Raw genomic sequence first — 144,179 nt, 5'->3', positions numbered from 1 at the left:
ACACCAACATCTAATAAAAAGTAGAAAAGGAAACTTGTAATGACATAATTTATAAACATGACTTGAAAAAAATCTTTTCTCTTATAAATAGAATTAGAGAAATTAGTATATAGTATAGAGAGAGATAGACACTAAATCACATAACATGTGTAACATATATTACATTAAAGAATGGAGTCAATTGTTGAATGTGTTCTCTCATGCATTTATAGCAGATGAATTAAAAGCCAGAAATTGAAAGTGAATTGAGTTATAATGAATCTAAGAGGGGATATGGAAATGGATGATTACTTACACAAGCTGGAGAGCAGTGTGGTCTTGTCGAGTAGAATAGTGATGATGATTATTGGAAGCCAAGAGATTTACAGGGAAGAAATTGCGATCATAAGATTGTGAGGGAATGGACTCACACATCTGCTGCTGCTGCTGCATCACACTTGATTGCTGCTGCTGCTGCTGCTGTGCTCTCTCCTGTTCGGCTATCTGCAGGCATTACATCCTCATCAACATCTCAACTATAAAACAACATGGATTATATATGCATAGATAGGTAGAGAGAGACCTTTGCTCGCAGATAATTATTATGGTTTTGGAGCTCCATTTCCTGTAACATGATAATTATGGGATGAGGTTCAACTATATATATACACAATGTATTTCTATTTTCAATAAATATGAAAAGAATTTTTAGAGGTTGTGCTTGGTTTGCTTATATCATAAAATTTTAAGGGGAAAAGTAATAAACTTGAAAAGCTAAGAATATTTTGTTTGGTGAAGTTTTTTTAATTATCCTTTTCTATGAAAACATTATTTTCAATGACATTTAATTTTTTACGTGATTTGGGAAATATAATCCCAAATAAATGATGTCGATTTAATTTTCCCAATTTTATTTCCATTTTTTAAAATACTTATTTTGATTACAGTTTGGTTCTGTCAAGTGTCAATTATATAATAGTCTTGATCACTTAATTCTTGGGATTGAATTTTCCTGAATAAAAAATTCCTTGCAGTAGATTTAAAAATCTTTAATCCAAAAGTTTTCTTGGTTTTTTTGGTAATATCTTATTATCTTACATTATTAAGAACTGAATATAGAACTTAATTTGTTTTGTTGCCAATCTATTAGGAAAATGCATGAGATTTCTTGCTCTATACATCTTCACACTTTAAACTTAATGATTAGCATTAGAATTGTTACTCTAGTTAATGATATTATTAGGTTGTCCAAACATAATTAAACTTAAATTATTGTAAAAAGTTTTCACGTCAACTAAAAGTAGAGTCAATAACTAATAAAAAATAAATAAAATAATTTATAAACTTAAATCTTAAAATTTTAAATTAAGATATAATATTTGTTTTTTTATTTTTGTCCATTTCTTCTATTTCTTGTTTCCAGGTCACCTCTCAATCTTCTCAATCCTAACAAGTGGCATTGAATCCTAGTTTTGTTTGGGACAAGTGGTTGACGCACATGCGCATGCACGTGTTATACTACTTTCAGGCATTTGATATTTATAGCATTTTTAATATGGGAAAAACTCTTATTGCTGCTAATGAAACTCTAGGTAATTTATATCTTTTCAATTTCCTTCACTTCACATTGATGTGATCCACAACCATAATCTTTTATTTATGGCATTTAGTTGCTAATCTTTTATTTATGGCTTTTAGTTTTGAGATGAATATTCAAATTTAATCAATTTATATATCCAAACAAAGACAGAAAATGCCTTGGAACCCAATTGAATGAGAAATTCTTAGATAAATTGAGTGCACTATATCATTTGTAATTTGTCTAATTAGAATGCCCCAGATCATCTAAATAAAATCTTACGTGATATTATTTTAATTAATTTTATTCTTGTAATATAATGCATAATTAATTTATTGCATTTTCTTTTTCTATTATCATTGATATTATAATTAATTTATATTTAATTTTATCTAAATGCTATATTTTTATTGAATAGATTACAAATGACATAATGCACCTAGTTTACTTAAGAATTTCTCCAATTGAATTTAGGAGCCTTAATTATACGTGCTGTACTGTTATTACATGCAATTAATAATAAAGTGAGACATATATATACATGTTTTTCTACAATTGTAAACTCCATTTATAAATAGTACGGTATGTTATAGATTTTATAATATATAATGATAATATAATATTGATATATTGACAGCAGAAAATAGAAAAGGCACCAAAAAAAAAAAACTAAATAATGAGGATGAAAAGAAGAGTACCCGCTTCTGCATGAACTCGACTTCAGCAAACAATGTCTCGTGCTGCAAAAAAAAAAAAAGTAGTATTGCACAGTTAAAATTTTGCAAACAGATGAACTGTTTTGCAGTATCATATATTTTCTCAGAAACAGGAGTGATTCAATTAATCAACGAAGAAAATTAACCTTTCTAGATCTAACTCTGCTCAAACCTTTCTCCAGTCTTCCCTCTAGGTTTTTCAGCTCCTTCAGACTCAAGGAGCTCAGAGCTTCACCCAGGATGTGCCTGCAAATTATAGTAATCAACAACATTCACTGAATATTTCATCAACACACACACAATCATTGGCCAACATATCTAATTTCTTAAAAATTATCAAGAAACTGACCTGTTCAGATTCTGAATATCGTGTATCTGCCTTCTTAGCTTGGATGATTCTTGCTGATAAAACTATTATTAATGTACGTGCAGATAACTTAAGTTAATTAGTATGAACGAGAACGTCAGCGGTATCCTAACTATATATATACATATATATGGAAGCAACCTCTTGCATGTATGTACTCTGTGTGTGTGCGTGTGTTTGGATTTCACATTCGTTTATATATCATCACAACCTTAAACGGTGTGTGTGTGTGTGTGTGTGTGTACCTGGGTATTAGCTTCAGCTACAGATTCTGTGTTTGTGGAAGCAGCGCAAGCTTTCTTGTACCTTTCAATAGTTGTTCTAACACTGCATTTACATTCAACAACACCACAATTATTTCATCAGTTAATCTCTCTCTCACACACACAACATATAACACAAGACAGCGGTGAAACTATAGATATATATATATATATAGGTTAACACATTTAGACAGTTTTGGAAGAGCATTTACACTTAAATTTACCAGATATTGTAACACTTGCAATTAATTTCTATTCTTCTAGTCATCCACGCATGAGATATATATAGTTACAGCCTTGATTTTGTGGAGTCGTTCTTTATTAGTTGTCACTGCCAAGCTGGCATAGCATGGGACAAACTTCATTGACTAACGAGTGTGAGTATTCAAAAATATTTGGTGACTTGTAATCTCTCTCTCTCGCACACACACAGAGGCTGACATGAGCTCTCTTCCTTTGTTTATTTAACCATAAAATGTGCTTTCATTTAATGGGCTGAGCTGAAACTGTATGTATGTATGTATCCCATAGGTTATGGCCACATGTCGCTTGCCAATAACTATATTAAAGACACAGAATATATATATATATATATAGAGAGAGAGAGAGAGAGAGTTCTTGGATTTATATATCTCGGTGGATATTGAAGTGTACATAAAGAGTTTAAAAAGTCAGTGAAGCTTTGTGAATCTAAGAAAGTGAATGATGAGATCGGCATGTGTGCAGAGTGCAGACTACACATCCCTATGCACAAGAATAAGCTCAGAATAGATCACACTCTCTTATTGCCTCTTTACTCTCTTTCTTTTCTTTCTTACCTTACACTCTCTGTTACTTCTTTGCATTTCCCTATGTTCTTCTTCTTCTCTTTTTAAATCTCTCCTATATATTCTCTATCAACCAAACAATATAATCTTACTCCACATATATTTCTTTTATGCATATGTTTTCAAGTGTGCACTTTAATTTGTCCGCTTCAGTCTTTGAAAGTCTGAATCTGTCTAATTCGTAGACCAAATTTATGCTGTTATTAAGGTCTAAACAATCTGTGATTAAATGAAATGTCAAATATCTCATTTGTTGTGAAAGTGAAACACCTCTTTCACTTTCTCTGATGAACTTCATATGTGATAAAGCAGATTGACACAAAGTAGTGATATTTATTTATATATAATAAGTATTATTACCTTCCCATTCTATGAAATTTCCTATACACATAACTGAGGGTAGGTGGGTTATTTATTTACGTCAAGTATTGGAAACTTTATCCCCACAGATGAAAGCCACAAAAGGTGAGAGAGAAGGATAAATTAACTAATTAAGTATAGATGAGCCTGGAGAGAAGTTTTTCTTTTCTTTTTCTATTCTTGGAAATATGATATCATGGCATGGAGTTCTACTTTTATTCAGCTCGACCATCAAGAAAAAGATGACAGAAGAAGACACTAAATTATTTGACTTCTTTTGGATTTTTTTATTATTACTATTTTCTGAAAAAGTATAAAACTGCATCAGAAATACTGGGGGGGGGGGAAGGAGAGAGAGATTAATATTTGACAATAATAACAAATAAATGAAAAAAATAAGAAGACATCACCCTCCTGTTATATATGTGTTTAGTGACGAACTCTATTTTTGGTGAAGATAAATGGAAATGATTTCATACTTTATTGAAATATAATACTTAAAATCAGCTCATGAAAGAATTCAAACGCTAGTTCTTCCATACTTTTTTAAATTTAAGAAACTAGGAAAAATATTTAATTTTAGAGAATGAATTGAGAGGAATCCTCGCTAAACAAGATATCCAAAATTTGTTGCCTTTTTTTAAAAAAACAGAAGAAGAAAACCCTTTTTTTTTTTTAAAAAAAGGTGGGTTCTGTATTTCATTTCTGTCTTGTACGGAGAAAGAAAAGTTAAGGCGAGAGGGAAAAAGAGGACTGTTAGAAATAGAAATCTACTCATTAACGTTAACCTGCTGGTAATTAATCAGTTTGATATTTTCTAAGGTCTCAGAATTGAACTGGTCTGCAATTCTGCATCTGCGAGCTTCTTGTGAATCATTTTCTTGCTGATGAGAGGTGAGAGCTAAAATGTTGCTATATGGCATGAACTATGAAAGAAGTGTCAAGAAATGGAAGAGATTGATGAAAACTCATAACAGCTTTGTACAGCAGATCACTCTACTGGATTTGATGGCTAGGATGTGGAGAGAGAGAGAGACAGACAAATAGATATACATGCATATATATATAGAGAGAGAGAGAGAAAGCAAAATGGGAGATGCAAGAAGCTAAGATCTACAACCTACAAAATCTTAGAACCCTAAAAAATGTAGCTCTTATGCTTAGCTTTTACATATAAGCTCTATGTTATAATGCTTCACTATTTCTTACTGTTATCGCACCTTGGATCTGTTGAATCCTAGCAAGTTGGAAGAACGTAGAGGGAGAAGGAGAAAAGGAAAACACACACACACACACACACATATAGAATGAGTAATTACATATACGCACCGTAAAGCTCATTAAGGAAAGGCACAGCCAAAACGAAGAAGAAGGGAAAAGTTCATAAAATATTGAGAAAACTATCACTTTCGGCTAAACTCAGAACACGTACGGTCTTAATAACTTCATATAAGCTTCCAGTTGATTAAGCTTTTCTCACCAATTTAGTATATATATTTCATGTATTTGACTTGAAAAACAAACATAATATCACTTTAGAATAGATATAAAACAAAGGTGAGAAATCATTGAAACAAAATCATTCTTATTCCCAGCAGAAGTAAGAAAGATCAGAAAGAACTTCAGAATATAAGATAGATGTTCCCTGTATCTCAATTAAGCTTTTACCCAGAGAATTATTTCACCAACAGATATGCATATTGGCAAATTAAAAGAACAAACCTTGAAGAGTTGAAAGCAAATTTATCAACTAATAGAAGAGAAACAAAAGGAGAAGAATGTTGAAGGACAAACCTGTTATTGGCGTACTCGTACAAGCGACCACGGCTAGAGAAGACGACGAGAGCGACTTCAGCATCGCAGAGAACAGACAACTCGTAAGCCTTCTTGAGTAAGCCATTGCGTCTCTTACAGAAAGTAACTTGCCTGTTCGTCGTGTTCTCTATCCTCTTTATCTCTATTTTCCCTCTTCCATTCTTCTTCTGCGAAGACGACGATCCTCCTCCTGCTTCTGCTTCTGCTGCTTGAAGATGATTCGGAACCTCCATGGCCAGCCAGAGTTAGAAGAAAGAGAGAAGGAAGAAACAGAAGAGAGCGTGTTTGGTTAATATTTAATCTGGGTCTGAGGTTTGACGGAGCTATTTGTAGGCGTGTGGTGTGGTTAAGGCGTGAAGAAAAGTTGCAATATATGGAAGGCATGGTTGGCTGAGAAAGATGAAGACAGGAATTTATGGGTCCGAACACGACCCTTCAACCATCACACCCAATAACCCTACTGGTTTAATTAAATTAATTAACAACTAGATTATGATTACACCCCGCAATACTTGGTTCAACTAGTTGAGACTCGAGAAAGTTAAATAAACTTATTCTACAATCTTGACTCGGGATACTCGTAAAGCTACTATTAATAATAATGGTCGCACATAAAATGTGATAATAGTGTCAGATTTTTCAAAGTATCAAGTGATGGAATTAAAAAAAAACAATTAGATAATTATTACTATTTGGATTTAATCTAGTGCAATGCACTTACTATATGATCATAAAAAGATTTTTTTTATTTTTCTTAATTTTTATGTAAAAATAAAAATTAATACATCAGTTTAATTATAAAGGGCTTATTCATGATCACATTGATAAATTTAAATTAGTATTTTTTTTATTGACAAAAGCTTAGATATTGAATCCAACAGCTGATTAAACTAATGTATTGACAATCTTTATAAGTTATATGGCGGTTGTAGATGCATTTATAAATTATTTATCAATAACATTCTCACATCTGCACATCTTTGCGGTTTATGTTGATCATTTAACCAATTTTTGTAGCTTAAAATTAGCTTTGCATTTACACACACACACACACACAAATTTGAAATATAATTTTCATTACTTGCAATAATAATTTTAACAACCCATCAATAATGTTGTGTCATGGTACGTAAGATTATTGATGCGTTACTTTGAAATTTTGTGACGAATTATCATAATTAATGGGACTTAATATATAACTTACATAGAATGAAGTACATTGCACACACACAAAACACACAACTCATGACAAGACTTAGCTTATAGTACAATGCTAGGTATCAACAAAAATTTCTCAAATAAGTATCAATATGACTATATACTCCACCATTTGAGACAATAAAATAAATGGTTAGTGTTAACTAATTAACTAACTAATATATGATACGTACATTTAGAAAGCTTTTAAAACTCAATTAACATTCATCTAATTCAAAGCATTTTTTTTGTTGAGGGGGGAGGCTTCAAGGTGAAGGAATGGGAAAAAGAGGAGAGTATAGCATGTATGAGACTGTGAATGAGTGTGACTTTTAATCTGTTGTTTCACCCAAAAGCTTCAAAGTTCTCAATGCCTCTTACACACTGAAGGCAAAACCACAAAGCAAATTTTGCTTCTTTTGGGATTCTCAGTTTTGGCTTTTACTCTTTCAATTTTCGATTCATTACTTTTTCTTCATCCCCTCCGTTCTATATATATGTCTCCTCAATTCAATGCCTTTCATACTTCTTTAACTAGCCCATTTTTATTGGAGATGTTTTTATCATTTATTTGTTTAATTTTTAGGAACAAAAAGAAAATTTCAAGTAAATGCCTTCCCAAAAACTCACTAGTATTAAGGCAGACATCATGCATATTCATGTAACAGTGAGATTCAAACTTATTTATCATCTCAATGTATTATATTAAACAAATATAGGGCATTTTGACTCTGCCAATGTGCAATTAATAAAATTTTTATAACTACAATACCATATTAAATAAGAGTATAACATGAATAAAGTGTATAATTTTAAATTAAAGATAATTAACTAATTCATTGGAAATATAATTTAATTAAAAGTAACTTGTAATACTGAACGGATGAGTATTACCTTTATAAAATATGAATCATAATTTTACTGACTTGACCAACCTTCATTATGACTTGACCAACCTAGCTTCATTAACATTTTCATAATTTATTTTGATTTAAGTTGTGGTAACATTTTATTTTGAAACTTTGATAAAATAATAATGTGAAGTGATAAACATTAAACTAACCTTCTCCAGAGTAAATTTCTGTTGCATTATTAGATTTCTCTTACGTGACTGAATGTGGCTCTCCCACCAAGTGACGCGTCCTGATCATGACTTCGATTTTCAATTTTGTAATTAATTGATTAATTAGCTGTAATCCTTTTGGGAATTCATATTCAAATCACTTTCATTGTCATCATTAATTCCTCTCTCTCCTCCCATTCCTGTACTTTGACCTTGATGGTCCCGCTAATTTTAAAAAATTATTTCCATTAGCTTTCATTTCAATGACCTTAATGGCCATTATTTGCACCTACAATTTTACAATTTCAAAAGTCCTACGTACTCATCATTACTGGAACATATTTTTGAAGTTATTTTCTTTTAAATCTTATAAAAAAAGATTTCATCGTACGTTTTCTTTTGGGATTGCATTGAAGGTACTTGATGAACCCATGTATCTTGTTGTATGTACTCCCAATTGAATTATAAAACATTTTTTAAAACATTTTTAATTGAATATCTTAATAAGTTAGTTAATTGTTTTTAAAATTACACTTTTTTCATGTAAAAATTTTATTAATTATATTGCTAATTCAAAAAAATTAAAAAAAATTATTAATTATACCTTGAAAAGCGCAAATACCTAGTATTTGTTAATATGATACTTTAAAAAATATTTTATAATATTGAAAAATGGGGTATACCAACCATGTTGGGCACCAGTTAATTTATAATAAGCGAAGTCGAATCATATAAATGTAAAACTCTCTTACAATAATTTCATAAAAAAATATATCTTATAATAATAATAGTAGTAGTAGTAATTTTTCCATATGTACATAAGTCATAAATTTGAGATCTTTAATTATCTAAGAAAAATAAAGTGTCAACTCATTTAAACCAACACTACTTCGAAACATACTATACGTAACAATTAATTTTGATTTTATTTGACATTTTTAACTATTAATATGGAGGCATCATTTAAATATAGTAAGCAAGACCCAAGTTATTCCATCATCAAATATCGTTGATATTAATGATGAATTGACGAAGTTATTTTAGGTTTTTTTTTTGTAGTTATAGTAAGCAATACACAAGTCCAATAAAAATTTTCCTATACAAAAACATGTAAAATTGAGTTGCGCCCATTAATTGGATAAACTTTTCACTCAAATTTCACATTGATTTGTATTTTTTATCACATATTAATTATTTCATTCATTTGAATATCAATGTCATGAATTTCCGACTTAAGTTAAATTACTTTTTTTTTTGTGCCACACTTAATTCAAATTACTATAGATCATTAGACCATATTTGGTGATTTATTATGTTAAATATCAGTTTGGCTTCATTTTTATCTGATAAAAAAATGCTTCATATATCTTGTTATATTTGAATTAATTTTTTGGCCATAATTTTATTTGAAATTTTTTATTCAATCTAATACACTTCACAATAATAATGATTACCAATTAAAAGTCTTTTGCGTACCATTTTGGGATAGCTTTGCATTTGAGTAATTAAAATCATGAACAATTTGGTCTTAATTAATTAGGAAGATGTTTTGACTAATTTGTATGGCTAGCAATTAAGGAATATTTCCTTATTAGTATTCTCAATTCTCATCTCACCCATCTAAATTGACTAATTAATTAAAAGAAGAAAATGTAAGATGACTCATTTTTTAGATTTTGTGTAATATTGTACTTTTTTTAATTAAATTGATTCAGAGGTTTTTTTATTTTTGACCACTTATATACTACACTTTCACAAACTCTTATCACCCGATCTAGCCTCAGTATCGAAAACAACATATTTTGTTCAACTTAAAAACAACACAATACAAAAAACTCCAGTACATAATTTCCAAAAAAATATAATGCTGACTTGGATTTGATTTATATTATTGAAAACGAAGAAAAATTATTTAGGTGCATATGGTCACCGCAATTTTTCTATGCTTGGGCTTTTTTTTTTATTAAACAATTTGAGAATCTTTGTAAAATGTAGTAAAATGTGAATTGGTTGGTGACTATGGTCTAATATTCAAAGCTTCATGTTCGTCAAATTCTTAAGAGAAAATTCACGCTCAAAAGTTTGACAAACTTAGATTTCTAAATTAAATGAAGTTTGAAACTTGGTTAACTTTTAGTTTGAAAGTTAATTAGGGTTATCTTATTAATTGTTATACGTGAATGCTTTTTATTTTTCTCTTTAACTATTATAATATCAAGGATTTAAAACTAAGACATCCATGTGGATTCGACTTAATTAAACTCTTATTTTTCTGTTGAATAGTTATTAAAGCACATCTAACAATCTGAAAAACGAGAATTCTGACACGATCATTTCTAATCATATATTTATGTATGTAAACATGGTCTTATACTATATATAAGTGGAGCCAACTGCAATATTAACACCTTCCTCTTTCTAATTAATTATATAGATTATGCCACCTCCAATAGTTGAATTGAGTTAAAAAAAGATTTTTTTTCTTTGAAATATAAGGAGCAGGTTCTGCTGACAGTAATAGAGATTATCTCCCTTGAGGTAGTGGGAGCAAGTGATAAACATCTCTCAACTAAATTGCTATTTATATAGAGTTAAGATATGAACCCACAACTACTTGTTTAAAGAATAAAAGCCTCTGGGTTTTTTTGCCCTTAAAAAAACAAAACTTTTGAACATTACAATATATGAAAAAAAATTATGCTTGGAGAGTTATTCCTAGCTAGTTAAATCTAATTAATAATGCTCAAATTTGACATGGTAGTATTGGATATTGAATATTCGTTTTGTAAAGCCCTGTTATAACTACATATATCCTGAAATTAAGGAAATTAGTTCAAGTTAGTAAACATAGTTTTGTTTTACAACTTTCTAAAATTACTCATAATCAAATTAAATCTATTATTAAGTGAGAGTAAAAGAGAAGACTATTTTGGAAAATGACTCACAAATGTTTCATTAAATTTTGGAAAAAGTGTCATAATAGAGACCAATATATGTAGGGTCTGATAAATAGGATGGAAGAGAGTAATTATATAAAAAAATAATTATACAATATCAATACTATAGAGTAAGAGAAAATCTTAATAATGGAATAACAAATTATATATGATAAAATAAAATTTGTATTAAGACACATTATTTAGATTTCCAGGCTCATAAACCTTTATCTATAAAGTCTATAATAGCTAGAGAATAGGTAGAAAGAAAAGCTAGGGAAAATTGGAAATAAGGAACTAGTCACAAATTTAATTGGGTAAAAGATTAATCTAAATATCTTCCGCCAGATACACGAAAAAAAAAAAGTCCAGAATAATAAAATGTACAACATGAAAGATAAAATGCAGATTTTTCTTTCATGTTCTACATTTTTACCGTTACCTTTGTATTCTGCAATTTTTCCCCTTTATTTTGTGTTTTTGGCTGATAATTGTAGATCCTTTTTTCCAAGTAAATTTCTGAATATATAGATCATTTCCCCTGATTTTCCCTAATGTACCGAGAACTAAAAGAAACGAATGTAATTTTAGACGTTCTTGTAATGTTAGTTAAAATTCCGACTTCTTCATAAAGTTGTAATGGACATCTCATGTTTGAATCTCATTCGTTTTCCTCGAGAATTATCTCTATCTTTGTTTGACTTATTCGTTACTAATCACAATTAGTAACTTTAACTAAAGTTCATGTTCCATCGTCTAACTATCAAGTATAACTATATCCATCCAATTCAATCACGTAAAGCAATAATTTGTATTAATATATAATTAAAATAAAATAAATATTATCTATCATTATCGTGGAAATAATTATCATATATTTTTTTATTACACCACTTGGTATTCTAGAAAACCTAAAGGCATATTACTATCTCCTACTCACACTAGTTAGGATCGCTATTGTGTGAGATTAGTTATTATCACCTTAGGTTGAGACCTTGTGATAAGCTAATTCAATTTTGTTAATCAATTAAACCAAGCACCCCTCAGTAATAACTATCATCATTAAAACAAATGCACCTAATTAATTAAATTAGGTGACTAAGAATTACTACTATTTAATTAATGGCAGCATCTATCAATCACATAGAGTAAAATTCTATCGCTTGGTTTTTCTCTCCGACATTTTTAGTTTGACACTGACTTTCAATAAGAAAAACTCACCAACTTTATGTTACAATTAAAAGAACCTAATTATTTTTTACCTAAATATTCTTTTCAACTATTAACAAGACTTATTAGATTATATAACATGCGACCATATAAGATTGCTTAACGAATTAAAATATATCTTCTATAGACTTAAATTTGACAATTTCCAATATTATATAACGACATATATTCTAAATAGAGGTATGCATTCAAAATATATTATAGTACATGCCCTTGTTAATAATTAATATTTTATGTATCATTCAAAAATTATTCATAACTAAACAAGGAATGAATCGAGACTTAATTGAAATATTTATATAATTAAAAAGTAGTTCTGAAATTTCATATTTGAATCAGAGTCATCCACGATAATTTCTCTCTTGGTCTTGTGTATGTGAATTGCAGTCTCTTGGAGAATATAATTCGTAAGTTTCTAATTAATTACCTTCATTTGATTTTACTTCGATGGGGCCCACAGCTAGAGCCATTAATTAATTAAGTTCCTATTCTAATTAAGTTTCTAATTAATTCGTAAGTTTCTTATCTTCATTCACTGAATGAAGAAAGTTAAAGCAAAATGTCCAAAATGGTTTCACACACATATTACTAATAAATTAATCAAAGGTTAGATTGCATAAAATTACTATGAATTTTTAGTCATATACAAACAGTCTCTTTAATTTTAATAAAATCGAACATAAAATTTTTCGAACTTTCTAGGGATAAAATTTCCCCAAACATTATTATCGTCTGCTGCTGTAAATATCACATCAATCAATTCAATAATATCATTTCACAAAACTAAACTTCATAGTTCGTAAGATAATAGTTAGTGATAAGACACACACATTCTCTCTCTCTCCCTCCCCCCTTTAAGGGAAATTATGTGTTCACAAGCTAGAGAGATTAGCTAGATACATATATAACGTAACTTAACATATTTAAAGAGATTGATGTAAATTTAAGTATATATCCATAAGCTTTACTAAGATATTTTAAAAGTTAAAGGGTAAAAATAATCAAAAACTTTGTGTCTTAAAACACCCGATATTCTTAAGTGAATGACAGTATAAAAGTGCCCATAACTAATGAAGTAAATACAAAATTATTCAAACCATTAATTTTGACAAATGTCCATTAATATTAATTGTTAAAAAAAAAAAAAGAAAGCAAACACAAGATATAGAAATACCCACAAACTTTTTAGCTAGGAGCTTTTAGTGCATGGTTACTCATTAACTCTATAAAAAAAGGCTATATAGCCAAACTCAACCTTAACAACTTATGCTTTCATGCTTATTCAAGTTGGCTTGAATACCCCAATTGCAAAATATTATTTTATGTTATTTCTTTTTTTAGTTAATTTCAATTTTAATCTTAAAAAATTAATATTTTTTAATTTTTATCTAATTTTAATTTAATTTTATTAATAATAAAAAAGATTTTGGGTACTTGAGTGAAGCACATTGGGATTTGGGCTCGGCTTGAATTTCTTCGAGCTTATATTCAAGCAACCCGAATAAGATGCTTGAAGCATGTAAAATTTTCTAAACTCCTAAGCTCAGTATTAAAACTTTTTGGGCTTATTTAGACTAGCAAGTTGGGTTTAATCCAAATTATTGGATTTAAAATTTTCCAATTTCTTTTAATAACTTAATGTTCATTGTGAAGTTTTCAAAATATAACTTAATTAATTGAAAAATGTTAGCCTATTTTATAAAATTAATGGGTATTCATGTATTATTGTTGACTATAGGATACTAGCTAAAAGCTCTTAAAGAAAAAAGTTTATGGGTATTTTTTTATTTTATATTTGCTTCAATTTAACGATCAACTTTAACATATGTTGAGTTAGGCACTTTTGCACTCATTTCATCAGTGTTATACGCACTCTTGCACCGTCCTTGACTTAAGGATACTAGATGCCTCTGGACAAAAAATTGCCCTTTATAAAATTAATGGGTATCCATATACCATAATTGATACCATAAGCTTTTAGAGAAGAAATTTATAGGTACTTTTACACCTTATCCTTATGTTTACTTCTTTTTTTTTAATGGTTAATGTTAATGGATGTTAGTTAAATTTAACGTAACAATTTTGGCATTTTTACATCCATTTCATCAATATTATATTGGAAATTGTGCCCTAAGGCCAATCATTGTATTATGCATATTGTCATTTAATGAATTTGTCTTTTATTACTATATCAATTGCATGTTCACTATAATAACTATATCCTTAAACAAACTATAGTGATTGTCCTAAATGTCCCTGGTCGATCATCCATGAGAAATCATAGATGAAACAAGACTAGTATGATTTTAATTAATTGTAAAGATATAAATCAAAGTCATAAGCACTTAAAAGAATACAAAGTGTTGGACCGACCCACTATGAGAAAGTTACATAGTATAAATTATAAATTTATCTTATATGTAACTATATTACTAAACCCTTTAACCTGATATCATTATGGATTCTTACGTGACGACCACTGAACTTTGACTTAAGTCAAAAGTTACCTTTGACCAGGTGATCATAAAGGCTATGATTGAGTTTAGTGATATTCATGTAGAAGAATATGAGTAGTCAAGATGGAACTTGTCCTTCACATTAAGTGAGAGATATTACTGAGCCCCTCGATGAGCAAGACTGAGAAAATGTATGACTATACTACAATAAAAAAGGTTTTTCCTACTACAGTCAATCCACTCAGAGATTGAGAAAGTAATGATCAGGTAAAGGAGAATGACAGTTTCATGTCTCACACTTGATCAAAATATCATGTGATAAAAGAAATGTAATATGGTTGCATGATAAGTCATATCAGATCATCGATCCTCATGTACATTGGGTAGTTGCAATGTCTTGCTAGAGTGACTTGTGGGTTAATAGCATAATTAACCTACTGCCAATTTCATATGAGTCTACAGGGTCGCATACAATAACAGCCCAACTCAAACTATAATGTTTAAGTTCATTGAATCTGAAATATATCTAAATCCAATGAATGTAATATAGGATAAATGAATTATATATATATATATTTAAATATTTATTTGATAAATATATATATATATATATATATATATTTATATGAAATATAAAATTTAAAATATAATTTTGTATGTATATATACATTTCCAATATATATATATATATATATATTCATATGTATATGTGCGTGTGTATGTTTATGATATATAAAATTAAATATATATAATATAATATGTATATGTGATATATATTATATTATATTATATTGTGTTAGTTTTAAATTTAATTTTATATGATAGATTAAGTTTAATAACTAACATGATATGAGAAAATATCATATCAATTTTATAATTTAAATTTATAAGATAAATTTAAATTAAATATGATATTATGGATTAAATTTATGAGATAAATTTAATTAAATTTTTGTGAACTTTTTAAGTGAAAGACGAAAACCTTGATCCATACACTATGTATAGATAAGGATGTACTTTATGAAGAGAGTTAGAAAATTTTTAATGGTAAAAACACTTTGAGAGCTACGAAACACCCTATAGAAAGAAAAACTAACGTTTAAAGAAGAATGGACACTGGGAGTGTTAGCACACTGTTCGAGTTAGAGAGCTATTCGTGTGAATACTGATAGAAATAGCAGATCTACATTATCAGCTTCTGAAATCTAAACTCTTAAAGAGAATACGTGCCAAGTTTGAAAAATTAAAAGATAACTCTTCTATCCACCTTGATTTAAACGAGTTCATTCAGTTTATATCAGGATAGAAACTTTAAAATTTTAATCTTCTAATGTGCCTCCCTATCCGACATATTATGGGTACTCTTGTATCATCTTTCACTCAAGGATACTAGGTGTCTCTTAAGAAAAAGTTCAAGGATATTTTTGCCCTTTAATCCATATTTTAATAACCTTAAAAGCATATTTTAATTCTTACATTAGTGTTGGTGCGTGTGTTTTGTGTGTTTATATAACATGGAGCACTCCAAATGAATATATCCAATATGTCATGTTAATAAAAAAGATTACTTTGCATCTCAATCAAAATTCTAAGCATATAATTTGATATTGTGAAAAGGAAGAAATGAGGGAGGGATGGACATAGAGGTGCTTATAAAATTAATAAGTGCCTATATACCATCGCTGACTTGAGGATACTAGCCAGAGGCTCCTAAAGAAAAAGCTTATGGATATTTTTGCATTTTATATTTGCTTCAGTTTAATGGTTAACTTTAACAAATGCTAGTTAAATTTAATAGTTTAAACACTTTTACACCTATCTCATTAATGTTATGGGCACTCTTGCAACATCATTCACTTAAGGATGCCGGATGCTTCTAGACAAAAAGTTTGAGTATTTTTAGCTTTTAACCTTTTATAAAATTAAAGGACATCCATATAACATTATTGACTTTATAATATCACAAACTTTTAGGGAAAAAAATTATCATCAAATTTAATAGTTTTAGCATTTTCCCACCCACTTCTTCAACATCAGGGACACTATTATTTTGTTTTTTAGTTAAGGATACTAGGTGTTTCTTAAGAAAACATTCAAGGGTATTTTTGCCAACTAATCCATATTTTAATAACCTTAAAAGCACATTTTATTTCTTACATTAGCGTTGGTGCGTGTGTTTGTGTGTGTCTATATGTCATGGAACACTCCAAATGAACAGATCCAATATGTCATGTTAATAAAGACGGTTACTTTGCATCTAAATCGAAGTTCTAAGCATATAATTTGATATTGCGAAAATGAAGAAATGAGAGAGGAATGAACATAGAGGTGTTGATTGGATTGGACAAATCCAGGAGGTCAAATTTGGCCTAACATCAAGGTAGATATGATTATATATCCCATAGAGGAAAATCTAAAGCCAAGAAAAGCCATGTGTGTCTGAGCAAACAAAGAATGAAAAGCAAAAATAATAATGCCGAATGTCCCCACCATTTTATGTAATATTCTGTACACTGATTGATATGTAGTACCATATATTTGAAATTATATATAATTATTCGTCAAAAAATTTAAGAATGTAGACCGACAAAGAATTGTCAATCAGAAGAACTCTATTAATTCCCCCTCTCAATTTCCAATTCATTTGTACTCTTAATTATGTTGCTACCAATTCAATGCAATTAGTTGTTTTGCAGGTCCAGTGAATGCAAACTAGTGAGATTACGTGGGTTTCACGAATTTGACCAATAATTTCATTACCTGATCTAGTTGCTTAAAAGTTAAAACTAGTACTCTTTCAATCCCAATTTATAAGATATATATCTATGCATACATATTTATATATATACTTCTATATTTTTTAAAAAATTACACATATCAATAAAGTTCATTAAATATACTAGTTTATAAATTATAATCTTAATTTTTTTAAAAACATTTTAAATACCTTTTATTAATAAGAGAAAGATGAAAAAAATTTATTTAAGGAGTGAAATAATAAAAGATAATATTAGAATAATGATTATTAATAAAATCTTTTCTTTTAAACATCTCATGCTTTAGGATAACAAATCACCTCCATAAGTGTATTATGAAATGGGCCACGTTCTATCTTATATTATTATATTAAAAAAAGTACATTTTTTATTTTAAATTTAAATAATATTTTACTTTGTTTTATAAATTTTAATATAATTTTTTTTCAATTTTTTAATCTCAGTGCACCGTTAGTTTGGATCTTATTAATATATAAAATGCTAAAATTATAATTTTAATAGTGATAAATTTTTATCAAATATTGACATGTTAAGTTTAATTTTTAAAAAATAAAAATAATTAAATTGAAATATCATTATTTAATTTTTTTTGTTAGCATTTAAGATTGCAATGTTAGCATTTTCTTTGTAATGAAGCTAATTGTATTAGGTTAGAAGACTGAAAATATACTTTATGAAACTGAAAGACTAGAATAAAATCTTGTATAAAATTAGGAGACCAAAAGTATATACTTTTTCCTAGTACATTACTCCCTCGCTCATATTTACAAGTTACTTTTTAATATTTTTAATTGAAATAAAAGGAAACCTATAAAATTCATTAATTATAACCCTAAATATGTTTTCTATTTAATCACATTAAATACCTACTTAAAATGTTTTTCTTACTTTCCTATATCAACATTAAATAGAGGGTGAAAAGAAAAAATTGTAATAAATGATCATTGTGGTGCCTTATAAAAAGGACTTCACAAAACCTTCTCCAAATGCCTTATAAATATGTCCAATTCTTTGAATGAAAAATCAATAATTGATAATATTTGATATTTTGGGTTAGTGATTCTGCAATTTCACTATTTTATCTGAACCTTAAATGCAAGATTTGGCCATGCTATGTGTGATATGAACAAGTTTGATATCATTCCAAGTCTATATAAATTGTATGGACTTTGTGACTTTGCATCAGAAAAGGAAATTTGAACAATTGAAATTTCTTGTTTGAGGACCACAATATGTCATAACCAGGAAAGTTGTAGTTATAGGGTTTGAAAATAACCCATTGATTATTGATTAAATTCAATTATACATTATTTCTTTAGGCTTGCCTCCTCTAATTATGCTGTCTGGAATTTCAGTGTGTACAATCATCTCTTCTTGACAATTTTCTGCTGGTTGGCCATATTCCATTAGTTAATTCACTATGTCTTTTTTTTTTTAATGATTGAATTATAAGACAAAACACACAAAGTTAAACTAATAAACATCTCTTTTAAGCCAAAACCCATAGATTTTAGGTTAATGAATTTTTTCCTTTGCTTATATTTCTTTAGTTTTTATAAGTAACGCTGAACCTTAACATATACTCATGAAGTAATTCTTTTCATCTCTTCAGAGCAACTATCTCCTTGCGTCTTTAAAGAGAGGGAAATTGTTAATTTCTCTCTTTTTGTTTAAATTCCTTAAATGATGATAGAAAAAAACAGGCACAATAACTGTTGCATTTGATCAAGACACACATGTTAATAATCCTAAATTGGAGAGCCTCACAAGTGAATTTACATATAAGTTCAAGAGGTTATCCACCTAACAAGCTAGGTTTTTTTTAATGAATTCTCCCTTTAAATTTGTACTCATAATATTAGTGCTTTCATCAAGAAACCGGTGTTACATAGAGAGCAATCTATCTACAAAGGATTATAACCAGTAAGAGACTAAGTCAAGTATCGTAGAGTGAAGTCACCAAGAACATCGGCTCTCGAATGAGGTGCAATGCAAATCTAACAAAATGAATTGATGGGAGCATAATTTATACTTAAAACAAATATTTATATTTTTATAAAACTAATTTTAAATATATATTATATATAATTAAATTTATGACATAAGTTAATAAAATATTTAGATAAAACATAACATTATAATAACATTAAAAACTCTTTTTATATAAACAATTGATATATATATATATTAGAATCTTTTTTTAAATTTTCATTAAATAAAATCTATATACTTCTTTTGCACAGTAGAGAATTTTGCACACGCAATCTCTCCATTTCTTTATGATCATTTTTTCTCCACTTTCCTAATCCATGATGATAAGGAAATGAAAAGATTACAAGTCTTAGAATTTTTTGTGAAAAAATTTTCATAAACAATTTTTTTAAATGATTACTTTTTCATTTTAAAACCTGTGCTATTTAAGGTTTTATATATATATATATATATATATGTAATAGTTTTAGATAATAAATTTTTTAGTGGGATTCAATTTTATAACAGGAAAAGTAAAATTTTTTGAAATGAAGGGAGCAATTGAAATTTTTTGAGAGCAACAATTAAAATTAATTAGGATCATCTGAAGTAATTTTTCTTTCTTGGGTTGTAGGCAGCAATTGTCCTACTTTGCCAAACGTGGTTCCATCCTTAATGAGGTGGTATTGTTATGATTTCCACATCAAAGAGCCTTACAAAGTTATGTGAAATTTATAAATTCAAGAGGCTCACTTATACAATAAGGTAGTCTTTGAAAATATGCTCTTCCCTTTAGACTTGCATATATAACAATGTGTGTGTAAAATTATTACACTTGCACCAATGCTAAGTGAAGTGAAACGGATTCGATTTTTTTTTTTTCAAAACAAACTTAAATATAAGGGGGAAAAAATTAGAGAGAGATACTGTAATTAAGCTTGATATACCAAATAGACACATCATAAAATATTACAGTTGTGAAGCAATAATTTCACCTAATTGTCTTCATTTGCCAAAAAAAAAACGTATTATTCGAAATTTGATGTTCAACCTTGTGCGTGGGACCACAACTGCAACATCATGTGTTCTCTAAACCCTAAAATCTGATAAGATGAAGAAGAAGATGCTTTCTCTCGATGCAACGCTTTGAACCATAAATGACAGACTCACCTATCAAAATCACTAAACCATTTCAAGAATACATTAACCTCAGTACTATGAATTGACATTATTATTATTGTTATTATTGTCTTTATTTTATTACAATTTTAAGAGTACTTTTCTTCCCTTTTGTTCCAAATTCAATCTCTAAAAGGTCTTCAAAACGCCTCCCCACACATTAGCTTAGTGCATTACAACTTCACCATTGAAGTTACATATATAAAAATCCAAGTTATTGAGTTGGGATTGATGTGGATTTATTTTGAAAATAACTTTCTTTGAAATGGGAATTTATATTTGGATGTGATGTGAGTGGAGAGGTCCATGTCAGGAAAAATCATTTACAATAATAATCACTTTTGTCAATGTCATGTTATCTTAGTTTTTTAACTAACACTAAACCTCAACATGAAAGAACTTATTTTATCAGAGAAATATCTTTTAACAGTTGAGAGATAAAGATTGTAGTTTTTTTTTTCCCCAGCCTGTGAACATGTTCTGGCTCTCATAAACTCTCGGATGCCACTTACCTTTTTTTTTTTGGTTGCCAAAGAGAGAGATTCAATGTTCTTTTTTCATTAAAAATTACAAGGCATGCTTTCTGAGGTTATGTGTTCAAAAATATAGATATTCTTAATGTGTAATTGATGGGTTTTCTTTTAAATACCCTTAATAATAAACAAATTAACCATACAATCATTCACCTTCAAGTATAAGATACTACTTTATTAAATAAGAGCAAGTATGAAAATATAATATCAATTTAAAGACAATTAATTAAGTTATTAGAAATGTAATTCAGTTAAAAATCTTATATTATTTTTTTGAGGGAAAATATATATATATATATATATATATAAGTAAACGTCTAATAACTAAAGTATTTGTCCTTCCTAATAACTATATAATTAAGCAATTTCACATTCACATAAAATGAGATCAAGCAACATGTTTCTGTGCCATTCTAAATTACATAACAGAGATAAGAGATATTTGTGATCTCAGTATTATCTTTTCCATTTCTCTATAAAATGTACCGAAGATATTGAATGGCCAAATAAATGAGTTGGTACACTAATTACCTTCTATATTGCAATCACATTCTTCCTCCTTTTTGTTGGTCTAATCTTAAAAGGAAATTAGCAAAATCATTCTCCCCCACCCCATCTTCTCATTAATTTTTCTTTATATTTCTATCCACTACCAACAGAATAATCTCTCTCTCTCTCTCTCTCTCTCTCTCTCTCACACCCACCTAACACACCAGCATAAATCGTTAGAAATCAAAAGAGAACATTAAAGAAATACTTTATTTTATTCAATCAAACACTCCTCTTTTGATTATGTTAATTATATGGGCTTTCATACATTATATGGAGTTTAAAAAGTAAATTAGTATACTAGTTAGAACTTATAAATAGTATTTTTTTAAAAAAAGTTTTATAGGTTTTATTAATGTTAATTTAATTTGAAAACTATCCATATAACGTTGCACTGATTTCAAAAATAATATATATATATACACATACTCCTATATATATTCCAATTAAATTATGCTACAGAATATTAATATATGTATATATATATATAGCTTAATACGGGATAAATATTTCAAATCATCGAATTATTTGCAAATTAAATCATTCGAATTGGTTCCTACAGAAATTATCCAGTGTGAGATGTTAGATATTGATTAATAGAGGGTTAAAGGTCATTTTTTTCTTCAATTTTATTCGAATGTTCGCTGGACATCTTAAACTTAACTATGAATTAATTATATCTTTCAACATTAAATATTCATTCCCTCATCATCTTATTGTTAACTCACTTCTATTCGCCATTACTAGGCCCTCATTCAATTTTTTAATATTTTTATATTATAAAATATTAATTTAAAAATCATTTTTATTCTTCAACTTTATCTTGAAGTGTTGGTGGGCACCATGAATTCAAATATTTTATAATAAAAAAATTGAATGACAAGGTGATGAGGGAGAGAATTTAAACATTGAAGAATTGACTGATGGTTAAATTTAGGATACCCAATGATCTTTCAAGTAAAGTTGAATGACAAAAATGACTCTTAATCCAAATGTATATTTTAATTTAATTGAGAGAGATCAACTATTTACTTTCAATATTTCGGGAGGAATAATCCCTATGCTTAGCAAAGCCGACTCCGTGTGCTATTAAAAGAAAATATTGCAGATAAGTGAGCGTTTATGAAAACCAGAAGCAGAAAATGAGTGAATGGTATGGTTGTTACAGTAAGGCATGGGCAGTGGGCAGCGTCCAAATGAATAGGAATCAGAGCCACAGAAAAAGCCTCTCTGCCGGCAGCTGAACCGTCCTTGTCTCACCCTTTGGAAAGATTCTTCACTCTTCAGTACATACAAACACTTTCTGTATTGTAATTGTAAATTATGAACAATGATTCAAAATATCTAAGTCCATCCCAAAATCCTTAATACTTGTTTGGATTATATAACAAACTTTTAAGACACAACTTATTTAAACTTACAATAATATATAAGTTTTACTCTGAGATGATGAAGTATAATAATGTCATACCAATACTAATGTTTTTTTTTTTAATTTAAGACCACAGAAAAACCATGCAAAAAATAAAAGTTAGATCATACTAAAAATTATTAGGTTTCTGCATCCTAGGAGGTCGTCGTAAATAACAATATTAAAGTTGACTTTAAGTGTCGATGAATAAAGAAATTGGCACACCTATTTTCTTCTTTAAATAGACCAATGCCAATGTTTTAAAACCCAAATTTTTGACCTGAATAGTTTTACCATCACCAAGATACAAAAGTAGCTCAATTTGACTTGTTAACTCATTTTAGAAATTGAATCATTTTGGTCTGAATAATTTTGACAAAAACATAGTTAAACCAGAAACCGAAACTATTAGACCATTTTAAACCTTTTTTTATTCTTATTTTAGCAATAAAATTTTTTATTCAATTGAAAATATTGGTGCCAACTTTTTTTGAGTTGTTATAGTAAAATTTTAAATACATGATTTGTTTATGATATTATATAAATTAAATTACAGAGAAAATTGAAAACTTATTTGCTTCAAAAGACAAATAAGGTAAATAAAAAGTATGCATATAAACAATGAGAAAATTAAAACTTACTATATCATGGCCAAACAACTCTAAACTATGAATAATATTATCAGTATTTTTCACTGTCATATACATGTGTGTGTGTGTGAGTATATAAATATCATTTTTATTTAATTATTATAATATTAATTTGACCGTTGATTTAACAATTTAACTTATGAGAGCCTTGACTTGCTAACCCTTTCAATTTATCATCGGATCTGATTTTTGAAACGTTGTACCATACAATTCACTTATCTCATCACGTTCAATGAGAAAAGACTTGTTATTGTACGTCAATTACCTAAAAGGACAGTAAATATTGAAGAATCCTATGGCTATATTTTGTTGTCGTCGCACCGAAAGAACAATAGGTAGCCCAGAATCAGGGTGGGGTCACGGTTTGATTTCGGTTCCTCCATATCTATGACAACAAGCGAGACAGACAGAAGACCATATTTTCTTCCAAGCAAATTCGAAGAAAACTATGTTTCAACAGATTTCATAACATTTGCTTCTCAACAGATTGACAGCTTTTTCTTCCAAAGTCTTTATGAAACCCCAAGCTGTGTGGCTGGCTCAAGATACTGAATCATCGATATAAATAATTTATCACATCCCCTTCAATTTCCATCAGTACTAAATTGAACATTCAAAGAGGTAGGCTATGTTACAAACACAATGAATGAAGTAAACTTTATTAATAGTAAGATTTAGATATAATGTTGAAATAATATAACTTTTAATACTTAAACTTTCTCTCAATTATCTATCGATTTAACATTTAAATTGACTCAACACAACTCAGTTTTTATAATTTATTAAATTAAAAAACCATGAATTGTGTCGTACGAATCAGAAAGCTACATGAACTACGTTATTCCATGTCAAGAAATTATAGGAAATAAGCTGTTCTGATTCATAGTTCATGAACTAATTTGAATCAATAATTAAGCAAAAAGTTTAGAGACTGATTTACCTTTTCCCTACAATATTATAAGAGATAGTTTAATATAAGAATTAGCCTACTAAAGTGTAAATACAACCTTCATTTCACAAATTTAATTTAATATAAGCTCTGTCAATAATAGGCCTTTGATTTTTAAAACTTTATTTTGCATTCAGCATGATAATCAAAAATCTTTTGAATTTGCATCTGGAAAGTGATCACTCTGATAATATAACATAACATAATAAGGAAGGGCAAGTGATCACTTTGATACTTTTAAAAAATTTTGATTTTTGCTGCATTTATAGTTAATTGTGTTGTGTGAATCAAACATTACCATCATCTTCGCAGGGAAAAAAAATGCACAGACGACATTAAATTTTTTCAAGAGATAATTTCCTCACAAACAAAAATTGTACATACAACAATCTCTCTGTCATTGAAATTTCAAGCAACACTACACACTATTTCCTTCTAAGACGGTCAGAACTATATTACTACTTCCTCATCTATCTACGGCCTATGCAACTTCATGTGACTGCTCCAGAGATTATCATATTTCAATATCATCAATATGGAATTTAAAAATCTATAGCAAAGCCGCACTATTCACAAATCAAGTACAGTGCGACTTACTTCAAACTCCATGCAATACACAGAAGATGTGTCTAATTACTCATAAGCTATCACTACATGCCACACATGAACACTAGCTAGTTCCTCAAAAGCGGCTGCCAAATTTGTAACTTGTTTTCCTGATACCTCAATTAGACCAAACACCAAAATTAAATACCTGGGAATCTAGATCCGTCATATTTAGCAGTTTTTCTATATATATATATATATATATATATATTCCTTTTTTCTTGGTATTCCTAATTTGACAGAGGAGGCCTCAAGGCCTGAGAGCAACGAAGAAGAAGATTAAGGACAAGAATCGAACACTTGACATCAATCTCACCTCAGTCATGAAGACCGAGACCCCTGGCATGTGAGCCATAAGCTCAGTGTCTCTTGTCTCATTGGCGCATAAATAGCAGTTATTTAAGCCTGTAAGCCAGTGGCACATAGGTTAGAAGTATCGGAATCAAGAAATGTCAATGATATTAACATTCCTGATAATTTAATTCTCAAAAGAAAACAAAAATCTAAAGCGTCCAGATTTTGTCACACTAAAATTTCGAGTCAAGCAAGTGCTTTTGCTTAAGTATACTCAGTATCCTAGATGGGCAAAACTGAAATAACCTGCTTGACAAAGAATTTTAGGTTTGAAGATTAACAGTTGATTGGATCATAAAGTTAAAATTCATACACGATATCCTCAAGCTGAGCTCTTATCAATGAAACAACTAGTTACAGTGAAAATAAATAGAGATTTCAAAAGGGGAAATAATAAAATCAACTTGCTCAACCACATGACAATGTAAACTAAATAAAACCTAAGGAGAATAAACATGTGGATTTAGAAGATCTAACTTACAAGCGGGTACTTGAGAAAATTGACATGGAGTTAGAAAGCAACGGAAAAGCATTGCTCAACTTTCCAGTTCATTCTGAATCCAGTCTTGTGAACACACCAAAGCTTGCACAGTAGCAGGATTAAGTAAACTCCAATCACGATCAAGCACCCTTCCTCGATTATTGAATGCCAATTCCAGTGGAACTTTTGACATTGGAATGCCTAATACATTTCGTGCCATCATAGATAAGACAGGATACCTAGGAGTGTGAACTTTCCACCAGTTTAATATATTGAAATCAACATTACGCGGAAAGAGAGGTTCTTCTAAATACTTGTCTAGATCCGATTTCACACCCTCACTTTGAGAAGTTTCATGAAGAAATTTGTCAAATCCCATCAATCTATCCCTGGAGTCCTTTGCAGGACCTGGTAGGCAAAGTGGACCACTACCAACTTGCCATGCCAAACCCTGATCAGGAGAAGCTAATGGGGAACAGATTGAATGTTCATTATACAGAGCCTTCACACCCTCAAATACCTCATCAATGCGACCAGCAGAAGTGCTCCCATAGATCTGTGGATAGTAATACTCTACCAATTTCATCTTAAATCTAGGATCTAACATGGCTGCAACTGCCAATACTAGGCTACATTTCCCCCAATATCCATCAAACTTGCTTCTCATCCTTGATGCAATAGAACTGATAAATTCATCTGAATTCTTGCACCATTCAATTAATTGCAACTTAATGTCACAGAGCTCAGGGAAATATATATTTGCAGTTGGATACTTGCTCCTTGTGAAAACATTCGTAACCTCTACAAAAAGCTTTAAATAGCTTGTAATTGCAGTTGCTCTCTCCCACTCAACATCAGACAGACAAATTCTGTGGGCAGAATCATTTTCTTGCATAAGAGTAAAAACGTCCCTGAATTCTAAGAAAACTTCCAGCATTGAATAAGTGGAATTCCATTGTAGTGGATTATCTAGGAACAAGCACTTCTGACTCTGAATCCCAACTTCTTTGGCCATCTCATTGAACTTTGCTTGAACAGTTTGTGAACTTTTGATATAAAGTATACTTTCTCGAATTTTATTGATTATTTCACTCGCTGCACCCAAAGCATCCTGAACCATGACGTGTATAACATTTACAGCACAGTGTATATCAAACAATTGCCCGTTACAATAAAGGAACCTGTTTTGTGAAAGTCGCTCACGAATTCTGATAGCAATGTTATCACTGGTGGAGCAACAATCCATCGTCATGGAAAATAACTTTCGATCAATATCCCATTCCATCAGACAAGTCATGATAGCTTCGGAAAGCATGTCTTCAGTGTGGGAACGATCCATCATGATAAAATTTAAAATCCTCCTCCTTAACTGCCATGATTCATCAATGTAATTTGCCGTTAAACACAGATACTCAGAAACACCAATAGCAGTCCACACATCAGCACTAAGGCTGATTTTACCAGGCAATCTATCCAATATCTCAGTCATCTTTTGTTTCTCTTTCTCATAGATCTCAATACAGTCAGCCTCAACCATATTCAAAGTCACCAGCTCAAACATTGGCTGTAGATTCTTTACAAACATTTTGAAACCGACATGCTCAACCATACTCAATGGGTAACCATGAAGAATAATCATGCGTGCAAGATCTAATTGACTCCGTCTTTGATCTATGTTACTGCTTCCAGCAGTGACAGTGTCATCTTTCAATTGGTCATGCTCATATTTAATGTTCACAAGGCTAAGGGCATCATCTTTCTTCTGATCTTGATCTAAATTGAAATTTGCAACTGCAAGAGATCCTTCCTTTCTCTTTTCCCTAGCTGTAATGTATTGGGCCATGCCATGGTTAGCTCTTCGTTGACATCTAATTAAATGGTTCCTCAAATGTGATGTTCCACTCGTACTTGAACCACTCAGTTTCTTTTTACAATGCCTACAAACAGCAAGATAGGTGTCACCTTTTTTAATCCGATCAAAATCATTCCATACAACAGACTTCAGCCTGCTAGATTTGACAATCACAGCATCCGACATGTCCATGGCATGAACCTGTCACAGAAGCATGGCCATTAATTCAATTAAAGCATGTTCCATTTGGAAGAAAGAAACCAACGGCATAACACCTTTATGCAGTCTACGCTGTGTCAACATGTTTGAAAAATGTCAGTTGCAGGGAATATTGAATTGGAAAAAAATAAAAGATGCTATCTAAATAGAAAAAAAACAATGCATGTAAGGCACATGAAAACCACATCTTCTTTCCACATCCAATTTTACATTTCTATTTCACCAAGGATCAATCCCTTCACCCCCACTGACTTTAAAACAAGGGAAAGGCATTTCTTCATTCTTCACCAATGCCACTCCTTTCTTTTTAGTCAGTCTAATGCAATACCATGCCTCCTCCTATTCCTACCTCTGCTTTGCAATCTTCATCTTTCTCCACCTCAGCTTCATCAGTGGACAGTGGTGTTCTTCACTTTGCCCTTCCCACATACTCTGTATTTTAACAACTTAACTGCCATGCCATTTATTAACAAACCATACCCAAAAAACCACAGCTCTCACCAAGCAACATTTTTGGCTGTCATCCTCATAACACACTCAAGGGAATCATAACACGGAACAAAGAAAGAAGAATCAAGTAGATTATAAAGGAAGAAGAAAGAGGGGGATTGATGAAGAACGAAGAGCTAGTAGATGTGGCTGTTAGTCACTCATCCTTTCTTCGTAAAGTCAGTAAGATAGCAGTCAGAAGCGATTGGGTCTTTGACAATACAATTGTCAAATTGAAAGAACAAAATAGCGTGTCAGTCATGTGCTTAACATGTGCAGAGAGTATGCTACTTTGATACAAGTTATGGGCCACATCAACACTAATTTAGTCCCAAATATGCAATCGGCAACATAAGACAAAAATAGACAGTGTCATAACTGAGACTAAAGACGGGAAACTATTTCAAAGCATTAGGAAAGTATAGACTCATTTTAGAAATTATTAAACTTAATGGACAATAAAAAATCTAAATAAATTATAGGGAGTTAGGGACTAACTGTATATAAGACTTATTCATAAATATTCATCTCCAAATAAACTATAGGGACCAAATGTATAATTAGACCTGTTCATAAATATTCATCCATTATATTATCACTAGAGCAAAGGACTTGAAGAGCGCCAAAGCTCTACAAATGGACCCCATATTTCTCAACAATTGTAAGTCAATAAACACACTCATTTAGATCTTAACTTCAGAGGTTGCTTCTAACCCGCATAATGCCAAGAAATATCTTAAGTCCCAAAGGTTATTGCTGCAACTGCAACTCAATGTACTGGTACAATTTCATAAAGGACATCGACAGAATTCATGTTGAAGGAACAAAGTGAATTGATCCAGTATATCAGGAAAAAGGAACCTGTGAATGGATACGAACAAGATCCAGGTGATGTTACCAAAGACCCTCAATCACACATATGTAATTTGGTTCTGGCAGAGGGTAGATATTAAACAGCAAAAAACAAAAAGAGGTCAAACTCACAACTGAAAAAAATTAAAATCTAGATATCTTCGAACTGTTCTTCAATCAAGTTAGCATAAGTTTGAAGACATTATCCAGCATATTTTCAGCGACATTCTGAGCTGCCAGAAAGGATTGGATAATATGTCACTTCCAAGACAGAAATCAAGGGGAGAAGTTCAAGTTACAAAAGCTATTAAAATTCAAAATAAAAAATAAGGAAAGAACTCCAGGGGAAGTCTTCCCCTCTCAAATTTTGCTAGAAGTCCAAAAAGATCATAGTCAAGTGAACTGATTCATAAATCTCATGTTGCAACCAGTCAACATGATATATAACTATAATTTACAGCACAAAATATCCAAAAAAATAATAAGGTGCAATGAGAGAGGAAAAAAAAGCTATTAATTAGCCTTGAAAATGAGCTTCAACAGGGATGAAATCTTTTGCTTTTACACGAATTTTGTTAACAACTAATACTCATTACCTTTAAGAACGGGAGAACTTTTCTGAAACATTGCAAAAAGAAAAACGAAAACAAGATCTAAGCAGCAACTGAACAGCTAAGTGATAATTAAACAGACAAAAAAAAACACCTTTTTTATCATTATCTGAGGGGCAAAGTAAAGATCCTTTAAAGCATAACGCACTACTATAATTTGCAGCAAACAAGAATAGAACAGGAATTGAAGGAACACTTAAATGATAAGCTGCCATCAAATGGCAATATACTCTGCAAGTTACGTAAAATGCATGAAAACAGACAAAGCCAATTCAACCAAATTGCTGAGCGAAGTTATATGCCCACATAAATCGAAACCAAAATATGTGAAGCTACATCAAATGGCAAGGTCAAGTGACTAGCGCAGGTGAAGATGTAATGGTGGGTTGACCCGCCTCGTATCGACACCGGGGGATGAACTCAGTATCCCATGGCACTGTTGGGATTTGGGGTAGTTGCGATCGAAACCCGCCTGGCCCAACTGATACAATACGGGTCACAACTGTCGGGTCAAATTGCCGATACGGCACCCGGCGGGTCTCGGATCGGAATCGGAACACAGCATATAATTTACATGAAACTTGGAGAAGCGGACACACAACCCCAATTAGCATTCGGATTCGGACCCAGAACCGGAATTTAGAGTTTAAAACTTGAAACACGCGAATTAAAACGGAGAAACGAAATGAAAAACAAATTGAATGAAGGAACGACAAAACAATAAGCGAAAATTAGGGTTTCCAGATCGTACAGAGATTGAAGAGGCGAAACCAATGCGTATGTTGCGGATTAACGGAGGCTCCGAATTAGGGTTCAGAAGCGCATCAGAGAGTGGAAGAGATACAGCGATAGCGAGATGATGAGGAGCTAATTGGAATATCGAGCAAGAGCATCCTTGCGAGAAGAAGGCGCGCAATGTGCAATGAGCGACCAGGGAATATGAAATTACCGAAACACCCTCGAGATGATGCTTCATGAAAACAAACCATCTGCAAAGACCATTTATTTAATGATATTTATAATTTCTCAATCTAAGTTGATTAAATTAATTTGATTTTATTTGATATCAAGCATTAACATTTAATGCTATTTATAATTTTTCAATTTTAGTTATCAATATCAATATTAATATAAAATACAAAACATGTAACAAATCATGTTATTAATCACAAGAATGATACTTTTTTAAATTAAAAAAAAGTTGTATAGTGTGTGAAGACTCGCCCAATTTTATAATAAGCTAAAATTAATGAAATAAAAATTTCATGCATGTCTTCAAGTAACATGGAGGTCAAGCAGCTTAATGTAATGGTGGATATAGCAATAATTAAAAAGATTGTAATAATCAACTAGTTTTTACGCATTGACCGATTAGAAAAATAATTTAAAAAAAACACAGAGATAAGATTGGATGAAATAAGTGCCTTGATATGAAATGGCTATTTGCTGAGAAAATTTAGATTATTTAGATAAAATAAAACTTCTCATAATTCTTCATTAACAAATAATTTTCTCTAGCAAATTATAAAAAATAAAAAATTATATTACCAATTAATTTGTGTGGTGCATGCCATGTCAAGACCTAAGCGGATAAGATTTTAATAAAATTTACTGTAATTATGCCTGCACTGATTCTTCTGTGTATATATATATATATATATATTTATTTATTTGTTTATGTTTCTTTAACTTGTAATTTAAGAGACAAAACGATTAAAATCCAACAGAAAAAGTGGCCCGCGGCTCGAACCTCGGGTGAGATGCATCGCTGTAGAACTTGCATTACTGTCAGTGGGGCCACAGCACATTTAATTAACTCAGATATTTTTTTTCACTGTAATTCTACAGTAAATATGGATTGGATTTACGAGAAAGGAAAATGTCGTTATGACATTGTTATTACTTATTACTAGCTGTGGTTTTATGAGTAGTTTAAGAATACCTTTAACAGATTTTATTTATTGTCATTATGTTTTCATGAATTTAAATTCAAAATTTGAGGGTAACTAATTCTCCACCAACTAAACCAAGCACCCTTTTTAACATATACTTACATATTTGGTGATGATTCTTATTTTTATTTAATTTGGTTATACATATTATCCACACAATATGAACTACAAATAAATTTAAATGGAACAATGGCCAACAAATTAAATTTTCCTTCCTTTAGCAAAGAAATTGAATGAAATTGTTAATTACATATAACCTTTGTCCTTGTCTACACATGATGATATATATATATATATATATATATATCTTTGTGCTTAGTTTAACTATACTCAAAAGTAAAATTATAACATACGAGTTTTTTCAATTCATTATTTTAAAATATATACAATTTGTTAATTACTCTGCAGATTAATTATATTAATCTTGAAAGCTGTTTTAATCCAAAAATGTAGATAAAAATAGTGAATCAGGGAAAGGAAATGAAGTGCCTTAATTAGGATGCATGAAGCTGATAAGCACGTGGAATAATAATGAAATCCCTGAAGCTTTCATCTGTACATTTATTAATATTAATTAATAATTATTAGTGGATAAAACAACAAATTCACCCATAAACTATGAGTTTAAAAGAGTTTGAAATCTTAAATTTATTTTTGATATAATATTCTCTTTTAACTTTTAAAAATGTTATAATTTAACATTTACCACTAATAAAGTTTAACTTTGACTGTTAAGTTGACCAAAAAATAATCTTAAAAATAACAAAAAAATGATTAAAGATTACAACCAAGGACTCAATAAATTTCCAAAAAGAACTAAGAAAATTTTATTAGTTTTTATTTTTTTTGTAATTTTTGAATTTATTTTTTAATCAATTAACTGTTAAATGTAATTTTTATTAATAGTAGAAGCTAAATTATTATATCATTTTCAAAAATTCAAGGAGAACATTGCATCAAATAAAATTAAAATTCCAAACACTTTTAAATTTATAGTTTAGAGGACAATCTACTTTTTTTACTCATTAATATCATTGTTTAAGCTTCACGCATGCATGTAGCTTCTTTCTTTGCGTTACGGAAAGGAAGACTCAACGCAACACTTTTGGGTCATCTCCTCCTCAAACATTCCTTGCTTTCTTCTTCTTCAACCTTGTCGCGTGTGTGTGCAATATCTATTTCATCACATATACATACACACAAATAACTCATAAGGCAATTTCATTGTTATCACCATCTTCTCCTTCTGAATCTTCCTAATCCACTGATCATCACCAGAAAAAGCCAGAAACCTGCTCAGCTTCTTCATAATGGGCATTCTTGCAACTATGGCCAGAAATATCGATTCACTAATCGGGTAATTATACTTATATTCATTGAAAATGATGGATCTATACACACACACACACACACACTGATCACTTACATACATGTTGATGCTACATATACAGCAATTATCTCGCAGCCTTCTCTTCCTGCAAAACTACAGCTAAAGAAGAAGTTTCTCATGGAATAATTTGGGAGGGGGAAAAATTTTCTTCATAGAATTTTGTGAGTTGTTTTGCCGCCAAAAATTTGAGAATATATCACAATTCAGGCAAGAAATGATCCGTTACAAAAAAAAAAATCTTGATTTCTGCTGCAAATTTTCATTTTGTGTGTGGCAGCAATAGTGATTTTTCATCTTTCAAAATCCATCCAAATTATTAGGAAGTCTATCGGTAAATTGTCCGATATAAGTTCCAAGGAAATGAATTTTGTATCTGTCACGTAAAAAAATGACCCAAGCGATTATTCTTCTTCTTATTTGATTTTTCATTATTTATTACTTAAAATGTAAATAAACACGTTATTTTTTTCATTTGACCATTTTCATGTGCTAAACAATGTTTCTCTTCGTTAATTTTAATGGATTCTAAATCATGAGAACCACAATTAAAGAAAAAAACAAGATTCATCTGGAATCAAAATACGAACAGAAATGATAGACTTCTTGTTAGTATTAAAGTATGAATTATTTGTTCTGTTCATAACTTTTCTACTCTCTATTTTCTATGCCAGACCTGGAGTCATGCTTCTGTATCCTTTGTAAGTAATTTATGATTTGATTCTCTACATCATTTTAAACATTTTATAATTTCTTTTATATATATATATAAAATATATATATATATATATATTAATGGTAAAAAAAATGAGTTTTTGATGATATAGATTCGCATCAATCAAAGCAATTGAGAGTCCCAGTACCTTGGATGACCAGCAATGGCTGACCTACTGGGTTCTATATTCCTTCATCGCCCTCTTTGAGCTTACGTGCAATAATATCCTACCCTGGTACGTTCAAACAATTTATTATTATTATTTTTGTAATGATAAATTGAACATATACATATAACTTAACTCACTGCCAATTGCATCCTTTTGTCACTATTTAAGTATATTAATTAAAGTTGATAAAAAAATTTGTTCTGTTAAAAATTACAAGACACTTTTAATTAATTTTCACCCACAATAAGTTATGATAATATATAAAATTACAACTTTTTCGTATTTATGTTTATTTAATTAACATGTTGTCCAAGTTAAAAAATCTTATTAATTAATTATTCCCACAATTAAAGGTATTTTTTAAAAAATATTAATTACATATTCCAAGACTCAAAAAACCTTATTATTTTTCAACGTAATATTAAAAAAAGTTTTTTTTATAATACTGAATGGAGGCAGTACATAGAGCATCAATAAAATAGATCATAACGATGTGGAGATCCATGCAATAATAATAAAGAAAACACAATCATCAGTTTTTTTTTAATGTCTATATATATATATATATATAATTTTAATCCTTGTAGTTTTTTTTAATGTCTTTAGTCCTTATAATTTCAATAAGATTTGATGATATTTGTTATTCAGGTTTCTATAGTTTGAGTGTTTTCAGTATTTTTAACTCCTATAAAAGATTATAAACATGAGACTGAAAATACCCAAAAAAAAAAAAACTATAGAGATTAAAAGAAAAATTTAATAAAACTACAGGAACTAATGATTATATTTTCACACAATAATAACAAAAAATAAAGTCTATTAATATTTAGAAACCTGTAACAATGTTTCTTTGTGGTTAATATATATATGGTAGGGTTCCGATATGGCCATACCTGAAGCTGGTATTTGGCCTGTGGCTGGTACTGCCAAAGTTCAACGGGGCAGCTTACATATATGACAATTTTGTGAGGCACTACACTAAGAATATTGCAACCCTTGGAATCAGTTCCAGCTATCCTGAACATCACAAGAAGGTCCTTCAGATGATGAGCTTTGATGCCAGAAAAGGTGTCGAAACTTATATACATCGATATGGCCCTGATGCTTTCGAGAGAGTCATCAGAACTGTACGTATAGATGTATATGATCATATGCTACACACACACAGACATGTGATGAAGATAATCTGTGAGAAAGTTTGACTGAAGATATTAGGTTTTCTTGATTTTGCAGGCTGAGAAAGAAGCAAGGAAGCACTGAAGATCATTTTGATAAGTTCATGATGAGATAACTAATAATTAATCAGCAATTCTGTTAATTATCAGTATGTTTTAGTTTTAATTTATTTAATTAGAGGAGAACCAGACTTGATTAATTATTTACTGTATGTACCTACCTTTCAAGTTATTTTAACGCAACGCAAGGAGTATTTTATATATATATATATATATATGAACATGCATGATACTTCAAAATCAATCTTATCTTGTTTCTTGTTTTAGTATATGTAAAGTTGATGGTGTTGATGATGATACAACAGCCATACATTTTTATCTAAAAATGGTAAACTATATGACTTATTATTCTTAGAAGTGCATGCATTGAACAAACTTATAAGGGTTGAACAGATCATTTCATGTTCCGAGAAGTGATTAGTTGCGCTAATTGGATTAGTATTTCTCACTAATCTCACCATTTAAATGCAGAATTATCAATTTTAGACACTTCTCCTATAGGGTCGACGCGGTTGTTCAACACGTGTCAGGAGCTTCATGCTATGGTTAATTTATCTTTATTTCTTTCTTTTTTAATTAGCTATCACTCGTGAAATTTTGTCCAACTTATACATGGCTTATAATAAATTAAAACAAGTCATTGGGCTATGAGAGGAAAAATAAAACATAACTACGTACATCTAGACGTAAATCACATTGAGATTACGTGTGATGATGGATAACTAGATTCTCGATGACACATGAAATTCTGGGGAAAATCATATTTACATAAAATAATATATCAATAAATCATATATTAATTACAAATATCAAAGTTATTTTCAGATTTCAAACCCAACTTTAAAAAAAAAAAGAATATTATCAGATTCTAAAAGGGTCATTATCATTATAATTTATGATCACGATAAACTTTAAAAAGAAACGGACAAAACATCGGGCTCCAGGATATCAGGCGATCAGCTGGAGTTCATTTGCCTACCAATTATTTTATGGTTAGGTAATTTTTTTTAATAAAAAACTTATTCTTTTTTTTTTTTTTGTGCAATCAAGTAATCAATCAGGGTTAGCCTATAGCTTGGCCAACATTGAACATGGATGGACTTCTCTCGATCGCGATATTATTTTAGAACTTAGAACTTGATAAATTATTGACTTCGAAATCACGCATGCATATGCAATTATTTTATTTTAAAAAAATGAAAAGATTTTTTAATTTGATGTTAGTTATACAAAACTATATTATTTTGTCTCCTTTGGAAACAAACTCAAGTTCCCTCCTTTCCAAAAGAAAAGAAAAGACAAAGGGGAGGGAAAAAAAGACTATTAATATCAGATATCAACACTCGAGTGAGCTTTCAAATAAAAAGAAAGAGGAATGAGAAACAGGGGCTCCCCTTGGTTTTTCCCCCCCTGGCCAAACCTTTGGGTTGTGTGTGTGTGTGTGTGTGTATTGTCTGATTTTTTGTAAGCGCAGTGGAATGAGAAGCAATATTATTAGAGTTGAAGGTTGGAAAAGCTAAAAAGTACAAATTAAACCTATAGATGTAATTGAAATTAAAAATCTCAATTGCATATTTGAAAACTGAATGTAAACTCGAATTGAAATCAAATCATCAACACAAACTAATTAGTGTTTCTCTTCTCTTTATTCTCTTTACATTCTAATTGCTCTTCTTTTTGTTTTAGTACTTTACATGAAACATCAATTATTACCCAATAGTTTGAACTCTCGCATTAAGTATTCTAGTCTAGTACGTATTTAGTATTTTTCAAATATTGTTAGTTTCTCTTTTATTTTAGATAAACTTATTCTCTCTATATTCCAAGCACTAACATAAAATTATGCTTTAGCCTTAAAAAGACCTTGATAAATAGGTATTAAAAAAATAATCTTTAAAATAATATAAACTTTTGTTGACATCTAATTCATTTTTTATTACGTTGTCTATCAATTTAATTAAGAATTCATTTATATGTTAAGGAATAAGGTCTTTTTAAAGTCATGTAGTTTAATTTTTAGTTGAATTAAATCTTAAATAGACATTTTTTTATTTATCAAAAGATTAACAGATGTTAAAAAAAAAGCGCAATTTTTAAGCTCGTTGATAATACTCTCTCCTGAAATTTACCCATGTTCCATGTAATGGGAAAAAACCTCACAAAAATCCATTTTAATCTAAAATGCTCAATTCGTGTCCCTTCGTAAGTAATTTTCTTTTTATGATAGAATTTACAGTGCCTAGGTGTCCTATTAACTGCAATTAAATATTAAATAGTTTAGTTAAATCCTGGGAGCAAAAGTTCAACCTAGTCAAGGATCTCCCACGACTCCGAGTATCAAGCTATCAATGGTTCTATTAAGTCAGATAATTTTATAAGTAGTCTTTCTCGTTAATTTATGAGTAATTAAATAATAAACGTGGCTTCAGAGATTTAGGATTTTATGTTTTATTTAGCTAGCCAGGGAAAAAATTACAATATGTGAGTATCTGTCATGACTCATGATGACTATATAAGCTAGGATATGAAGTTACGTGACAGGTGTATTGATGGCAATACCAGATAACATGGGCAAGAAAACAAAACACGGACAAAGAAACCATAAAACCCGGTGTTGGTGGCAAGGGGTTGGAGATAGCTTAGGAGACATAGTTGAGACCTACCAATAATCAGTATGGTTATATTCAAAACACATTATATAAATGCTTAGATCTTTACATATTTTTTTTGGTGAGCCACGAGAGTTTTTTCTTATAATGGTTTTTTTTTCCATACAAGTATAGTAACTAAAAATATGTCATCAAGATAAATGCGTAAATAAAGGGCATCACTTACTACATTAGTTATTCCTTCATATGCTTCATATGCTTAATATGCATGGAAGAATCTATCTTCAATTGCAAAGCTTCAAAATTTGCGTAGGTTTAGTCATATATGCATAGGAGGGGATCAATTATTCCCACGCTGTGTAACCCAGAGTTTAGCTGCACATGCGCGCGCGCGTGTATATATAGAGAAAGAGAGAGTAAAAGGTGGACGTTGCCCTAAAACAATATATTTTCCTAGCTTTTGTGTAATGTCTTTAGATTCTTTGTAGGGCCTTTACAGGTTTGAAGATGGTTCCTCCTTATAAACTAAGGGTTGCTGATGAAGCGAAAAATGAAGTAAAAATAAAAAGGAAAAAAACTAAAAGGAGAAATTTCCAAAAATAATCAATTTTATTATTATATTTAGGAGTTTTCTTCCTTAGCTTTTCTTCCTATTTATCTCCTCATCCAAACGAAGGGTAAGAGTATCCTCCATTCAAACTGGAAATTAATCTCTTTTGAGATATGGAGGATGGAGGGTAAATCTCCTCCATTATAACTATAAAATTACCGCGACACCAGCAGTTTCTGATACAATTTTCAAGTAAACTCTACATAAAATATACTACGTTTTAGCATGCCAAAAAATTATCGTCAAGTTTAGCATTAGAATGGCGAGATAGGCAACCATTTCCATGTCATTTTACAGATGCCAAATGTAAGAATACCTGTGATCCGAACGAGATATCATCAATAGCATCATCATCAACCAACGTCTTTGGGGATAAAAATCTGAAGTGGCCATAAAAGTTTCACAAATTTATAGCTGAACGATCAAAAAGACTGGGCGGTATTATATCAAAATTCCCACCTGTTCAAGCAACCTGGCAATAGTTGTACATGGACGATTCTGTTATGCTCATAACAAGTGGATATAAATATGAATACAAAAATTGATATCATAAAATGATATGACCTGTCTCTACATTCTATATACTTTTGTCAATTTACTCTGAATTTCTAGATCCCTACCACGGTCAGTAGTTGCAGCAATGGGAACGGAAGAGTGGATCAGTTTTGAGTTATCCTCCTCCAAATTTTGTGAGGGTGTTAAGATATGCTTAGCTCCTGGGCTTAGTCTGATAGGACCTGAAGATATCATACCAACCTGTTTAAGAGATTCAACACCCGGATGGCTTTTAGGATGTATACTCAGAGCCCCATTCTGGCGACAGTATTTTCTTCCACTATCCCCACGTGGATCAAGTTCAACTGCTCTTGTGTTCCGTTGTATTTCGGCGCTTTGGTTTCCTCGTGTCAGATCAGCCATACAACTCAAGTTTTCTTGCACTTCTATGTTAGGCAACATGAAAGATGTCGTGGAATCATCAAGATTAGCTGCAGGCCTCTTCCTGCTATTTTTGAATCCATGTTCTTCAATAGTCAGGTCATCCAACTTCACTCTGTCAGCAAAATTAATCACGCTTCTACGCCCACTATTTATAGCAAAGGATGGTTTAGTAACAAATGTAACTGGATCAGGTGGAGGTTGCACAATTGAAGTTGGACAAAGTGAGGTCTTCATTTGATCATGAGAAGTCAAATGATTCGGAGGATATACTACAGCTGAATGATTCACAAAAGGTGCAGTAAAATTTCCTCCCCATTTATTGCGAGGAGAACTGTTACAGCTCAGGCCAGAAAATTGCTGAGGCGTTCCAGGTGGCTTTTCATGAGCTGAGTTTAACAACCAAGGGGGAAAACTTCTATAGGATCCCGGAAACCAAGATGTTTGAGCATGTTCTTCAACACTTGGATTCGAGAAGGGAAATCCAAATACTGGTTGTGCAAAATTGCAAGAATTGGTTAGTCCGTCTGCCTGAGGACCATGTCCAAGAGGTTTAGCTCCAGAAGTAAAATGTTTTGGCAAGTCATGAGCTGCCCTATTGAATACTCCACATGATGTAGGAGGTGCCTGAACAACTGGAAGCAAACACGAACTAGCATTTCTACTGATTCTGAGGCTTCCATTTTGAGCTCCATGACTACTTTGCAATGCCTGATTGTTCTGGATTTTCACTGACTCTGAGATATTCTCAGTTGACACATGTGATGATGAACCAGAAAACAAATTTTGCTTAGAACATCTTCCCACGGGAGAATTTTCTAAAGCTAAATCTTTTGAGCAAGTCCTTCTTCTGGAAACCTCATCAGCCCAAGCATCTTCTGCAAACTGTTTCATGTCATGGCTGTTTCTACTTATCAGAACATCTTTACCCATCAATCGCATTGTTGGCTGGCTGGAACTAAGCGAAACAGGATCTGAACTTTCTTCTAAATAAATCATCTGATTTCCCTTTTGCTTTTGAACCTGCTTGTGTTGATTCTGCTCAATGAATGAGTTTCTCATTAGGTTCAACTCTGAATGAAGTGAGTAAGAAAAATGATTGGAAATGGAACTGCTATCAGAATTAGGCCAGCGAATATCTGCTGCTTCAATGCTTTGTAATTCAGTAACGCCTAACCTGGCTGGATAATGTGGAGATGGTTCTTCACAATCTTTTATGAGTGTTTCCTCGACAAAACCCCTCTCATTAATGCTTAAATGTTCTCGACTGACAATATTATTAACAGGTAAGCCACTGCAAGAAACTCTTGATGTACTGAAAGTCTGCGGCTGATTCATCCCAACTTTTCCACTTGAACTGAAATTAATTAATTCACCATGTGAATTCAGTGGCAAACCAAAAATGCTCTCATCCAAGCAGCTATTTCTTACATTTGCTTTCGCCAAACCAGGAAGGGAGAATGAGTTATCAACCATACCAGTTAAAAACACGTGAGGCAATGGATTGGCACGCAAAGGTTGGCCATTGTTATCATACTCTCCATAAAACTGTGATGGAAGCTGAGGTCTGTCATTAGATTCATTACATGAAGCAGAATAAGATGATGAAGGCTCCAAAAAGGTCCTTATACTTGCCTTTGAGTTTACCATGGAAATCTGATGGGTTGGATCCTTCCCATGATCAACAAACTTAACGGAGGAACTGAGAGCTTCAAAGTCACACGTTTGAGTATTTACACTGCAAATCTTCCCTGGTTGCGGAGCATAAAGAGTTCTAGGAGTGCCAGTGTATGAAGAATAAGGAACTGTAGTCATGTTGCCTCTATCAAAGAGGTGCGGACTTTTACTATCATGATGCGCAGCCTTCGTTAATGATTCAGACTTCTCTACAAGATGCTTTGACTTCTCCTTATTTGTACAAGACTGCAACAAACATTGTCCAGAAACTTGTTCAGGAGTAGTAGAAAACTTTTCATCTTCAACTATAGGACAGACTTCCTTTTTCTTTTTTATATCAGTGGAAATGTGCTCATCACTTCTGTTTACCTCCAAAAAAGCAGCTTCTTCACTTCCAGAGGGTAGCTTCCCTGATGCTGTACCTGGCACATCTGAGGATACACTGAACATGGTTTCATCAGATGAGTGACCAAGCATGTCATCCTTACCCAAAAATTTCACATGCCCGTCTGATATTATAACTTGAGTGTCACAATGGCTATCATCAGTAACATCTGGTAGATCCCAATCGTTTGAGGTCCTTTCAGAAATATCTTTCGTTTGATTCTTAAGACTGCCACAAACAGGAGGCATTTCCTTTTGTTGCTTTCCAACCAAGCTAGAGCTTTTAACTTTTTGCTTCCTTTCCACAGATGAGGACTTCAAACTTGATTTCTTTCTATGAGTTGAAGTATCAATTTCATCAAGTGCAACCCTTTCATTATCAATTGTACCTCTCAGTTTTCTGGGATTACTAACTGGAGTTTGCATCTTGCGCTTATAAGCAACTTCCTGAGAAAGACAAAGTTAACAGAATTCAATCCCAACTACTTGACTAAGCTCTTAACCATTTAAAAAAACTTGTGCCAAAATGAAAGCATCTGAGTCCCTGGTCCCAAACTTGCTAGAACAGAAATGAAATAGCACTAAAAGCTCTTAAATTCATTTCGATTCATGGTAAATTTCAGCTATATAAATAATATAAACAAGAAGACTAAAACCATATAGAAACCTCCACAGTTCAAAGAAGAGACACATGATGAAAAAAATATAATTTTGTTACCCGCTACTAAAGAACCAATCTAAGGAATGAGACAATGGGAATAGATAAGCTTTAATAATAACAAAACATTTCATCCACATAGTTTAGCCAAGATATGTTTTATAAACTGTCACCACAGAGAATATGGCAGAAACATCTAATATTCTTCCAGTAACTGGCAGTAACGTAATATTGCCTGGCAATATTCTTTGCCATATAACATTATCGCAATCCACAACATTAAATTGATATATTTAAATCATGGTGCACAACAAAACTGTATTGGTTTACAAGGCTTTTTTTGGGTACAAGGGATCATGATTTACAAGGCTTTTAAACCATATATAGCCTCTGTTCTATTGATCCCCAGTGAACCAAAAAAGATAAAACATAATTATAAAAAGTGAAAATGTGGATAGCCATCATGAAAAAGTCGTATGCCTTGATAACCAAAAAAGTTAGTTATTGCAGCAATTGTGAAAGGTTATACCCAGAGATTACATCTATGATAAAGAGGAGATATTCTTAAATGGCATTATGATCAATTTATAGGGAAATTGACAATACAATACATAGTTATCAAATTTATCTTTGACAGTTAAGGAAAATAATTTATTTTCCAAACACACTATAGAAGACAAAATTCAAACACTTCTGGTGACATTTTAACAACAAATTGACTTCAAATCCAATTGAATTTTTTAATTTTAGAGTTTATTTTCAAAAGTGATAAATTAATTCACAATAGAAAAGACTTTGAAGAGAGTAATCACTATTTATCATTAAAGATTCCCTTAACCAAAAAAACTTTTAAGTTTCTCCTATCAACTTTTGGTTTTTATAGAAATTTAAAAATGGATATGAGAATTGTCAATGTTTCATGGCAACGTATTACCAACAAGATCAACTATGCCATGTTCATATATAATGCAGCATTAATTTAATCTTGAGTTTTGTGACATAAATGCTTAAATGCTTTCCCTTTAAAATAATTAAAAACTGCAAAATATGCAAAAGAACTATCTATCGTATATTGATAGAGAAATAAGAGTAGTTAAGTTTAATTGACATAAGAAAATCATCCTTATAACTTGAAAGAAAGTCTACCGAACACTTATAAATAGGAACCGAATATCATAAAAAAACATAGCTAATAATTATAAGCTCATGTTTTAGCTCATACAATATTGTATAAATATTATTATAAAAACATCTCATAGGCCGTATATCATAAGAAAAAGGAAGTCAGGAACACTAAAGTGTTGCTTAGAAGAACAAAATTTTCAGCCCCCAATAACCAAAAGAAAGACCAGAAAAGAACTTAAAAATATCTAATCAGCCACTTTTTGGCACTAAATAATCATTCAAAGGTATGATTGTTTATAAGGACTACTCTATTCAGTGTAGTTATGATATAAGGATGGGGAAAAGCTACATCACGCATATTATGTAATAAAATATTACTCTTTTCTTCCAGAAAAGTAGTAACGGGAATGTTAAACATTTAATCTACAAAATCACAACAGTAGTTGTTCAAAAATAATGTAATAACTAATATCGAGAGTAATTAGTCTAAAATCATTAAGACTAAAAACTATATATTATACAGATGGATCCTCCGTATAGTCAGGCTGTGCCACCCAATTATTCAAAATGTCACAGCAAGTTTTTTTTTTTTTTAGTCAATTAGTCTGCTAATATCCTGGGAAACACTTTGCAGTAAGATCATCCTAAATCACCATAGTGAGACCATGATTAACCCCTAGGGTTACAAATATGAAAACCTCCACAGCCAATTTAATTCAGCCAGCACAACCATATATACATTATAACTGGTAAGTCTTCTCTTCCCTGGACAATATACCCTACTACCAAGTTCTTTTAATCTAAAGAACACTTGCTCTGATTGCATCTCAGAAATAAATTCACTTAACTTTTTCCTTTGTGGAATAATTCACTCAAGACATGAGTGACTCTCACTAAATAACTAAACTAATTAACAAAGTTCGCATACTATTGGTTCCTCAACTAATCAAAAGGAAGTCCCACATAATAATAAGTTGGAAGCATGGCAACTTAACCAGCAGATTATGCGAATCAAAGCCACCATGGCTGGCACATCTTTTAGAATGAAATCAGACTATTAGGACCATTAATTTCACTCCTCTCTGCATATATAACATTTTCCAAATCATTATTAGATAGGTTGCCTCTGCCACTCACTCACTTCATTAATGACTCATAAGCCCTGACGAGTAAAGCACAACGGCACTGGAGAGGCTAGTGTTCATGTGATAATGTTCTATATAACTCAAACCAGTTATTTTCAAATGAAATATCCATATCCACTGCGTTTCCAGGCATTCAACAATCTGACTCACCACACGAACGTCAACAGTGTCACTCAACAAACTCAATCATCATTGTAAATAGACAACCTCTCAAAGTCTGAACCTTCACTTAATTCTTCACTAGTCAAAAACTAGGTCTTCTCCCTCCGGCGTTTACATTTCACCAATCTTTTATCAGAAATGTCAGTCGTACAAGACGAGATGAGAAAATGTTCGTTACACATGGTCCATGAAGATTCCCCCCATTTTAGTAGCCAATAGGGCAAGGACAGAAGAACCACAAACCATAATCTCAGCTCCTCTTCTTCGTAAACCATAAGTGGCCCCTTCAGGTCACCTGTACTGAGCACCAACAATACAGCTCCCGCTGGAGCAACAAAATTGCAGTCCCTTCATTACCTGCTTTATTTTTCACCTTGATATTTTCTGCTGTTCTAACTTTTTCATCACACAAGTACTAACATAAACCACAGTTTTGTTCACAAATATGTAGTTGCCTCTCTAACCAGCTTTTTCAGCAGTAATTTTATGCAGGAAAAGCAGCTTGGAGTTAGGAAAGCTATCATTCCATGAGAAAAGCAACAATATCACCACCAGACAAAAGAGTTCAGTAACATTTTATGGCAAATATATCATGAATTCTATAGGTCGTTCTCACGAAAGAGCTTAAAACGATGGAACTAGCCTATACATGTGGAAGATTAACTATATTTTATGACATAAATCGCATACCTTCTTTGCAATTAACTCGTTCTTTTTCTTCTTTTTCTTTTTCATCATCATCTTCTTCCCATTGTTCACTGATTCAACCCTATAATTTTCCTCCATGCTTTTCTTCTTTGGCTTCTTCATTCTTTTCTTTTTCCTCCTGTTTGTACTTTTCTTGCTCTTGACTGTTGAAACTACGGAAACAGCCTCAACCCCACTTGAATCCACACCCTTATAATCATTTTTATGCTCCCTTTTATTCTCCTCCTCATCTTCTTTGTCGAGTTCAAGTACCTCACCATCCGTCGCTTTGATCTGAGGTGCCACCGTTAGAATCTCAGCAATCGACCGCTTTTTGGGAGCCTTGGGTTTCGTCTTAAAATTCATCTTCATATGCCGACGTTCATCCCTCATCGCCTGCGCAAGACAACTGTCGATGTGAGCATTCACCGCTGTCACCGTTGCGGCGTTGAAATCCCGACAAACAGGACAAACCATATCCGATTTTTCCTCCTCCGCAGCAACTGAAGTCCCCGATTTCACACATTCGGCGTCATTTCCAGAAATTTCACCGTCTGTTTTGTTGGATCTCATTGCCTCGAGCCGGCGAGACCACCACTTGAACTTAGTGACCGTTATAGACACCTCATCTGGATTCTCACGAAACGGCCAGAATTTCAAAACGGATTCAATCTTTGGCTGCTCCTCCTGCTCCTGTACTTCAAAAATCTCAGCAATGGACCGTTTCTTAGGCGCCTTCGATTTCGACTTCATCTGCCGCCTCTCCTCCCTCATCGTTTGCGCGAGACATCCGTCGATGTGCGCGTTTACTGCCGTCAGAGTGGCAGCGTTAAAAACTCGACACACCGGGCAAACCATCTCCAACCTCTCCTCCGATTTCACAAATTGATCGCCATCGCTTCTGGAAATTCCTTCATCCAACGGCTTCTCATCGTCATCGCGATCGGATCTCGAAGCCTCAACCTCCTCGCCGCAGCTCTGAGCCTTCGGAACAACCATGGGAGGAAGCCAAGACTCCACATCCTCTCTGGATACATCATCGGTACTAAAGGGCCAGCACTTGAAGATGTCGATGGACCTCATCTTGGAGGTATAGTCCCTGCGACAGATAATCAAAAACACACAAAATTAACTAAGAATCAAAAGTCGCAGTAATAGTAATAGAAAAAGCGAAGCAGAGTAAAAAAGAAGGACGGAAAAAAAAAAAGAGCAAAGATCTATTATGCCTTATGGAGAATCCATCGAATGCAGCGTCCATGATCGGTGAGAGACAAAGAAAGGAAGAAGAAGAGGAAGAGGAGGAAGACCCAGCAGGAAGTAGAGAGACGGAAGGACGGAAGGCTAAGGCGTGTGGAGACTGAAGAGTGGCGAGGGAAGCAACGAGGCTATGAGAGAGAAAGAAGAGATAGAAAGATGAGAGAGAAGAGGCAAATGGCAATAATGTTTCCCGCTCGATAGAGAGAGAGAGAGAGGGAGAGGGGATTTCCGTAGCGTTTTGCTTTTTGGGCTTTGGCTAATTTATGACTGAAAAAGACGTATGAAAGAGAGAGACAGAGTATCTGTAAGTGTGTTGAGTGTGTGGATAGAAGGTAAGGCTTAAACTTGAGATTAAGAGGAGTGACTCGACTCTTATTATCAGATACGACAAAGAGCGAGCGAGTAATAGTGTGTATTAAAGCGAACAATTGGGACTTACTCTTTTTAATTATTAGGATTAGGATAATTTTTATTAGTATGTTGCTCTGTATTGTATTATTTAAGTCCTGTTTTTTTCTCTCTCTTTTATTTTCAAGGCTTCGATGGTCTGTATCTGTACATTGCACAGAGGGTGGTGTCAATTGTATAATAAATAATATAGTATAATAAATAATATAATATAGGAAGCGGAAGTGGATTTTATCGTGTGTGTCCACGCTCGCATAGTCAAGAGAAACAAAGATTCTGCTGCAAGTGGATAAACTTTCCTACGCGCGACATCCTGGCCTCGTGCTCACGCGCGACATTATTTTTTTGCTTTTTAACCTATAAAAAAATGTAGTAGCTATTAATTTGTTGAGTTAATTAAATGAATGTATCTCTCAAAAATTAATGTGTTAAACTTTAATTTAAAACTTTAAATTTTAATATATTAATATATTTTTTTATTGATGGGAATTTTACATGATTGAGATAATATTTATTTTCTTTAATTGACATATTTAATATATAATTATATTTTTATGTGACCAAATAATAAAAATTAAATAAAATAAAAATATATTTTTTCACCAAAAAAGACAAATATATTTTTATTATATATACTCCCTCTATTAAAAAAAAGTAAGGCATTTTTAACCGAATCTTACTTCTCTATAATATAGTTACTTATTTTCAAACTAATCCTATCTTTTTATATTTACTCATATTAAATATTTTATAATAAATATAAAGTCACTATTAATAGGGATACTTTGAAAAAAAAAATTATTATATCTCAAAATATTAAAAATGCCTTAGATTTTTAAATATCTAACTTCTTAAAAAATATCTTATATTTTTTAACAGAGGAAGTATGTATTTTTTTATTAGAAACAATATTTTCAAGTATATAACATAATATGCAAGTTCTTAGCTCTCATTGTTTTAAACAATTAATAAAGGGAACGTTTGAAGTTCTTTCCATTAGAATATGCTAGTGTAAGGAATTAAAAATATTCATATTTATTCAAAAAAAATAGAAATATCCATATTTAAAATATATTATTTTAATCAGATTTAACATTAAATTGAAATTCTGTTTGTGTTATTTAATATATATTTAAGACACATGACATGATTGTTGAAATAAATATTACTAATTATTATGCAAATCATTATTAGTACTACTATATTCAATAATCTCCACTAATAAAATATTTCTTTAGCTGTTAACCTATGTTAGTATGTCACAGTGTCACACCAACGATACCCGTAGCACACTGCCACTTTTCAAACTAGTTGTCGTTGTTGTTGTTTTGCCAACTCAAGCTAAACACAACTATCATGAAATACGCTTCTTTGAAATGATTTTATATCTTTATTCACATATTATATATAAGATTTTGAAAAGGAATTTATTTTGTTTGAAACTATGATACACAAAAAATATAATTGAATTTAACGACGTCGTGATCCTTTTTATCCTCGTGTAATAATAAGAATTTAAGAAATGCGAGCAGTTTCAATAATGTCTTGGGTTTAAAAGTTGGCCGCTACGTGTCAGCGGGAAAGAAATTCATCTCAAGCACAACTCTTCATCGCATATATAATTTATGCATTATCTTAATTAACTTTATATAATATAGTGATGATATAAGGACAAGGAACGGTATTGCACGCTAGCTTCATGCAGTGAGAAACTGAAATATGTCATTGACTAATAGTGATAGATATTATAAACTAAAATAGTTAAGTTTTGCTGGAAATCTACTTTGGATCGAACCTGCATGAAATTTCAATTGATAATCTCAAATGTAAGATATTAACATTGACAGTGTACATTAAACATTCTAAGTCGATGTTTACTTTTTCATTCACATTTTGATGTATTCAAGAAAAAAAAAACATTTTATTTGGCCAAGAAAAAACATATTTGCTGGAACATGACATAAAACTATATATACGGGTTATAATTTTTTACATATTACAGCTTACTATAAATTCGGCATGGAGTGCAAATATATAATTCAAATTATCTATGATTTATGTCTGTTGTGGCTTATAAATTTTATATTATAAGAGCGCATGGAGATAACAGCTTAATGTTGCTTCACATTGTTAAATGATTGATTCGTAGATTAACGTTGTCCAACAATTTTTTTAAGGTCATCAATTATCAATTCAATTGCACGTAAAAATTAATCAATATCAATAGGTGTAATATTAATACAAACCAGTGTAAAAAGTTTTTTTTAGCAGCAATACACACACGAATATTATAAAAAGATAGATTTATTTATGAGCCACAAAATAATGAGTCCCACACTGTGGAATAGTATAGAAGTAATTTTTTTTATTCAATCTTTTTTTGTGAAAATAATTTTAATTTGGGCCATTGAATTGTCAAGTCCGTTGAAAAAAATGATGCAGAACAAGATAAGAATCTTTGTTGTAGCGAAAATAAAAATAAACATAAGAATCTTTGAAGTGTGGTAAAGATGAAGAAAAAAACAATCATCACTCCCACTATCTTCAAATTCGAAATTTCCACCGCAAGAACGTAGATTCCCAGAATAGCTGTGGCCAAGATGACACTCGAATCAAACCTTTATCTTCAAACTCCTTTTTACTCTTTTACTTTTTTGTTTTTTTAAAAAAATCAATATTGAGTATTAATCAATGATAAATATTAATTGGTTTTAAGACGGTGAAGATAAAGTAAGGTGGAAAATGCATAATACAGATTAATCCACTTTATCAAAAAATTACTACATTTAATTTACGTGACTCAATGTATTTACTTAGTTCTTTCACTAATCCACTTCTGCTCATGCTTAGCGACACTCTTTCATCATTCAACATGTTTGTCTTATACATCTTATAGAGTTCAAAAATAGATTGCACTATTATAACTTATAAATAATAGACATATTTTATTAAATCAATAAGAAAATATATAGCAAAATTGTCCATAAGTTTGTTACCTCCTCTTTTAAATAATAATAATAATAAAATCAATAAAAATTAACTTTGATAAATCAAATTGATAATTAAAACAATCTTGAAAGACCAAAAATTTTATGACCTCCAAATATAATTTTTTTTTGGCGCAGGCATAATCTCAAGGGATAGAAGAAGGGGAAATTGGGATAAAATACTCCCTCTGTTAAAAAAATTTAAGGTATTTTTTAAAAGATTAAATATTAAAAAATATAAATTATTGTTAATATTTTAATGTGTAATCATTATATTTTTTTAAGTATCCATAATGAAAAATTATTTTATATTTATTTTAAAGTGAAACATCCTATTAAATAAGAAAAAATATAAAAAAATAATGTTAATTTAAAAATTAGTAATTACTTTATTAGATATGAGATTCAATTAACAATATTTATATTTTTTAATGAAGAAAATGCAAGGTAAAATAAAAAAATTATAGTCCCAAATGCTATGGATCTATATTAAAATCAAAATAATGGTATTTGTATAATTGTACATTGTTTTTGAAATTAAAATAAATGGCAATGATAAATTATTAAAAGTCAGAAATAATATTTAGAATCAGAAAATTAAAAATAGCTAGGTTGGGGGCCGATGAAAAGCATAGGAGACGCGCGTGAGCAAGTTGTGGTGGCCAACGAGTAAAAGCAATTAAGTACTTACAAGTAACAAGTTGCAATTTACACCACATGATTCCAGACTTCAGAAATTTTGACGGGGACGTGATGATGATGACCCTGTTTTTATATTTTTTTTTTGTTGGTAAATAAATTTATATTATTAGACGTGTTCTTCTTCACTTTCTCTAGCTTTTTTCTTAATATATTACTCTGTTTGCCTCAATTTAGTGGAAAAAAAAAACTAAAAACACATTCTTGCAGTCTTTTTATGATAAATATTTGTTCAGAATAAATTCAAGAAGGTTTGCCCCTGCTCCCTACCTTCATTTTTTTTTTACTTTGAATTATTTTGATTGATTTAGTATATTAAATATAGAATTTTAGTTTAAAATAGTTAATTGTCAAAAAATAAATATAAATCATTTAAAGTTGGTATGGGCAATTAAAAAAGGAGTTCTAATGTTATTAAGGTATTTCATTTTTTTTTAGAAAAAGAGCAAGATTTATTAATCACCATAAAAACATTATAATCAATAATAGTCAAAAAAATACTTAAAAAATCTAAGATACACGTAACATGCAACTTACAAAGCAAAATAATAACTGATAAAAGTAGCAATATAGTTCAAATATAAAACCAAAACAATACATTAATCAATGTCCTCTTTATTATAAGAGGAACCAGCAAAAGTTAAAAAAAAAAAATAGGACAATTAAAAGCTTCCAAATCAATAAGTGAAAAGCCAGACAAAGAAGATGTAGTTATAAATAGCTATTTTATTAAATGTAATTTCTTAAAGCCCGTCACTATTAAAAAGTTAGGAATTTCGTTACCTTGACGAGCTATAGAAACAAATATTCTTGTAGGATTCTTTAGTTGCAACTGTATTGGCTCCCTTTCGTTGCACACAGATTTTACATGACGCAATTGTCTAAATGATCAAAGGCATCTACAATTAGAATATGAGGCATGTTTATAAAAATGTCCTCTTCTTTATTTCTTTTGGCGATATTTAAATGCCAGTATCTTGGCAAGCCACAGAGGAGAACCAAACCTCCTTGCACAATTCTTTAGTTACAATAATATCTTTCACAGTTTCAAAACATTGCCAATCACAATCATAATCAAGTTTACCTGTTAACATTCGAAAGAAAATCTCATAATCCATTTCCATATAGACCATATGATCAGAAAGAAATTTCGGGTATTTAAAAACGCGTATTAGAAACCCTCTTTCTGTTTTTCTTCTATTTTTTTGCTTAGTTTCTGATTTCCTCCCGGACTTTTGATACCCCGTCCCCGATATAAGGTTTCTAGTTTTTAATTTTTTAAATTAATATTTGTATTTCACTTTCTTTTAATATAAAAAAATGGGAGAAACTACTTTTGTTCATGTGAGTTGATACAAATAGTCAAAAGTATGACATGAAATTCTTGTCTTATTCAAGGACATGAGCATGAATGTATAATTCTAAAACCATCCTAATTAAATCGTGTCTGATAGCATTCCTCTCACTAGAAGTCTCTCTTTGTGGCCATGAGTAATGAAATTGTTGTGACAACATAATTAAGATTATTATTATTTAAACATGCATGCATGTTTGTTTTTATATTGAAAAACATTTTGATTATTGTCTTCAACGTAAAAGCAAACAAAATCATACTAAATTATATTCAAATATCGTTGATCAAAAGTGAATGATTCAATTTTTTTATATATTTTTCTACACCTTTTATTTTAAAGCGGTATAAATTAGGCGTGGCTATCTTGTGTTGTGCCAAATTTGAAGTAACTTGTATTTTTAAATCATTGCTTAGAAATAGTGTAAATTTTTAAAAATTTTATGTATTGATGATGATATTTTTAACTTTAGATATAGTAGTTGAATTATATATTGAGAAAAATGAGTCTTTAAAACTACTTGCCAATAATAGTTAATTTTGAATTCGTGAAGAATTTTTTTTTGACAAAAATAGTAGTATGCTTGAACTACTTATACATATTCTACAAAGACAATAAACCTTTCAGGGATAAAAAAACAAAGTCTAAAATGAACAATACTACAGGGAAAATTCAACTTCACACTCTATAAATCAGCACTATAAATAATGTTCAGATTCTTGTGGATGACAAAACATGAGAGTGGCTTGCGGTTGTAGTTGTTTTAACTTTTATCTTTATAATACTTTTGAAGCTGTTGTTTAATTAATATATGAATGTGTGACAATTTTTAAAATGCTTGCTATTGAACACTATTTTAAGTCGTGAATATCAGATAAAACTTGACAAATGTTGCCTGATATAAAATAGACAACACTTTTAACTATTGAATTACATTTTTTAAACAGGTAACATAAAAAATGTTACCTAAAAACTACTTTTATCATAACATTGAAGAAACTATTCCCTTTTCTGATAAAAACAATTCACTTTTACATTTTTAATAATTTTTTCACTATATGTTATCAAAACAAATAATTTTGTCATTATACTTTTATAAATGAAATACTAGTGGCTTTGAAAAATGATAAGAGTCATTTCCTTTTTTTTTTTTTGGGATCAATGGTAAGAGTCATTTCCTATTTCAAATATTAGGTGGGAATAGAAACGTTAATTTCTTCTATTTTATTATTGTTAACTATTGTTTTTGACAAGTGAAAGCATGATTACTATGTGTAAAATCTAATCAGGTTGTCCTGGTTCCTTCTTTTTATTCTTATTTTTAAATTTATTTAAATGATTGTTTTACTAAATTATATTTGGTTATTATAAATTCAATTAAAATAATTTTTTTAAATATGTTTTCTATATCTAGACGACTTTAAATTTAAAATTTTATATTTAAATAGCCCTAACTCTTATATAATTATTCGATTGTACAGATTTTTTTTTTTTTAATTCTTGGTTCTAACAACATCGACCTTGAAAGTGATTTCTATACGGCAATGATTATAGAAAAAGAAAATACTGCCAGTACTATTTTTATATGCAATACTACTAGTGCATATTCTTTCCTAAGACGTGATGGTGTCAGTCTTATGATGATTTGGACTTCATTGGTGTAAGATGAAACACTGATCTCGAGAAATAAAAAAAAAATTCTATATTTTGCTCTCACAGTATCTTACATTTTTTAATATTTAACTTATATTTTATAAAAAATTAAATAATTAAAAATATAAAATATTTTTAATCTTTTATAATGTAATCATTATCTTTTTTAAATATATACATATTGATAATAATTTTATATTTATTATAAAATATTTAATAAAATTAAATATAAAAATATATAGTTAATTTAAAAGTAAATAGTTATTTTATTAGAGAGTAAAATTTAATTAAAAATATTTTATATTTTTAAACAGATGGAGTATTTATTTGCACTATATCCCTAGAATTAAGGGATGAAGATAGAGGGACCAACTAGGACTATAGCTTTTTAAATTTTTAATTTTTTTAATAAAATATAAGAGTTTTATATTTTCAACCCCTAAGTTAATACATTATAAAAATTTTGAGATATTAGATAAAATTTTTATTTAAATTTTATAATAGTCTTTTAATTTATGCCTATATAGTCCAACTGTTACAGTAATTTAAAGATATAGCTGTTACAAGATCTACTTGTTTTCAACAAGATAATGCTACAATTGCTCTTAAAGCATTGATATCATTTGATTTCACTCTCATTTTACATTTGATGAGAGAAATTATGAGAATTATTGCTAACAAACTTTATAAAATATTGCAACAAAAATTGAAAAATATGTTAAATGAAGAACATATCAATTAAAAAAAATTAAATAGTAAATTTAATAAGTAAGTAATGGAGTTTTTTTATATTAAACAAAATTTTAAATCTAAAAAATGCATTTAAATTATTCAATGCCTATGGGAAGATGAAATATTCACTAATTTAATGATAGTTTATATTGATAAAAAAATTTAAAAAAATTATTATAAATATGATAATTAATTATTCTTATGCCATGAAAAATTGATGAGAAAAAATTTAAAAAATAATGATATATATATTTATTTTGGGGGGTTGTATGTGTAAAATTGAATGTAAATGCATAGGTTGAAATATTTATGTTATGCTAGTAATATATATATAAATTTAATTTTTTTTCAATTATTATATATGCTTTGTCATTTCGGTTCCTCCAAACAAAATTTTTTGGCTCTACCCCTACTCGAATTATTAAACTGTTTTAAAAAATAATTGTCTTTAAAAAAATCACAGAAAAACTACATGTAACTTCCTGAATTAGGAAATGAATCTTTTAAATTATTTTTTAATTTTATTTTTTTGGTGAGAGGGGGATGGGGCAAATGAGTGAGAACTGAGAATTCCAGATTATGTTTGTCTTAACTTCATTAACACTCCATTGTCATTTTCCCCATATTTTATGGAATATATATCCCTTGAAATAATATAATTTTGACTTTAGTACGCAAAATTTAAAATATGATAATATCATACACATCAATTTTCAAGAAAATGAAAATAGTATATACAATCATTTGTATTCTCTTCTCTGTCCTTAATATTTTTCTTAACATATAACCAAGTTAAAATGACAATAAATTTTTTTAAATTATATAAATAATAATTTGATTTCTAGACATATCATAATTCTATTGAAATATTTAGGGACATCTTTGTTGATAAATTTTAAATTAAAAAAATTATTTTACCTTTATTAATAAATTATGATTTTCTATTCAATTTTTGTAATTCTTGAAATAAAATGTGTGATTCTTTAAAACAACAATTGTGAATGGAGTTTATTATTTTAAAAATATATTTTTTAATGATAAAATTACACTTGATAAATTATAATTTTATGTACAATTCTTGTGATTCACAAAATAAAAGTTTTGTTCATTAAATTATGATTAGAGTTTATTTTTTAATAACAGAAATTATATTTGGTAAATTGTGATTTATTGTCAAACTCTGGTGATCTACATAATAAAAGTTATTATTCCTTAAATAAAAATTACGATAATGGTTTATTATTTTCAATAAAGATAAAATGATTTTTTTTACTTTAAAATTTATTGACACATAAGGTACCTAAAATTTTTATTAAAATTATGACATTTTAAGTTACTAGATTGTCATTTATATAATTTGAAGGAATTTTATTATATTTTTTCTATAATAAGCCTCCTAATGAAATTTTTTTTTGGCCAAAACTAGGACATAATTTGCTAATAAAAGTCAAGTTGGTTAAAATTCAGTCACAGACATTGACACTGGTTCAAAATTTTCATTGCTAATTTGAAGATTTAATTTTATTACTTATTTTGTAAGTATCTTTGTAAACATTTGTTGAATAGTAAAACCTTCTCAGATTTAGTCACAAGCATTTTTTCATTGATAAAAGTTTAGGTGAATTAGGTTGATTCATTAAAATCAGGATATGCCCTTAGATTTAAAGATTATTTATAGATATACTTACAGATCATTCTTCAATAAAATTTTTGTATTAATAGTGGAATTTGAAATATTAATCCATGACCTTGTGAGTTTTGGGCTACGGATTTTACTAGTTGGGTTAAGATTTGCTAACTTTTAAGCTGTTTAAATTGGCATTATAATTGATTTGGGGGTTCAAATAATCAATTTTTGGAAAAATTATCCAAATAGCAAAAAATTTGATAATTGATTATTGAGCTAAAATCATGTTTTCAAATAAACTCTGAAAGGTTGCTTATAAATTTAATTTTACTATTAAATAATATATTTTACTTCTTAAATAAAGTTTGACAAATTTAATAATATTAAACACAACTTTATCAATAATTTAATTTAAAAATAAATGTCCTTTATGGTAATTTAAACAGTTAAAATCAATTCCAGTATTCAAACAGATTATATTATAATATAATCAATTATAATTAAAATTAATCATATTAATTAATTATTTTCATAATTAATTATATTCAATTAAAATTCAAGCAGGGTACTTAATTTACATCAGACTTGTGTTTTGAAAAGAAAAAACTAAGATATATATGAAAATGCGGAGATAGTGGAATAACTTTCTTTTGATTAATTATTTACATTTATCCCTTTAAAAAAGAAAAAGAGCTAGAGCAAACTAGCTTTAGAGTTAATATTTACAATATGTTTTCTTTGAATATAATATTTTTTGTCTTAAGTCTGTTTTTTGTTCTCGATATTATGAAGAAGGAAGGAGAGAAAAGAAGTACACTTCTTTTGGGGGGTTGGTTCAAAAAGGTGAAAGAACAGTTTGCTCTATGCTCACCATATGACTCCGAAAAGCAAAGAAGTATACGGATTGAATAATTTAGAATGCTAAAAATAAAGCAAGAAGCCTATCTATAAGAAAATTGCCCTAGTTTTTACCCATGCTTACTGGAACACTTGAAAACAAGATGCAAAAAAGTTTACTCTAAAAATACTAATGTGGAAAATGATGTGGCTTTTTTTACACCAACCAAATTATCAATGATATGAAGCTTCAATCTAAAATTGATTTTCTAAATGGAACCAACTCCAAACATGAGGCTAGATGGGAACCGCCGAAATTTAGATAGGTCAAACTTAACATTGATGGTTCGATTAAGCATAATAGAGTAGCTACTTGTGGAGGACTTATCAGAGATGATAAGGGAAACTAGATCACAGAGTTTACTAAAAACTTGGGTTATCAATTCAGCACTACAGTCAAACTGATAGCGATTTTAAAAGGGCTTAACATATGCTGGGATAATAAGATTATCAAAGTGAATGTTTGTTTTAATTCTATGGAGGTCCTTTCCCTTATTGAAAGTAGGTTCGATCAAGGTTATCCTCTTGCACCAATTTTAAGGAATATCCGTAACCTCATCGTGAGAATCTAAGAGATTATTTTTGATCATGTCTATAAAGAAGCCAACTGATGTGCCGATTTCGTAGCCCACAAGACTTCGAGGGATCATTTCAATATTACTTTATTTGACATACTGCCTATTGACTATAGAAGCCTTATGACTGCTGACATGACCTAATTTTGGTCTCCTTGCATGTTTTTTTACTGTGCCCATGCATTAAAAAAAACAAAAGAATATAGATGTGTTGTTTCGAACTTCAATAATTTTGGGCTTGAATCGGGGGAAAATGTTCATTTTCCTCATTTTCTCTTTTATAAGTTATTTTTAGATATTTAGTTTGTTATATATAAAAATTAAGCAAATTCTATCCCCTTAGGCTAATTAAGGTATCAACGGTATAACTAAATATAAAATATAAGTTAAGGATTCAAATTCTTATGAGCAAAAAGGAATTGAATTTTATACATTATAACAAATTTGGAAAATGAGTTTTTTTTTTTTGATGGTGACAAGAACAATGAGCAATTCTGTTTATACATTATAAAGAGCATAGTTTGACATAAATTTTACATTATATTGAATGAATATACTTATTTACTCTATTATCCATGCTATACTCTTTATTTTGTTTTAAACCAAAAATAACCTCATATATTTTATCAATAGAGGTTGGATTTAACAGGATAGACTAATTACTCACAACAAGATTTTTTTTTCCATAGCCTTATTTAATGCCGGATCATACTCTAAACTTTAAATAACATTTTTTTTCTATGAGAGGATACTTATATGAAAAAAAATTCTCATATAGTTTCATCAAATTTGAAATGAATACTATCTATAATTTTCTATGTTATTTATACTTTATACTCCACTGATGAACAGGAGCATCAATAACTATTTAATAAAACATAAAATTCAAAGTTAATAAGACAAATTATTACAAGTAATAAATAACACATTTTTCCAGATTGCACTTAATTTTTAATTTATTCTAGTTTTTAAATATTTATCATGTTTGAATTAATTTTATTTTTTTAATATTTTATATTTTAAATAAAATTAATATTACAATAATAAATATACTTTTTCTTAAAAATTTACTAACAGGGGAAAGAGAAAGATGAGTGTTGATGATAATGTTAAGGAAGAATGAAAATTAGGTCCCAACATTCTATATTAATAACATTTATGTTTTGATAAAAAAACTTAAAATACTAATTCAAAAAATTACCAATTCATGATATTCAATTACATAGAAGACATTTAAATTTCAAATGTAAGCTCTCATATTACATTTTGGCTTCCTCTTTGTAACTATTTGTTAATACATGTAGACTTGAACTAAGGAAAAGAAAAATGAAGACATTCTTGATAGTGATTTATAATGCAACAATATAACCCTTCACTTGAGGGACTAACAACAACAATTCATCCCTTAACCCAAAGGTAAAAATATAATATTAAATTATGAGGTGAGAATTAAGTTAACCTTTCTTGTGCATTACGATTCAACCCCTTAACATTTAAACATAATATGGCATTTTTTATATAGAAATTAAAATTCAAAACTAATTGGGGTGATTAACACTAATCACATGCCATTACTCCAATATTCCAACAATTGCATTGATATTTGTTTTTGATAGAGACAACTACACTGATATTTATAATTTTTTTAAAAGTTGTTGAACAATTAAAAAATATAAAAAACTTTATGAAATAACTTAATATTACACCTAATTATCATTTTTATAATTAAAATTTAATTACTAATAATAGTTGAATATAGTGAAAGAGACTAGTCATTTATAATATAATAAGGTAAAATTCAATACAAATTTCAGTTAGAGATATGTTCATATTTAATATACAGCAGTATTTATTCAAATAAGATTAAAGGAGAATTTTAAATAAGAACAAGAAATGTGACTTAATTATCAGTGAGGTAACAAAAATATCTAAAATTTAAGTCTTGATGGATAAAAAAAATAATTTCAACACTAAAAAGATTAAAGTACCCTTCACTTGTTATGTAAAATCACTAGTTATTAATTTTGTTACTTCATTTATTAATTTACTAATGTTACTTATAAATTACATTCATTTGTTAGACAAACAATAACATTAGTTGTTAACTTGCTAACTTTACTTGACAATTTACTAGCATTAGTAAGTAATTTACAGTTGATGTTAGTAAATTAATAAGTAAAGTCAACAATTTAATAACTGATATTGTTACTTATGATTGAACAACTGATGTTAAATTTTATACTCCATTCATTTAAAAATATAAGGTATTTTTTGAGGGAGTTGAATGTTAAAAAATATAAGAGATTTTTAGTCTTTTGAGATATTTTTTTTTCAAAAGTACCCCTATTGATAATAACTTTATATTTATTATAAGGTATTTAATAGGGGTAAATATAAAAAAATAGAGTTAGTTAGAAAGTAAATAACTACTTTATTGAGGGTGACACGGAGGAGTATAATTATTGATATGTCAGTTCATATAATTTACAACTCATGTTATAAACTACCAAGTAAAATAATAAATCTAATAACTAGTAATTCTGTATAATAAATAAAAAATATTTTAATTTTTTATAGTTAAAATTATTTTTACTTATTTTTTTAAACTAAAGTAAAGTTTTAAATTTTTTTAAGGTGCACCAGTAATTAAGTCATATTCTTGCTGTTGCTTTGAAATTCTCCCAAAGATTAACTCTCAGTTTAAGATATCTATTCATGATAGAAATGAGGCACATCCGTCGGGGTGGTGCCCTATTATGTGGTCAATGTACAGTCAGAATGAGGCCGCGGAAAACGACTGAAGGGCATTCCCGACATTCCACTGGGAAGGTAACAGTGGGACCCACTCATGCTAATAATCTTAGTCTCTGCCAGCTTCGTTGCTCTCTAATCTCTCCCTCATCCTGCTCTAATCCATCACCCCCTTTGGCTCCTCGTTAGTCTCACTCGAGTTTGGTGTGACTTCTCTTCTTTATTTATTTATTTTTTCATTACCTCTTCACTCTAGTTTAATAATTTTTAAAGATATATTAAGAATAATTAACTTTAATTTAACAATTCGGATTTACAATAATCCCTCCTCTGCCCTCTTCTACAAAAGAGGAAAGACAATTCCTAAAAATGCACACTCACACCTCTTGAAGACAAAACAACAAATAGCTTGTTGGGATTTAAAGAAAAATCAATTTTTGAGCCAAAATAATTTATTTTTAAAAAAATTATTTAAACAGACAAAAAAGTTGATAATTAACTGCTGAGCCAGAATCATATTTTAAAATAAATTATGAAAAGTTGCTTATAAATTCTGTGACGTATTTTTAAAAAATGACCCAAAATCTAATCATTTCTTGTAAGAAAGAGAGACTCGTATACCTACATACTTGCAAATATATCAATACTAAGTTTAAACCTAAAATCTCTTTCAAATAATAAAGGTGGCACTATTATTGAAATAGCCTGACAACTAACTGTCAACTTAAAAAAAAAAAATTGTTTGTTCGATACTTAGAAACTAGAACCATAGAACACATTTGTTTTGGAGCATGGAGCTCTCAATAACCATGTAACTAATAATTAAAATTAAAAAGATGGTTATATACATACCAATTTACAATAAAACAAAATTTTCATTAACATGTATGCATTTTTCATTCTTTTTCCTATTCCATCTCTTCTACTTTAATCTATGTTTTTTGTAACATTTTCTTCAAAATCTCCTCTAAACTAACAAACCACATATTACTGACATCACTAGGTTGTAATAAGCTAATTGATAGCCACATAGTTATTGTATGTCCTCCTCTATACCTCTTTTTCACTAACTCCTGAGTCCTGTCCTGTTCATATATTATTAATAAAAACTTTTATAAAAAACTTTTATATGATTCCTGTTTTTTTTTTAAACAAAGCATCATAATTTTCAAGAAATGTTTATAACATATTTCTCGAATTATTGTTCATAAAACTACAACTTATTTTTATATGGAAAACTAGATTTCTTCCATGTTAAAGATTAATTACAATGTTATTTTTAGTTCAAAATTTTTAATTCATATAAAATTATTAGGATTAACTGACTTTTTTAAAATTGTGGGTGAGTTGATTCATTTTTTCTTATATGTAAAAACAAAGAGAATATTTTTCAATGTCTCCTTCTCTTTGAAAAAATTGTCATTAACCCTATGAAATATATATTCTCTCTGTTTATATATATACGAAAAAAATTGTATCACACAATTTAAAAAAGTTGCTTAATCATAATAATTATGTCTGAAAATAAAAAAATTAAACTAAATTATCCTATGTTAATCAACATAAGCATGCATTAATTATTTCTTGTTAATGTAAATTATGAGAAGTGATTTAAAAAATGTATGATAAATACCTATTGAAATATGTAATTTTGTTCATATAAAAAAAGCAAAAAATTATAGTTTTTCTTATAAATAAAAACAGAGAAAGTATATATATATACAGAGATAGAGAGAGAGAACCAAACTTGTTAATTATACGCCTCGCGTTAATTTAATGATTTAAAAAAGTTACTTATCACATAAACGATTGAACTATTCAAGCTTTAATTGATATCAACCGTATCAAAGATGAAAATGATTTCTTTGGTTCAAATTAAATGGCACCCTAATGATGATCAATCTCACAATAACATGAGGGTAATTAATTCGGTAAATTCAAACGCAAGTTGTTTATTAATTAATATCGTAAGTCGTGGCGTGTGCATGCATGTTCTAGGGGGACAAATATTAAAACAAATCAGCAATTTGATTATGTTGTATTTAAACTTTGTGACAACTTTTCTGATCTTTTTTTAAAACAGTTTTTTTAAATCTGTGTTAAGAGAACATTTTTTTAATTAAACTAATGATTAGGTATGGAGTATGGAGCATGGAGCTTTCTGTACTTCGATCTCTCTATTCCCCATCTCCTTGGCGTTTAAATACTCGTTTATTTAAGAATTATTGTATTTATAAACGTAAATATATGCATCGTCGTTTAGTAAAATGTTGAATTTCTTTTGGGTCTCCCACAGGTATCATCCTTCTGCACGAGGGACAATTCTATTTAAGATACTGTTGATCATTAAATGTAAACATTAGGTTAATCTTAACATAAAATGAGATAAATATCTCACCAAAAAATGTATGAAAAGTGAAAACTTTCATGAAAAGGCCCAATATGTTGTATTAAACTTTTTTTTTAAAAAACCCTTTTTGGACAAAAACATTACTGCTCAAGCTGAGCACATCTGAACATCCACTGATAAAGGAACGAGGAGAAATTCAAGAAAAAAATTGCCAATGGTGAATTATGAGAGAATGAAAATAAAGTCCTATAAAAAAAAAAACTAATAACAGTTGGGTATGCGATAAAATTTTATGAAAAATAAATTAGAGATATTAATTTAAACAGTTTTAAAGGAGAATTTAATTTCAAAATAAAAATTATATTTAAAATTTAAATATTTTAACCATTTGAATTTAATAATTATGATTTATTTTTTTAATTTTTTTAATACTTAGCTGTCATTATTTTATTTTTTAATATTAAACTCTTGTAAGTTATTGATGGATTGAGAATACGAAGCCCAAACTAGCCCACAGAAACACTGTTGAAGAAGGACTGACAAAAAATAAAAAAAAAAGAAGAAGAAGAAGAAGAAGAAAGATCAACCAGCGCACACTTGTCTCTGTCACTAGAACTGTTAATTTTCACAGTATTAATTCGTCTTCCTCAGAGTCTTTTTATCAAGCGAAGGCCTTGCATGGTGGACTTCTCTACTAGACTCCCAGCATTCTCAATAGTTTTCCTTGGATATTAGAAAAAAAAATGAAGTTGAGAGTAGAAATTATTACATGGACCTAATGCATTATGTTATTCATAATTTGTCTTATAAAAATATGATATTTAAATATTAAATATAAATTAATTTTTATATTAATGATAATAAAGAAAAAAATAAAAAAAATAAAAGAGCATTTTATTATAAAACAAATTTATTAAAAATAATGAATTTTATTTGATTGAATTGATATAATTTTATCAGATTATAGATGACATGATGTACCATATTTATTTGACAATTTCTTCCCTTAAATTTCTCTATTTTTTAAACAGATTCAACTCTCATGCTTTATTTAGTACTCCCTTCGGTATAAGGCACATTCTAAAAGTTTCATTCAGTCTCATTTATAAATTAGATGCAACTTTTTAAATAATATTTAAAAAATATTTTTAAAATTACTCTTTAAGAAAAAGAAAAAAAATAACGTGATATTATTTTTTAAATTTATTATATATGGACATATTAGAAATTCTATACACGTTTATTTTTTATATTTTTTTTACATTGTTATTAATGAAGTCGGTAGACATGATTTCTAAAAAAAATTAGAGGAGTATAATTTATTTTTTTTAGAGTTTGACACTTAATTTATTATTGTATTATAAAATTTTTTTAAATATACCTTTTTTCAAATTTTTTCAATCCGATATATCCATTAGCAGTTAGTAGAACATCTATTGAGATTATTGCCTGATTGGGTAGTTGTACTTAAAGAATTATAGCTGTGCTTGCTAAAACCGACTATGGCTGAGGCTTCGTCTTGTCCCATTATAAGAAACATATATATATATATATATTTTTTTTTTAGTACATGGCGGCGAAATTGTGCAGGGAAAAATCAATTTACGTTACCTTAAATCTTCATCTTCTTGGTTCTGAATTCCTTAGTTCAAGAAATGTGATCTTAGTATGGTACCTACCTGTATGAAACCTCACAGCATCAAATATGGCAAATGATTCAGACTTACTCCAAATCTCGATGACGCAACCTTGTATCGTCTCTCATTGTTTGTGAAGAACAATGAAATTTCTAACCGTTGTAGTTGCCGTTGCTGTTGCCGCATGCAGGAAATTCAGCTCCAAGAGTTCTGGAAAGCCACGGAAGTGGATTTACGGTGAATTGAAGAAGAAGGACAATGCTAAAGAGAGAAAGCAGCATAAGCCTAAAATCGAATGGACGGACGAGCAGATGAGTACGTTGGCTGCAATTTCTCGGGGCAATTCAGTGTTCATCACGGGCTCGGCTGGGACTGGAAAAACCCTATTTCTTCAACAGGCAATGATGCCGAACTAGGCGAGAATTTTTCGAAATACTTTATCATTTGACATTAATTTAGGATTATTTAGGGGTTATGATCTCTATGTTTGAGTGGAATTTTGATAAATTGGTGATAATTTAGAGAATTAAATGGTTATTACTTCTTTCATGGCAAACTACATTCTGGGGATTGTGATTCTCTAATTTGTTTTTCCCTCTGTCCTGCACCAGGCGATCAAAAGGTTAAGGATTTTATACAAACTGTCTAGAGTTTCTATTACGGCCTCAACTGGGATTGCAGCCTGTGCTCTCAAAGGTCAAACTCTGCACTCCTTTGCTGGTATTAGTAACCCAACTGATAATCGTGAAGCTATATTAGATAGGATTATTAACAACAAGAGGGCCTGCAAGAGGTGGCGTAATGTTCAAGCATTAGTTATAGATGAAATCAGCATGATAGATGCAGATCTGTTTGATAATCTCGAGCACATTGCTAGAGAAATGAAAGGTGTAGAGCGTGTCTGGGGGGGAATTCAGCTGGTTGTTAGTGGGGATTTCTTTCAGTTACCACCCATTCCCAATAAGAATTCTTCCAGTGGAAGCGTGAAATTTGCTTTTGAAGCTGATAGTTGGGACAAGAGCTTTGATATACAGATAGAATTGACTAAGATCTTTAGGCAGTCTGACATCCTGCTCATCAAGTTGCTTCAGGCTATAAGGACAGGGGAGAATGTTCCCCAGGATTTGGAATTCCTCGAACAATCTTGCATCCCAGAGTCCGAGTGTGATCCCTCTGTAGTACGACTTTTACCATTGAACAAAGATGTGGAGAAGGTGAACCGAGAGAGGCTCAACAGCCTGCAAAAAGAGGTCCTTGTTTATAACGCACTTGATCATGGTGGTCAGTCATGGAGGAGGCAGCTCAGTCTAGGGATGGCGCCCGATTCCATATCCATTTGTGAAGGTGCACGGGTTATGCTGGTAAAAAATTTGAACACCTTTACAGGGTTGGTCAATGGTGCAACCGGAGAAGTTGTGGGGTTTGCCCGCGCAAAGAATTACGACGAAGTATGCCCTCATTTGCTGCTGCCAATAGTCAAATTTGACTCGGGAAAAACTATGGCTGTGGAGCCAGCAGTTTGGCGAATAATGGATGGGGATGAAGTCGTTGCTTGGAGGAAACAGATTCCTCTGATACTGGCATGGGCTTTTAGCATTCACAAGTGTCAAGGAATGACTTTGGACAGAGTTCACACTAACTTGTCAAGGGCATTTGGCTGTGGCATGGTGTATGTGGCTCTTTCTCGTGTTAGAACCTTGAAGGGTCTTCAACTATCTGGTTTCACTCGCTCGAAGATTCGAGCAGACCCTAAGGTCTTACAGTTCTATAAAAGTTTTGCTCTTCCACGTTTTAAGGACCATATGGATGCCACTGTGCTTATGAAAGATTATCAAAGCTCAGACCCTGTACGAAAGTATTAGACCCATTTCTGTGTCTAAATTTTCTCAGGTAACAAATTCAAGATCTAAATCCATCCCTATTGAATCCTCAAATTCTTAAACCCATACTCTTTTAACTTGATTTTTTTTTTTTTTTTTTACAAAAAATGGTTAACTAAACTGAAATTCATTGACATGACTGTCCATGAAGTTTTAATTTGTGTACAGGTACTTGTAAATTGATATCTTGATTCTTGAGGAAAGATGAAGTCCTCAGAAAAATGCCCAGACCTATCAAATGGGTGAAATTTTTGAGTTCTTGTATAGTTTAGGCATTTTAATGCTAGTTGCAATGCTGAGCATGGAGGAACGAACTGTTTGGTATACAGCACAGAACGAAATTAAACGAGGGGGAACAAGATTTTGTGGATGAAAAATAATCATCATATTTTTTAAAAAAAGTATTAAAAAGACACCATATGACCAACAATGTTGAATAATATTTTCAACATTATAATAGGCACTGAAAAAAGTTTATTTCTTCACCATTATTCCCCCATCGTTAAACTAAAATTAAGTATCATTTTTCCTCCAGAAAGTCTTTGGTAAGCGAAAATATGTGTCACTGAAACGAAGTGCTGTTGTCACCATATCTCACTTTCCATCCTAGTATTCGGTAAGAAAGTAGGCTCCTTTACTTTATTTCTATGTTCCTTCTAGTCGTTGTTCTTTAGAAATTTGAGATGATAGGATATAAATTAGTTATTTATAGTATTTGGCTTTCAGTTTTCGTCTTAGATTCATCAATATTTTTGGCTTTAAGATTGCCTATTACTCATAAGTGGTGTTCTATGATCCTAAGGAAATTCAAATTCCCATTCACCGAGTATCACCTTTGAAAGGTAGTTCTATTTACCATTACTTAATAAATCAAGTAGAAAGGACTCATTTTTGGCCCCCAAAATGCCAAAAGGAACCATCCTCCCACATAAGTTTGATGGTTCATATGTTATAAATGAAACAAAAATATTAAAAAGTTAGTCTTAATTGGGATCAATAATACCCAAATCTAGCTTAATTTAGAGACTAATCAGGTAGTTATATGAGAAATAATTTAATTTAATCTAATTCATCGCCATTGGGGCCTTTTAAACGGACTGGACTCGCAAGATATATTAATCAAATGATATAAATAAGTTGATATTCTTCAGAATGACTCATATTTAGAAAAAAGTTTATAACTTGATGAAATTAAGTGAAATTCAAATGAATCTATATAGGAATTTTCCTAATCAATTTTCTTGGCCATTTGCCAGTAGTATCACTTCGCAGCAACATTGCAGTTCCTAGACTTGGCTTTCCTCCCCCTATCTTTCCCGTTCTTGGATTTCAACTTCAATAGTACAGATTTAATATATTATAAAATATAAAATTATTATTATATTAACTAATAAATAAATTTAAAATATTAAAATTTGATCTAAACAGTTCAAAAATATAATAAAAAATATTTTATAAAATAATTTGTTCCCTAATTTTAGGATATACTAAAACTCAACTATTGAAATTGAGATCCAAAACTGGAGAAGATAGGAGGACAGATTGATGGGAGTAGAGAAGCCAGCTTTAGTCCTCGGGGAAAGAAATCCACTCAACGAAGGCATTTCTTATAAACCATTGATTAAAAAAAAAAAAAAAAAAGCCTTTGGCCATGTGCCTCGTTAAACTTATTATGTAACACCCTCATACATGCACATATTTCATACACATTCATCTACCGCGTCAAAACTCACCTATTAACAATTTTATCTGAAGGATAAGTTGGCTTCCCATGAAGACCACAACTATCAATTGAAGATCAACACACCACACATGGTTTATACCATGAAGGGATTTGTGTTATTCCAAAATCTATGTATGCGCGCGCTCAAGAACTCAACTCTGCTTGCTTTCAACTGCAGTTTCTTGCTCATCTGGTTCTTGATCGAGATGATCGGCTACCTGGATTTGTCCGATTTCGCTGAAACAAGGTCCTCAGATTCTGGAAGCAACTACAGGTACAATCCTGTTTACCATAAAAAGCAGTAACATTAGTATTACCCACTAAAATGTGCAGCAATCAAACTCTCATGAATACAAATGTACAAACTAGCAACCTTTGCTGGTGTCCTAAGGGTTTTCAAAACAACTACGTTCTCTGGTTCAAAATTCAAAATGTAAGCATTTTCTCTAAGTTAATTTTAGTGCAAAATATAAGCAACTTAATATTTGTAAAAATAAATTTTCTATTTTACCCCTTGTATTCATTAACTTGAATTCTTGTATCTGTAAATTCATGACATTATTCTCACTTATCATAAATTAGAATTAAGGATAAAAAGAAAAAATAATATATATTTTTAAGACAATAAGGATTTTATTGGTATGCAGATTATTGTTAAAAGCTGCTTATATTTTGGACTGGAGGAAGTAAACCTATATTTTTAATTTTGATGTGTGTAATACACTCTAGGAAGCATAGGCACCAACACATGTGATAAAACTTGAAGAGTCCATATGTAATTTAAAGCGTGGAGTATAATTTAACTCTAATGTTTGGCATGCGATTGTTTATGCAAAAATAATGACAATTTATGGGAAAAGAATAAGATATTTTTGCTTTTGGGATGCTATTTGTTCCTGGTTAGAAAAGAAAGGATGCAGAATGAAATTGTAGAAATGTACTCCAAACCATTTCTGATGCATTTCTTACTATGCACAATCTTATATAGGCAAAGCTTGAGAAACCAACTCAGGATTCTAATTACCGTCAGCGAGGGCCAAACTGGTCAAGTCCTTAAAGCTAAACATCCATGTAATTATGGTGAGTTTCAGTAGTTATATATTTAATACCAGAAGACTCAAAATCAATGAAGAATATGCCATAAATGGAATACAGGAAACTGGAGGACACACAAAAAGAGCGGGGATAGAGCAGAGACCTCCCAGCGCTTTTCCTGTGCAAGATGGTTGCTGATGTTTTCCAATCTCTCAATTATTTGTCCAAACGTGGGTCTCCTGTGAGGTTCTTTATCCCAACATTCCTCAATTAACCTATCGATAAAAAAAAAAATAAAAAATTCTGGTCATTATATTTTGAAGCTGAGACATTTATGGGTCACTAAATTTGCTGCCAATAAACTTTATTAAAAGGACTCACTCTTTTAGTCCATGCGCATACGCCATAGGTGAAGCCTTAAAATGTGGACGCTCGTTTCCCACATATGCTTTAGGAACTTCTTTTTCTGGCATTGTAGGAAATGGTGGACAGCCCTCAATCATCTATAATAAAAGAAAGCCATATATGTTTCCGTCACTGTTTTGTCTGCCATCTCTATAAATACCACTGATTGTAGTAAATCTTGAAATTTCCCAATTCAGACAAATTTTATAATGTCCTTCCTCTATGAATTAAATTACATGAACTGTACTAGGAAAATGGTTTATAAGCCAGAGATGAAATTTCTCTGTTTAGTAACCCTGACACTATCAGTTTATAAGCATTTAAGTAATAGTAAACTTAAAAGTCAAAAAATTTTAAAATCATGAAAAGAAAAAAATCTGAGCCCAAAGGTTAGCAATAATGACACATTAGGTGCCCACTAGGCACTGGCAGACGGGTAAGAGAAGGAAAGAGAGGCTTCTTACCTCATGTAATATTAGAGCAAACGAAAAAACATCCACTTTCGTATCATACTCCTCATTTTTATAGACCTCCGGAGCAACATAGCGCCCTGCTCAAAGACATTAAAATTACCTCAGCAGCAATAACTCCACGTTGAAACCAGTAACAATGGCAACAAGACTTGGCCAATTGAATGACAAAATGTAACAAAAGCATAGGTAATATAATCATATCAAATTAACAAAATTCAAGCTACTCATGGAAAACGGCACTGTTTAGCACATCTTTTCGTAGGATATTGCATATAATGCAGATTACAACCCTTACAGCGTCATAGTTGCAAACACCCCCATGGGGCACGTTCTGCCTTTTTTTTTTTTTTCAAAGAAAAAGACCTTATGCAGAAGAACACAAATTGAAGAACACATACATGAAGTATCCTCGCTAGCCACAGGTTTGTCTTCTTTGACTGTTTTTGCAACTTTAAGCAACTTGCTAACCCCAAAGTCTGCAACTTTCAGATGCCCAGAATCATCCCGCAATATATTTCTGTTATCTTTCTCAACAGTTTCAATCACACAGTAATAAACCATGCAGGTCTTAGGCTAAACAATCCATGACACTTAATATGCATGCAGTTTGAAAATTAGAATCAATTAAATTTCAGAGAGTAGAGTGCATACGAAGGCTCAAGATCTCGGTGTATAATCACTTCTGGTCTATGCTCATGCAAATAATTCATTCCCCTGGAATAGTAAACAAAGATATCGCATTTATTACAAGCACACCCAGTGGCAAAATTTTTAGACTGCAGAGGTCATTTTAATCTTAAGATTGTGAATGAGCATAAGATAAAGGTGCTTTAAAGAAACACAAAATTTGCAGTAACGTGGTGTTATAGTAATTCTTTTCGCTGAAGGGAAATTCTTGTCCCTCATGTTTATTAAACATATTTATTCATTTAAACTACAACGTATGTAACAAAAAATCTGTCATAACTGAAGTACGATGGTTTATTTCAAACTTTTTTCCTACTTACACAGTTACAGTTCAATTTCACACTCTAAAATCAATTCAACAAAAAATTCAGTCCTCTACTTCAAATTTCTTGTTTTGGGAGGACGGTTCTTTTTCAGAAGTTCACATGCTATAGTAATAAGATAAGTCAGGATCTTCAGTCATGGCAACTGTAGCCTGCTAAACTATCTTTTTTTCTTTTTAAGAAAAAAATTAAACATAAAATTTTTACTATTAATAAAGTTCATTCAGTAAAAACTAAATGGATGCAAACATCCAAAACCATTGGGAATATCTAATATTCAACTCTTGAAAAATCAGATAATAAAAGAATTTCGTTCCTTGAAATCTTAGTCAAACCTATTGATAAATTTGTTATAAAGCAACACATGATGGACCTTGAAATGTCAAGCGCAAACTTCACAGCTGTCATTGGTTTCAATGCACCTCTCCTTCTCAAGTAGGCATGAAGATCTCCCTGAAAAACATGATAACTTGTAACGGAATCCAAATATTTAAAAACATACACACATGACAATAAAGAAAATTAATGACGAAGGGAAACAAAACAATCACAGAAGACAAGAAATTCTCCAAATCATAAATTAAAAACTAATATATTTATAAACTCAAAATAGGTCACAATCATATTGTAAATCCACAAGGGAAACCCTAAAACATCTAAATCATAAAGTACATCCCTCTTAAACCTGATATATCTGTAGCCTTTGTTCCAAAGTTTCAACTTCAAGACAGATTTAATTTCACTACTATAGTTTCATATGAGTAGGTTCAGGTGTGCAGATAATAGCAGATTCCAATACCCATTACCAGGAATGCAAGGCCATCAAAGTTCTTAGCAGAATCTCTAACAGCCACTTCCCAACAGAATCTAAGGGGTGTTTGATATCACTTTTGGTAAACTAACTTCCACTAACCTATGTTTGGGAAGAAAAATCTACTTTTTGAAAGCCCATCCATGAAACCTAGAAGCCATGGAAAAGTCAGTTTGGATAATGCAAGAGTTGCTTTTACTGTTTTGAAAGTCAGCTTAGCAAATGTACTTTTGACAAATTGTAAACCAAACACACACTAAATAACCTTGACCTATAATTAGTTATTATTATAAATCTCCAGAAACAGCTCCTTGTCACTTCCTTTTTAGAGGATTTTTAGGCAACTTGATTGACACCCTTAAACACCCTACATCTGACCACTCCCCATTCTTCTTGACTTTATCAGGCTAAGGAGTTCACCCTCATTTCATTCTGGGAACCGGTTAAAAGGACATTTTTAATTGATGCAGGATGAGATTAAATATCCTCCTCCAAGAACAGATTACAAGAGCCGTTCAAAAAGAGAAGCAATAAAAGGCTAGCATCCACTATAAAAAATTTAACCTAATTCCAACCACTTCAAGAAAGCCAAAATGGGAAGCCTGTGGGAGAAACAAACCCTCCAATTGATAACTAGCCATTTTGGGAGCAGATAGCGAGAACTTATGGCAGTAGCTTGGTGTAAAAACACATTGTATACCTAGTTCTTTAGAATAGAACTTGAACTTCACAGATTTTTAACCAATAATTCTTTTCAGAAAACACCTAAGCAAGCGGGCCAAAGGAGCGTGTGCTTTAATCAACACCCTTAATAGAAACACTTTAACATGGATAAGAGTCCCAGAGAATAGGATGAAACACAAACGGCAGAAAACATATAATAATGAACAAAGAGAAAACCAGCATTCAGAAACTTCAAAACTTGATATTTGACTCATCTCAAACTTCCAAAGCTTTATTTTCAAATAACCAATGCTCCAACCAAACCCAGAACTAATACTAGCAGATACTTGGGTGAGTGCACACAGGCGTGGGTGTGCAGAGGGAGAGATGTACAGGACGCACATGCATTCCAAAAAAGAAGATGTGCCTGTATAGGATACATATCCAATTCAATAGGCATACTGTATACCATCATCTGTATCAGTGGTCCTCTTTGTTTGATAAGTTTTGAAATTCAAACCATTTTGTAATGCACTGTTATGAGGTGAATCACTCCAAAACAGTTCAAGATCTTATAGAAAATCCCAGTGCTTGTGGATGCGGATAAAGATTGACATGAATGTGAAACAAAAACTCTACTTTCAATTTCTTTTATGCTTTTATTGGTAGTTTGTCATGGACATGTTATTCTACATTTGAAATGTTTGTTTGAAACTTAATTTTTTATGTTATTTACTTTTTTATGAATTAATGTATTGTGTGTGTATCAGACACACGCCCATACCATATCATGATATTTTAGAAATAGTCAGATCCCATGTACTGTATCATGCCATATTTAATATGATTACTCATGCTAATGTTTCTAATTGCATGAACAAAATTAAAAGGTATAGTCTTTGAACAGCCAAGGTTACACAATCACCCACCCAGTGGGAAAAACAAATGAAAAGTGTTCAGCCACATGGAGTAGTCACAAAAATTCTAAATTTCTAATCGAGGAAGAATCTGTGATAGTGGACGTTTTATTATAAATGTTCAAACTGAGCATCCAAAACAAGACATAAGAGTCATTGCGAAAACTAGAGGGTATTTCTAAGTCCTATACCAGAATTCCCAAGTACTTACTAACCCTCTAATGGGGTTTGTACATCCTTACTGACCTTTCTTGAAAAGCTTGCATTAAATAATATATGCCTGAATAATTGAAAGTTAAGGATAAAACTAATGCCAAAAAAACTTGGGGCAAGACCAAAATTTTCCCCACATTTCAGGGATGAGATTTCAACAATCATATTTAATTCCATTTTTATTTTTACTCAGAAAGGCAGCATTACGCATGATAGCTTTTTCCTGATAGTCAACTAAACCAACAAAGTTTCTCCATAAACACCAGGAACAAATATAAATGGATGCATGCCAATGGGATAAGATAAAAAGAAATAAAAATAAAGACAACATATTAGCAATTGAAGCAGTCATTACATTCATAGTTAGCCCGCAAGAAAGTAGTCATTACATTCGTTACATCACAAATTTTTCTTCTAGTCAGTATATTACCAGGACTAACCTGAGGTAGATATTCTGTAACAATCATCATTGGGGTGCTCTGTGTTACAGCACCTAAAAATTGGACTATATTTGGATGCCGTAATTTTTGAAATAATGCAAGCTCATCACGAAATGCTTTCCTGTGAGGAAGAAAAAGGAATAGAAGAAAACTTTCAAATTATGAGCTGAATAAACAAAATGATGTGGGCAAACAAAGCCACATATTGTACAATAAAACAAACCCACAGTTTATCATCATCAGTTAATACTTCCTCCCCAAGAGTTTTAACAGCAACATGAGTGCCACGCCATAATGCAACACGGAAAGTCCCCTAAAATTTTTATTCAATACAAAATATGGAAACAGAAAAGAATCAGTGACGCTAAATAAGGAGGACATGTTTGGAGAAGTCAAGGATAGACCAAACATAAACTATATAAAGGTGAAACCGAAATGCATACCTTTGTTATACTAACACTATTTGTAAAATCGAGTTCAGAAGGGTTAATCTCATATTCTGGGACTTCACGAACATTTTGGACAAGCATTGGAGCCGTCTAGAACAAGTGAGAAATGTTTCAGTTTCATGTTAAAAAAACTGAAGTCAGTGATAAGAATATTAAATCAAGCTACAAACCAGGGATTTTGCTCCATGTTTTTCCAAAAGTTTTGCAACATCATGATTTTTGTAGTACATTGCATCTGCTAGAGGCTGTAAAAAAGACATGAACTTGTATTAGGCCAAAGAGTTTGTATCCACATACCCAGCCAAAAACTTGCCACATTGAGATACTAAATCAGAACCAAACGAGTATAAACCAAAATTATCACATAGAAAAAGCTAATGTTGACAAATGAGATTATCCTGTCCAATCATAGAGAATGTAGGCAATTTCTTTCACTCGTTCACCTAGCCAGATTCACAACAAAACAATAAAATGTCGAGAACCTATGACTTTTGAGTCTGGTAGCAGCACCTCCATATCCATCTCCAAAAACTGAAAGCAACTCCATAATGGTGCATTTCTACTACAACAAAGTAAACCAGCTTTCTCCATAAGCTCTTTGAAACTATTTCCATCACAAACTGTTCAATAATCTCTCTGTGCTTTCTTTTTCAGCTCAGTTAATTTGGAGTTCTTATCTGATATTTTATTTTATTTAAAACCCTACTGAAACATAAACGTAAACATGAGAAGGTAAGATAGAAAGAAAAATAATATAGAAATTAGAAAGAAAAGTGGAAGGACCAAATCAATGACTAGGACGCGTCCCATTATATTGGCTAAATTTAGACAAAAAATCGATCAGCCTTAGTCATGAAGGTTGACTGCTTGACCAAAATATACATGAAAAATCCAAATTCGATGGGACCAACTATCAAGAAAAGATTAAAATGCTCATTCCAGGAGTACAAGCAAAGCGGCAGAAAGAAGCGTCAACTTAGACCAGAAGATTACCGTGCTGTCCCACCGGTCCTTTGGGTCGACCTCGGCACCCCTTTGGATTAACATTTCAACGACATCGGTGAGACCCTGACAAGCGGCGACGTGCAAAGCGGTGCGGCCATCAATGTCTCTGAAATTGACATCACTTCCAGAGTCCAAGAGCTCCTTGATTCCATCCAAATCCCCTTCGTTCGCCAAGTACATCAACCTCACGCTCGAGTGAATCGCCTCCGACCCAGTGTCATCGCCGGAGTTCCTGCGCTCCGGCGCCATAGAAGATTGCCTGCCCAGCGTGAAGCGACTTTGGGACTTGTTGGCGACTTCCATGGTGGATGGAAGCAATGGAAGTGCCGAAAGAGACGCACCTGCTTCCCAGGAATTAAACCTGGAAAAGCAGAAAAGGGATTCGAGTGAGAGAAAGATTCGGCGTTGAAGTTTGAACTGCAAGTTAAAAAAAAAAAAACAAACAAACAAACAAATAAGTTGAAAAAAAAAAAAATCTACGTAATAGGAAAAGAATAGCTGCTTTTCGTTTTTATTCCAAGAAGAGAAAAAAGATTAGAAGTTGAGTGCCGACAAAGGGAATGATTTTATTATTTTTTAAATCTATGAGGATTCTGTCAGGACACTGACTTTTTTTTTTTTTTTTTGGGGGTTTATGTCTACTTCTCTGGTTTCAGAGGCGAAGGCACTTACCTTTTGTTTTGTTTTGTTTTTTGTTTTTAACTTGTCCAGCTAATCCCCATTTATGCATACATATAGATACATACATGTACACATACATATACGTAACTGGGGAATCTCATCTTGGTCTCCCAAGGAAAAGAAATTTCACTTAAGTTCAATCCATTTTAAAATTATTCTGAATACTCAAGCACCATGTTTATAAATATATTTTAGGGAAAATGAACACAATCATCTTAGTGTAAAAAGATAATAAGTATAAGTTTAGATTTTTTACAATTACATATTCATAAATTCATAACATTAAATTTACCTATTAATAAGTAATTGTTCATTAAAAGTGAAATTTTTATTTAGGGTTGACATGTTCATCTTGGACAATTTAATAAAATTTCAACTTGAAATTTAAATATTTATAAGTACTAATTCATTTATTCACAAGTTAAAATTTAGAATTTATGACTTTGTAATTTTAGAACTAAGGTTCATATAGCAAATTTAAATTTTTATAGCTACATATTCATACATTTATAACTTTATGTTTATATATTAATAAGTAATTGTCTATCGGTAGTAAAATTATTATTTAGGGTTGACAAGTTCGTCTTGACCAACTTAATAAATGTACAACTTAAAGTTTAAGTATTTACAAGTATATGTTTATCTACTCACAAGTCAAAGTATATAATTTATTATGTCATATATTTAGAATTAAAGTTTATCATGATAGTAAGTTTGAATTTTAACAATTAGATATTCACAAATTCACAACTTTAAGTTTATACATTGATAAGTAATTGTCTATTGGTAGTAAATTTAAAGTTTTTTCTCTCTCACCAAGGGTAATTGTATCTTTTTCTTAAAAAAACACATTGACAAAAGGGTCCTTAAATATATAAAATAATTGCAAAATGCATTGGGATTTAAGTATAATATTTTTCTCTTTTGGGGGTCATAGATGAAATTGTCCCTATGTGTGTATAGCTACATATTCTCTTCATTCAATGTTATACTCCTTCCTTTTCAAATTATAAAATAATTTGATATAAAATTACACATATCAATAAAAATCAATAATGATGCTTTATAAACTTTTTCAAAATAAAACTATAAAATTTCAAAAATTTCTCTACATACTTAATTATTATACTATAATATTATTTTAATTTTTTCTCTACTTTGATTACTTTGGACGTCTAGATGCAAGTTTATTTTTGATAGGACTACATCTACAACTATAGACATAGTACATAGGTGTAACTATCTATTGATGGAAAATGTGATCAACCAAAAATTTCAGCGTAAGATCTTCCCTGATATCACATTTCGTGACCAATGCTAGACACCTCCTAAAATTGGAGGGGTATGTGTGAATGTTGATGGATCTATCTAACACTTACACAGAGCTGCATGCGGTGGAGTGCTACGAAATCATAATGGTGAGTGGATCATGGGCTTCCAATTTGATCTGAGATATTGTTCTGTCAAAGGCTGAATTATAAGCTATTAACTTGGGGTTGCTGGTTTCCTAACAGTTTGAAATTTTGAGAATTAATTTACACTCGAATTCTTTGGATGCTCTAAATCTCCTAGCCCGAGGTTATTTAATGGATCATCCCTTGAGAAATATTGTGCTAGGGATCCAAGAGCTGCTGTATGATGCAAGAGATGTTTCACTTTATTACTCTAACTGGGAGGCCCTCATATGTGTTAATTATAAGGTAAAGAATGGTTATTCAAATATGCCTAGAATAGTACTGGTCTATTCAGATCCACAAAGATGTTCGGAAAGATTCCTTGAAGACCAAAAATGGCTTACTAGTTGAGTTTTTGATTATTGTTCAGAACTTAGTTTCTATTTCTTTCTTTAAAGCTTCGACTTGCCTTTTTATCTAAAAAAAAAAAAAATCTCTGTACTTAAGAGGGTAATATTGAAAACACATTATTAAAGAAATTTTATTTTTTTAAAATTGTCTTATATTTTAAAATAATCAAATTCTTTTAAAGTTGTATCAGACTTTGAAATGGAGGAGATAAGATATTTTTAATCAAATCACATTTTAAATGAATTAGTTATTGATTAATTATTTTTAAAATCACACACTCTTTCCATATTTATCTATATTTAATAAGATATTTAAATTAGAAAACTTTTTTAATTACACTTCTAAGTACAATTATTTTCAAAAAAATCTCATTAATTATATTTTAAAAAATCCAAAATGTCTTGTAATTTTTAACATTTAATCTTAAAAAAGTGAGTTATATTTTTTAGCAGAATGAGTATTAATATTAATTAATCTTCGCGTGTAACATTGATTATGTCATTGTTATCAGCTTAATTCCAATGTTTATCTAATTACCTTTTTTCGTGCATCAAATCGCCAAACAAAGTTTGTAAATTTCTAGACTCCAAGCTTGTCGATTTTTTTTTTTTTTAGTTTTGATCGTGATACAAAAAGAATGCATCTGGTCCCAAAAAAAAAAAAAAGAACCACTATTTCCTTCCCTTTTCTAAAGAGGGTATTGCCATCCAATCAACTAATCAATTGAACTTGGCTCTACTTGCTAGTAAATTTGGAGAAGTTTATCCTCACAGCCTCACTCCTTGCTTGAAAATACATCCAGGATAAAATACGTTGATTCAACAATTATAAGCTTAACAAGCCATATAATGCATCATGGTTTTGGAAACACAACTTGAAATCACAGGACATCATTATCAAAAATTTATCCTGGCAAGTCTATTCTAGTGCAAGTATTCCAGTTAATCATGATCTCTAGTGGAAACCTATTGACTACTCCTTAGTTAATCGGCTTTGTATCAGGAGGGTGTCTAATCTTATGGTACATTATTCTTGGAATTGATCTTTTGTAGTTGGAATAAAAAATTTGATTACTTAAGGCTATGTTTGATATGATGGAGGAGTTTTTAACGGAATCGGAATCGAAATCGAAATGGAACTGAGTTGTAAAAGTGTGTTTGGTGTGAAGATGGAATTCTAATATAATATTAATTGGTATATGCACTTAAAATAAGAAATGACCAAATTACCCTTTTTTTCTCAAAATTAAAAAGACCTATCTTGTCATAAATTTACAAAAAACATGAGGGTAGTGGGTTCCACAAAATGAATTCAAGCAATTCCATGGTCAATATGATGAAATTGCATTCTAGTATTTTTAGTGGAATTATGATTCTTAAAAATTGCAACCCCTATATACCAATTATGCTTAAATTAAAATTTCATCCCTAATTTCATTTTCACCTTATCAATTCAGTGATACCAAACATTGTTTAAGTTTATAGTAGACATGATGCTCGTGCTATTTTAAGAACTCTAATTTCTATTTTATCCCCTTTGGATAAGCTGTTGTGGAAAGGCAGTTCGAAATTTTAATGGCTGTTATTCAGCCAAAGACAATTTTTCTTCCACATACAGGTGTAGACATTCTATCTTTGATGAATCCTTTTGGAAACTTCTATGGAAAATCAAATTGCCTTGAAAGCAATTGTTATTCATCTGGAAACTCATACATTCTACTATCTCCCTTGGAGACATTCTTTAAGAACGTCATCTTGATGTTCATTTACATTGTGTTTTTGGGTGCTTAAATGAAGAATCTTTACCTTAGCTATAATTACACTAGAAGTCTAGAATCATATGGTTTGGTGCTTTGTCCATTCAATCCTATGAGATTGTAACAGAAATTGGACTGTCCAGTTGGCTTATCTATACAATCACACATCTTCACAAGGATGGCCTTGAGAATCAGATTATAGATATTATTATACTCCTTAAGTTTCACAAGGGAATTACTTAGCTCCCTTGTCAAGTGATGTTGGGATTTTTGTTGAAATATTTATATAGATTTACATTAATTAATAAGTCTAAATAAATTAATTTATATGATTTTGTGTGAATCGTGATAGATGGACCACACAAGTGAGCCCAATGAACAGAATCCCAACCCACAACCCAGTAGCCGTTAGTTATTTCCTATCTTTTAACTGACTGAGTCGAAGATAATAGAATATAATTATTTAATTATTCAATAAAGCGGTTATTGATTTGATCCTTATAAGTAGATCAGTCGATAACCACTACACACATGATATATTTTCTTCTGCTCTATTATCTCTGCACTTTTTGAAGACTCTGGGGACCAGTGGATTTTGCATTTGTTTATATTTAAGGTAATCGAGCTATCTCAATCGATCAATAAATTTTTCAGGTACGCATATATTATTTTACTTATTCATATAAATTGAGATATACAAATTATAACAATTTTATCATCAATGTCATTGCCTTTTAGATATCTGTCAATGGTCTGATACAAGTAGCAGGAATATTTCTTTCTTCAATCCTTGCTCGTTTGCTTTTGCATGGAATAGCTCTCCTAAGGGTCTACTTCAATTGAATTGGAATATTAGGATGAAAAAAATTAACGTGAGGTTACAATGTTTAATGTTTTGCTAAGATTTATATTAATTTTGAACATTTACATAACTTCGTGTGACAACATTCCTCAATCACTAAGCCTAATTGTTTCATCCTCTTGTGTCTCCAAACTTTGCTAATGCGGATTAAGAGCAGTGAGCCACGTGGTAAACACACGCCCTTACATGCAAAAAATTACATATGTATTATATAAGTTTTACAACCCCATAGCTCCTTTTTTCTATTTTGGAATCTTGAACCTCGAGATTTAATAAAAAATATCTGAGATAAGTTTTTGTGTTCATCAAAGTCAAAGCACACATCCAAATTCAATAAATGCTACCAAAAGTATTTACATATCATCCAGTAAAATTTTCACATTAAAAGTAAGATCTACCTTGACCTTTTTTTTTTTTTTTGGTTTCTTGAATCATTTTTTCCTCCTTGCTAGCCTAACTTGTTTGTTTGTTTTTTTTTTTTTCTTGTTTGACTTTTCCTCCTCTGCGACAAGCACTAACTCAGCTAGATCTCAAATATGACAATGCTTCCTTCAAAATAATTTTTAATAATTTATTAAACTTATTAGTTGAAATATTTTACAGTCTAACTTTTTATAACATACTAAATAATAAAGCCAAATAATATGCAAAATAACATTCCTGAAGCAAGTTGGCCCTCACATGTTTGGGCTTTTGTAATAATAGATTGTCCATTTTTGTTGGGCCTGTCTTCCGGTATTAGCCCACGATGAGATTACCCCCTTTGGAAAAAAACCTTCATCCACAATGTCCTTTCTTTTCTTGCCCTCAACCTGCTAAGCTAAGCGACGACGACGGTGGAAGTCGTATCGGGCTCGCCTCCATTCACTGTAAGCTTCCTCTTTATTTTTCTATCTCTTCTACGCAATTCGTTGCTTTGTTTTTATTCTAAACGCACTCCTATTCCACGTCTCACTTAGATCTCTTCTTGCTCTCTTCATCTGATCTTCCCCTTGGCTTCCTTCTCTGGGTTCTTAATGTCGCCCTCTTTGAATTTGTTGATGTTACAGTAGCCACAAAATTTGTTGAGATCACCTAGTTCGCGTTGGAATTGTTGAATTTTTAATAAAAAACTATTTTTAAGGCCTTGGTTTGTGTAACATGCCACTATCATTGGGAAGGACGATAACTGTAGTGTGATGCCATTAACAAATTTGTTGACATTCTGTTTTGGATGGTTTTGCTGTTCTGTTTTTTTTTTTAATTTTTTTGATACATGGGCAAGCATGAGCTTGTAAAAAGAAAACCAAACTATCCAAGCAATTGTCTAGCCTCCATGACATATGACATACAATCAGGAGGGATTCCAGAAATCAAAATTGTTTCAAGACCTACATCGTGAGCACCTTTGGCCAATTTGTCAGCAAACTGAATGTCATCCCTGTTGCTTTACAGTTGAAGATGTTTGAGCTTTTTGAATAAAGAACTTAGCACACGAGGAGACTTTCTTCCTCAAACCTGTTAAGTGAGATCAAACTATTTGCAACGATTTTTAGCTTGTCTTGCAGAAGAATATTACTCTTTTGCGATTTAAATGATTGTAAAATGTAGATTTCGCTACTGTTGGAGTTGAAAGTTTAGCATGTTAAAGATGAAATGATTTCTATAAGGCATAAGGTCTAAGAGTCACATTTAAAGTCAGAAGCTACTTGTTTGCAGCCTGTTGTAGTTGTAATTAATCCAAAAGGGACGAAAAGGTGATCCGGCAAAATGGTAGATTGAGGAAGAGGGATCCGGCCAAACCATTAACTTAAATTCCCCAAAGCAATCAACCGTTACGTGAAGTTTTTATTTTTGTCTTAACATCAAATTTGTTATTTTACCCATAAAGAGGAAGGTTTAATCCAGAGCATCTCAGTCAGCAGGATGAGAACTAAGAATTTCCTTCTAAATGTTCAAGCACCTTTTGTTACCTGGAATACAGTTTCCTATTTACCAGCTTTGTTATCTTGTGAAGTATGGTGGTTTTCTCAATAAAAAAATTATTTCCTACTTAACTGGGATTGGAAGCAGGGGACCCTCAAAGAGACAGAAAACAGTTACTTGTGTTGTCACAGGAAAATGCCATTTTTGTTGTTACGATAAAGTCTGCATCGTCATTTTTGTTGGTATTTTTGAATGCCATGCTTGGGTTGGAATATGACAGTTTGCCACCTTCCTGCTAGTTTCTGTTAATGTCTGGGAAGCCATTCGTGGATTTTGTACAACTTACCAACGAATAAAACTATATGTTTCTTGTCGCTTTTATTTGTTTCTATTTTCAGCTGTCTTTGCCATAAAGATGTGCTTATTTTGATGCCCACTTGTTACTGTACTTTAATACCAACTTAAATACGCAACAGATATTGCAAAATTTTTCCATTTGATTTATTTTCATTAAAACTGTTTTCATGGAACACTTAATTTTTTCAACATGATGTAGTTTAGGAAACGAGAAGATTCTAAAATTCTCTAATAGAACCTCTCATTCCAGATTATGAAGAGAAAATAAGCTCCGGTTCGATTCCTTTGGGTCATGGGCAGTGACTGTATTTTGAGAAACTTTAAGTTTTGATGATCTATGTTGCATGGGCTTGGGTACTTCTTTGGGTCCTGGTTTGGTTAGAGTTATGGGATATAATTATTTTCCTATCATATAGGGTACGTTTTGATGCTTTATATGAAACAAATGAATAATCTCTATTATAATTTACGTGATGACGTCTCAAATTGGGTAGTGACAAGTGATTCTTGCGGTACTTAAATAGCATAGCCCTTCTTCCTTAAAAGTGATTCCGTAAGTTAGGTCCTTCATGCTTTCTTAGGTCTCCATCAATATGGGAAAACTTATGGTCATATGAAAAATATAATGAATCTTCTACAATATACAGTCAGCCAAAAATCTTACATTTAGTTTATGAATCTGATGGGTACCTAAGTGGGATGGGGAATCTTACCCCAAAAGGTAACTATTGAAGTGGGAGAACTAACTCACTTATATACCCCATTGAGCATCTTATACTATTCAATGTGGGACTTGATATCTCATATTACCAAGTCTCTATCAATTGGCCCCCCATAGAAAGCCAACGTCCTGACGGCTGCACTCCACAGCATTTAACTCGATCTCCTCCCGATCAGAATCCTTCGTGGGTAACCCTTTCCGAAACCGCCGACAGCAAGGCTCTGATACCAATTGATGGGTACCTAAGTAAGATGGGGAACCCTACCCCAAAGGCTAGTTGTGGAAGTGGGAGAATTAACCCACTTATATACCCCATTGAGCATTCCATACTACTCAATATAGGACTTGGTATCCCCTACTACCAAGTCTCTATTAGAATCTGATCTAGAAAGTTCATATATATGATTAAAATCAAATTTAGTTTTTAAAAGGAAAAAATACTGCATGATACTTATTTTGGAGCACCCAAGAGTACTGATGACTATGGGTACAGGTACAGCTAGAATATAGAGGTATCCATGCTTCATGAATGGTGATCCATTGACTTCCTATTGATTGTACATATATTGTTTTTCAAATAAAAAAACAGTATTGTGTTTCTGCTGATTTTCTAATGCAGCAATATTCCCTCAGGATGTCGATGTGAAAAGGAGAACCTTGCAACTTAATGAAGCATGAATATATGGCAGTCAAAGTCGAGGCATCTCCTATTTTTATTAATCACCTACTCTGATTCACAGGAAGAATTTATCCCTAAAATCTGCAGTACAAATCCTCCATAGTCTTTGGTAAACGAAAAAAGTACTTATCAACCTTTATTGACATTAGTTATCAAGACATGAGAAAAAAAAGTGTCGCACCATGTAATGAAATTTAGTGTTGCTTTTTCATTATGTTTTACAAATTATAAGCTTATTGATACATTAAGATTGCTTCTTTTAAAGATATAGCTAGTAATTATTTCATTAATGTTAATATCCTAAGAAGCTTGAACGTAGGATTCTCCCATTTGTACAAATGCCTGTGGAAACTAATATAAAATCCACTCATAATTTCACTGCCTGCCATAAATGGGCTGAATCAAACACTTCTAAGATGTTACCTGCTTCATTAGTGTAATTTTTATAACATACCCCTGGGATTTTTACATGTAATTGGTGTATTGTAGTTTTCTTTTATTGTTTGTTCTGTGTTCCTTATAAGAGAGTGCTTTATCCTCTGCTGTTGTGTTCCTTTCTTTCTTAATAATTGAATTGCTTCTTTTATTGAGAATTTCCTAATTAGGGGGCTATTGTTTCTTGTTTGCTTCTGCTTCGTGTGTGTGTGTTGTCAGTTATACTAATGGAAGTTGCAGTGGCGGACCTCTATGCCACTAATCCAGGACCAATTGATGGTTCAGTTCTTTATGATCAAGATAAGCATGTCTCCACAGCAGTTTGGGACGGACAGGTGCAGTCTACTGTTGGATGATCCTTTACTTTTTATCTTTCCCTTCGTATTTTTCTGCTAAATCTTTTCAATGGCTTGTTCTGAATTTGATTGTCCTTTCTTTAATGCACTGACAGGAGCGTGGTGCTCTGAGATGTCATGAGCACACTTCAAAGCTTGATCAATGGACGCTTAATTCTAAGCAGGTTGAATTGATTGAGAAGGCTGGGTTTGGGTACTTAAGATCAATTCCAGCTATTAGTCTGGACAACCCCCTTATATCAGCATTAGTTGAAAGGTGGAGGCGAGAAACAAATACTTTTCACTTGAATGTTGGAGAAATGACCGTAACCCTTAAAGATGTTGCGCTTTTACTTGGTCTGGCCATTAATGGGGATCCTGTAATAGGTATAACATACACCACATGCGGTTCAGTCTGTGAAAAGTATCTTGGCAGGGCACCGGCATCTGGTTACACTAGCGGTGGAATGGTGAAGCTTAGTTGGTTGAAAGAGTTCTTTTCTCGCTGTCCCGAGGATGCTTCAAAAGAAGTGATAGAGCAACATACTCGTGCTTATCTCCTTTATCTTGTAGGTAGCACCATATTTTCCACCACTACAGGGAATAAAGTCCCTGTAATGTACTTGCCATTATTTGAGAATTTTGAACAATGTGGACAATATGCCTGGGGTGCAGCAGCATTAGCATTCTTGTATAGAGCGCTGGGAAACGCCTCACTGAAAACTCAAAGTACCATTAGTGGCTGTTTGACGCTTTTGCAGGTAATTTAAAGGTGTTTCTTCAATGTTCTCTTCTGTCTATATTTATAAAGTTTTCATGCTAATTCTTTTTCCTCCTCTATATGCTGGTGTAATTACCTATTATGATTTTGCAGTGTTGGAGTTACTTTCACCTAAATATTGGGCGGCCAAAGCTTAATCAAGATCTGATGCATGATCGATTTCCATTTGTGCTTAGATGGAAAGGAAAACAAAGTAGTCCAACGGCAAATCGTGATGTGGTTTTCTATCGGAAGGCTTTGGATTCCTTAAAACCATGCGATGTTAGTCTTATATTAAAAAATGTGTTTGTGTGTGTGTGTGTTTAATGCTGATTTGGCGATATTCTGGTTTTTCTTCTAGAGAGGAAATATAGTTTGACTGCTATTTATGTACAGGTGGAGTGGCTCCCTTACAGAAACATGGATAGTATGATAATTCCAGAACATATCAAAACTACTCTAATTATTGGGAGGTCGAAGACAATGTTGATTTGCTTTGACAAGGCAGAACGACATCTTCCAAATCGATGCCTTAGGCAGTATGGCATGCTTCAATCAATTCCGGAGGATGTGGAGCGATGGGAGAGGAAGAGTAGAGGAGTTGATGGTGGGGTTGATTTGTCAGGGAAAATGGAGGCTGAGCTTAATGAATGGATGGACCGTCATCTCCACATTGTTGATGGAGATGAGGGTGTAGATGAGAGTGAGTACATGCAGTGGTACCTGAAAATTACTCGTAAGTTTATAGGAAGGCCTATCTCTCTTTCATCTGAGTTTCAGAGAACGGTAAGGATAGGTTTAAATGAATTTTGTTTTATTTCTTATAGCAATTATAGATTAAGTTTGAAATGCTTTTTAAAAGAAAAAAAACAAATGTTTGCAGAATGCTGGTCTGAGGGATATAGCACATATAGCAGATACCTTTTCAACAAAAGGGTTGGATCCACAACAAGTTGAATCAATTTCTAGAATAAGATGTATTGCCCATGAGTGTTTAAGGGACCAAATTGGTGGTCCAGTCATAATGTCAGACATTCCTCAAGAAGAACTTGGGAAAAGGGTAAGAGGAAAGGAGAGGGTTAGAAGAAGAGGTTCAGGTAAACGATTGCGGAAGGATGACGCAGTTCAGTATAATGCAGTTAGTGAGGACGAACAACCTCAGTTCTTTAGTGCTACTATTGAGGTTGAGCAATTACATATAAGTCATTTAGATGGAGAGGTGGATCATACACAATTTAATCAAGTAGATAGTGAAGTCGGTCACGTTCAGTTGATTCATGCAAATGCTGATGGTGAGAATCTGCGGCTATGTGATGCAAATATTGAGGTGGATCAGTCAGAGCTTGCCTACGCAGATGGTCTGGAAAGCAATCTGGAGCCAAATCATGAAGCAGCCAAGGTTGACTATGAAGAACAGCACAAGGTTGGTCAGGAAATAAAAGAAGAACCTAACCATGTTGAGGAAATGGGTCCTGCCAACAAGGTCCTTGGTCATGCAGCTCTTGAGATCATCAACGAGAAGCGTTCTGATGCTACTGCAGAAGGCATTAGTGCACTACCTAGTGATGTGAACTCACAGCAATGCAGCAATGATGTTGGTAATTCACAATTTGCTCACATTGACAGCGAAACTGTGGTAACTGAACCATCATCTGCTAAAGCAGCAATCGAGGTGACTCAACATTCTTCTCTTGAAGCTTACGAGGATCTTGCACAGAAAGGAGATTGTAGTGTTGCTGTATAGTGGGACGGATTTCACTGTCTTAGAGAAGCAATTTTTTTAAGGCCAACTTAATTTAAAGATGTGATTGTTTCATCTGTAATTATATATGTTCTTTTATTTAAGTTCTGGTCTTTTATGGTATCCGATTTGGCATTTCCTAGTGTTAATGAATTGGGATGCATAAAATGCAGTTGGGTTGCCACATGCAGTCATCAGACCGTTCTCAAACATGGGGCGACGGATATCCGCTTAGGAAAAAAAAAGTGGGGAATGTGTTAGTTGCTCAAAACATAACAAATCAATGTTCTAATCTTTATTTGTTTGCATTTGGCATTGGACCGTATTTTAAATAAAATTGATTTTGATATGTGTAAAATGAAAGTACAGTTTTTTAATGAGTTATTAAATACTTATTGATATTTACTTAAACTTTTTTCCTGGTAAAAAAACTTGCGTCACGCAAAGAGTATTCAGGATTTTGGAATAACACCTTAGCTCTTTTGAAGATTGGGGATTAGTCTCTCTCTCTCCTTTTCATTTAGTCAAGTAGGGTCATTTTTATTCTTGTTGGACCTCTTTAATTATTGAATAAACTATGAGTGGGAGTGTTTAGATGATGAAACCAGGATACCCCTATCCTGTCATGACAAATGATCTGGATTGAATTTTTGTTATGTATCTCATTTTGTTTAGTCAGGAATTGGGATGGGATTCAGTTGGGATGACCTGGTAAATTGAATAATGTGAAAAAGAAACGTGAATAATAATATTTATTAAAATATTAAATTACATAACTTACTAAGTTTAAAATTAAAATAAAATGAGTATATAAATCACAAAGGCTTAAAGTCAATTATTTAGTTATATCAATAACAATTATAAGTCTATAATTCAAAGTGAAATGTACATAACATATCATGACAGCAATTACAAGTGACCTCTAAACTATAAAAGCAACAACAATAAACAAATGAGGTACAACATTAAATTATTATTCTTTTTCTTTAGTTGATGTATTTGAAGCTATTGACTCTTTTGTAAATAAAACAAGAAACAAAATATAAAGAAAAATTATTAAATATATGAATATAAGAATAAATTATATTAATATAATTCCTCATACAGTTTGCTTTATATCATTAAAGTTATTAATATCTAGACCTTTTAACTTTGAATATGGATTGTAAATACTGAAGTTATAATTAATATAATCTATTATTATATTAATATAATTAAACTATATGAATATAATTAATATATTTAATATCTATTTTTTTTAAAAAAAATATGCATGCATGCATGCATGTATTTGGGATGGGATAGGATATTTCAATGACAATCCTGTATTATGTCCCATCCTGATATGATTAGGATGAAACTGAATTGATCAGGTTGAGTACAAGATTGAACACCCCTTATTGTCAATGAAGAAAAAGAATGAAGAATATTGAGGAATAAGATAAAATTTTGTCATTTTGTGATCTATAACCATGCTTTTCTTGGGAGGTTGTGACAAAGAGAATTTCATTAAAAGTCCTTGAATGTGATATAATTTCAATTAAGATCTAAAAAATTTTAAAATTTCACTATAGGCCCAAATGTTTAAAATGAAATAAATTCTTTTAATTAAATAATCAAAATATCCTTCAGTTATAATTAGCATTTTATTGAAATAACAAATTAAGTTACAGTTTTTAAAAATAATATTACTATAATAACAAGTCAAGTCATATATTTTACAAATAACATTATTAAAATAAATGTAACTTTTTATTATTCTGATAATATTATTTATAAAAACTATAACTTGACTTGTTATTTTAATAATATTATTCGTAAAAACTATAACTTAGTTTGTTATTATAATAATGTTACTTGTAAAAATTATAATTTAACTTGTTATATTATTAATATTTGTAAAAATCATAACTTAATTTATTATTTTAATTATGTTACTTGTAAAAATCATAACTTGATTTGTTATTTTAGAAATATTATTTGTAAAAATAATAACTTAACTTGCTATTTTAATAATATTAATTATAAATGAAGAGTATTTAAGTCATTTGACTAAGAAAATTATTTAATGATATTCTCCCTTTGACAAATCCGGATTGAGTCAGTCATGTTACCTCACATGGCCATAAGTGCAGAACTCTTACGATGATATTCTTTTTTCATATATACATCTCGTTTTTAAGTATAAGAGAACTTACTATGTCTTTCTTTGTTTTTATTTATAAGTAAAATTATAGATTTCAAGAACCATTTATTATATTTTCTTCAAATTGTCTCTCATAAAGTTGAGGATTCTTTTTTTAAAACAATTTTTTTCATTAATTACGAGGATAATCTAATTCAAAATTTTTAATTCCAGACATATATTTAGCTAACTTTCTTAAACTATGTCAGCTGATTATTTTTTTATATATTTAAAAATGGAAGGAGTAACACTCAAACTTCAAAAGCTATTTAAGAAAAAAAAGGTTAAGGTCTAATTTTATACATGTATTTATTTTTTAGAAGTGCTGGGCATCCTATGCTTTTAAGTTGGGTAATTTTATTTTTAAATTATTTTTTCGAGGAGCAAAAAATCTCTCTATCAATAAATCATTAATTTTTTTATTTTTTACTGACGTGGCATATGTGTGATTTGAAAGTAGAACTGTTGCAAGAAAATGAGAAGAATTACACCAAAAAGATACCTAATCAAGTTTCGCAAAAGAAAGAAAATGATGAGAAGAAAGATGCAAATGATAAGGAGGAGGAGGAGTGGACTTCAATGCTTGTGACTATAGTTCCATTGAGCCAAGGGAAAGCAAAATTGTCAAATCCAAGTCACAATGAGATACTTTCAGTAGAGTCAAATGAGGCTACTAGAGTGGATGTAGAAAAGATATTCTTTTTCAAAGCTGAGGCTTATAAAGGAATCCACTCAAGGAAAGGAAAAGCACATACCAAGTTTTAAGCTAGTGAATCTGAGCATGGAAAAGACAAAATGGGAGGAATTAGGCTCAAAAGAAACTAAACCACCATGCCCAAAATTTTATTACCAACGTTGAAGAGGAAGCTATCTAATAGAGCCCATAATGTGAATATGGGTGACGTGACCTTCAAAGGGCCCCTATTTCCTGATCAGGCGACTACTTTGGGTGTTTCCAATACTGAATGTGTACCTTTCTATTTGCCCATTAATGTTGAGTCATCTCTCATCCTTACAAGTAAAGTCACCTCGAGTTTGGTGGAGGGAAGGGAAAATAATTTTGCTCATACCTATGATCCCTTTTTGCATATGGATGGCAAGAAGTTGTCACAGATTTGTGCAACTGAAGCTATAGATTCTCAAGAGCACTTTTGCGAAGTAGAAGGAGATGAAAAAGACATTAAATTAAATGTGGTTCCTGAAATGCCTTCGACGACTCTAGCTTGATTCTCAAGTTTTATCTTTCTTACTTTCTCCTTATTTTTAATGAATATAGTAGTATGAAATTGCCGAGGTGCAGCCTCAAAACATTTTCCATTTCTTGTTTATGACCTCTTGTGAAATAAGATGGTAAAAATTTTGGTCCTGCCAGGAATAAGAACCAGTGGTGTCAAAGCAAATCAAATTTCTTATAGATTAGGTTTTTCTAATTAGATTAGAGTTGAGGCAACCAGTTATGCTGGTGAAATTTGGCTTTTGTGGAATAAAGGGGGAACATCTATTCAATATCATTTCTCTTCTACTTAATTACTACACGTTTTTATGTTTGATCCCAATGGTCATAATGGATTTTGGTTTATGGGAATTTATACTGAATCTAATTACCTTCTTCGTAAAAGCCTTTAAGAGGATCTCTTAACAATTAGTAGTTCTGTATCAGGTCCTTGGCTTTTGATGGGAGATTTTAATACTTATCCTTGAAAGACAAATTTGGAGGAGTAGTACCTATTTCTGCTTCTGTGAGGCATTTTAGTGATTGTATGAGGAATATCAATGTTATAAAGATTGACTTTGTGGGAGAAAGTTTGTATAGGAGAAAAATGACACCAAAGAATGTATTGATTGGGGTTTTGCAAACACTGATTGGCATTTAAAATTCTATAATTTTAAAGTCCAACACCTTCCTAAATTTGGCTCTGATCATAGACCTGGTTCCTTAAAGATTTTAGTTTGCCTGACACCTCCCCAAAGTGCAAAACCTTTGAAGTTCAAGCAGCTTGGTCCTTGAAAGAGGATTTTCTTAACATTTTATGAAGAGCTTAGTCATAAACAAATTGGACTTTGAATGTCAAGACTTTTCAAACCATGGCGGGGCATTGGAATAAATACAAGATTGGCAATATTCCTAAAAAAAAAAAGAATCTTGTGAAGTGACTTGAAGGATTAGACAAAGCCAAGAGCAAAAGAGATACCTAATACCTCCAAAAAATAGAATTTAAACTTTGGAAGGAATACAATAAAACTCTTACACAAGAGGAATTATTATATTACTAAAAGTTAAGAAGTAACTGGCTCAAATAGGGTAATAGAAACAATCAATTTTATCATGCAACTACGAAAATGAGAAGATGTTGAAATAGAATTGATGCCTTGAAAAATTCGATAGGGGTATGGATTGATGATAAAAAATAATTGAAAGATATGGCAGTTGACTTCTACTTAAACCTCTTCAAGTCTGATCACTCCTAACTTCATTGGATTGAAACTATTATTACTTTCCCTATTCTTGAAGAGGGGGATAAAAGAGCCTTACATGCTAAAGTTACACTAGAGGAGATCTATAATGTTGTTTTTACTATAGGCCCTATGAAAGCACCAGGACCTGATGGTATCCAAGGCTTCCTTTATCAACAATATTGGTAGATTTTGGGAGATGACATCATTATGATGGTGTAGAATACTTTTTTGAACCCAAGGAAAATTAGCAAGATCAATCAAACCCACCGTGCCTTAATTCCTAAAGCTGACCACCCGGAGTATATAAAGGATTTTCAGCCTATTTCTTTATGCAATGTGAGCTATAAGGTGATTTCTAAAGTACTAGCCACTAGAATCTAAAATATCATAAGTAAGCTTATCGGAGACCACTAGGCAGTTTTATCAAAGGGAGGCAAGGGAGCGATAATGTCATTGTGGCTTAAGAAGTAATACATTCAATGAAAACTAGAAAATCCAAAAATGGTTTAGTGGCTATTAAAGTTGACTTGGAGAAAGCGTATGACAGACTTGAATGGGATTTTGTCAAGAAATGCTTATAAGAAGTGAGCTTTGAAAATAATATTCTTGATCTTATCTTGTTTTGAATGAAGAGCTTAACTATGAGAATTTTATGGAATGGAGAACCTATTGAAGAATTTAAGCCATCTAAAGGGATCAGACAAGGTGACCCAATTTCTCCTTATGTATTCACACTATGTACGAAGAAGCTGAGCCACATGATTAAAGATGAGATTAAAGAAGGAAACTCAAAGCCTATCAAATTAGTCAAAAATGACTCAACTATGTCCCATCTTTTCTTTACGGACAACCTCTTCCTTTTCGAGGTGGCTATTATAGATTAAATAGAAGTTATTAATAACTATCTTGACAAGTTTTGTAAATGTAACATCCCAATTTAAATTTAAATAGTTAATTTGACTTAATAAAAATTTTAAAAAATATTTAGAGATAAGTAAATTAGTAGGAGATGATTATTAAATCTAACTTAGGATATAATTCTAAATAAAAAATTATTAATTAAAATAATAATAATAATAATAAATATTATTAAATTATTGTTATTATAAAAAAAAGAAAGGTATTAAAAAAATGATGAAGAAAAAGAAGATGCTGCGTAATGATTACATGTAAAATAATAAAAAAAAAAGAAAGAAGAGAGAGGAAAGAAAAAAATAAAAAAAATATGAGACCCACTGAATTTTTATAAAAACTCACCTGTTTCCTTCGTTTCTTCATTCTTTCCTTCGTGCGTGAGCTGAGGCAGAGTGAGCGTGAGTCGCCGGTGCGAGAGATCTGAGTTTTTAACATAAGAGTTTTTAATAGGATATTTAAGATGTGATTTTAAGTTTTTCAAGACTAAGTAAGTGTTCTAAAATTTTTTTTCTTAGTCATCTTTCTTCTTTAATTTTTAATTTTATGGTGGTAGAAAATTTAGGATTTGGAAGAGGGATGAATTTATGTTGAATAAATATAGTTTTTGAGGTTGTTAGTAGTATAATAAATATTCTAGAGTATAAATTTATTAATGATTTTTGAATTTGTGGCTTATGGATCAAATTCTAGACTAGATTTTTATTAAATCTAAAAAATATATGTTGATTTATTGAGGTTTAGATGATTATTTGGGATGAGAAATGAATTATTATAGCTATAGGATTATGATTCTAAGCTAGAGATTTAATTTTTAATTTTTGGGTATTTTAGGTGCGAATTTATGAAATAAAAAGAAAATTTTGATAATAGAAATTAGTTTAGAAGTTGATTTTTAGATTATTAATGTTTATTGATGAGTAAAAGAGGAGTTAAAAATTTTACTTAATAGTATTAACTCTAGATTTGTATTAAGATTGAGATTAAGAATTATGTTATATTTTTAATTTTATTATTAGAATTATTTTATTAGTTTCAAAAATTGGAACTAATATTTATAAATAATATGTTATTTGTAGATTGTATTATTGGTGAAGATTGTGGTGGGAGAGAAATTGTAAGGGATAATTTATTGAAAAAGCCACGAGGTAACCATGCTTTTAATTTATGATTAGAGTTACTTCATGTTAATTGGGTGATTATTGAGAAAACTATGAATTTTGTAATATTATATAATTGTGCAATATTATTATGAATTTGTTTGATTGTTGTGGGAGATGTTGGGAAACTTGCTATTGTTGTTGTATTTATGTGCCACGTGGTACGCCCCTATTGGAGCTCAATAGGTGGCTTGTAAGGGCTCAGGCTAATCTACCTTTGGCTGGGTAATTTAGCACCGAGTGAGGGCTACGGCTCGAGATTAATGAAAGGATATAAGGATGGTTATTTGTATGTATTGTAATATTTCTTATATTTGTTGAAAATATATTATTTTTAATTCTCATTTAATAAGCACACATTTAACTGTTGGTATATACTATCATAAATTGACTTTGGTTACTGAGACTTTTGAGTCTTATTATGTGGTTAACAATTTTCAGGAGAAAAGCCACGAGTGACACGTGGAGGAGTCCCAGAGGCTTAGTGGCATAGATCCACTGCCTCTTTTGGGTATTTGATTTATGATTTATAATGTTTTATATTATCAATATTAGGACTTTTTGTTTATTGATAATTATATGAATATATAAATGTAATCATGCCTTTTAAACTATTTCTATTTTTCATACACTTTGGATGATTGTAATTTTAATATTTGGTTTACTTTGAATTGGTTAAAATGGCATGATTATGAGGCCAAATAACTGGCTTGTTTTGAAAATTTACTAAATTAGTTATTTTACTTGTTGGGAGTATAAGGATGGACAAATGTGATTTAGTTTACTTGTTGGGAGCATAAGGATGGACAAATATGATTTAGCCTAATGGCATGTGGGAGGTAAAAATTTAGTTGAAATATTATATTGTGCGAGTTGAAGCCAATTATAAAATATTTTTATATTAAAATTATTGATATAAAATGTGTTGGGTGGTTGTAACCCAACTATGATTGAGTTAAATTATTTAAAAAAAAATTTGGTGTGTTACAGTAAAGCCTTGACACTTAGTAAATAAAAGCAAAACATAAATGTGTGTCTCAAAGGCAGTCCACATCTCTAGAGCGATGAATCTGAGTAAAGTTATAGGTATTGGGCTTATTGATGACCTTATAAAGTACCTTGAAATCCCTCCCCTACACATAAGAGCCTCTTGCAATCACTTCAAACCTATCCTGGGAAGGATTCACAAGAAATTGTCTGGCTAGAAAGGCAAACTCTTAACTTTTACAAGTAGATATATGCTCATTAAGTCTGTTCTGACAACCTTACCAAACTACCACATGCAAACCATGCTCATTCCAAAAAAGTTGTTGATTAATATTGAAAAAGCTAACAATAATTTCCTTTAGGGCTGTTGTGATAACAAAAGAAAAATGCACTTAGTGTCTTGGGATATTATGAAGCTCAAAAAAGATGAAGGAGGATTAAGGGTGAAAGGCCTTGTTAGTCAAAACCAAGCTTTCATCCTTAAGCTTTGCTGGAATTTAGTGACCAATAAGGAAGCTTTGTGGGTTAGAGTTTTGAAGACTAAGTATAAATGTGGAAATGAAATTCTCCCATCGGTCTGTAAACGGAAACACTCCTCCAAAACTTGGAAGAGAATTAACAAACTTTAGGAGAGCTTCTTAAGAGGACTTGACAAGAGATGTATCTTTAGAAGAACGTCTAACTTCTGGTATGATAATTGGTCTACCATTAATTAGCCACTAATCATGGTTATTCAAAATACTACCCTCCTAGTAAACCTTAATATAGCAATTGAACAATTCATCAGTTTGAATGGTGCTTGGGACCGTATTGAAATGATGAAATGGCTTGATTACTCTGTTATTAGTCACTAGTTCTAGCTCACCCAGTGAGAGGAGAGGGAGAGAAAAATTTACATGGAAGCTATCCATTAATGGCTCTTTAAACATCTCTTCTGCCTATGATTTCCTTGTTATAGGTACATCATTGAGAAAGGAGCAAATCTAGATGAAAATTTGGAAGTGGAGCATGCCAGAAAAGATCAAAGCCTTCCTTTAGCTCCTTGGAAAGGATAGACTTCACATAGTAAGCTTGTGAGTCAAACAGGGAATAGCTGACTCCTATTTATGCCCACTTGTATATGGAGCGAAGGAGACTACCATGCATACTGTGTGTGATTGCATATTTGCTAAAGAAGTGTGGATGTAGCTAGTCAAACCTAATCTTTGGTCTAACTTTATGAAATTAGATTGTCTAGAATGGATCAAATAGAACTCTTCTAATCTACCATGTCTCAGCTCTAACTCAAGTTTGCGTTAAACAATAATTTTTGCTCATATGTGTTAGGATCTTTGGTGTATACAATGAAAGAATCTCTTTGACTCTTAAGATCTCTTTATTCAGTAAGACCCAAACAAATGCCTCATAAAGGCAATGATCGACTCTAGATGGTTAAGGCAGATCTATACTTCACATTCAAGATCACCTTGTACAAGAACTTGGAACACCCTCTCATGGTATAATTAGACTTGATGTTGATGGCTCCTCCTTTAATGGATTTGCTACTTATGGTAGTTGCATTACTGATGATAATGGAGGATGGTTAGTAAGGTTTAACTGTAAACTTGGAAACTATCCATATATCATTGCTGAAGTCTCAAAAATTTATGAAGGCCTTGAACTTTGCTGCTCTAAAGGTTTTAGGAATGTGGTAGTCTATCTAGATAGCGTTGAAGCTATTAACCTCATCACTAAGTTACCCTGAAGGTTACTTGTACCATGATATTATTAAAAAAGCTTGTAATCTTTTTATCAAGATTGGACTATTTCTATTAATTTTGTTTTTAGGAATGTTATTAGTCATGCTCATTCTCTTGCTAGGTAAGCTCATTTTTTGGATAGCTCCTTTTGCATCTTTGATAATGCACCACCTGATTTTACATTAAGAGGTGAATGATGATTGAGACTGCTTCCACTAGATTTGTATTAAGTGTTTTGTACCGTTCCTTTTTCTTGTTTTGAGTGAATTCCAGCTTGTGATTAAAAAAAAAAAAGACTTGTTTAAGCCTAAGTCTTTGAATCAACACTATATGGTCTACATGTTGGTAGTATGTAATGACACCAAAGCATCTTCACTAAGGGTGAGCAAAACTGAATCGAAATCAAAAATCCAACCGAGTTGAATTGAGTTTTGTTTATTTGATTTAATCTATTTGGTTTTTCAATTCAATTCGGTTTCCTTTAAGAAAAATTTCAGTTGATCGATTCGATTTAGTCTAAGAATTTTTGAATCAAATAAACCAAACCGATCGAATTATACATATTTTTCTTTTTATATTTTAAAAAATGTGAATAAATTCTCATTTAAGTGAGTAAAAAACATCTTTTTACCATTTGTAGTAGTAGTTTTTTTTTTGTTATGTGATGTTCACATTTTTTATTTTTATAATTTAGTTTTTAATGCAATAGTATTAAGTTTTATTAATTTTCTCATAAATTATGGTATAAGATTACTATTTTTTGTTAGGCATTCAACATTAAGAAAAAAAAATAGATAGAAGAATATATGAACAATTAGACCCTATGAATTCAAATTAAGGCTCATGAATTGAATAGATCAATTGAAACAAATTATTATAATTTAATTTAATTTTAATTTGATTTGATTATGTATTTTACTTCGATTCAATTCAAATTTTTTATATAATTTAGTTGATTGATTTTTAAAAAATTGGAACCGAACTGATTGATTGCTCGCCCTTCTCCACCAATTCCGTGCAACCTAAAATCTGGGGCCCAACGATGCAACCGATTTATGATGGTATTTCCGGGTCAACCCGGACTTACAGTAGAAAGGAGTGACGTTCAAAATGGAGCACCGAGCACGTACCTTCTTGGCTATGGCTTCCAAGCTCTCGAGCCAAATTCGAAATCTGACAAACACCGTGACTCTCCGAATTCTCGTGCATCGATTTTCTAATGCTTCGGATGCAACCCGCTCTCTCCTCAGTATTAGGCGCTTTTCCAATGGTTCTTGTCAACCATTGTCCCCCATCGAGCCCTCTGCCTCTTCTCCCAAGGAATTGCCTCCGCCTCGGACTAGTCCAAAAATTGAAAACGGTGCGGCGTCGGCTTCCTCCTCTTCATCTTTGAAGGAGATTGAGCTGGCTAAATTTGCTGCTATTGCTGAAACATGGTATTTTATTTTGGTTTTAGTCTATTCCTTGCCTTTGTTGTCTGATAATGTGGAAATGGTCACAAAGAACAATGTCGACGGGAAAAGTGAGCAATTGGTTTCTAGTTTTTCTAGTTATGACTATGATGACACTGGAAGTGCGGAAATTTAAAGCTGATGCTCCGTTCGCATCAGCTCTAATTTGATCATACTTTCCATTCACGAAGCAGCGTTCTGAAGATCATCGGGTTGGAAACTTAATGTTAATAAACAGGGAAGGAGGAAATTTGTGGAAAGAAAATGACATATATAGTGCATGTGGCCTGGTACTGTTTTTGCTGTAAGTAAAAATACTTTTAATAAAACAATGAGCAACAAATTCAACCTTTTTTGTTGGCAACAACCAGTCAATTAGTGCTTTGAGATGTTTATAGAATTGGAATTTTAGGCACCATTTCCTCAACAGTATGACTTCTTTCAAGGCAACATTTTAAAACCACAATATGTTCATCTTGTTATTATTTTATGAATGACATCTATTTTTCTTGTCTTGATGTACTTAGGTGGGATTCTGATGGTCCATTTAAACCTTTGCATGTTATGAATCCTACAAGACTTGCGTTCATCCGGTCAACGCTGTGTCGGCATTTTAGGTATGCAACAGTCAGAATAGTTCAAATTTTTATATTTTGGTTTTCCGCATGCTTCTTTTCCTCCTCTTTCAGTCCTTCTTAGTTATCACAGCTATTTCGAGTCAAGGAGCTGTTTTTTCTGTAAGTCACTTTTATGGAAAGTGCTTGATATGTAATGTGGAATTTTCAGAGAGGAAAAAATTGTATTGTCACATTGCAATTCTAATGTACACATTGGTCCTATATATATACATCAAAAGAGATAAAAGCTAATAAATACTAATAAAGCCTAATTAATGAGATCCTAATAAATGCTAATAATTCTCAATAATAACATAAGCTAATAAATACTAATAAAGCCTAATTAATGAGATCCTAATAAATGCTAATAATTCTCAATAATAACATAATATTCCCACACTCCCCCTCAAGTTGGATCATAGATGCTAATCATGTCCAACTTGCTTATACAACTCTCAAATGCAGGCTTGGGTAGCCCCTTGGTTAGTACATCCGCAGCTTGTAACTTTGTAGGTAGGTATGTCAGACATACAATACCTCCTTCTACTTTCTCTCTGATAAAATGTCTATCCACTTCAACATGTTTAAATCTCTCATGCTGTACAGGATTCAATGCCATGCTTATAGCAGCCTTATTATCACAATACAATTTCATTGGTGAATCAACTCTGACTTCTATTTCTTCCATGACCCTTCTTATCCATAGTTCTTCTGTAATTCCTTGAGCTAATGCTCTCAATTTTGATTCAGCACTGCTTCTGGATACAACTCTTTGCTTTTGACTTTTCCAGGTTACTAAGTTTCCCCACACAAATGAACAATAGCCAGAGGTGGATCTCCTGTCTCCATAAGTCTCCCCCCAGTCTGCATCGGTGTAAATCTCAATTGTCCTTTGATCATGCTTCTTGAATAACAATCCCTTACCAGGTGTACCCTTAAGGTATCTGAGAATCCTATATACAGCTTCCAGGTGTCTCTTCCTTGGATCACACATGTATTGACTTACTACACTGACAGCAAAAGCAATATCTGGCCTCGTATGGGATAAATAAATCAGCTTCCCAACCAGTCTCTGATATCTGTCTTTATCAATGGTTTCTTCTTTCTCCTTGTCTTCTTCTTCTTCAACTTCATTATCAGAGTTGTCTTCTCCTTCTAACTCCTCAGTGCTGCTTTTCTTAGGTGGCCTCTTCTTTTTCGAGACCACAATAGGAGTTTCCTTAGGTTTACAACCCAACATGCCAGTTTCCTTGAGAAGATCAAGTATATACTTCCTCTGAGATACATATATTCCTCGTTTTGACCTAGCAACTTCCATCCCAAGAAAATATTTCAAGTTCCCAAGATCCTTAACTTCAAATTCCTTACTAAGGATAGTTTTTATCCTTGCTATTTCATCAACATGATCTCCTGTAAGGATTATATCATCAACGTACACAATGAGGATGCACTTCTTAGCTCCCTCAGCCTTAACAAACATCATATGATCTGACAATCCTTGCTTGTAGCCTTCTAACTTCAGGACCTTTGAGAATCTGTCAAACCATGCCCTAGGTGACTGTTTCAAGCCATACAGTGATTTTTTCAGCCGACATACTTTTTCATTTCTGCCTCTATCAAACCCAGGAGGTAAAGTCATGTAGACTTCTTCCTTCAATTCTCCATTTAGAAAAGCATTTTTGATATCTAGTTGATGAAGATGCCATTCAAGGTTGGCTGCCACTGACAATAAGATTCTTATAGTGTTCAGTTTTGCCACTGGCGCAAACGTCTCTTTGTAGTCTATGCCATAAGTCTGGGTGAAACCTCTTGCTACTAACCGTGCTTTCAACTTGTCAAGTGTGCTTATCAGCCTTATACTTTGGGGTAAAGACCCACTTGCAACTAACTAGTTTCTTACCTCCAGGTCTTTCAACAATCTCCCATGTTTCATTTTTCTCCAAAGCTTTCATTTCCTCCATAACTGCATTTCTCCATTCTGGTATTTCCAATGCTTCTTGGATGTTGTTAGGAATAACAACTTTATCCAAATTAGTGATGAAGGCTCGGTAACCAGGAGAGAGAGCCTTGTAGGACACATGCTTCTGAATCAGATGCAAAGTACAAGACCGAGGTTGTTTCCGAAGGGCAATAGGTAGATCAAGATCAATAGATTCACATCTTTGTTCTGAGTCATCTGGCTTACTAGATGAATCAATCTTTGGTACGTCAGCTTCAGGGACTACCTCTGGTTCTGACTTTCTTGGTGCCTCAGGTACAAGTTGCTCACTATCTTTTGTTTTCTTCTTTCGAGTGTAAACTAACAACTCCCCCTTTTGTGGTCTTTCCATATCTTTCTCTGTTTTCTTGTTTTCCTCAAACTTTGGCATAAGAGAAGAGGTTGGTGAAGGTGGGATGTTGGACAAAGGTAAGGGTGATGGTTCTAGTAAAGGAGACACGGACTCAAGAAGTATATATTCGGCGTTAGGTTCTAGTTCCCAAGTCTGAGATTCACCTATATTCTCCCCCTGAATTGAGGAATTGGAATAAAAAGGAGTTTCTTCATGGAAAGTAACATCAAGGCTTACAAGGATGCGTTTAGAAATAGGATCAAAGCACTTATATCCTCTTTGAGTAGGAGAATAGCCAAGGAAGATACACTTGATAGCTCGAGGTTCAAGTTTACTGCTTTGGTGGATATGAACAAAGGTTGCGCACCCAAACACACGAAGCGGAAGTTTGGTTTCAATGTGGGATGTAGGAAAAACACTCTGCAATTTTTGGAGAGGAGTTTTGAAGGCTAATATTCGACTGGGCATCCGGTTGATGAGATAGGTTGCGGTTAAAATGGCATCTCCCCAATAAAACTTTGGCACGTTGCAAGTGAACATGAGTGCTCTTGCAACTTCAAGGATATGTCTATTTTTTCTTTCTGCGATCCCATTTTGTTGGGGTGTATGGGCACACGTACTGGTATGGATAATCCCATGCATTTGGAGAAAATTACTCAAAGATTGGTTGAAGTATTCAGTGCCATTATCGGTGTGTAAAACTTGAATGCTAGTGTTGAATTGGTTTTTGATCATGGTGAAAAAACTCATGAATGTGGATGCAGCCTCGGACTTGTTTTTCAAAAGGTAAACCCAACAAACACGAGTGTGGTCATCAATGAAGGAGATGAACCATTTTGTTTGAGTACGGTTTGAAGTGCGAGATGGTCCCCACAAATCACTGTGGATGGTTATGAAAGGTTTGGTAGGTGTGTATTTGGCTCTAGGAAAGGAAGTTCGATGGTGTTTGGCAAGTTCACATACCTCACACTGGATTTCACTATGATTCAAGGTCGAGCATAAGTTTGGAAACAACCGCTGAAGGTAATGAAAATTGGGATGACCCATTCTCTTATGCCATAACATAAAATCATGAACTTTAGAGGTAGATGCAGAATTACCAACAATAGGTGGGTTATCTACTCGAGTGACGACCTCTAAATAGTAGAGCCCCTCATATTCTTTGGCATTGCCGATTGTCGCACCAGATGATAGATCCTGAAACACACAATGTGACGGGAGAAATTTAGCAAAACAATTTGAGTGCCTGGTCAGTTGACTGATTGAAAGTAAATTACAGTCAAGTTTTGGCACGTGAAGGACAGATTCCAAAGTAATAGAATCTGATATACGGATACTCCCTTTTCCTGCCACCGGTGCTAAGGAGCCGTCTGCAATTTTCACTTTAATATTTCCAGCACATGGGGTGTAAGTGGTGAACAATTGATGACAATTAGTCATATGATCAGATGCCCCGGAATCCACGATCCAGACCACTGCACTTCGAGTCGTCTTTAAAGCCTGAAGGAAAGACCCTCTTTTTGCCACAAATGCCATGGGTGCAGATCTGGAATTATGCACAACACTACATAAAAGTAGCCACAGCACCACCCCTAGCACTTCAAATGAGGGAAAAGCTTTCTGGTAGACTGAAAACAGAAGCCACAACCCAATATAACTCCAAATCCAGCAAAACAGGGCACTAACAACACCATACGACCTGATATGGTTCGAAAACGATGTGCCCATACACCGGATTGTGCTGGATCTTGCCGGAGAGAGTGCGTCGTTGCCGTCCGAGAAGATCGCGTCCTGAACGGAGCCTCCACGCGCCGCCGTTCGCCGCCGCCGCCCTGGGTTTCGTCGTTTGGAGCCTCCTGAGTACGTCTAGGGTGGCGGTGAGATTCAAAACTCGCTCCACCATTGTCCACACAAACATCGTCACGTACTGTTCAGGCAGCCCCATTCTAGCCATTCCAGAACTAATTTAATTTGAAATTTTGAGCCTGATGCTCTGATACCATGTGGAATTTTCAGAGAGGAAAAAATTGTATTGTCACATTGCAATTCTAATGTACACACTGGTCCTATATATATACATCAAAAGAGATAAAAGCTAATAAATACTAATAAAGCCTAATTAATGAGATCCTAATAAATGCTAATAATTCTCAATAATAACATAAGCTAATAAATACTAATAAAGCCTAATTAATGAGATCCTAATAAATGCTAATAATTCTCAATAATAACATAATATTCCCACAGTAATGTATATTAATTCCTAAAGCCTTAATACTACATGGACGATCATAGGTTTTCCTTGTCTCAGGAAGGACCCTAGCAGTGCTCAGCCTCTTGAAGGACTTAAAATTGTTGATGTAGGTTGCGGTGGCGGAATTCTCTCTGAGGTACATATTTTCTTCATTTTATGTGGTTTTCGGAACTCATGGGTTTTATGTAGGGTATTTGGCTTCTAGAATAATTTTTATTGTTAAAATTTTAAGTGTCCTCAAATTGGTTTAGTGTAGCAGGTGCCTTATTGACTTTAACAGTAGTTAGGAGTCACAAAGCCATTCTTGGTTTATGCTTCCTTTTCGAGATGAATTCTTTAAGCTTCTATTGAATTGACGAAAAGAAAATTATATGTTTATATGTCTGTTTTATTCATCTTGGAGAACTAAGGCAGTAAGGTTTTGAGAAGTTGTGTGGTTGCGCACATCGATGTATAAGAGTGTCTTAGATTCTTTTTAAGGAAACAAATGGATTCAGTTATCATTTCATCTCTGTCATAGCCTTTTGCTTTTTATTTTGAAATTATGGGCCTTCTCACGTTTTTCTTTTATTGTCAAGCAGCAGTCATGCACAAATAATGTGTATGATAGTAGAATATTTTCTAGACACACACTCGCACTACTGCACATTGTTTATCAATGATGTTCCTTGTTTAATTGTTTATACTTGCTGTTTATTCATATGCGTGTGTGTGTATTTGTTGAATTTAACATTATTAAGATTTGTAAGGTTTTAACTGCTGTCTAACTATTTATACTTGCTATTCAGCCGTTGGCTCGGATGGGAGCTACTGTTACAGGAGTTGATGCGGTAGAGAAGAATATCAAGATTGCTCGGCTTCATGCTGTATGCTTATTTCATAAACATTTGTTTAAACTATGTTTAACATAATTGTACTCGGATTCTATCAACTGTCAAATAGTGTCTGTTTTAGTGCTAGGATATGATGTCATAAATTAGCGCACTCCCTTTTTTGCTTCTTGTTTTTTTCCCCTTTCTTTCTTTCTTTATTTCTTCTTTTTTTTTTCTTGAAAAAAATTTCCTGGGGAATTTGTATTTAATACGAGCTCAAGACACATAAGTTTTCTAACCTTATTTTAGCTCATGATCAATCCTGAAATATTTTCTATTATATTTTGAAATATGTCTTCATTTGTGAGTCACCAAAAGAGAAAAAGTGGTATTAGGGTGTTCACTGTTCACTCTGGTTTGGCAAGTGTATAAAAGTCAATTATTTTCAAAAAGTGTTGTGCTGTGAATTTGAAACTCCTCCACTTAAACCACTGCAATGGCCAATGAGACATAAGCAGTCAAACAATAACCTGCAATTTTATTTTATTTCTGATTTCATTTGAAAGCAACAATTGGTAGTGTGGTAAAATTTTTCTAGTAAATGAAATTCAAGTGATTAATGGTTGAAAGCATCTTCACTTTTATTTTTGCGCCTGAAAATTTTAGTGCATTGTATGCTATATTGTATTTGGTGGCTATAGCTATAAGATATAGAGCTGGGAATTGTTATAGAGAGTTTATCAACTATATTTGCAAACTTGAAATTGTTTACATTGGGTGGAAGCAATTGTTAGATAGTAGTATTTAGTAATTTATTTTATTACATCTTCACTATTAGATGAATAACTTAATGACAACTTTTTCATACATCATAGGATCTGGATCCAGGAACTTCAACCATTGAGTATTGTTGCACAACAGCTGGTACATATGCAAATCTTTTGTATTTTATGTGTAGGTCAAGCATTAATTCATACTTCTCGCATGCTTCCATGATGTGCCTGTTTGTCTTTAAGTATTTTTATATTGCTATTTTCCTTTTAATATTTGAAAACTATCTTACTTGTTAGTTATTACTATGGCTGATAACTGCACCTTTCTTTATTTATTTTCCTAGCTTTCTGACTGAGTAATCTTTGCATGCATAAAGAACTGACTTCTTATGTGAGGATATGATGCGCTATGCTAGCCTTTTATCATTGAAAATGCTCTATTTTATTTTTAATTGTGACTTCTTACTGCCTCCATGTTCTTTTTCTGTAACTTATACGCTATTTATGACTGTAATTGGTGGGGTATGAGAGTGGGAGGAAACAAGTAAAAAAAGGTCATTTTCCCAGAGAACAAAACCGTTCATTTTCTCATTCATTGTATTATCTCCTGGTATTACCTTATATTGAAGTAAGGGTTTTCTCCATTCATCAACACTTTCCCTCAAACAATGTTGGAAATGGATATTGATCATAGTAGTGGCAAATATGTTAGTACAAGTCCTGCAACTAAAATCCAAGAGTCATACTTCTGCTGTTATGCATAGCCTAATTGGCTGATGTGAGAAGCTGCCCCTCTGTGGCTCTGCCCCTGAAAAAGGGGAGGGACAACTGTGGTGCATCAAATTTTCTATCCGTTGAAGAGAGCGAGATCTTGATTATGAGGCCTTCACCTGGTTGTGGTGTTTATGAGGGAGTACAATGCCAGAGTTCTTAGCAGGAAGCTTCCCTCCATTTTTTGTGGGATACAACTATTTTCTTGACTTTCATGTTTCAGCACAAAATTTATTGATTTTTTTTTTTTTTTTTGCAGATGTTTGGGGAGATCTTTTGGGCTATTTTAGTTTTCTTTTTATCTCCAACTTTTCTTTTTCTTTTTTTTTTTGTTGCTTTAGGAGGATTTATTAATTATTATCCTCCATTTTGTTTTTAACTTCTTTCGTATAGCGAACTCTTCTTCAATTGAGAAAAGAGTTTTCAAGTAAAAGGACATAGCCACGCATCCTCTATTGGATTTTTTTTTTGTTTTTTTGTTTTCTGTATGGCGGATTTGTTTTTCCCCCTGGTTGTAATGCCCAAATTACACCAGTGTTCATCAATTCACAAATTACAATATTTACGAGCTCTGGTGAAATGATTTTATGATCAGAGAAGCTTGTTGAAAAAGGCAGAAAATTTGATGCTGTGATGGCCTTAGAGGTATTATGACTCTTTAACTCTCCGCTTCTTTTATGTGCACAAGTATAGTGCATATGTGAATATAAATATGTAATACATGTTGATACTGTGTGTAGATACGCATGTAGACAATTAGACATTAGTGTGAAGATCACCTTTTAAATTCAGTTTTGAGTTTAGACTTTGATGAATGGTGTGGATTTCCAGTAGCGTTTATACAGTTTAGACCTTTGATATGTTGTTCAGCGCTTTTATTGAGCATATTATGATGTTTGGGACTTCTATACACTGTGCTTCTTGGAATTTTTTTGACAGGTGATTGAACACGTAGCAGATCCTGCAGAGTTCTGCAAATCCCTGGCAGCACTAACTGTCCCAAATGGAGCCACTGTAATTTCAACAATCAATCGGTCAATGAGGGCATATGCTACGGCCATTGTTGCTGCAGAATACATTCTCGGCTGGGTAGGATTCTTTTGTTCATTCTGCTGTTCAATTTTTTGATGATTCCATTAGGCGCATCTGGAATTCTGAGTTGCTATAAACTCGTTCACCCTATCTCATCCTCTGAAATTTACTAGTTTTCAGGCACTGATTCTATTGACGTGTGTTCAATGGTATAAATATGTCAGACTTAAGACACACTAGTTACCCCATCCTCCCGAAAATTTTGTAATGAGAAGTTAGGAACTCCATCTGATCCTCCATCTTGATCGGATAGAAGTTTTTAATGATCTGTTTAGCACATAAACTGTTCGGATGATAAAGTTTAAACTTCCCGCGTGAGGTTAAACTTGGTGGTAAGGATGTCGTGGGATATGGGTAGAGGTCCAAGGATCAAACTCTAATGATGTAACCCAAAAAACAAAATAAGTTTTCTTATTTAGCTGGTCTCTTTGAAAAATATATCAGGTACTTCAAATGCAATGATAATGCTAGAATTGTTGTTTTATGGAAGGATACATATGTCCACGTAGTGTTTCATGTCTTTGTTTTATATATAGAAGATGGTTGCGATTGATTTATGTAGATAAAAAATGACATTAATGACCTATAACTTCGATTAATGTCAATCAAAGAATTTTAAAAATTTTAAAAAAATTCATATAGGATCACTTGGACATTTTAAATTTGTTATCGTATTTGAATGAACAAAACTCTTGTAATATCTAGAAAACCAAGTAAATATCTGAGTTGAGACTTTAACAAGTATTACTGGAATTTATCTTCATGATTATTAAAATATTTAATTCTTAAGTATCATTATTACAAGTCCTTAACTTTCATTTTCTCTATTCAAATTGTTACATCTATATGTGGTTGATACTTTGCAGCTCCCCAAAGGAACACATCAGTGGTCCTGTTTTCTTACTCCTGAAGAACTAGCCCTTATTCTACAACGTGCCAATGTCAATGTAAGTTAAATGTATTATATATTTAGATTATAAACTCAATTCTACAACGTGCCAATGTCAATGTAAGTTAAATGTATTATATATTTAGATTATAAACTCAATCTTTACCTTGAGTTTGATGTGAGTCGTGTTGTTCATAAAATTATAGTTTATGAACAATGTGGCTTCTATAAATTTTAAATCAGGATAGACAATTAAGACATCATTTGGTTGCTAGAAATGACAAAAATTGAATGGATCAAAGACATAAAAGCAAAAATAAAATGATTAAAATGTGGAAAAAAGATAGGTCAACCATATTTATGAGACAGAAGGGTAATTTAGTTTATGAAGATGGAAGTCATGATTCGTAAAGTTTGTTAAGGGTTTGATGATTGCCCCTTTGTAATAGGTAGTATTAGGTTTTATCATGTTTACCATAAAGGGAAGGATAATCTAATTTATTTTTATTTTTAATTTCTTTCATTTTTGTTTTAATTAAACAGGACCTAAATATATATTAGATTAACAGCCTCCTTTGGAACTCTCAGCTGAGTCTAACTTTTTGTGCTAATCTTTACACTTGTGGACCTTCTTTTCCCTCCGGTAATCTTGATCGTTTGTACAGGTGAAGGAGATGGCAGGGTTTGTTTATAACCCTCTGACTGGACGGTGGTATTTATCAGATGATATTAGCGTGAACTTTATTGCGTTTGGTACCTTAGACTCTGTATAGAAAATTAGAAGTACATTGACGAGACAAGTTTTAAAAATTATTTTTCCTCAATGCCAATAAAAGAACTTTTGCTTATTTTCCATATTTAGTTACAGTCGCAGAAATTGTCAAATTGTTTTAGTTTGATACTTAAAAAGCAAATACATCAATTGTAATGCAGATTTTTAATATCAACTGCAGATGACTCCTCCTTTCATTTAGAGATGCCTGATTTGCTTAATCTTTTATTATTATTTTTTTGAAAAAAATAGATTAAAATATGCATAGCTTTGAATCATGTGTATATTAAGCATAGCTTTGCTTAATCTTCCTGCCAAGAACATTTGGTTCAATTAGCATAAAAGCATTCATGTGATGCTCACATCATGAGTTTAAGCTGCGCTTGCATATGTTTCGACATTTGCCAACTCAAATTAGAAAAAAAGAAAAAGAAAAAGAAAAAGACATTATATTCCTATAATTTTTTAAATATGACTACTAAATGAAATAACAAAAGCTGATTTTTTTTCATTGTATATTAGTGTTCTCCTGTTAAAAATAATTTTATTTGAAATAAATGTGAACACATTAATTAAAATATGTTTATCAAGACGCACTTCATTGTTGGCAATTGGTGCCATTCCTCCATTGTTCATCTTTGCCTTTTCGTCCATTTTGATCTTTACCTTTCATTTAACAAATTGATCTCCTCAATTAATTTAAGAAAAATGATAAAAAGATTAAAATTTCAATTTTTTTAACAGAAGCAGGTTTAACGGTAAAGTTAACAAGTGACCCAAAAAAGAAAAGTTTAAAAAGTTTAAAATATTTGTTTTCAGTATACCCAAATAAATATTTATGTTAAGTTGGATATTTTAGTTAAAAAAATGTTAAATGATTTTTTTTTGCACAAAAAGAGAGCCCATTTTATTAACATTAAAAAATTATTACACATACTAATCATAGAAAGCAAAAAGAAAGAACACCTAGGGTAAAACCAATCCAAAAATAAATTCCCGAAATACAACCTATAAAATAAAACCAAACCAAAAAAGCAACACAAACACACAATCCGAAAAGTAAATTCCTAAAATACAACCGATAAAGTAAATACAAACCCAAAAAGCAACACACACACGCAACACATTCCTAAATACAACCCATAAGGTAAAAAACTAAAAATAAACTAACACACACATTCCTAAAATACAAAGTAAAAACAAACCAAAAAAGCAAAAAAAAAAAAAAAACAAAGAGGGAGGGAGGGAGGGGGGAGAGAGAGAGAGAGAGAGAACCATTACCTTCACGTGGCTGAGCCTCAAACATCCCATCGCTTGAACAGTGCAACTTTGTGAATCAGCCAAAATAATTGGTACCAGAGGAGATATCCAGCAGGTTACATCTCCCTCAAACCTTTGGCTGTAAGTAGATCTGCAGCAGGATTCCCACGGCGACAAACCTGGGAAAAAGAAACGCAAGGCAACGATTCCAGCAAAGAAAAAAATATCATGCAGCAGGTTCACATACTTTCACTCACACCCATCAACAGATCTCAACCTGAAAAACTAGAAAAGAAGTTCGTAATCTATCTCAATACAAACATGTAGACCTGCAAACTTACCACACAAACCAAGAGCTTCTTTAAGGACTAAACATTTGGCCAAAAAGGATGAAACCACCCTTACCTTCTTTGCTAGCCCACCCAAAAAAACCCTATCACTATCTATACGAACAATCCCAACACCTTCAGCTTTCTTCTGAGATGAAAAGGACCCATTAATATTAATTTTCACAATGCCCAAGAGAGGAGGCCTCTAGCCATCATCACATTCAGACTCAGATTTGCATTTCACATACTGTGAAGCATTACTCACATTATCCAACCTCCAAAATTCTTCAATCGACCGAGTAACACGCTCAATAGTAGCTTGAGCATTTACCATTTTACCTTTAAACACCACATCACACCTCTCCTTCCAGATTTCCCAACTTAAAAATGCCAAAAAACTTCTACCAAAATCATCCAGCCAACCCCTTATTACCCAACAACATACCTTCCCACCACTCGTCAACACTCCTTATCCCAAATTTGTCAATCAAGAAACCCAACGAGCTACCAAACCAATAATATTGAGCCCAATGACAAAAAAACATCATATGCCCAATTGATTCAGACTCACCATCACAAATAGGACAAGTAGCAGAAGTAGAACACTTCCTTTTGAAAAGTGCCTCTTTGGTGGCAAGAGCACCATTAAGCAACCTCCAGACAAAATGCTTAACCTTCAGAGGTGCCTGCAAGTCCTATACCCCTTTCCAAACTCGTTGAGAAATCTTAAAAGATCGAGAAGGCTTACGAAGAGGAGCAGACCCAAATTCCTTCAAGGCAAAGTGGTAACCAGATTTTACTGAATAAAGGCCATTCTTCACATGCTGCCAAACCAGTTGATCCTCACAAAATCGAATAGGTAAGTGAATCTCACTAATATCATTAGCCTCAACATTATCAATACAGTCCCTAATACAGGATAGATCCCAACTCCCCCCACTGATCAGGTCAGCCACCAACAATTTCTTATCATCTATAGAGAGATTCTGGCCCATCAAACCCCCCAATAGCAAACTAAGAATTCACCTGTCTACCAAACTCTTGCCTTCAAACCATCCCCTATCCTCCAAATGACCCCTTTCTTCAGCAAATCTCGCCCTTCAAGGATGCTATACCAGCCCCAAGAAGCTCAATTCCCTTTAACAGCATCCATAACAGAGGAGTTAGGAAAATATTTCCCTTTAAGAAGTCGACACCATAATTCATCAGGTCGATACACCATTCTCCACACAGTCTTGGCAAGCAAAGCTTTATTAAAACATTGAAAATTCCTAAACCCCAAACCTCCTTCCTTCTTAGAGTGAGTAAGACTTTCCCGATTTTTCCAATGAATCTTGTTTTGATTGCTCTCATTCTGGCCCCACCAAAAATCAAAAATCAGCCTATCCAAATCCTGACAAGTTTTCTTAGGAAAAGAAAAACATGCCATAAGGTACACATGGATGGAGTTGGCCAGAGATTTAATGAGAACTTCCTTACCCGCAAAGGAGAGTAGCTTCTTCTTCCACCCTTATAATCTCTTCCCCACCTTGCCTTTAACAAATTCAAGAACCACAGATTTAGACTTCCCCCACAGCACGGGATGGCCAAAATAATTTCCAGGTTGCATCGTGTCCTTAATACCCAACACCTTAGTAATTTCCTTCTTAATACCATTTGTAGCATTAGCAGAAAAAAAAAAAAAAGACACTAGACTTATCCAAATTCATTTCTTGGCCAGAGGCAGCACAAAATACATCCAAAATTTTTCTCAAAACATGACAATTATTCTTCTCAGCATGGATGAAAAATAAAGCATCATCCTCAAAAAAGCAATGTGAAAGAATAGGGCACTTACTACCCAGACGAATACCTTTCAAATCTCCCTTCTCAACATGATATTGCACCATTAGAGAAAGCACATCAATAGCAAAAATAAAGAGGTAAGGGGAGAGAGGATCCCTTTGCCTTATCCCCCTACTAGGACAAATACATGCCCAATCACGTCCAGAAACCTGAAGGTTAAAATGAATGGAAGAAATGCACTTCTTAATCCAGTTAATCCATTTCTTACAAAACCCCATCTTTTCCATAACAACCAAAAGATAGGACAGCTCCATATTGTAACAGTCCTCATCCTACTCCTCAGAGGTCTTTTGGACTAGGCACACCCACATTACTGCATCAGAGGCCAGCTTTCTCCAAGGTAATACTTGGGTTATTCCTAACTCAATGTTACCAGATTTAACCTCAACTTTCTTATGGTGGTAGAGGTTAGCGGTTTGAGTAATGGAAAGGTTCAAAAACTTCTTTGATAGGGTGAGAAATAACTCAAGTACCACTTTGAAAAAAGTTGGCTTCCATTGCAGTGATGTGGGTGGTCCTAGTCCAAAAGACCCTTGGGGGGTGGGATGAGGACTGTTACGCACACGATCATAAGCCTTGGTTATATCAATTTTTAAAGCCAATTTCACATAACCTTTCTTCTTCAATTCCAAATGATGATACACTTCATGAGCAAGGATTATATTATCATTAATTAGCCTTCCCGCAATAAAAGCCTGCTGTTGTTGAGAAATATATTTATCCATTAACCCTTTTAGTTTAATAGTTAAAATCTTTACAATCATCTTATAAATCACATTGCAAAGACCAATAGGTTGAAAATGAGATATAACTTCAGGTTTATCCACATTAGGAATTAAAACAATATTAGTAGCATTAATACTACCAATATCAGAATTACCAGAGAAGAATTGAACAACCATATCACATACCTCCTCCTTGACCTCATTCTAAGAAAACTGATAAAACAGTGCAGAGAAGCCATCCGGTCCTAGAGCTTTGGTAGCACCAAGAGCAAACACAGCCTTCTTAATCTCATTCCTCCCCACTGCGCCACAAAGCATCTTATTATCCTCAATTGAAACCACAGCACGAACATACTCCATAACCACATCAGTGCCAACTAAAGTTTTGTAAGAAAAAAGATCAGAATAAAATCTTGCAAATTCACTATTAATTTCATTGCATTCCTCAAGCCAAAGACCATCCTTCGATTTAAGCCTAAGGACAGCACGCCTAGCACGCCTTTGGACAATAGTAGTGTGGAAAAACCTTGTATTGCAATCTCCAAATTTCAACCATTGAATCCTTGATCTTTGCCACCAATACACCTCCTCCCTATCTCAAACCTCCTCAATATGCTGAGTCACCTCTTCAATATGAGCTAGCTTCTCTTCTGATGAGCTAACTTCTCTTTTGTTAAGACACCGGAATGTAAATTAGCAAGCTGGGATCGCAAATCAGCAATAAGCTTTTGATTATTAGGAAAAGCTAATCTGCTCCATTCAATAAGAACTTTCCTACAAGAATTCAATCTACAAACAATATCTTCCACCCTGTCAATAAGCATTTGATTATCATAAAACCAACCCTTTCTTACAATCCCTAAAAAATCAGGATGTTGAACCCACATAGCTTCAAAATTAAATCTCTTCAAAATCCTCTCCTCATTGAAACAACAATCAATAATAAGGGCATGATGATCAGAGCCAAAAGGTTCTGAATGAAAAACCCGGGCTTTAACAAATAGTTCCCGAAACTCCACATTACCACAAGCCCTATCTATACGTTCCTTCACATGTGCCAGTCCTAATCTCTTATTGCTCCAGGTAAACTGTGAACCTTTAAATTCTAAATCCATCAGCTCCCAATCAGATAAAAATTTCTGAAAATTTTGAATTTTCCTAGCAGCACATGGTCTTCCCCCCTCCTTCTCGTGTGAAATAAGATCATTAAAATCTCCCACACATAGCCAAGCATCAAAAATTCCTCTAGCTAAGGACCTGACCCTATTCCACACAACCAATCTTTCATTCTCATCAGGGGGACCATACACAAAAGAGATGAAACTAGGACATGCACAAGGAGTAGAGGACACACGAACATGAATAACATTCTTTGAGCTATACTAAACTTCCACAGTTAAACCATCTTTCCACCATAACACCAACCCACCAAACAACCCCTTAGGAAGAACATAGAATTCCTCCTCCATCCCACATTGCCTTTTTTATTTTTTTTTTCATTTTTTCAAAATTCATCTTGGTTTCATTTAAAAAAATAATTGAGGGCTTAAATTTCAAATTTAAATCTCTAAGAATTTTAACTGCCAAAGCTACCCCTAAACCTTGACAGTTCCGTGATAAAATCCTCATGGTGACCCTGATGGCTGAAAGTAGGGCTGTGTATGGGCAGGGTCAGGTAGGGCAGCTCCTTAACCTGATGCCTTGCCCTAAATGTTTTTGGGCAAGCAAACCAAGCCCGAAGCCTGACCCTGCCTGAAAAATGCCCAACTTTAGAAGGGCCGGGCAGGCAGAAATCAGGCGCATTGGGTAGGGTCTCTAGCCTTGCCTAGAAATTCAACATGAAAAAGCCTAAAACAATACACTACATACATAGTAGACACTAGACAGTACAACTAAACAACTAAACTTATAAATAACTTATAAGATGATATTCCACCACCAACAACAATAAAGGAAGTGAAAAATAGAAGATAAGCATAACATGATAAAATTCATGACAACACAAAGGGATTTCTCTAATAATTCAAATATGGTCAAGTTATCCATAAGCAAAAATAGCCTTTTAAAAGGCCATAAATCTATCTTCCACAAATATCAACCATCAAGCTATCAAGGCATCAACCATTACCATAATAAGTCTTCAAAAGCTACAAGTCAAATAGTCTAATAATTCAAACTTCAAACATAAAGTTAATCCTAAAAAAAATCCAACATAAACTAGACAAATTGAGTTGCCAATGCCCATTTGGCCATTTCTCCCAAGGTTGAAGCTGAACTGTGGAACCATCAAGAACTTGAAATAAAACAATAAGAAGAATTAAATTACATGACAATTTATAATAGGAAAAATAAATTAATTTAACAAAACTACCATATTGAGCATTCAAGCAACAATCTTTGTCCCTCTTTCAACTATCCATAATCATAGTATCATATTGTCCTCCTTCAATGAGAGTAGTTACTTCTAAAGAAAAAAGAAATCAAATTAAAAATATGTCCAACATTGTACAATAGCTAAAATCAATATTCATAGCACAGAAAAATACAAAAAAAATCAAATTAAATTAAAAATATTACCTGATTGAACAACATGATCTGTCTCTTCAAAGTTGTCAAATTCACGCAACTTATTAGCAAGTTCCGTGAGAGATGTTCCAAGTAGGAGCCAATTTTGAGCACAAATTAGTGCTTCAGTCAATCGAGGAGATAGTAAACTCCTATATTGATCAACTACTTGCCCTCCGGTGCTAAAAGCAGATTCAAATGTGACTGTTGACACTATAATAGCCAACACATCTCTGGCCATAAGAGAAAGAATTTTATATGTAGATGCATTTGCCTTCCACCATGATATGATATCAAACGCTGCACTAGAACAAGAAACGATCTCAAGATTAGCTGCAAGATATTTGTCCAACTCTGTCTGATCATCATTAGAAGTCTTCTGCTTTTGTGACTCCAGCCATAGAACACTAGGGTTATTATCATTATCTAAAGAGTCATCTTCTAATGAAATCACCCCTGATGGTGCAGATAAAGAGGGGACACTTGATTCCAAACTTATTCCAGCTAAATACTCATTATACAAATGATATAAGCAATCTTTCACCCTCATTTTCATAGCTGCACATGCATCTAAATCAATATAAAGCTGCTCAAAGACATGATTCACATAAGCCAATTTGTATGAGGGTTTAAAATTATTGCAACCATCAATAAAGGATTCATATTATCAGTTTAACCCCAATACTTTTCATATTTTGTTTGCATGCTAAGGCTCATGTCCCCAAGGAGAGGATCAGCATTCAATATATTTTTTTGCAACAAATTTTGCACACATGAAATTTGATGAAAGCATGTGTTAGATGTCACATTCAATGTGGAAGAAAACATCAATGTTATATCATAAAAAACCTTTAAAAACTTGAGGAAGATACGGGCTCTACTCCAATCCCTTTCCTTAAGATACTCATGTCTACACAAAGTCACAAACGGCCGATTGGGTCACGCCTAGAGATACGCTCATCCTCCTCATTAATTTTAAAGTGAGCACAATATTCATCATCTTCATCATGCATTCTTTCAAACACTCTTTCAAACTTCAAAGAAGATTCAAGTATCAAGTAAGTAGAATTCCATCTTGTAGAAACATCTAAGCATACAAGGCTTTTAGTATCCAATTTCTCTCCATCAGCCCAACTTTTAAATTTAAGAAACTTAGAAGGAGAGGAATGAACATACCTCACAGCATTTCTAATGGAATCAAAGCTTTCTTTTAACTCCTTCAAGCCTTCATTCACCACCAAATTCAGCACATGAGCACAGCACCTCAGTTGTAAGTACTCGCCATCACATACTAACCCCTTCCAAGCCTTAATCCTCCTCTTTAAGTATGCTAAAAGCTATGTCATTAGCCGTTGCATTATCCATGATTATTGTGAATACCTTGTCAATCCCCCAATCTAACAAACACTTCTCAATTGTCTTCCCTATTATTTCACCTCTGTGATTTTCAATCATACAAAAATTCAGAATTCTCTTATGAAGTTTCCACTCAGGGTCAATAAAATGTGTAGTCACACACATGTAGTTGAAGTTTTGATTAGATGTCCAGTAATCAATAGTGATATAAACACAATGAGCACACTTTTTTAGAGCCTTCTTTAACAGCTTCATTTCTCCAAGAAATAACTGCTAGCAATCCCTTGTCACAGTTGTTCTTTTAGGAATTGGAAATCTGGGTTCTAATTCATGCATCAATTTTCTAGATCCTTCCTTCTCAATGATCCTAAAAGATTGCTTATCTGTAATTATAAATTCAGCAAGTGCTTTTCAACATCTCTTTTCATTATAAATATGAAGAATCAAGCATCTTCCTTGTCCTTGCAAGCTTGCCCCTCCTTGTGACACATAATTCAGCATTGATTGCTTATTGTCTGTTGTGGCTTTGTGTGGGTTCTTGGGACATTTAGATATATGCCTTTTCAAGGAATTTGTCTCGTGCTTAATTGGGTCACAGGCATATGTGGTGTGGCAATATTTGCAAGCTGCTCTATACTCCCCATTTGTCTCTTCTAATGGCAATCTAAAAAAAAAAAATCCCAAACTTGTGATGATTTTGGTGTCCTCTTTTCAGGTTCTTTCCTCTTTTGACCCTTACACTTTGCTTCCTGAGGGGCTTTTGCAGTGGTGCTAATAGGAGGTAGAGGAGGTAATGAAGAAGAAGGCATTGGAAGAGGTGCAACCGGATCAGGATTAGCCCCACTTTCATCTTGGGGAGAGGATGTAGTCATAGGTGTGAATAGAGTAAGGTTAGCATTAGGACCCGTGGGAGTAGAACTAGGACTGTTGTATGCTACATGTGGAGAAGGAGTGGAAGCAGAATTTTGTCCTTCCATTTTGTGGCCTAAGAAATAATTTCATTAAACAAGAAACAGAACCAGCACAAGACTTCGATGGAGAAACTTAACATTACATAAACAGAAGCCATGGATGAACATTAAAAAACCAGCATATCGATGAACCATTGTTAAACAAACCAACAGAAAAATTAAAATCATTTTCAATTTAACCAAAACAAAACAAAAACAGAGATCTCACAAAGAAAAAAAACAATCCAACAACAATGATACTTGAGCTTCGAATAGAGAGAGTGAAAGAGAAGAACAGGTATGAAGAGAAGAGACCATTTACCTAAGCCTCGACGAGACGAGTTGATGAACTCGAGCGCGACGGGACGAACGATGAATCTCTGAACTCTGAAGCTGCTAACCCGAGATGGAGGAAGCTTTGAACTTTGAAGTTGCCAAAGCCAGATGGAGGAAGCTCGAAAAGATCAAGGGACAGACAGTGACGTCGGAGATGTGATCGAGAGAAAGGGATAGAGAGCGACGTCGGAGATGCGATCAAGAGAGAGGGACAGAGAGCGATGCCGAAGATGCAATCGAGAGAGCAGGATAGAGAAGATGCGATCAAGAGAGGGATAGAGAGTGGTGCCGGAATGCGATCAAGAGAAAGGGACAGAGAGTGGAGAGGAGGCCGAGAGGTGTGTGGCAGTGTGGCTGAGTTGAGCGGCTGTGCAAATATGCGGTAAGGCTGTGTGAGGTTGTGAGCACTGAGCACTGCAGCAGATCGAAAATGGGAGTGAGAGAATTGAGACTTAGGGCAGTAAGGGTTACAATATTTTCATTTCCATTCATGCTCTCACCAATCCAACAAATTACATCATATATTAATATTTTTATTAAAAAATATATACATACACCTCGGGTTGGGTAGGGTCAATTGGTTGGATACCCTAACTCTAAACCTTGCCCAACCCAAATTTCGGGCTCAGCCCAACCATGCCCAATCAGTGTTGGGCACATTGTTTAGGGCTTGGGTTGAGCATATTTCACTTGGGTTGGGTCGGACATTACGAGCGCATGGGCATCTTGCACAGGCTTAGCTGAAAGAGGCCAACCAAAAGTTAAATGAAGTGACTTGACATCTTATTAATGGAAGTAGGTCAGAAGTGTAATTTTAAAAGAAGAGAACTTGATCAAAATAGTTTTTTAAACTTTAGAAAATAGAAAATAGAAAATATCTCAACTAAATATCATTTCTATGACCTGAAGAGAAATATCTTGCATTCAATAACAATTAGCGCAATTCAATTTAGAGACTTTGATTTACTAATTCAAATACTAAGTATAATGCTTTCTTTGGTCCTACTAAGGGTATGTTTGAAGTAAAAACTTTTCAAATGATATTAAAATCAATTGAGATTAGTATATTGAAGTTAAAATAAAAGTCTGTAATTATAATATAATTTACATTTGAATACTTTTTTCGAATAAAAGTCAGTTAAATAAATTTTAGATGATTTAATTTAAAATCGAGTTATACAATCATATAATTAGAGAAAATTATATAAAATGTGACTGTATATAAATATACATCTTACAATTGTAATTTCTCACTTCCTTAATTTTTTTTATCGCTTTTCAAATACGCAATATGTAATAATTTTGTGGCGTTATAAGTTCTGCATTTGCCTCGAATACGCGTAACATGGCATTGCATTTAGCAACTATTTCCAAAAAAAAAAAAAAAAAGCCCCGATAGTAACCAATTCAGTTATTCAGGCAAATAATAATAATAACAATAATAAAGATCGTTAGTGATTAGTTGGAGCAAAAACAGATCGTTAAGATTTAACGGCGTATTGGTCCGAAAGGGAAAATCGTTAGTATGTAACGGTGAATTGGTCGGAAAGGAAGCTCGCTAACGTTTGCAGTTACAGGGCATGTGACGTCAAAACGACGACGTAGCTTGCTTTAACCGAGAAGGATAGCAATGGTACGGACCAAACAGCACTTGTCGTCGCGTCTGCAAAACCCTAACAGACATTGATCTAGAAATCCATAAATGCCCCTCTCCTTCACTCTCTCTTCACCATGACCCTCATAGTAACGCCGCTTACTTCAATTCAATATTCTATAAATAATTAACACCAACGCGAAGAATAAAGAATCAAGGAAAGCCGATTCAAGAAATCTTCTACGTCTTTCTATCTAATTCTTGAGTTTTTATCGGTATGTTGCTTGGCGTCCTTTTGTTGTTTCAATCATTATCTTCATTGTTCCTTCTCCTCTTGGTTTCGTGCTTGAATCATGTGGGAGGCGGAGGATATGACTCATAGTTTTGCCATTTTTATTGGATTTTTTGGTTTTCTCTGAATTTGGTTGTCTTAAAGCAGATCATGATGTTAGTTACTTCTTGATTCTTGATAGTGTTTCATCGCTTGTTCAGCAAGTTACTGCACTTATGCGTCCTAGAAAGAGAGTTGTTGAAGGAGTGGTTCTTGGAGAAGAGAGTGAAAACAAGAGAAACACAGGAACTGCATTGTTTCCTAGGAAGAATCGAACCGGCTTCTTCGGGGCATCCTCGCCTGCTGATACTGCACAGAGCTTAAGTTGCGTCAACGACAACAACAGCTACAGTTGCGGATACTTGATTGAAGCATCATCGATCATGGCTTTGGGTGATTCCAATCCTCCCGACATCGATGAAGACCTGTACAGCCGTCAGCTCGCTGTGTATTGTCACGAGACGATGAGGAAGCTCTTCGCGGCTAACGTCCTTGTCTCCGGGATGCAGGGTCTTGGTGTCGAGATTGGTATTGTGATTGAACAACCTCGCAATTGCTTTTCCATATATCGAGGGCTATGAATTTAAAATTAGATATGAGGGTGGTTGTGTTCTATCTGGCATAAAGTGATTATTGAGCAAGAGTTTTGGTGATTTTTAGATTGTAGGCGTCTACAACATTTGAGAATTCTACATTCATCCGAATGCTATATTGACTAGATGACTGTTTTAGGAAAATACAAGGAATGGTTTTCTTCCCTTTTCCTTGGAGCTTTCATGTCTCTTCGTCTAGTAGAATAAAATAGTTGAGTTTGTCATTTGATGGGATTGGTATTGGTCCCTATGCCGAATGTAGAACTCTCAATTTTGTAATCTTGTTTATCTAATCAATTGTTTTGGCTATTATCGCCAGATGCATATGTTCAATCTTGGCAACTGAGACTATTAATTTTATTATCTGATACCATATTCATTGACAACTTCATCCACTGCTTCTAAGGAGCTATTTACGTTGTCTTTTTGGCCAATCTTACCTTTCTTGGTCTGTGTAATGTGAAGGTTAGGCATGTTGTCATTGCTTCCCCTCTCTTCCACAACTGAATCCCTATGATTATCCCTTGACATTATCTAATTTTCAATTTTATGCTAAATGGTTATGAGACTTCTTTGCCAGTATATGAATTCAATTTGAACCATTCTGTTGGTTTTATAACTTTATTTTATTTTTATGCTTTGATTTTGCTGCTATTTGGTTAAAGAAACATTGACTTTGTAATAACATATTGTGCTAGTGTATTCAGTTTGTGTGTTTCACAACCTGCAGCCAAGAATCTCATTCTTGCTGGCGTCAAAATCTGTGTCGCTGCATGATGAAGGGAATGTGGAGCTTTGGGATCTGTCTAGTAACTTTGTGTTTTCAGAGAATGATGTTGGTAAAAACAGGGCAGTGGCTTTTGTTGGTAAGTTGCAGGAGCTCAATGATGCAGTTCTTGTGCTGGGTTTAACAGCTAAGCTGACAAAGGAACAACTTTTGAATTTCTAGGTACTTCTGTGGCCCTTTCTTTCTATTCCATATTTCTTTTCACTTCATTTTGTTATATTAAAAATATTTATATGCATATCTGCTATGTATTAAGTAGTTTTTTTCATGCACAAAAGTAAATGCATTTTCAATGTGATTTACTTTTATTTGCAGGTTGTTGTTTTCACTGATATTAACCTTGAGAAAGCAATCGAGTTCAACAATTACTGCCATAGTCATCAGCCTCCAATTGCTTTCATTAAATCTGGTGTCAGAGGCCTTTTTGGTTCGGTATACTGTGATTTTGGGCCTGAATTCACTGTTTTTGATGTTGATGGAGAGGAACCCCATACGGGTATAATTGCCTCAATTAGTAATGACAACCCTGCCCTAGTATCCTTTGTTGATGATGAGAGGCTTGAATTTCAGGATGGAGATCTTGTTGTGTTCTCTGAAGTTCATGGTATGACACAACTGAATGATGGAAAACCAAGGAAAATTAAAAATGCTAGAGCAAATTCGTTTTTTCTTGAAGAAGACACTACACATTATGGCAACTATGAAAAGGGTGGTATTGTCACAGAGGTAAAACAGCCAAAGTTGTTGAAATTTAAGACACTCAGAGAATCACTCAGTGATCCTGGTGATTGTCTTCTCAGTGGTTTTTCTAAGTTTGATCGGCCACCACTTCTTCACTTAGCATTCCAGGCTTTGGATAAGTTTGTCTCTGAGTTAGGTCATTTCCCTGTCGCTGGTTTAGAGGATGATGCACAGAAGCTTATATCTATCGCCAGCAATATTAATGAGACCTTGGGAGATGGAAAATTGGCCGATATCAACCCAAAACTTCTGAGGCACTTTGCCTTTGGTTCTAGGGCAGTTTTGAACCCTATGGCTGCCATGTTTGGTGGTTTTGTTGGACAAGAGGTTGTTAAAGCATGCTCTGGGAAGTTTCATCCACTTTTCCAGGTTAGTATGACTTCTGAGTGTTCATCTTGATTATGCTGTGGTTTGGTGTTTGGGTCATTTTACATGTTGCAAGTACACCGAATCCTGATGACAGACTGTTTGCCTGTTCTTGGATTCAACTGAAATGAGCTGATGAGAATAGTTTTAGTTTGTGTTATTTATTGCTTATAAAGATATTTATCCTTGTGCACAGGTGTTCAGTGGCCATAGGGTAGTATTATAGGCACAAAATTTGGGGTTTGCTTTCTCTGCTTTCCTTTGGTAAAAGTTTAGTTTTATGACTGTGTGTAAGGTGGCGGGCTTTAAATTACCACAATGTGTTGTTTGTTTGGATGTTTTATGGGACTGTCAAAATGATGAGATAGTGCATTGGAAACGATGTTATTGTTTACTTGTTTCACAAGCTAGTGGTTTGACATGTTTATCAGTGGACTTGTCCCATTAACATTCCTGTTTGATTTTAGAATGCGCTTTGTTTTGTTGGTTAGTAATTGTGTTTTGAACTTCTCTTTCCTGTGCTGCAGTATTTCTACTTTGACTCTGGAGTCACTTCCTACAGAACCACTCGATCCCAATGATTTTAGAACAGTAAATAGTCGTTGTGATGCACAAATCTCTGTTTTCGGATCAAAGTTACAGAGGAAACTGGAAGAAGCTAAAGTGTTCGTCGTGGGATCTGCTGCTTTAGGATGTGAGTTCCTAAAGAATCTTGCCCTAATGGGAGTTTCTTGGGGAAGTCAGGGGAAGCTGACAATTACTGATGATGATGTTATTGAGAAGAGTAACCTAAGCCGGCAGTTTCTCTTCCATGATAGGAATATTGGACAAGCTAAGTCTACTGTTGCTGCAGCAGCTACAGTCTCTATAAATCCTTCTCTGAATATTGAAGCACTGCAAAACCGTGTCGGTCCTGAAACTGAAAAAAACGTATTTGATGAAAGTTTTTGGGAAAACTTGAGCGTTGTGATTAATGCACTAGATAATGTGAGTGCTAGGCTATATGTTGATCAGAGATGCTTGTATTTCAAAAAGCCTCTTCTTGAATCAGGAACTCTAGGAGCAAAATGCAATACCCAAATGATCAGTCCCCACCTGACTGAAAATTACGGTGCCTCTAGAGATCCTCCTGAGAAAATGGCACCAGTATGTACTGTACAATCGTTTCCACACAACATTGACCACTGCCTGACATGGGCTCGATCTGAATTTGAGGGATTGCTTGAGAAAACGCCAGCTAAAGTGAATGCATATCTGTCCAGCCCAATTGAATATGCAAATGCAATAAAGACGTCTGGCGATTCTCAATCAATTGACAACATGGAGCGTGTTCTCGAGTGCCTTGATAAGGAAAAGTGTGAGACTTTTGAAGACTGTGTTACATGGGCTCGACTAAAGTATGCAACTTTCATTGGACCTTTTCTGTTCTCTTCTATACTAATGTAACGTGTCGTGTTTGTATGGTAATTCTCCATATCTGTCACTCTAACATGGGTTTCTATCACAGGTTTAAAGATTGTTTTGCTAATCGGGTGAAGCAGTTGACTTACACTTTTCCTGAGGATACGGCAACTAATACTGGAGTTCTGTTTTGGTCATCTCCGTTTTCTGATGGCAGCTTCTATACTGCGTGCAGAAATATTTGGCATTCCTATCCCTGATTGGGCGAAGAACCCAGATAAGCTGGCTGAAGCAATTGATAAAGTGATTGTACCAGATTTTCAACCGAAGGACAATGCAAGAATAGTGACCGATGAGAAGGTCACGAGTCTCTCTGCTGCTTCTGTAGATGATGCCACTGCTATCGATGATCTAATATTGAAATTAGAGCAGTGCCGGACAAACCTACCAGCAGGCTTCAGGATCAAACCGATCCAGTTCAAGAAGGTCTGTTATTCTATATTTTTCATCTGCGCAAGTTATTGTTGTTCCGGCTTCTCATTCTAAGTAGTGCTTTGACCATATTGTTTTCTGCAAAACTGCAGGATGATAACTACCACGTGGACGTGATAAATGGGCTTGCCAACATGAGGGCTAGAAATTACAGCATTCCTGAAGTTGACAAACTTAAAGCTAAGCTAATTGCAGGACGTATCATTCCTGTAATTGCAACCTCAACAGCCATGGCCACTGGTCTTGTCTGCCTGGAGCTTTATAAATTTTTGGACAGAGGGCACGGAGTCGAGGACTTCTGGAACACATTTGCTAACCTGGCACTCCCTCTCTTCTCAATAGCTGAGCCAGTTCCGACGAAGGTGCTCAAACATCGGGATTAGTTCAATAGCTGAACCAACAAGTATTTGGTCAAAAAAATAAAAACCTACAAGTAACTTGAAACTTGAATGGCAGAGTGTAAGAAACAAGTGCAACAAATGTTCCTTGGGGACTAAGAGTTGCACTTGATGATGCATGTGGCTATGGTTACTCATTTCTGGAAATTCTAAACCTTATTCGCTGTTCGCTTTCAGTATTTCTCATATTTTGACAGTATTTGAAAGTCAAATGATAAATCCACTTGCTTATCATTGCTAATATTTTCACACTGATTAATCAAACAATCAAAACCCGTAAAATTTTGGAAGAGATGGGTACTGCATGCTTCCCTCCTTCCGATCAATGTAACATTTACATCAAGCGACGTAGCGTACTTGTAAACATGTACTCCTAAAGGAAAAGCTTCATAACCAGCACAAGATATGAAAAATTATTTGACTTTCATAAGGAAACCAATATAGGAATAAGTTACAGATCATGCATCTACACGAGAAATGCATATATCAGCAAAGAAATTTAGAATTAATTAGCAAGGGAAATGAGGCCAAGCTTTCCTAGAAATAAAACTGGAACTACAGTTGCAACTTCAAAGCAAATTATGATATACAGCATTGCTATCTCCCCTGCAGGACTATTCCTCGCAAAGTCTACTACTGATGTATTCCCTTCTATAGAATTGGGCGTTTTGAAGTTGAACCACTTCCAGAAAAGCCTCCTTTCTTGATCATGCTTGGTGAACTGCAGACACGGAGCCATAGCATGAGGTTCAGAAATGAATTCTTCAGTCACAAACTAACTTCTGCTCTACTGCCAAGTGTTCCTCTAGAAAATTGAAAACTGCTGATACGGTTACACGAATGACAAACTAGCACAATATTCTAAACAAAAAGTAAATCCCTCAAAGCAGCTTCTACCAACCAAAAAAAAAAAAAAAGAAGTAATCTATATATTGTACCTCTGACTCCTCTGGATAGTATTTTTCTTCATTGCAGCAAGATTTTTCACTTCAGGACTGCAAGAAATTTAGAACCCGGAAGTTAATATTCAGCAGAGAGTACAAGTTTTGAGGTTTAATATTAGAGCACACTTTTCCCCAGACAGAATGCTAAGCATGCATCATTATATAGACAGTTTCAATTCTGAACACCTTAATACATTTATAATGAATTTAAGTGAGGGTTGTAGGATGCAGTATAAAAGTTTTCATGTGATGTTTTGTAAAATTCTATGCAAGCATCTCCGATCTGATTTCAGATGCCATAAGATGGAAACATTTTGCAACAAAGATACAACTCATCAGATTAGTACAAAACAATCCATAAGATTCATATTTCACAGAAGAGATAATGTAACGTTCCCACTTCCCCTAAAGAGCTTGTCCACATACATTTTCCCTGGTTTTAATCATTGGTGTGACTCCAATTATAGTCACTCCGACAAGGTGAATTCTATATTTCAACCACTTACATCATTCTCTTCTTACGATGTCTTAAGCTCCTGTTAATTTCCAGCTTCCATTCATTTTCTTATCTAACATCCTTGGAAGTTAGAAGCATCAGATAATTGTACAATAAGAAAAATTACCTCTTTAGAAATTCTATCTTTGATTTCTTCAGTATGTTGCTCTTCAAATGTGATACATTATAGCTAGACCCTCCATCTATAACGGAATCTCATATTATTAAACAATCAATATAAGTTGCAACACTGATCAAATATTTAAAGCAGATGATTTGGTAAATGACATTACGAAACGTAAGACATAGTGACTTACCACCCCAAAATTTTCTTTTACTTGAAGGGGGAACTTTTGTGCATAGCCTTACTTGCCTACTTTGTTTCCCTATATAAGCCCACTATTGGTCAGTATTCAACAAAGTAATCAGTTAACAACTAGTTATAAAAGAATTGGCATGCTGGTCTATGCCGTTTAAAATTAAGAATTATTATTTGGTACCAATAATATACTGAAAGATATTCACCGGTGGATTCAGCAACCATATTCATTGAAAGTCAAGGAATACTATGGGTACTGAAGTACTTTACCGGAAACTACATAAGAAGGAAAGGGAATATATTATGCTTAAAGAAAAGAGAAAACTGTCTAGGGTCTTACGGTCATCTAATTTCTTGTATCGTTGCTTCAATCGATCAACTGCTTTATCCTCAGCCTCAGCCACTTCCTTTAGTTTTGCCTGCAGAGATGTCACCTATTTAGCAAAACTAAAAATTCGTGTTTTAAGCTAACAAAAGCCCTCTCAGTAATCAGGTACGCTGTATAACTTATACACAGAATGAAACACAAAAACTATAAACCCCAAAGAAACCGCACCTCATATAACTGTATCCATTTGTATGACACTTTCTTATCTTTCATCCTCTTAACTACTTGACTTGTACAATGTGTACCAAACTCCTTTTCAAAAAATCGCTTCCATAACTTATCAGTTATAGGACTCAGGTCTGTTCCCTAAAAAGAGCACATAAGAGGAAACAGTTGAGACTTACAAAATTCAAGCATAATTGGAATTCTTATATATAATAAGACAGAAATAAGACAGACTTCCTTACTTCAGTTGACTTTTCTACATGCATCAATTGATCAACTGTGCAGTGTGGCAGTATTCGCTCTAGCAGATTATCAGCAATTCCGCCAACATTTCCTAAGTACCTCACGTTATCGATTAGTTTCTGAACACAAAGATCTACCAACAATGGTACCTTCTTACGCCCAAACATGTTTCTTGATCTCTTCCCGTTGTAATGCTTATAAAATCAAAAGACAAAAACTTCATAAAAATCCGATTATCCATTGCACTGAACCCAACTATACGTGAAACTTGCACAATTTCAGCTTCTGAAAGTAGAGCTTGATGTTTTCTTTTTCTTTTTTAACAGAACAATGATTTCTCAAGAAGCTAAGAAAACCAGGGTATCGATTTGGTTCTTTGATATAAGCAACAGGAGATGAATGAGGATTTTTCCCATTCTCAGCGGAAAACTCAGCTATCAATCATATATGTTAATCAACAGTAATCGAAATTATCAGAAAACCCAAACGGGATTCATACGATGAAAACCGAAATCAATCAAAGCAGATCAGATCGTACACAGATAATCATTCAAGGAAACACTCAACAGATTAGAAGAAGCAAGATCGATTAACAGGAAACCAAATCATCCGTTATACTCACATATTAGATTCGAATTGACGTAATCTGATCCGTCGATCAGATTCGACGAACAACAGCCACAGCGAAGTCGATCAAGAGCCGTATCAGCCACCGACAACGGACGAAGGGAAAGTCCTACCAGAGGACTCGGGAGCGTGCGTTACACGCGACCCCTCTGGTTTTTCTTCAACTGATGATGTGTGAAAGTGAGGTTCTCTCAGCCGAATTAAGAAGAGCTTGGTGACGCGATTTGCAACCACCGTGGCAGTACCGCGCGTGGAAGAAATATATCGTTGCTTTCCGATGATACCAAGAACTGTACAGCATATTTATTCAGAACAGGTTCACGGTCACCTGTTTCGGAGTTTTTTTGATAAATAATAATAATAACAATAACAACAATAATGATCTTCTAGTTTCACCCTTTTATCTAGGGAAAACATGCGTCCTTTTTTCCCGTGCTTATTATTTAGAGCCATTTAAATTTAATTTATATTTTAAGTGTAGATTAGAGGTTTTAATTTTGAATTTTTATAATAAATTCATTATTTTTAAAAGTAAGATTTATATACTTAAACTTATATACTTAATATACTTTTATTTAATTAAATTAATACATGTAAATTTTATTATCTAATCAAATTAATATATGTAGATTTTAATATGTTAAAAATATTAATAATGAGAATTTTTTATACATTAAATAATTTATAAATGATACTCATATTTTGATATAATTAAAAATAACCACCTTAAATCTATAAAGCTAAATATATAAATTTCTTCCTATTTTTTAAGAAGTGAAAGTTAGAAACTATTTATATTTTATAACATGCATTTATTAAAATAAATTGATTTGTTAACAAGACAGTCCAAAGTTAATGTTATTTATTTAATCCTTTAAATTGGAAACTTAATTTTAAAACATACTAAAATTGTTTATCAAAGATATATTTTCATTAAAAAAAATAATTTTATACTTATCTTAGATATTCGAATTACTTATTTTTTATTGAATGAATCTTTTATTATCCTTTGGATAACAAAGTCTTATTATTAATATTATTAAAATTTTAAACTTTACTAGTTTTAATTTACTTAAATAAAAATGTTTTAAGTACATAAAATTAAGAGTCTGTTTAATTTTTGTCTATAAAAATATTTCCTGTCTTCAAAAATAAAAAAATATTTAAATAAGTGTTTTGAATTTAAATATTTTTAAAATTGTAATCGATCTTTTGTTCTTAAAAACAAAATAAAAATATCTTAAAACTATTTGTATTTTTTATTTCTAAACATATACTACATTTGACCAAAAATAAACTTAAATTAGAGCTGTTTTTCATGTTTTCATAGAATGTTTTCAAGCAAAGTTTGGTTTGCTGAAAGCATTTTGATTAAGATAAATTTTGGAAAAGGAATTGAGCGTGGCAGTTGAAATAGAATTAGAAAATGTTAAAGAAAAAGCTTAGTATGATTAAAAAATATTAATGGAATCTTGGTGTGACTTTGGCTTGGTACAGATGAACAAGAATGGAAAAAATGTCAAAGACAATAATGACCTTATCTTCTCTCGTGAACCATAACTCGATCGCCTGACGCATTCAATTAAAGAGAGACAGCACAAAAAATGAAAGGTGAGACCTACCCGTGTGGATCCCTCCCCAACAAAATAATCCTTGTGCCACTTTTAAAAATACTGGAGAAAAAAAAGGATAAAACTATCAAACAATGATTACAACATTCATAATTTTTTTTTTCCTTTTCTTTTGCTTCTCATTTCCGTCAATAAACCTGACAAGCCCTAATAGAGGGCAAATCATAAAAGGCACACTGCCAATTAAGAAGCCAAGCTGTTTTGTTTGGAACTACCGTACTAGCACGTGCCACGTGGCATCACCCCCTTTACACCTTATCATTAAATACCCAAGAATCCAACCAATCCAACAAAATATTAGATGAAATACTGCTAACCACATACTGGCATGACATTGCAAGTGGAACTGCCTGCTCCGTTTAAAAACTTTTCACGACGTTGTGGGCACTTAAAAAATCCAACTCAACTACTCAGTAAATTCCAGTACTCAAATCTATTCCCAGTCATGTGACAGAAACATCTTGTATTGTGTCAGAATCAATTCTTCCTCGAGAGCTATAATTTCAAGTTCACCGCCATATAACAACTTGCTTTGGAAAAAAATCTGTTGCAGCCATTGATTTGTCTATAGATCAACGAAACGATTCAAAGAATATCAAAAGTAGGATAACCCTTTGTACTCAGTATGCAGTGTTATCAGCTATAATTGGTGGAACAAAGTTACAATGTTCAAGAGTTTGCTCAAAGATATGTCCTACTCTCAGCAGCTCTCCCTGCAAACCATTCAGTTCCAGCAAAATTGTTATAAACGTCATGACGTCATCATTTACATAACATTGCAGACTCGCACAGACAGATAGGACATTCTTGAACACAAGAAATGCCAAATTTCACAAGATATTTGTAAAGAGCATGCCATCTACAAAAATCAATTACCTCACAAAATGCTGAGCCTATCATTTGCAGACCAACAGGAAGGCCCGCATTCCCCCCCGCAACAAATCCACATGGCAAAACCAGAGCAGGTAGTCCAGCTAGGTTAACATTTACCTATGGAAACAACAAACCACCAACAAAAGGTGGGAGATTAGTTGCGTGCTCATTTATATGAATCAGCCATAATGAAGCAAGCATACAAACAAGAAGATCTTCAGTTCATTTGGGTGCATGATTAGCTTGGCATGAACCTTGATGGCATATTGAATTAAAATATAAAATATATGTGAAAATTTAGCTTCAATCTAACAAGGTTATCCCCACACATTTTTTTTTTTTTTATGGGTATTTCCAAGGCAAGAGATAGTGAGATTGTAACTCACCGTATGAAAAATGCTCTCTAAACTATTTGCAATTATTGTTAGTTGTCGCTATAGAGATGATGCAAACCTGTTTCCTAGGGACCACACCTTGTTATCATTGAATTTGAATACAGATATTGGTCAATTATTGGGCGTTTATTTTTCTTCATATTTCATGTTCCTGTTCAAGATCACTTAGGTAACACAAGCAACTCACCAAAGCTCATTCTGACATGATTTATTATCATTTAAGTTTGGGATGGAAAGTTAGGTCAAAAGAAGGAAATACTTACAGTCATGATGTCACCAGCATACATTGCCAAAGGATCATTTTTCTTTTCACCTACAAAAAGCAATGAAACAATATTGCTTCAGGTCCTGAACTTCAGGAGCTAGAAAATACGAATGCAAAAGCAAAAGAAAAGCCAGATATTCACCAATCTTATAAGCAGGTGATGGAGTTGCAGGTGAAATTAGGACATCATTTTGATTTAACGCCTCCTTGAAGCTATTCCTAATTATGGTCCTGACCTGAAACAATAAACAGGCAATTATATCATCTTGAATATCCATACATACAGACATAAATATATACACACAAATGCACGTCTATTTATTAATTTAAGAAGCATAATTCACACAGGTTTTGGGAAGCTAAACTCTTCACCATGAAGTTAAGACAACCGTCACCCACAAAGATATCCCAAAAGTGTGCGTGTATATGGGGTACCTGCTGTGCACGCTTGTAATATGCATCATAATATCCAGCTGAAAGGGCATACGTTCCCATCAAAATTCTCATTTTGACCTGAAATATGTATTTAAAAACCAGCACAACATAACATCAGCACAACTCTGGAAAATGTCGTTTCAGGTATAATGGCATATCTAAAAATCCACAAACAATTTACATTGACACACAGAAACGGCCGCCATCAACAAGGAATTGGCCATTAGTTTATTGAACTTCTGATTGATAGGCTGATAAACTAACGAGTCCATTCACAGCTTCACACTTACATCAATAACAACATAACAAAGAACAGAAAAAGCTCCCTGCTACAGATATCTGAAAAGTGAGTACCTCAGAACCAAACCCTTCAGCACGGGAATCTCCATAAAGAGAGTTCAACTCATCAGCAAAAACTTGTTTTCCATATCTGAATACAAATAAAAATGGCTCATAGAAAACCTAAAAAGTTTATCCATAAATACTGAAATCCAAAGGGGTGCAAGTGGGTGTTTCAGAAGGTGGTCCTTACCTAATGCCATCATAGCGAGACAAGTTAGAAGATGATTCTGATAAGGCAAGGATGTAGTAGGCTGGCAACCCAAGGGAAAAGGATGGCAGTGAGACCTGCACTTTGATAACAGAAAGTTATTAGCCAAAACTTTTTATTATAAACTTTAAAATATCAACAGGAATTAGCATTAAGAATTCTAAGAAGACGAGATTTACCTCATTCACAGAGCATCCTAATTCCTCAAAATGCAAAGCAGCAGCACGAATTGCAGAAACTACTCCAGTTTCAACCCCATCTTCAAGAGTTTCCCGAATCAGACCAATTCTCAGTCCCTTCAAGGGCTTACTTTCCAAGGAACTTGCTGAGACAAATTGAGATACAAACTCCGGTACATCCTGAGAGAAGAAATTATTCAATGTTAACAAAATAGCTTAATGTCAGATATTTTTTTTTAAAAAAAAATAAAATTTCATGATCTAAGTAATTATACATCTTCAGGAGAAACTACAACAATGTTAATGATCCTTATTAATAACGAGAGATCATATGGTTTACATTCTAAAAGAGTAGTACCAGATAAGAGAAATTCTTACTTGCTTACTTGTAGTAGCGTCAAACCTATCATGACCAGCAATTGCATGAAGGAGAATCCCAGTATCTGCAACTGAAGAACCGAAACAACCAACCACATCAAGTGATGATGCATATGCCATAAGTCCAAATCGTGAGACACGCCCATATGTTGGTTTCAATCCTACAACTCCACAAAATGATGCTGGCTGCCTCACGCTTCCACCAGTATCACTTCCCAGTGATAGCATGCACTGCCTGGCAGAAACCGCAGCTGCTGAGCCTCCCGATGATCCTCCTGGCACCCTAGAAATATCCCATGGGTTGGCGGTCACCTATTGAATGAACATATGCATCAACTGAGTAAACCAATCCCAATTACAAATGTACTGTTATAAGATTCCTAAGTAACAACCTTTGAAATTCTCAATTTTCAAAAGAGAGAATCAACATTTATGTGCCAATTACAAACTGGATTTCCAAAAATCAAGAACTTTAACAGTAAAATAGATAGATAAAGAACGAATGTAGTACAAAATATTGAGTATACAATTTGGTCACCAAAAAATCTCCTTCAGTCCTCAGATTTATTCCTCCAAATTAACAGTTTTTCCAAGGTCGTAATCAATGCAGACTAAATATACAAATCGATCTGATAAGGTGTGGTGAGTTCCATACTGTGAGAGACTGGCTAACAGAATAAATTCAACGTTTTCCGCCCGGGGGGGGGGTGTGTATTAACTGCAAAATGATACATTTTGACCGCTTTTTCAAACTTCAAATCATGAGACAACGCTTCGCTAAATATACCAAAAAACCTGAAACGCAGAGCCTTCAGTGGTGCTACCCATACCGAACTCATCCATATTGGTCTTTCCGACGACAATGCCTCCCAGGTCCTTCACTCTCTTCACCGCCGTAGCATCGAACGGTGGCCGGTACCCCTCGAGAATGCGGGACCCACCGGTAGAAGGCATATCCGCCGTACAAAGATTATCCTTAACCCCAACAAGCACCCCAGCCAAGGGGCCAACTTCCTCATTGCTGGCGATTTTCCTATCCAAGTCCTGTGCTTCTCGGAGAACCGAATCTGACACGTGGAGGAAAGAATTGAGTTGGGGCTCGGTGAGTCGTAGGCGAGCTAGATAGGAGTCGGCGACCTCCGTGGCGGTGACGTGGCGGGAGAGGAGGGAGTGGCGCGTGGTGAGGATTTGGGATTGTGGGGATGAGGAGGTTGAAGAAGCAGTGGTGGTGGTAGATTGGTCGGTGAGAGAAGCATTGGGGAAAACATGAGAAGAAGAATGGAAGAAGAAGGGTTTTGAGGAATGGAAGAGGGGAGAGCGAGAGAGAGAGCGAGGAGGAGATTGCAGTGCGGATAGCATTTTCCAAAGGCACAGAAGTGAAGTCCCTGTGAGTGACGATGCCGAGTTGCTGTGTTGAGTGGATAGTGGCGCGGATGGTTTTTTTTAGGGGTGTTCACGGAACCGTTCCCAAAAAAAATCGAAATTAAATTTTAATCCCGTATCCCGTCCCATCTCGAGAGTCATCCCATCCAGTTAAGAGTCGAGACGAGATTGAAACAAGATCGAAACGTCCCATCGTTCCAATAAATTAAATAATATTAAAAAAAGATCTAGATAATAACGTTCATTAAAATTTTAAATTATATAATTATTAAGTTTAAAATCAAAACAATACAAACACATAAATAACAATAATTTAAAATCAGTTATTGAATTATATTAATCACAACTACATATTATAATAACAAATATAAGTAATCTTTATGCTATAAGATTAGCAACAACAGGCAAGTCAAACACAATATCAAATTATTGTTCTTCTACTTTAGTGAAGATGTATTAAGTTAATTACTCTTCTAAAAATAAGCAAGAAATATGTTATAAATAAAAGTTATTAAATAGATAAATATAAGAATAAATTATATGAATATAATTAATATGTTATAAAAAAAGATATCGTCATATTTACTCCATGCCATTAAAATTATCAATATAACAAAACTTTAGTTTTAAATAAGAATTGCAAGTATTAAAATTATAATTGATATAATTAATACAAGTATAAATTATATTAATATAATTAATATATTTAAAATAAAAAATAATATATATATAATATTCGGGACGGGACGTCCCAATGATAATCCCGTATCCCATCCTGTCCCGAACCCCTTTCATGTCCCGTCCCGTAAAGTCTCATTCCGATTATTTTTAGGCCGAGACAAGACCAGTCCTGATATGATCTAGACAATACCGGGTCAGTCGGGACGGGTCTAGACTGAACACCCTTAGTTTTTTTTCTTTGACCTTGGGTTCTTCCAAGAGCAACTATAGAAAAAACGACATTAAACAAAACAAAACAAAACGACATTCTATAAGGCGGCAGCCATACCATTCATGTAACATCCCAATTTAAATTTTAATAGTTAATTTAGATTAATGATAAATGATAATTTTATATATTTTTATTCTTTTAATTTAGACTTTTAATTATTTATTTAAGGCTAATTGAGTTTAATTAGATATTATTTGATTTTATTAGCTAATATTCAGTTTTGGAATTTTAACTAACTAAATCTTTGATTTTAAAATATAAATAATATCTTTAATATTTTTGCACAGGTGCTATTTAATTTTATTTTATTTGTGCAGATTTTCTAGATTCAATTTGAAAGATATTGATGAAGAATATTTTGGATAAGAAGAATATGGGCATGCTTGGAGATCAAATCAAGAATCAAATCTTTAAAATTTTATTTGAATTTATTTTGGATTATTTAGTGTAATTTTTAATTAGGGTCCACTTTTCATATATATATATATATGAATAGATGGGGGACGGAGAGGAAGCACGATCTGGGAAAAAAAAAGGAAAGAAGAGAAACAGAGCAGCGATCGCCATTCATCTTTCCTTCTTCCAATTTCTTGGGTGATGGCTTCTCAATTTTTCATTTCATGTTGTTTGATTTTTAATTCTATGGAGAGCTAATTTTTTTTTTTGGTGTGATCAATCACAAACCATGATCCTAAATTTTAATCAGAGTCTTTAATATTCAGGAAAGATTTTATTTTAGCTTTATTCCAATTTTCTCTTCTTCTCTCTACCTCTAAATTTTATGCTTTAATTACTATTACTGATTAGAGTAGCTTTATTGCATAATTTTTGAGTTATAAATTTTATCTGAGGTTTTAATTGCTATAATCGATTGATATAGCATTGTAAGAGTAATTTGGCTTGGCTTGGGTGATTATCCATGCTTTGTTTTTGGTGTGGCTATAAAACAATTGTTAGGTTGTGGGTTAAAGGAGATTTCAATTAATCTATAACTTAACTTCTTGTTTAATTCTTGAATGATAATTTGAGAAATATTATAATGAAACCAGAATAATAAAGTTGAATAAAATTAATTTATTTTGTAGACGAGGAAGGTTAAATTTAGGTGATTGGGTTGTGATTGATTGCGCTGCTTGTTGTCGGTAATTTTCTTAATTGAATTTCCTCTATTTATTTATTTATAATTTAGTTTTTAATTTCATCATAAAAAAACCCCCCCATTATTTACCTTTTCATAATCATAATTTAAATAGTTACTCTATTGACTCTTAGGGAGACGACCTAGGTTGCACTTTACTGTAAAATCTAGTTTTTATTAATTTTGGTGCTGTTCGACAGTAGTGTCAAAATTTTGGCGCCGTTGCCTGGGATCGAACCCGGGTCGCCCGCGTGACAGTAGTTTTAGGTGTTTTTCATTGTTTTTCCAGTTTATTAGTGCATGACAAGATCTTTACAAGATAAATTAATTGATTTGAACTCTGAGATTGAGAGAACTTGTCGTACTAACCGTAAAAATCAAAAGCACCGTAAAATTAGGGATAGTGTGATCTCTGAAATTTTGTCTGAATTGATTGATAGCATTATTAGTGATTCTAAATCTGACTTAGACTCTACAGTTAAGTTGGAAAATATGGCTGAAAATAATAATGGTAATAGAACAATTAAAGAATTGGCTGCTCCTAATGCACACTATCAAAATTTATGCATTCAATATCCTAATTTAGATGCAAATGCTAGTTTTGAATTGAAATCTGGTTTAGTACATTTGCTACCTAAATTTCATGGTCTTACAGGAGAGGACCCGAATAGGCACTTGAAGGAATTTCATATTGTGTGCTCCACCATGAAGCCTCAAGGAGTTTCAGAAGAGCAAATCAAATTGAGGGCTTTTCCTTTTTCATTGGATGGAGTGGCAAAAGATTGGTTGTATTACTTGCAACCAGGTGCCATTACATCTTGGGATCAAATGACACAGTTATTCTTAGAAAAATTCTTCCCTGCCTCTCGCACAGCTGCAATTAAAAAGGATATTTGTGGGATTCGTCAGATGACTGGGGAGACATTTCATGAATATTGGGAGAGATTTAAGAAATTATGTGCCAGCTGCCCTCACCATCAAATACCTGATCAGCAGCTGGTTCAACATTTTTATGAAGGTCTCTTACCAACAGATAGGTGGTTTGTTGATGCCGCAGCTGGTGGTGCTTTGGTAGAACTTACTCCAACTGATGCCATGAATCTCATTTCTAAGATGGCACAAAATTCTCAACAATTTGGGACACGAGCTAACCAAGCAGTTAAGGGGGTGAATGAGATTCCAACACCACAATATGATCCTAAATTTGAGAACAAGATGGAGGAGCTCTCTAGCATGGTTCGGCACATTGCCTTAACACAACAAAAATTAATGAATTCACCAGCAGTGCCAACTTTTCCACAGGCGTATCCCTCACAGACGTGTGCACAACCTCAATTTTATAATCCTCAGCAAGCTACCACATCTTCTGCCTTAGTTGGGCCTCTATGTGGCATCTGTTTTTTAGCCACACACACTACTGATCAATGCCCACAGTTGGATGATAGAGTTGAGAATTGTGCTGGGATTTTTCCAACTAGATCTATGCAACAGGGCCAAAAATATGATCCTTTCTCTAACACTTATAATCCAGGGTGGAGAGATCACCCTAATTTCAGATATGGAGGAAGCCAACAACAACAATATAATGCTACAGGTCAAAATTCACAGCCTATGCAACCAATGAGGCAATCTACTCCTATTTCAGGGTCTAAAAATGATGGACCAAGTCTAGAAGAGTTAATGAAGCAAATGGCAACTAATAACATTCAATTTCAACAACGCACTGAGACAGTAATCCAAAAATTGGAGAATCAAATTGGGCAGTTGTCCACCTCCGTTAATGAATTGAAGAGTCAAGGTTCTGGAAAGTTGCCTTCTCAAACAGTTGTAAATCCTAATTGTAGTAATGTTAGTGCTATCACTCTTAGAAGTGGAAAGGAGCTTCAGAGCCCTCCACAACATCTATCAAGAATAAGTCGGCTGCAGCAACACAAGTCACACTTGAGGAGGCTAATGAAGAAAAGGAACCAAGGAAGATCCTTCCATTTCCAAATAGGGAGACTCAAAGCAAGAAGTTAAAGGAAGCTGAATTGGAGAAAGAAGTGCTTGATGTTTTCAAGAAGGTTGAAGTCAATATTCCCCTTTTGGAGGCAGTAAAGCAAATTCCTAAATATGCAAAGTTCTTGAAAGACCTATGCACGAACAAGAGAAGATTCAAAGCTAACGAGAAGGTCAATCTAGGAAGAAGTGTATCAGCTTTATTTCATGAAGGAATGCAGTGCCAACCCCCTATGCCCTTAAAATGCAAAGATCCAGGGAGTTTCACTATACCCTGTACTATAGGAAATTTAGAATTTTCTAACGCTTTGATTGATCTTGGTGCAGCGATAAATGTTATGCCCAAGTCTCTATTTTCTTCTTTGCAGGGTTGTGAGATGAAGCCAGCCGGGATTATTGTCCAATTAGCAGACAGGAGACTTGCCTATCCTAGTGGTATGCTTGAAGACATTCTAGTTAAGGTAAAAGATTTAGTCTTTCCTGCTGATTTTTATATTTTGGATATGGGTAAAAATGATAGTCATGGGCCACCACCACTGATTTTGGGTAGGCCATTTCTTAAGACAGCTAATACTATCATTAATGTTAAAGATAGTACTCTTTCCATGGAATTTGCAGGACGTGTTGTTCAATTTAATCTTTTAGAGGCTATGAAACATCCTATAGAGGATCATTCTGTTATTAATGTGAGCATGCTTGATATGTTAATTGATGATACATATGATGAGCTTTACAATGAGATGGTTTCTAGTTCTCTTGAGATTGTTGATTTAGATAGCAATACACATTGTTCTGACTCTATTATTTATGAAGATTCTTCTGACTGTTCTGGTTCTGATGATATTGTTGAGTTATTCAAATCCATGCATGATATTGGCATTGAAACTTCTAGTGACTCTGATATGATTGCTTCTGACTCTGAAAGAACTATAGACTTTGCTATCAACTCTATGTCATGTAATTCTATTAATAATGATAATTCTAGTATTCTAGAACAAGATACTGCTGCTTCTTTTGATGGAATGCAGGTTTGTGGAGTTGATGAGCTAACTATCGATAAGCTAGTTCCCTCTATTCAGCAGCCACCTATACTTGAATTGAAAGATCTACCAGAACATTTGAAATATGCATTCTTAGATGAAGGTAAGAAATTACCGATTATTATAGCAAAGGATTCTGATCCTTGCCAAGAGGTAAAATTGTTAGAGGTACTGAGAAAGCACAAGAAAGCTATAGGATGGACACTAGCTGACATTCCAGGCATCAGTCCAGATATATGCATGCATAGGATCTTAATGGAAGACGGTGCAAAGCCATGTAGGCAACCTCAAAGGAGGCTTAACCCACTTATCATTGATGTGGTCAAAAAGGAGGTAACAAAACTTCTTTCTGCAGGTATCATTTACCCTATTTCTGATAGCCAGTGGGTGAGTCCAGTACAGGTAGTGCCAAAGAAGAGCGGGATCACAGTTGTAAAGAATGAAAAGAACGAGTTGATTCCTATGAGAGTGCAAAATAGCTGGAGGATGTGCATCGACTACAGGAAGCTAAATAATGCAACCAGGAAGGATCACTTCCCTTTACCTTTTATTGATCAAATGCTAGAGAAATTAGCAGGCAAATCTCACTACTGTTTTCTAGATGGTTTTTCAGGTTATTTTCAGATTTGCATAGCTCCAGAGGACCAAGAGAAGACAACATTCACATGTCCATTTGGCACATTTGCTTATAGGAGGATGCCATTTGGATTATGCAATGCCCCAGCCACATTCCAGAGATGCATGATGAGTATTTTTGCAGATTTGCTAGACTATTGCATAGAGGTTTTTATGGATGATTTTACTGTATATGGAGATTCATTTGATGAGTGTCTAGTAAATTTAGATAAAGTACTTGAGCGATGTATTGAGAAAAATCTTGTATTAAACTTTGAAAAGTGTCATTTCATGGTTAGACAAGGTATTGTATTGGGTCATGTTGTTTCTGAGAGGGGGATAGAAGTTGATAAGGCTAAGGTAGATGTGATTACTTCTTTACCTTATCCTACTAGTGTTAGAGAGGTCCGTTCTTTCCTTGGACATGCAGGATTTTACAGGAGGTTTATACAGGATTTTAGCAAGATAGCCTTACCACTCTCAAGATTGCTGCAGAAAGATGTGGATTTCAAATTTGATAAAGCTTGTGAGCAAGCATTTGATGAGTTAAAGAAGAGATTGACCACTCCACCAATCATTCAACCGCCAAATTGGGATTTACCTTTTGAATTATTATGTGATGCTTCTAATTATGCTCTTGGCGCAGTACTTTCACAAAAAGTTGATAAGAAATCACATGTCATAGCTTATGCTTCCAGAACTTTAGATGCAGCCCAAGCCAATTATACTACCACTGAAAAGGAGCTTTTAGCTATTGTTTTTGCATTAGATAAGTTTAGATCATATCTTTTGAATGCAAAAGTTGTTGTGTTTTCTGATCATGCAGCATTAAAGTATCTCTTAAGGAAGCCAAATGCAAAGCCACGATTAGTCAGATGGATGCTCTTGCTACAGGAGTTTAACTTAGAGATAAAGGATAAGAGTGGAGCTGAGAATTTTGTCGCAGACCATTTGAGTCGCATTGAATCTCCTATGGTTCCTTCTATTCCTATTGATGATAATTTTCCTGATGAATGCTTATATGCTATGCATGATGTTACTCCTTGGTATGCTGACTTAGTTAATTACTTAGCTGCCTCTGCATTGCCTGTGCATTTAAAGAAACATCAATTAGATAAGTTCAAGAGGGAAGCTAGATATTACATATGGGATGATCCATACCTTTGGCGCATATGTAGTGACCAGATTATTAGGAGATGTATTCCTGACATTGAGTTTGAATCCATATTGCATTTTTGTCACACACTTGCTTGTGGAGGACACTTTGGTCCACAACGCACTGCTAGAAAGGTTCTTGATTCTGGATTGTACTGGCCTACTCTATTTCGTGATGCATATACATTTTGTAAACATTGTGCTAGATGTCAGCATACAGGAAATATCTCCCGTAGAAATGAGATGCCTCAACAACCTTTACTTTTCTGTGAAATATTTGATGTATGGGGTATTGATTTCATGGGACCTTTTCCTGTTTCATTTGGATTTGCTTACATTTTACTAGCTGTGGATTATGTTTCTAAGTGGGTGGAAGCTAAAGCCACCAGAACTGATGACTCTATTGCTGTTGTAGATTTTGTTAGATCACATATCTTTTGCAGGTTTGGTATTCCAAAGGCCATTATCAGTGACCAAGGCACCCATTTTCGTAATCGGAGCATGCAGAGTTTATTGGGTAAGTATGGGGTCGTGCATAAGATGGCTACCCCTTATCACCCCCAAACTAATGGGCAAGCTGAAGTCTCGAATCGAGAGATAAAGCAGATTCTTGAAAAAACAGTGCAACCTAATAGGAAAGACTGGAGTAAGAGACTTGATGATGCATTGTGGGCATACAGAACTGCCTACAAGACTCCAATCGGAATGTCTCCTTATCGGCTTGTTTTTGGGAAAGCTTGTCACTTACCTGTGGAGATTGAGCATAAAGCTTATTGGGCAGTAAAGCAGTGCAATATGGATTTAACTAAAGCAGGAGCCCAAAGAAAATATCAATTGCAAGAGCTTGAAGAATTTCGCTTGGAAGCATATGAAAATTCAAGAATCTACAAGGAAAAGACCAAGTTAATACATGATAAGCTGATAGTTAGAAAAGAGTTCAAGGTGGGACAAAAAGTGTTACTCTATAATGCCAGATTGAAACTTATGCCAGGAAAACTTCGTTCTAGATGGGAAGGTCCTTTTATAGTTACTAAAGTGTTTTCTTATGGTGGAGTAGAGATTATGGCAGAATCTACTGGAGCAAAGTTTAAAGTTAACGGGCATCGGTTAAAGCATTTTTATGATGGATTTGAGACACACATTGTGGAGGAGTCTTCCCTCCAAGATAATACTTAATCGATCAGGTTGTATCATTTCTCTTCACTTTTAATTTACATTTTCCTATACATCTTTCGAACTATGTTCTACATTGAGGACATTGTAGATTTTAAGTGTGGGGGGAGGTTTTTTGCTGTTTCTAATTTTTTTTCTTGTTTTCATTTTTTTTTATTTTTGTGTTCTTGTTTTCAAAATAAAAAAATAAAAAAAAAATAATTTGTGCGAAGTTGCAAATTTAAGACAATTTTAGTTTGAATGCATTTGAGCATGATAAGTAATTGATCTTATGTTTAGAATTTAAGTTAAGTGGCATGAGTTTGGTTTCAATGAATTAATGTGATAGCCTTTAGCTTGTAAAGATTTGAGCCTAATATTATTCTCTTTTTGTGTGTATTCTGCTATCACTACTCCCACTCTAGAACTTGTCTTGATTCTTAGTTGAGACTATAATTGCATATGCTTTGCATGAAGATGATTTAGGCATTCTTTTAGCCTACTTAGCCAAATAGCCATCCCATGTAATTTATCCCTTGTTAGCCCCTTTGAGCCTAAACCTTTTCTTTAAAATTTTAGCCAATTGAAAACATAACCTATAAAAATATTTTCCTTTCATTCTTCTCACCCCACTTTAGGTGATGAAAAGTGTATTATAATATTTGTTGGAATGAAAGAATATGCTTGAAGAGAGATTTGGGTTATTTTGAAAAAAAAACGAGAGAAAAAAAAAAGCAAAGAAAGAAAGGAAGAAAAGAAAAGAAAAGAAAAGAAAGAGCATAAAAGTCATAACACAACAAAAAAAAAAAGGTGCATGAAGCAAAGGAAAGGAAAACAAAATAAAGAGAGAAAAATAAACCCAAATCAATTTATTTTGTTTCTTTCATTCTATATATTTCGTTTCAAATATACTTTTCATTATCCTAAAGTTTATTAACCTTCATTTTCCTATATCATACCTTTACCTAAGCCCCATTACAACCTAAACTAAAGTCCTATTGATTCTTACATTGCATATGACATAAATAGTGGAGACCTAGATGATAAACAAGCCTATGGTAGTGAGGTTTTAATAGGGGAACTTGAGTGAAACACTTACCTATATACATTTGAGAGTTGAGAGTTAAACACTTGACCTTTGTGAGGGGCTATTGCTTAATTTATTCTTACCAAATGAAATTGCCATGATACTTGTTATTCTCAATATAAGAGATATTGATTAAAGTGTTAAAATGTTGAAGAGCTATAATTATTTCTTATTCTTTGTTGCTTCCACAGTTCTTTTCTTGAAATTTGAGATTTAAGTTTTGCCCAGGAGTGCAAAAGTCTAAGTGTGGGGGAATTGATAAATGATAATTTTATATATTTTTATTCTTTTAATTTAGACTTTTAATTATTTATTTAAGGCTAATTGAGTTTAATTAGATATTATTTGATTTTATTAGCTAATATTCAGTTTTGGAATTTTAACTAACTAAATCTTTGATTTTAAAATATAAATAATATCTTTAATATTTTTGCACAGGTGCTATTTAATTTTATTTTATTTGTGCAGATTTTCTAGATTCAATTTGAAAGATATTGATGAAGAATATTTTGGATAAGAAGAATATGGGCATGCTTGGAGATCAAATCAAGAATCAAATCTTTAAAATTTTATTTGAATTTATTTTGGATTATTTAGTGTAATTTTTAATTAGGGTCCACTTTTCATATATATATATATATGAATAGATGGGGGACGGAGAGGAAGCACGATCTGGGAAAAAAAAAGGAAAGAAGGGAAACAGAGCAGCGATCGCCATTCGTCTTTCCTTCTTCCAATTTCTTGGGTGATGGCTTCTCAATTTTTCATTTCATGTTGTTTGATTTTTAATTCT

The 144,179-nt window shown here is 32.7% G+C and overlaps 10 protein-coding genes, 1 non-coding gene and 1 pseudogene across 20 annotated transcripts in view; 5 read left to right on the top strand and 7 right to left on the bottom strand.

Moving 5' to 3' along the window:
* Positions 1 to 6,268, bottom strand: part of LOC129318553 (agamous-like MADS-box protein MADS1) — a 6,851-nt gene extending 583 nt beyond the window's left edge. Inside the window, exons 1-7 of the mRNA XM_054963393.1 lie at positions 5,886 to 6,268; positions 2,887 to 2,968; positions 2,624 to 2,685; positions 2,421 to 2,520; positions 2,257 to 2,298; positions 563 to 604; positions 296 to 483 (exon numbers count right to left, since the gene is read on the bottom strand). Coding sequence (XP_054819368.1) covers positions 296 to 483; positions 563 to 604; positions 2,257 to 2,298; positions 2,421 to 2,520; positions 2,624 to 2,685; positions 2,887 to 2,968; positions 5,886 to 6,139 — 770 coding nt within the window. The 5' untranslated portion in view covers positions 6,140 to 6,268. The remainder of the gene's footprint in view (positions 1 to 295; positions 484 to 562; positions 605 to 2,256; positions 2,299 to 2,420; positions 2,521 to 2,623; positions 2,686 to 2,886; positions 2,969 to 5,885) is intronic.
* An 18,874-nt stretch (positions 6,269 to 25,142) lies between these two features.
* On the bottom strand, positions 25,143 to 33,532 carry LOC129317225 (zinc finger BED domain-containing protein RICESLEEPER 1-like). Its single transcript, XM_054961594.1, has 4 exons — positions 33,417 to 33,532; positions 31,023 to 31,260; positions 26,249 to 28,301; positions 25,143 to 25,818 (listed from the first exon to the last, which is right to left on the bottom strand). Exons 1-3 carry the CDS (start codon positions 33,530 to 33,532, stop codon positions 26,304 to 26,306), a joined length of 2,352 nt encoding a protein of 783 aa, XP_054817569.1. The 3' UTR covers positions 25,143 to 25,818; positions 26,249 to 26,303.
* Positions 33,216 to 35,912, top strand: LOC129318089 (HVA22-like protein f). Its single transcript, XM_054962631.1, has 5 exons — positions 33,216 to 33,580; positions 34,285 to 34,311; positions 34,438 to 34,560; positions 35,369 to 35,621; positions 35,728 to 35,912. The coding sequence occupies exons 1-5, from the start codon at positions 33,534 to 33,536 to the stop codon at positions 35,752 to 35,754; spliced, it is 477 nt and encodes a 158-aa protein (XP_054818606.1). The 5' UTR covers positions 33,216 to 33,533; the 3' UTR covers positions 35,755 to 35,912.
* A 3,138-nt stretch (positions 35,913 to 39,050) lies between these two features.
* On the bottom strand, positions 39,051 to 47,184 carry LOC129318088 (uncharacterized). Its single transcript, XM_054962630.1, has 4 exons — positions 46,949 to 47,184; positions 45,726 to 46,821; positions 39,569 to 42,392; positions 39,051 to 39,420 (listed from the first exon to the last, which is right to left on the bottom strand). Exons 1-4 carry the CDS (start codon positions 46,978 to 46,980, stop codon positions 39,395 to 39,397), a joined length of 3,978 nt encoding a protein of 1,325 aa, XP_054818605.1. The 5' UTR covers positions 46,981 to 47,184; the 3' UTR covers positions 39,051 to 39,394.
* A 17,409-nt stretch (positions 47,185 to 64,593) lies between these two features.
* LOC129318723 (ATP-dependent DNA helicase PIF1-like) lies at positions 64,594 to 66,791 on the top strand. Of its 2 annotated transcripts, XM_054963648.1 has the most exons (3): positions 64,594 to 65,045; positions 65,259 to 66,537; positions 66,696 to 66,791. In XM_054963648.1, exons 1-2 carry the CDS (start codon positions 64,791 to 64,793, stop codon positions 66,507 to 66,509), a joined length of 1,506 nt encoding a protein of 501 aa, XP_054819623.1. In that variant the 5' UTR covers positions 64,594 to 64,790; the 3' UTR covers positions 66,510 to 66,537; positions 66,696 to 66,791. The 2 variants fall into 2 exon arrangements, with proteins under 2 accessions (XP_054819623.1, XP_054819622.1); XM_054963647.1 differs by having other exon boundaries at positions 65,259 to 66,791.
* A 1,314-nt stretch (positions 66,792 to 68,105) lies between these two features.
* On the bottom strand, positions 68,106 to 76,101 carry LOC129317016 (integrin-linked protein kinase 1-like). The gene is made up of 12 exons (XM_054961319.1): positions 75,660 to 76,101; positions 74,837 to 74,911; positions 74,661 to 74,756; positions 74,445 to 74,530; positions 74,218 to 74,338; positions 71,547 to 71,626; positions 70,815 to 70,877; positions 70,562 to 70,680; positions 70,155 to 70,240; positions 69,667 to 69,788; positions 69,449 to 69,560; positions 68,106 to 68,532 (listed from the first exon to the last, which is right to left on the bottom strand). Exons 1-12 carry the CDS (start codon positions 75,972 to 75,974, stop codon positions 68,437 to 68,439), a joined length of 1,371 nt encoding a protein of 456 aa, XP_054817294.1. The 5' UTR covers positions 75,975 to 76,101; the 3' UTR covers positions 68,106 to 68,436.
* A 5,459-nt stretch (positions 76,102 to 81,560) lies between these two features.
* On the top strand, positions 81,561 to 87,831 carry LOC129317033 (protein MAIN-LIKE 2-like). Of its 6 annotated transcripts, none has more exons than XM_054961347.1 (7): positions 81,561 to 81,644; positions 84,392 to 84,546; positions 85,092 to 85,207; positions 85,324 to 85,968; positions 86,082 to 86,249; positions 86,364 to 86,753; positions 86,851 to 87,831. In XM_054961347.1, exons 3-7 carry the CDS (start codon positions 85,100 to 85,102, stop codon positions 87,709 to 87,711), a joined length of 2,172 nt encoding a protein of 723 aa, XP_054817322.1. In that variant the 5' UTR covers positions 81,561 to 81,644; positions 84,392 to 84,546; positions 85,092 to 85,099; the 3' UTR covers positions 87,712 to 87,831. The 6 variants fall into 6 exon arrangements, with proteins under 6 accessions (XP_054817322.1, XP_054817317.1, XP_054817320.1 ...); XM_054961342.1 differs by having other exon boundaries at positions 86,830 to 87,831; XM_054961345.1 differs by having other exon boundaries at positions 84,392 to 84,559; positions 86,830 to 87,831.
* A 10,402-nt stretch (positions 87,832 to 98,233) lies between these two features.
* Positions 98,234 to 109,110, top strand: LOC129317036 (ubiquinone biosynthesis O-methyltransferase, mitochondrial). The gene is made up of 9 exons (XM_054961350.1): positions 98,234 to 98,584; positions 99,127 to 99,216; positions 103,858 to 103,936; positions 104,589 to 104,666; positions 105,488 to 105,536; positions 106,752 to 106,801; positions 107,096 to 107,245; positions 108,115 to 108,195; positions 108,803 to 109,110. Exons 1-9 carry the CDS (start codon positions 98,259 to 98,261, stop codon positions 108,908 to 108,910), a joined length of 1,011 nt encoding a protein of 336 aa, XP_054817325.1. The 5' UTR covers positions 98,234 to 98,258; the 3' UTR covers positions 108,911 to 109,110.
* Positions 109,111 to 119,917: 10,807 nt separating this feature from the next.
* LOC129317032 (ubiquitin-activating enzyme E1 1-like) lies at positions 119,918 to 125,154 on the top strand (annotated as a pseudogene).
* A 230-nt stretch (positions 125,155 to 125,384) lies between these two features.
* On the bottom strand, positions 125,385 to 128,495 carry LOC129317037 (uncharacterized). Of its 4 annotated transcripts, none has more exons than XM_054961351.1 (8): positions 128,156 to 128,488; positions 127,533 to 127,727; positions 127,294 to 127,431; positions 127,078 to 127,156; positions 126,736 to 126,804; positions 126,546 to 126,621; positions 125,917 to 125,973; positions 125,385 to 125,699 (listed from the first exon to the last, which is right to left on the bottom strand). In XM_054961351.1, exons 2-8 carry the CDS (start codon positions 127,698 to 127,700, stop codon positions 125,630 to 125,632), a joined length of 657 nt encoding a protein of 218 aa, XP_054817326.1. In that variant the 5' UTR covers positions 127,701 to 127,727; positions 128,156 to 128,488; the 3' UTR covers positions 125,385 to 125,629. The 4 variants fall into 4 exon arrangements, with proteins under 4 accessions (XP_054817326.1, XP_054817329.1, XP_054817327.1 ...); XM_054961354.1 differs by having other exon boundaries at positions 127,533 to 127,624; XM_054961352.1 differs by having other exon boundaries at positions 125,659 to 125,798; positions 128,156 to 128,495.
* A 1,374-nt stretch (positions 128,496 to 129,869) lies between these two features.
* On the bottom strand, positions 129,870 to 134,287 carry LOC129317035 (glutamyl-tRNA(Gln) amidotransferase subunit A, chloroplastic/mitochondrial). Its single transcript, XM_054961348.1, has 10 exons — positions 133,662 to 134,287; positions 132,867 to 133,178; positions 132,489 to 132,668; positions 132,292 to 132,386; positions 132,114 to 132,189; positions 131,760 to 131,837; positions 131,467 to 131,560; positions 131,323 to 131,372; positions 130,668 to 130,781; positions 129,870 to 130,504 (listed from the first exon to the last, which is right to left on the bottom strand). Exons 1-10 carry the CDS (start codon positions 134,223 to 134,225, stop codon positions 130,412 to 130,414), a joined length of 1,656 nt encoding a protein of 551 aa, XP_054817323.1. The 5' UTR covers positions 134,226 to 134,287; the 3' UTR covers positions 129,870 to 130,411.
* A 2,930-nt stretch (positions 134,288 to 137,217) lies between these two features.
* On the bottom strand, positions 137,218 to 137,322 carry LOC129319114 (small nucleolar RNA R71). The gene has a single exon (XR_008595425.1). It is a non-coding gene; the product is annotated as a small nucleolar RNA R71 (small nucleolar RNA).
* Positions 137,323 to 144,179: the final 6,857 nt, after the last annotated feature.

Source organism: Prosopis cineraria, unplaced genomic scaffold (genome assembly GCF_029017545.1).
Source record: "Prosopis cineraria cultivar Desert tree isolate PC_DT_omini unplaced genomic scaffold, ASM2901754v1 PC8, whole genome shotgun sequence".
Classification (NCBI taxonomy): domain Eukaryota; kingdom Viridiplantae; phylum Streptophyta; class Magnoliopsida; order Fabales; family Fabaceae; genus Prosopis; species Prosopis cineraria.
The sequence above is the reverse complement of the archived record's forward strand: the minus strand, read 5'-3'. Positions and strand labels throughout refer to the sequence as shown.

Coding starts and splice junctions, on each gene's coding strand:
- LOC129317033 (XM_054961342.1), top strand. CDS start 85,100: ATGGAAGTTGCAGTGGCGGACCTCTATGCCACTAATCCAGGACCAATT. Junction 85,969..86,081: donor GCTGTTTGACGCTTTTGCAG/GTAATTTAAAGG, acceptor ATGATTTTGCAG/TGTTGGAGTTACTTTCACCT. Junction 86,754..86,829: donor CATCTGAGTTTCAGAGAACG/GTAAGGATAGGT, acceptor GCTTTTTAAAAG/AAAAAAAACAAATGTTTGCA.
- LOC129318089 (XM_054962631.1), top strand. CDS start 33,534: ATGGGCATTCTTGCAACTATGGCCAGAAATATCGATTCACTAATCGG. Junction 34,561..35,368: donor TGCAATAATATCCTACCCTG/GTACGTTCAAAC, acceptor TATATATGGTAG/GGTTCCGATATGGCCATACC. Junction 35,622..35,727: donor TCGAGAGAGTCATCAGAACT/GTACGTATAGAT, acceptor TTGATTTTGCAG/GCTGAGAAAGAAGCAAGGAA.
- LOC129317037 (XM_054961351.1), bottom strand. CDS start 127,700: ATGTTTGGGCGTAAGAAGGTACCATTGTTGGTAGATCTTTGTGTTCAG. Junction 127,157..127,293: donor AATGGATACAGTTATATGAG/GTGCGGTTTCTT, acceptor ACATCTCTGCAG/GCAAAACTAAAGGAAGTGGC. Junction 125,974..126,545: donor AAGATAGAATTTCTAAAGAG/GTAATTTTTCTT, acceptor AATTTCTTGCAG/TCCTGAAGTGAAAAATCTTG.
- LOC129317035 (XM_054961348.1), bottom strand. CDS start 134,225: ATGCTATCCGCACTGCAATCTCCTCCTCGCTCTCTCTCTCGCTCTCCC. Junction 133,179..133,661: donor CTGAAGGCTCTGCGTTTCAG/GTTTTTTGGTAT, acceptor TTCATTCAATAG/GTGACCGCCAACCCATGGGA. Junction 131,838..132,113: donor CTGAAGGGTTTGGTTCTGAG/GTACTCACTTTT, acceptor TACATATTTCAG/GTCAAAATGAGAATTTTGAT.
- LOC129318723 (XM_054963648.1), top strand. CDS start 64,791: ATGAAATTTCTAACCGTTGTAGTTGCCGTTGCTGTTGCCGCATGCAGG. Junction 65,046..65,258: donor AAACCCTATTTCTTCAACAG/GCAATGATGCCG, acceptor GTCCTGCACCAG/GCGATCAAAAGGTTAAGGAT.
- LOC129317036 (XM_054961350.1), top strand. CDS start 98,259: ATGGAGCACCGAGCACGTACCTTCTTGGCTATGGCTTCCAAGCTCTCG. Junction 98,585..99,126: donor GCTGCTATTGCTGAAACATG/GTATTTTATTTT, acceptor TGATGTACTTAG/GTGGGATTCTGATGGTCCAT. Junction 108,196..108,802: donor TACAACGTGCCAATGTCAAT/GTAAGTTAAATG, acceptor TCGTTTGTACAG/GTGAAGGAGATGGCAGGGTT.
- LOC129317016 (XM_054961319.1), bottom strand. CDS start 75,974: ATGGAAGTCGCCAACAAGTCCCAAAGTCGCTTCACGCTGGGCAGGCAA. Junction 71,627..74,217: donor TTACAGAATATCTACCTCAG/GTTAGTCCTGGT, acceptor CATGTTTTTCAG/GGAGATCTTCATGCCTACTT. Junction 69,561..69,666: donor TATGCGCATGGACTAAAAGA/GTGAGTCCTTTT, acceptor TTTTATCGATAG/GTTAATTGAGGAATGTTGGG.
- LOC129318088 (XM_054962630.1), bottom strand. CDS start 46,980: ATGGACGCTGCATTCGATGGATTCTCCATAAG. Junction 42,393..45,725: donor ACGAGTTAATTGCAAAGAAG/GTATGCGATTTA, acceptor TGTCTTTCTCAG/GAAGTTGCTTATAAGCGCAA. Junction 39,421..39,568: donor TGCTGCAACTACTGACCGTG/GTAGGGATCTAG, acceptor AACTATTGCCAG/GTTGCTTGAACAGGTGGGAA.
- LOC129317225 (XM_054961594.1), bottom strand. CDS start 33,532: ATGAAGAAGCTGAGCAGGTTTCTGGCTTTTTCTGGTGATGATCAGTGG. Junction 31,261..33,416: donor TATGAGTTATTTGTGTGTAT/GTATATGTGATG, acceptor TGGTCTTTGCAG/ATGGTTTGTTTTCATGAAGC. Junction 28,302..31,022: donor GTTTCGCCTCTTCAATCTCT/GTACGATCTGGA, acceptor CTTCTGTGACAG/GTTCATGCCATGGACATGTC.